This window comes from Scyliorhinus canicula, chromosome 21, assembly GCF_902713615.1.
Source record: "Scyliorhinus canicula chromosome 21, sScyCan1.1, whole genome shotgun sequence".
In the NCBI taxonomy this organism is placed as follows: Eukaryota; Metazoa; Chordata; class Chondrichthyes; order Carcharhiniformes; family Scyliorhinidae; genus Scyliorhinus; species Scyliorhinus canicula.
In genome coordinates, this window is record NC_052166.1 from 22,900,804 (window position 1) to 23,044,982 (window position 144,179).

A 144,179-nucleotide genomic window follows, 5' to 3' on the forward strand; every position below is an offset into this window, starting at 1 on the left:
TCGTCCTGGTTTTGTCTGCGGCCTTCAGCAAGCGTTCTGGTACTTGGGAGTCTAGTGGGCTTGGATCGCGTAGCGAGCGTTGAACTTACGGTTTCGGCGGCTGGTGCTCAACGGCTGGAGTCAGGATGCGAGATGTCAGTCAGAGCCGGAGCACGGGTTTAACAGACCGGACAACACGAGGTCCCTATCTTTTATAGGGGTTCCATTGTCCTTCCCTCTTCTCGGGCGGGCTCTACCTATTGGATCAATTTCTTATCGATACTGGATTAATTCCCCAATGCGAGGGGGTCTCCGTGATGGAGGGGGCGTTTCTTATGTCCTTTTGTTTGGAGGTTTCTGGTGCCTCGATGTCTGGGTCTTGATTAGAATGTGTCCATTCAGAACCAAATGTATCTATTGTGTGGGTGTTCAAGTCTGATGGCCTCATTAGCATGCAAAGCGTTTTGCCATTTGCACCTAGCTAAGGTCTTTTCACCTGAGCCCAAACTGGTTTCTGCTGCTGCAGAATGCAAACTGCTCTTTGCAGACTGCTGTTCTGGCTAAACTGTCTGTTTCCCAGCAGTCTTCCATTTTAGTTTGGCTCAGTGTCCATTTTGCGTGGCCAGCATGGCTACATTCCCTCCTTGTGATCCTCACAATCATACTATTGTGAAGGATCACCTATGTACTTTGCCTCCTTGTGTTCTGACCTCTTGCCAGTTCCTGTTCTACTCTGTTCTAAACTATGGGAAGAAGAGAAAATTTTTTTTAACTAACATCTCTACTTGGCCCTATGTCAAAAGGGACATGCATTACTACAATTGGGAACCTCTACCTATCACTATTAACCTTAACCTTAACTTAAACATTTAATCACTCTAAAATCTTAACCATTCACACCACAACATCACACTTCCCAACTCGGCAGTCGAGTATGGAACAATATAATACATGGCTGAATTTTATTTACAGAGTGTTGTAATCAGTGAGGGGTTGAGGGGTTTGGTGGAATCCGAAGATGGGGGATTGCACTCTATAGATGGGTGAGGTGCTGGAACGAGAGGCTCTCCTCTTCCATTTCCTCAACCTGAGGGTCTGCACTAGGATGATGAGGATCGCGATCACCAACAGTGATTCGATTATGTAGGACATGGAGTACCACGTCATGAATTTAGTACACCAGGTCTGAACCTCGCTGATTAGAGCTGAGCACTGGGGGTTTGCTGTAATTGAAACATTTACGGTGGGGGTTGTGGGGGAAACGTGTCTTGTTTCCACACATATACATATGACATTAAACAGTAATAAGTGGGCTTCCATCATCTTTTGTTGTTCTTCTTCTTTCTCTTCCTTCTTCCTCCGGTATTGACAATCCTGGCTTCGACCTCTGTCTCGTCCTTTGAAACCTTTGGGATCAAGCACAGTATCTGTCAATACACAGTTTAAGACCTTTACTTGTTAGTGCATCTGTCTTTCAAAACCCAATTGACCCTTTAAAATGACTGGCTAAGTCACACCCTGTGACTCCCCTCATTTTTTTTTTCAAAAAGCGAATTTAAAGACCAGCATACACCTAACAATCCTTCCTTCTGCGAGCCGTCTCGCAGGCTTTGCTGATTTACCATCCGAATGTTCCCGGATGTAAATAGCATGTGGGATGGTGGCCGAAGGGCTACCTAACGTAAAATGAAAACAAACTTTGAAATAAACATCCGAATGAGTTGCGTATGGGCCGCGACGGGTACGAGTTGGATGGGATCCCCGGGTAGGGCGTGCTGTGCCATACCCGAGCTTGGCTGACCAAGGGTTGGTTCTCAGACAGGGCGGGTCCTCAGTGCCGTTTGTCCACTGCCTGAGTAACCTGGAAAGAAACGGGTACGAATGTGTTGACCATGACTTGCAGCCTCTATTTCGCCGAATAGAGGGGCACCTAAAAAACCAAGGGAGCCAAGATGCTCCAACTGAGGACATCACTGAAGTTCTCAGAGATATCTGCAGATAAACTATTTGGCGTGTGGCCTTACAACTTTGGAAAAGATCTCCAATCAAACCGAAGTTCTCAAAGGTATCTGCGGACAAGCTAACGTGTATGTGAGGTGGTCACAATCTTTTCAGCTGAAAAGAAGATGTCCATCCTCCAGCTGAAACATTTACATTCCTGAAAACAAACAAACATAAAACGAAGACAAACATACGTGCAGGTTCCATCAGAAAGGACATCGTTTCCCTCAAACGATTCCTATCTTACATCATCTGGACACCTCACTTTGATTCTGCCTCTGTGAACAGGGTCACAAAGGGGTTGCCGTGTCGGGAGTCAGACACCGTGTCGTCCTGCTCTCCCGGATCCCACACCCTTGTGTGGATCAGGCATGCTATTTTGGAGTTGTGTGACCGGGGGTCACTCTCATCATTGCGGACAAGTCTGTAGGAATTGTCCCTGTGCCATTGTGTGGCGTCGAGTGTGTTGTCGGGGTAGTCGGGGTCGGGTGGTGGTTCTGGATATTTGAGGTAGGTGACTTCCATGGGGTCACTGGAGTCGGGGTCGTAGTTGGTGCAGTGTGGGCTGTATGGCTGTGTGGTGTCGCTGTCTTCAGAGTCAGTGTCAGTCCTGCTGTCTCTGCTGTGGCAGCTTGTGGGCGTGTCGGGGCGTGGTCTGTAGTGGTCTGTGGGCGGAGTCGTGGGCGAGTCCGTTGATGAACTGGTCTGTGAGGGGATGGTGGAAAGGTGTCTCTGGTGGGCGGGGTGGAGTGTTCTGCTGCATCCAGCAGGACATGGTGAGCATGGTTGGCCTGTGTTCCATATGCCTTTAACTGGTTTATATGGAACCACGCGGTCTTCCCATTAGGATACTTTATCCTGTAAACGGAGGGGCTAATTTTGTCCGAAATTGAGTAGGGACCGGAATATTTTGGAGCCAAAAAACTGCTGGGGTTATAAACAGATAACAGTACCTGTTGCCCAACCTGGAATTCTGTGGTGTGTACGGTCTTATTGAAACAGGCAGTCCGTTGCTGTCGGCGTTTCCCTAGCTGGACTGCGGCTGCGAGCTGTGCAGACCTCACAGTCTCAACTAGATCTTTAACTGCCTTTTCATGTGTGAGGGCCGTCACTTCGGGGCTTGTCATGTCCAGTCCTAAAAGGAATTCTGTACCTTTCATAGGGCGTCCGGTCATGAGTGTATGTGGTGTGTATCCTGTCGATGTGGAGACAGTGTTCCTTATGAACATAAGTGCAAATGGGAGCACTGAATCCCATGTGGAATTGTTCTGTTGAACCATTTTCCTAAGGGTAGTTTTTAGGGTCCGATTCATGCGCTCCACAATCCCGCTGGACTGTGGATGATACGCAATATGGAAGTTCTGTTTGATTCCGAATATTGTCAGGACGTTCCTCATGACCCGTCCTGTAAAGTGAGATCCCTGGTCCGAATCGATACTTCGGGGTAAACCCCATCTCGTGAAGATGTGGTGGGTCAGGATCTTTGCAGCTGTCTTAGCTGTGTTTGTTCGTGAGGGAAATGCCTCTACCCATTTGGTAAAGGTATCTATCACCACCAGAACGTATTTATAGCCATTCCGACAAGGGGGCAATGGACCTATAAAGTCGATCTGGAGGTTTGTCCAAGGGCCGTTAACTGGGCGAGTATGCCGAAGTTGTGCCTTCTTAGAATACCTCTCCGGGTTATTCTGAGCACAAATCAGGCAATTCTCTATGTAGTGCGTTACATCATTCCTGAGATTAGGCCACCAACAGAGTTGCCTGAGGTGCCTCGTTGTTGCATCAATTCCCTGATGCCCGTGTCCGTCATGGAACAAGGCAATCAACTGATTCCTGTCCTGCTGTGGGACCACATAAAGTTGGTCCTTAATGATCACACCCTCATGTGTGGTCAGTGTGTGTTTAAAGTGCTCGTAAGCAGGCACAAAGTTTCCCTTGAAAACCTCCCTGAGGTCTCCGTCCTGTTTCTGTGCTGCCACGAGGTCTTTAATATCAGTCTGTGAGACTTGTACTGCGCTCACAGGGGCGCTAGCTGGTGCGCTAGCTGGGGGGGTCCATAAGTGTCCTCTCCTGGAACCTGCCTTAGCCAATGCGTCGGCTTTTACATTCCCAGGGGGTGATGACCTATGGTGGCTTCGAACTTTTATAATGCCGAAGGTCCTGTCCTTCGCTTTCTCTAGGATATGCTGGAGTAAGGGGGCTGATGGAAGGGGTTTTCCGTCTGCGGAGACAAAACCTCGTGTCCTCCACAGGGGCAGAAAATCTGTTAGGCTATTGCAGACATATAAGCTGTCTGAATATATGTCTGCTGGGCTGGGGAAAGAATCGGGGTGGTCCACTATATACGCTATGGCTGCTAGCTCTGCTGCCTGCGCGCCTAAGTGACCTGGTAACTTAAGAGCTATCTCTTCGAGAGCGCGCCCCTGCGCGTCCTCTACATAGATGCCGCATCCTGTGATACGCTCACCATTTAAAACTGTGGAGGAACCGTCTACATAAATCCTCAAGGGTCCACACGTGTCTGTGGGCTGGGGGCTTTGTTTCGGGTTCCCTATCTTCCTGGGGGGTGTTTTTGCTAAAAAGGGTCCTGTGTTATGCAGGGGAGCTACAATTTCACAGTCATGGGGCTGTCCGGGGTATTGGAGGTTGTCTGCTAAATATGTGTGTGTGCGGGTCCGTTTTACTGTAATGTCCCGTCCTTGTAAAAGTAGGGTCCACCTAGCTGCCCTAATCTGGCTAACTGAACCGTCCTTCAGTCGACCGTCTAGTAGTAGCTGTGTGGGTGTATGTTCGGTTAGAATGGTGATGGGGTTGAGTCCGGTGATGTATGAGAAATACTGCACTGCCCAGAAGACAGCAAGGAGGTGCCTCTCACAGGCTGAAAATCCTTGTTCTACCGGGTCTAACAGTCGGGAGGCATAAGCCACTGGTCTTAGCTGCTCGTGCCGTTCCTGAAGCAACACGGCCGAGAGGGTCAGATCGGTGCTCGCTACCTCGATTGCGTACGGGGAAAGTTGGTCGGGGACTAGCAGCGCGGGTGCTGCACTAAGGGCTCGTTTCAACTCTTCCACAGCGCCTGTATGCTGCGGAAGCCATTCCCAGGGGGCTCCTTTCTTAAGGAGGTCTGAAAGTGGGGCGGCTTTTGTCGCGAATCCGTCGATGTGGTTCCGACAATAGCCAACCAGTCCTAAAAACGACCGGAGGGCTGAAACATTCTGGGGAAGGGGCAATTTGACGATCGAATCAATTCTTTTGAATTCGATCTCGCGTTTGCCGTGCGTGATGACTGATCCCAAATACATCACTTTACTTTCCAATATTTGGGCCTTTTTCGGGTTAACTTTACAGCCAATTTCAGTTAAGAGTTCCAGGAGTTCGGCCAGAAGCGAAATGTGCTCTGCCTTTGTGTCTGTCTGCAGTAGTAGGTCGTCTACATACTGTACCAGACATTCGGGTCGGGAAAATTTTTCTAATCCACTTGCCAGCTGTCGGTGGAAAATGGAGGGGGAATTGTGGAATCCTTGTGGGAGGCATGTCCACGTGTACTGCTGAGTTTTAAAAGTGAATGCGAATTTGTATTGGCACGCTTTTGCCAATGGTATTGACCAGAATCCATTACTGATGTCCAATACCGTGAAGTACTTGGCGTTGAGACCCTGCTTGAGCATGGTCTCGGGACTAGTAGCTACCGTTGGGGCTACTGCGGGGGTTACTTTGTTGAGTTCCCGATAATCGATGGTCAGGCGCCATGATCCATCGGGCTTCCTCACTGGCCAAATAGGGGCATTGTTGGTGGAGGCTACCGTTCTCAGTACACCTTGGTCCAACAAGCTACCTATAACCTTTTCTATTTCCACCTCTGCCTCGAGGGGAAATCTATATTGCTTTTGCGGTCGGGGGTCCTGTCCGGTAACATGAACTTGTCCAGTCATTCTGCCACAGTCATGACGGTGACTTGCAAATGCTGTCCTGTGTTTGTTTAGTAGGGCCTTAATTTGTCGGTCGGTGTGGAGTGTAGTCAGGTCGAATGAGTACTCTCCCACTGCGCTAATCCGATTAGCGTAGTCTCCTACTGTGAGGGTGGCTGGGGCTCTGTCTGATCTAGCCATTCGCCAGACACAGTGGTTCACTGGGTCGAACGACAAGCTATGAGCGTTCATAAAATCTATCCCCAGGATGTGCTCTGCTGTCCGGGGAAGATTTACTAAAACTACGGGGTGTCTTGTGCTAATGTTCCCTAGCTGGATCGCTACGGGTGCTGTGATATGTCCCTGCTGCGAGTGTCCGGTGAACCCGCTAAGTGTGATGGTGGAGGTGGTCGGCCACGTGTCTGAGTGTGCCGTGGTTGTGGAGTTAATGGTGGTGCGGGATCCTCCTGTGTCCCACAGTAACTCTATGGGCTTCCCTTTGACTTTCGCCGTGACTACGGGCCTCCCTGATGAGTCCCATAGTGTGTCACAGACCCAAGTGGGGGAGCCCGAACACCGTCAGTTCGTCTCGTCCACATTGGTGGGTCCTGACTGTACTGCTACATTATGGATGGGTTTAGCCTTACTGCGGTTCAGAGTGCCTGTCTGCTGGCCTCTCTGAGATCGCTGGGGTGCTTGGCATTCTTTTGCCCAATGCCCTAACTGTCCACAGTTATAGCATTCCTGTCCTTTCTGTTGTGGGCTGCTCTTGCCTTCATTTACCCATGCGGGCTTCTGGTGCTCTCTGACTGCTTGGATATCTGCAGCAGCCTGAGCCTCTTCTGGGGATCTAACTTTGCCTTTTCCCTGAAGCGATTGCTCCCAAGCGCGGGACAATCTTTTCAGGACCCATTTTTCGTTATGGGCCTCTTCTGAGGGGTCATAACTATTGCAAGCGCTCTGTCCTGCTTCTGTTGCGTGTGAGATAATTGTGCGCGTCCACTTAACCATGTTTTCACGGGTTAAATGCGCTCTATCTAGCTGTCCGAAAACTGCGCTGAAATGAATCCACAGCCTTCCTGCGAATGCTGTGGGGTGTTCGGATCTCTTCTGCCTGCACTTATTCAATCCTTCTACGGGGTCACCTCTATTGTACCCGATGGCATCTAAAATGGCAGTGTGCATCTCCTCTAGGCTGCCTCCTGCCACGTTCTGTGGGTCGGGGAGGGCTGCCACTACACTCTGGTCTAAGCTCAGCACGGTGAGCTTAACCTGCTCTCTCTCATCCAGGCCGTACATGGTAGCCTGCTGTTTTACTTTAGCGAAAAACTGGTGGGGGTCTGCGGTGGGGAGGAACGGAGTGATCTTTTCACAAGCGTCCCTTAGCTGGGTTACTGTTAAAGGGGTGGTGTAAGTTATGTCTGGGGCGCCTTCTGATTCGGCTTTCCTCTGTGTGGTTACGGGATTCATGGGTGCGGTTATGATCTGAGCTGTGGGGGGTTGGGGTGCCTGTCGTTTCTGCTGAGCTGCTGGCGCACATGTTCCCTGAACATAACGCTGCGCTGTCTCGCTTAATTCCTGCCAATCTGGGGCGTTTTCTCCATCTAACTGTGCTCCAAAGGTGCTTTGGAAGCCATTCTGCACCGAAAGCAGAGATTGCAGTTCCGCAATCTGTTTCCTGCATTTCGCGTGGTCAACTGTGCTTTGTCTTTGTTCGGTCGTTGCAGCATGGAGTGCTCTCAAAGCTGCTTTGAGATCGGAACATTGCCTCTGCAATGCCTCCACCTGCTTTTCCGATTCCTGTCTTATCAGAACGGCACGTTGCACGTCCTGATAGGCTTTCTCATACTGGGTCTGGGAACTGTTCAGATGAGCTAGACAAGACTGGTGAGCCCTCTTGGCATCATCCACCTCTCTACCCTTCTCTGCCAACTTCCCTTTAAGATCCAGGTTTTCTTTCTCGATGTCCCTGACATCGACCTTACTCATTCGGTTCCTTTCCTCTAAATCTGCCCGGAGCGTCCTGATGACCTCCTCTGCGCCTCGCAACTGTGCCAAACAGGACACAATCGCCATCGGCTTGCGTGCTTTACCTAAACTCTTTTTGTGTATTTGAGAGAGGTTCTCCCACCAAGTATGACCTATACTTCCGGGACCTGTCTCCTCATTTGCACAAAACTCTTTCCAAAGGGGCCATCCCTTTCCCTGCAGATATTTGCGGAGTTCCAGCTCCCACGTGGGACACTGGCCTACTCTGCTACTGCTGCTGGTCGCTGCGACCACAAACTTTGCTGGATCCATCAGACGTTCCATTGCCTGCATGGCCATTTCCTCTGACTCTCTTTTTATAATTTGGAACAGGGGGTTGCTGGGGTGGTGTTTCGAAAAACGGGTACGGCTTACGCTATGTTCCGATCACAAAACTACCGAAAGTTTGTCGCAACAAAAAGCTTTCAGTTTTACCTTACAGCCCTGTTAGTACGCATGCACTAAACACACTTCCGAATTACGCTTATTATTTTGAACACCTTGAATACTTGTGATCTCTTTCTTTCTCTGCAATTTGGAGTTCTAATTCAAATTTCAGGGTCCTGGACACTGTGGTGTTTCCACTTACAACAGGGTCCCGGCGGATGTCGCCACTAAATGTTGCACGTTTTACTATGGGCGTAAAACGCGTTTATTGGAGTGTATTAACACGCCTCCGAGTTCGACGTGTGCTTAACACTGCTAGGCTCTGTTCTATGTAATTATTTAGCTCTGGAGTTGCCAGTTGCCGTATAGGCAACGTCACAAGTATTCCAAGGTCAAGTTCAAAGTAATAAAGACGATACACCGATTAGTAAAGTTCAAACGATCAATATTTATTATACAGTTATAATAAATACTTATGCACACACTAAGAGACTAAGCTATAACTAAACTTAAGCAAACAGAATACTTATCTAACAGGAACAGGCAAGGTCAGAGAACGAGGCCTTCGTCCTGGTTTTGTCTGCGGCCTTCAGCAAGCGTTCTGGTACTTGGGAGTCTAGTGGGCTTGGATCGCGTAGCGAGCGTTGAACTTACGGTTTCGGCGGCTGGTGCTCAACGGCTGGAGTCAGGATGCGAGATGTCAGTCAGAGCCGGAGCACGGGTTTAACAGACCGGACAACACGAGGTCCCTATCTTTTATAGGGGTTCCATTGTCCTTCCCTCTTCTCGGGCGGGCTCTACCTATTGGATCAATTTCTTATCGATACTGGATTAATTCCCCAATGCGAGGGGGTCTCCGTGATGGAGGGGGCGTTTCTTATGTCCTTTTGTTTGGAGGTTTCTGGTGCCTCGATGTCTGGGTCTTGATTAGAATGTGTCCATTCAGAACCAAATGTATCTATTGTGTGGGTGTTCAAGTCTGATGGCCTCATTAGCATGCAAAGCGTTTTGCCATTTGCACCTAGCTAAGGTCTTTTCACCTGAGCCCAAACTGGTTTCTGCTGCTGCAGAATGCAAACTGCTCTTTGCAGACTGCTGTTCTGGCTAAACTGTCTGTTTCCCAGCAGTCTTCCATTTTAGTTTGGCTCAGTGTCCATTTTGCGTGGCCAGCATGGCTACACAGGGAATTGCATCAAGAAAGTGGCTTCTTTGCCACCGCTATAGGCTGCTTCCACCAGTGACGGGACTGAGGCGTCGGGGTGGGTTAAGGGAGTGAGGGCGGGAGGATGCTGGGAGTCCCGAGGATGTCAGTGATGGGTGTGAGCCAGAGGAATGGGGGTGTCGAATAGGAGAAGGACTTGGGGGTGGCATTGGTGGGTGGAGGCTCCAGAGGAGAAAATGCATTGTGGGAGGAAATCATGAAAAACATTTTTATTCACAATTAGCAATGTAATAATTACCATCTGTTTACATTGTGGATAGGGTTATGAGCATTTAAATGGCTGATTCCTGAAGTGTGTCTGTAATGCCTGGTCCTTAGGGAAGGAATTCTGCCGCCCCTACCTGGTCTGACCTACATGTGACTCCAGAAACACATCAAAGTTCTTGACTCTTAACTGCCCTTTGAAGTGGCCGAGCCAAGCCATTCAATTGCATCAAACCACTACAAAGCAAACACAAAGGAATGACACCGGACGGACCACCGGACATCGACCCAAGCACCGGACATGACAATGGCAAACCCAGCACTGCCGACCCTTCCCAACATCTGGGGGACAGCGTCAAAATTGGGAGAGCTGTCTCACAGGCTCGTCAAGTAACAGCCTGGCACAGTCATAGTCACGGAGCTGTACCTGAATGTCCTACACACCACTATCACCATTCCTGGGTATGCCCTGTCTCACAGGCAGGACAGACCCAACAGACGTGGCAACACAGTGGTATACAGTTGGGAGGGAGTTGCCCTGGGAGCCCTCAACATCGACTCTGGACCCCATGATGTCTCATTGCGTCAGGTCGAATCTGGGCAAGGAAACTTCCTGCTTATTACCACGTACCGTGCACCATCAGCTGATGAATCAGTACTCCTCCATGTTGAACACTACTTGGAGGAAGCACTGAGGGTGGCAAGGGTGCAGAATGTACTCTGGGTGGGAGACTTCAATGTTCATCACCAAGCATGGCTCAGTGGTACCACCACAGACAGAGTGGGCTGGGTCCTAAAGGACATAGCTGCTAGGCTGGGTCTGCGGCAGGTGGTGAGAGAACCAACGAGAAAAAAAACATAAATGCTTCACAGCTCCAGCGTCCCAGGTTCGATTCCCGGCTGGGTCACTGTCTGTGCGGAGTCTGCACGTCCTCCCCGTGTGTGCGTGGGTTTCCTCCGGGTGCTCCGGTTTCCTCCCACAGTCTAAAGATGTGCGGGTTAGGTGGATTGGCCATGCTAAATTGCCCGTAGTGTCCTAAAAAGTAAGGTTAAGGGGGGGGTTGTTGGGTTACGGGTATAGGGTGGATACGTGGGTTTGAGTAGGGTGATCATTGCTCGGCACAACATCGAGGGCCGAAGGGCCTGTCCTGTTCTGTACTTTTCTATGTAACTCTATGTGACCTCATCCACACAAACCTACCTGCCGCAGGTGCATCTGTCCATGACAGTATCGGTAGAAGTGACCACTGCACAGTTCTTGTGGACAGAAAGTTCCGTCTTCACATTGAGGATACCCTCCATCACGTGTGGCACCACCACTGTGCTGAATGGGATAGATTTCGACTAGATCTAGCAACTCAAGACTGGGCATCCGTGAGACGCTGTGGACCATCAGCAGCAACAGAATTGTACTCGACCACATCTGTACCCTCAAAGCCTGGCATATCCTCCACTCGACGATTACTGCCAAACCAGGGGATCAACCCTGGTTCAATGAAGAGAGCAGGAGGGCATGCTAAAGCAACACCAAGCCAACCAAAAAAATGAAGTGTCAACAAGGTGAAGTAACAGCACAGGATAACTTGCCAAACAGCATAAACAGCAAATGGTAAACAGAACTAAGCAACCCCACAACCGACAGATCAGATCTCAGCTCTGCTGTCCTGCCACAACCAGCTGTGAAGGGTGGTGGACATTTAAACAACTCATGGAGGAGGAGGCTTCACAAATGTCCCCATCCTCAAAGATGGACAAGCCGAGCGCACGGGGCACAAGTCAAGGCTGAAGCATTTGCAATAATCTTCAGCCAGGAGTGCCGAGTGGATGATCCATCTCGGTCTCCTCCGGAGGTCCCCAGCATCACAGATGTCAATCTTCAGCCAATTCAATTCACTCCACGTGATAGCAAGAAACGGCTGAAGGTACTGGATACTGCAAAGGCCCCTGACAGTATTTGCACTAGTACGGAAGACTTGTGCTCAGGAGGTTGCTGCGCCCATGGTTAAGCTTTATCAGTACTGAGAGGGGGACAGCGAGTGAGGTGGTGAGGATTTGAGAGTGGGGCAATGATCGCTAGGCATCCAAGGCACTGTTCTTTGATGCAGGCAGCTTCCGGCCAGTAGCTGGCAGTGATGTCACGGCGAGCGCAGGTACGATGAGTGCGGCCCCTTCGGTTATGTTGGAAACAAGTGAAACCTTTCACCTGGTACCTCTCACATCACAAGTGATCCAGAGTAGATGATGGAGACAGGGACAGCAGTAAAAACTCCTTGTCAGGAGGCAGTCAGCACTCCGATCAGCTGGACGCAGATGCTTTTACGCTGGAGGTTTTTGTCATGCAGGGTATTTCTGGAGCAGTCATGAGGAATGTGCAAAGCAAAGGCAGACATTTGAGCTGTACTGACCGAGAAACCACAGGAGACTGTCTAAAGCAGTTGTGGCATGGTCTTTGTGAGGATATCTTGGTCCATGGATAGAGTGGCCAACTGTGTCATGATATGCAGACACACACATAATGATATACAGACAAGCAGCTAATGGACACAGAGAACAGGACGTGACCAATAAGCAGGCAGGACACTCAAGGGTGGGATCTGACTATAAAAGGCACGAGGCACTCACACTCCGCCTCTTTCCACTGATGAACATCTAGAGAGTCGGTCAAGGGTGTTGTTACAATCTCACACCTCCACCATGTGGCTAAGAGCTAGTCTGCTTCAGTCAGACAGAGTAACCACACTTCAGTTAGCAGAGAGTCAAACTCACAGAGAACTGTGCTAACTGTGCTATTAATTCAATAAACCTGATTGAACTAACTTCAATGTGTGGAGTATCTTTCTGATCTAAGCTGCAGCCAGCGTTAGACCAGTGTACCTAACACGCCAACCCGCAGAGAGCATCAAATGCAGCAATCAAGGGCAAGGTCTTCAGCAATGGCTTCACGGTATGGGGGGAACTTAATGCCTCCCCTGAGATTGGGGGGCCTATAGATTTGGTGGGAGCCCGCTGCTTTGCCAACAACTACGCCCCCACCCACCCCAAACCACGTCAGGGCAGGGTAGGTCAAGGTCAGCCCAGTCAAGGTACAGTTAAGGCCCTCATTCCACCACTGCTGGTATTCAGCGAGAAATGGGAGGTGCGATGTCACCTAGGCAGGTTGCCAGGTATAGCCTGCTGGTAGAAGGCACCCTTCCCTCCACATTGTCCTCACCCCTCCCCCAATCCCCACTCCCTGGGCCTACATGGTTTGTCTGCCAGTAAGCCTGCCCACTGAGTTGTGTGCTTGGAGCTCCATCGATGGCTGCCGCTTTGGGATTCCTGCAGTCCCAGCCATGGACACGTCTCCTGGTTACGCTGCTGGGACTTATTTGCTGCCGGCTCTCTGATTGACCAGCAGCTCTTGGAGGCAGGAGCTTCACCTTTAAAACATGGGAAGCTCACTGCCTGGTCAGGATTATATCCCCTCAATGCTCCCTGAAATTGCCATGCTGTGGTTGCCACAGTTTTCAGGCCAGTGGTCAGGGTCACCATTACAGCTATTACTTCAGCCCTGTCATTCCTGCCTTAAATAGGCTGGTACCTGGGCAGATACTTGTCATCGCCCCATTGCTCTGTAACACTGTGTTCCCCAGTTCACTGCCAAACAGGGAAGTGCAGCTGGCCCATGACAGGGGTGAAAGAGGACATAGAAATGGCAACTTGACTCAAAAAAGGTGTTGTCCCTTCTCCATTGTTACCACGCCTGCGTCAGTCAGTAATGCACTGCCCTCATGCCCCGAAGGCTGAGTCTGCCCCCTTTGCAGGAGCAGATGGAGAGGTTTTGAGCGGGTCCCCCACAGATTCAGAAGCCCAGAGGATGTCGGCCAAGAACATTTGAACAATCAGAACAGGGATCTGGGCAGCCGCTGTCTCTCCCTCTGCCGAAACCACAGGGATTGCACCAAGTACTCGGGCTAGACAACAGGAAAGGAAAGCTTTGCCATTACACACACCCACCACACACACACACCCACACTCACACACACCCCACACACACACCCACACTCGCACACACACACCCACACACACACACACACCCACACACACACCCACACTCGCACACACCCCACACACACACACACACGCGCATGCTTGTGTTCATGCATTGGGCTTGAACTTCCGCAGAATGGTGGTCAGGGCCCGATTGCCAATCCGCTCCGACTTCCCTATCTTTTCAATCCTGTCTCTGCTGACATTCCGACTCAGGCCAGGTGAGAACTATGCAGGGCAGCAGGCTCCAGGGGCCTTCAGCCCAGTGCTGCTGAATCGGAGACGAGGAGGCCACGCCCACTCTTTACAGCACCGACTGGCTATAACTCAAGTGAGTTTAAAATCGAGACACTCTCAAGCGTTGGAGAAGGTAAGTTTGTCAGATAGGTTGGCACGGAGGGATTGCCAGCCAGTCGGTGGGGGGGAGGAGCGTTTGCACAGTCGGCAGGGCGTCGGTCAGTCGATGGGGTGGGGTGGGGTGTGGGGGTGTGCTCAATCTGCAGTGTTGTTGGGCAGTTGGTGGGTGGGGTGGGGTGCACAGTCGGCAGGGGTGTCAGGCAGTGGTGGGTGGGGGTGCAGAGTCGGGTGGTCGGTGTGTGTGGGTGTATGCAGTTGGCAGGGTGTCAGGCAGTGGTGGGTGGGGGTGCACAGTCGGGCATTCGGTAGGTGGAGGTGTGTACAGTTGGCAGGGTGTCAGGCAGTGGTGGGTGGGGTGCAGAGTCGGGTGGTCGGTGTGTGTGGGTGTGTGCAGTTGGCAGGGTGTCAGGCAGTGGTGGGTGGGGGTGCAGAGTCGGGTGGTCGGTATGTGTGGGTGTATGCAGTTGGCAGGGTGTCAGGCAGTGGTGGGTGGGGGTGCAGAGTCGGGTGGTCGGTGTGTGTGGGTGTATGCAGTTGGCAGGGTGTCAGGCAGTGGTGGGTGGGGGTGCACAGTCGGGTGGTTGGTGGGTGGGGGTGTGTGCAGTTGGCAGAGTGTCAGGCAGTGGTGGGTGGGGTGCACAGTCGGGTGGTTGGTGGGTGGGGGTGTGTGCAGTTGGCAGGGTGTCAGGCAGTGGTGGGTGGGGGTGCACAGTCGGGCGGTTGGTGGGTGGGGGTGTGTACAGTTGGCAGGGTGTCAGGCAGTGGTGGGTGGGGGTGCACAGTCTGGTGGTCGGTGTGTGTGGGTGTATGCAGTTGGCAGAGTGTCAGGCAGTGGTGGGTGGGGTGCACAGTCGGGTGGTTGGTGGGTGGGGGTGTGTGCAGTTGGCAGGGTGTCAGGCAGTGGTGGGTGGGGGTGCACAGTCGGGCAGTTGGTGGGTGGGGGTGTGTACAGTTGGCAGGGTGTCAGGCAGTGGTGGGTGGGGGTGCAGAGTCGGGTGGTTGGTGGGTGGGGGTGTGTGCAGTTGGCAGGGTGTCAGGCAGTCGGGGTGGAGGGGGGGGAGGTTTCAGGCAGTCAGGAGGCAGGGTGAGCATGTTGTCCAGTTGGGGGCTGGCCTGGCCAGTCAGAGGGGGCCGGGTTAGAATGGGCGTATGAAGGAATATAGTTAGGGGGTGGGGGTGGAGCAAGGACAGGGTTAGGTTAAGTCCAGAGTTGGAGGAGGGTGGTGAGAGAAGAGGGGTTATCCCATGGTGGGGTAGTAATTGGTGGGTGTGGAGGTGGGGAGGGGCTCTGGCGGGTTGAGACCCTTCAGAGTTGGTGGGGGGGAGGGGGGTGTGGTGGGGTAGTCCCATTGGGTGGCCAGTGTGAGTCTGTACAATAGTTATCCAGAAACTAGAAGTGGTTTCAATTCTGTAACATTTTCTGGGTAACTACTAATGTAAAGTCGGAACCATCTGTACTTTGAGATTTCAGGTGGTTCGAAGCACAGGACAATTCCTCAGGAGATGATTACTTCCCTCAGGAAATTGCTGTGTGAACCTGACCTGGAAACCACTGGGGGGTGATTGGGAGTGTGGTGGGTGTGGGGGATGGGTGCTTGGGCGATGCAGGGGGACAGGGCACCTATGCCACCACCTGACATGACATCCTGAACCTTCTGAGATGCTGGTGTTGAGACAAGTCAAGGAAGCTTACCCTCTACCTTTAGACCTTGCTAGGTAAGGCCTACTGTGAGCTGCACCTCTCTGCTGATGATCTTCTCGCTGCTGTGGAGTTGCAGGTCTGTGGGCAGAGGGTTTCATACTGGAGCAGGTTCCGCTGCTACCGCTGCTGTTGCCGGTATTATTGTTTCTCCTACATCTGGTCACCGTGATCCTCATTAGAGTTTCAGAGTAACACAGCATAAGCAGCAACCAGGCTGGTTTGATAGTACAGAGTTCCTGAGTGCAGATCAGATCCAAATCTTCAAATGTAGATAATAGTAATAATCTTTATTAGTGTCACAAGTAGGCTTACATTAACACTGCAATGAAGTTACTGTGAAAAGCCCCTAGTCGCCACATTCTGGCGCCTGTTCGGGTACACAGTGGGAGAATTCAGAATGTCCAATTCAGCGAAAAGCACGTCTTTCGGGACTTGTGGGAGTAAACCGGAGCACCCGGAGGAAACCCACACAGACACACGGAGAACATGCAGACAGTGAACCAAGCTGGGAATCGCACCCAGGTCCATGGCGCTGTGAAGCAACATTGCTAACCACTGTGCCACTGTGCCGCTCACATGTAGATGACCTGTCCAAAGTGTGTAAGTACCGACCAGCAAGACCTCCCAGAACAAGTACTGTCAAGAAACACTTTTGCACAAGCAAGTAAGAAACAGGTAGGAGTATTTATTGTCGTCTTTTCTGTCATGGATTCAGCCACCTCAATTGCTGCGATCTTCTCACCTTACCCTCACCTGCCAAGTTCAAACTCACAAAGCCAATGTCAAACTACAAAACCCTCTTTGGTATCACTCTCACTCACCTGTAAAATTATTGGAATTAACAACCCGCCCCTCCCAAGGCGATTGGGCAATCTCAGCCAAATACGCTGTACTTCAATGAGGAAGGCAACTGATTGGAGATGGGTTCCTGATGTGCCTGCATTTCCCCCAAAATGTCCCCCCCCCCCCCCCCCACCCCCCAACCCACCCCCACCTGTAACAAGCTCGCTCGTGTTAAAATTGCCCCTCGACTCATGCAGCATTGCCCAGGAGATTAACCTTTAATTCCCCGAGACCTTCAGGGCTATCGTAGTGCTGGTTTCGTGACTCCAACGGGCGATGGGCGGGTGTTTTGCACCAGGTTCTCAGCTCCAAACTGCAAGAAACCACGAAGACAAACATTTTGAGTTGTCAGTCTCCTCCGCTCACTGGCTCTGGGTCACTGTCCGTGTTTGCACGCTTGCACGTTCTCCCCGTGTCTGCGTGGGCCTCACCCCCACAACCCAAAAAGATGTGCAGGGTAGGTCAATTGGCCACGCTAAATTGCCCCTTAATTGGAAAAAGGAAAGAATTGGGGTGCTCTCAAGTTATAAAAAGAATAAAGTGTTCTCCAACCACAAACAGAGCCAGTCATACCAAGACAGAAGCACGGCACTAGGCAAACAACCTCAATTGCAAAACAGTGATTCAGAAAAACACAGCATAAATGAATCAACCGTTTGGCAAATCTGAGTTTCGTATGCACTTGTCAAAATACACAATTCAACCGGTCCATTGAAAATGATATCTGCAGATGCATTGAAAGAATGGGTGTGCTTCGTAAAACAGTTTGATATTGTGAATGAAACTTTTCTCTGCGTATTTTGTGCAACAGAATCAGGGGGACCAAGGGATTGATTAAGAAGGGGAAAATGCAATATGAAAGTAAGCTAGTGGGGAACATAAAAACTGACTGTAAAAGTTTCTTTAGGTATGTAAAGAGAAAAAGATTGATAAAAGCAAATGTAGTCAGCATGGATTTATGAAAGGGAAATCATGCTTGACAAATCTGCTGGAAGATGGAACTAGTAGAGTTGACCAGGGAGACCCGGTCGATGTGGTTTCTTTAAACTGTTAGAAGGCTTTCGACGGGTCTCTCATAACAGATTACTATGTAAAGTTAAAGCGCATGGGTTTACGGATAGTGTCTTGAGATGGATACAAAATACTAGTTAGCAGACAGGAAGCAAAAGTTGGAATAAATCCGTCTTTTTCCGATTGGCAGGCAGTAGCAAGTGGGGCACCACAGGAATCCCAATTGTTCACGTTATATATGAATGATTTGGATGACAGAATTAAATGTAGTATTTTCAAATTTGCAGATGATACAAAGTTGGGTGGGAGGGTGAGCTGTGAGGAGGTTGCAGAGATGCTTCAGTGGGATTTGGACAGGCTGAGTGAGTGGGCATATGGATGGCAGATGAGTTATAATGTGGATAAATGTGAGGCTATCCACTTTGGTAGCAAAAATACGAAGGCAGATAATTATCTGAATGAGTGTAAATTGCGAGAGGTGGATAGTCAACTGGACCTTGGTGAACCCGTGCACCAGTCGCTGAAAGTAATGCGCACAGGTATAGCAGGCAGTAAAGAAGGCAAATGGTATGTCAGCCTGCATATTGAGAGGATTTGAGTATAGGAATAGGGATGTTTTACTACAATGGGCGACACGCTAGCACAGTGGTTAGCACTGTTGCTTCGCAGCTTCAGGGACCCGGTTCCGATTCCCGGCTTGGGTCACTGTCTGCGCGGTGTCTGCATATCCTCCGAGGGTTTCCTCCGGATGCTCCGGTTTCCTCCCACAAGCTGGAAGATAGAATCCGGCCGCCATCGAGCAGCACACCTCAGAGAAACACGTGACTGCGGGACCTGAGAATCTCGGCCTGTCTCACACAATAGACGGCTGAGCAAAATTCTAGCCCATGGAATAAAAGGGGAAGTACGCACTTGGATAAGAAATTGACCGAGTGACAGGAAACAGTAGTGATAAATGGTTGTTTTTCAGGTTGGAGGAAGGTTTGTATTGGTGTTCGCCAGGGGTCAGTGCTCGTACCTTTTCTATTCTTGATGTATATTAATGACTTTGACTGTGGTGTTCAGGGCATGATTTCAAAATTTGCTGATGATATGAAGATTGGAAACATCCTCAACTGAAATGACATGGTCTTGAATTTCAGAAGGACACAGACAAGATAAGCGCCTTGAGAAAACAGTATTGCAGCAAGTGAAGCGATTTCTCGGAATCAAGCTCCTTACCCCAACGGCTATTTCTTCTCCTTTATGTAAGTGAGATTTTCAAAACAGTGTGGCTTCACACCCAATGAGGTACTTGTTAAAAATGTCAGCTTAAAATTACCTTTCTTTCCCCCATTTGGGCCTCACCCCAAGCAATTGGTAACTGCAATATATTCTGTCATTTTTTTTCAGAAGGGTCGTGTGTAAAGGTCACACAATGTCGCCCAGATGGTGATGCTGATGGCAGGGTCCCTGATCATTTATTTGCAGTGGCATTTTTCTTTCCATTATTTTAGCAAAGATGTTGAGGTAGCTCTTGTCTGCCTGTTTTGCATTTCTCTCAGAATCACAGAATCTAAGAAATTGGCCGAGTGACAGGAAACAGTCGTGATAAATGGTTGTTTTTCAGTTTGGAGGAAGGTTTGTATTGGAGTTCCCCAGGGGTCTGTGCCTTGCTCTTCCCCATGTGTATTAATAATTTAGACTGCGGTCTTCAGGGCAAAATTTCATAATTTGCACATGAAAGGATGGGTGGTTTTTGAAAAGAGAAAATATATTTTATGAAGGCATTTAAATAACGGGTGGGTGTTTGGGCAGACAAGTGGCTGATGAAGGTCAATGCAGGGAAGCGTGAGGTCATTTTGGCAGGGAGAACGTGGCGAGGCAGCGGGCATGATTCTCCGCGTGGCTACGACGGAAGCGCGAATCGCAATCGGGCGGAGAATCGCGCAAAAACTGAAAAGTTGACGTTTGCGCTCACCGCTGGTTCTGATCCCATCTCCAATCCCTCGCTGGGGGCAATATCGAAGTTAGAATTCCGTGTCGGTGGGGCCCGTGCAAAACGGCTGTTTGCATGGATTTTGATATCATTAGCGGCTTGGACACAGTATGCTCCACCCTTCCGTGATGCTCCAACTCTCTTAGGCAGAAACCTGTAATGACCTGAACCGACTGACTATATCAACATGTAATAACCCATCCGCACGTAGACTAACAATATTAACCTGTAATAAACGGCACACAATGACTTCATTAATCTGTAATGGGGGCTGTAATAACCTAGACGGGCGCAGATTAGTGGAAGTATTTCCGAGCAGGGCCTGGGCTACATCGCTGCGGATGGGGAACTGGAGGTTAACAAAACACTGAAAAACCCTCGAAAATTGTTTGGCTTGCGGGGAGGGTACCTGGGGTGGAGACAGTAGTGGGGACCATCTTGGTGCCAGGCCCATGGCCTCGGCGTATCTCCCTCGGGATCGGCGTGGCCTGGCTCAGAATGACATTGCTGCACTCTGTCGTTTCAACACACCCCTTCAGTGCAACTTACAGGTTCCTGGCTGCTCACACTGCTGAGTGCTGCCTGTGTTCTTTAAATGCTCAGAGGGCCTCTGGTCATCTGGGAGCCCAACCAGGCCATCCCTCAGGACACCCTCATACCCCAGCTGTATCATCAATGGGATGGGCGTGGCCAAGTTCAATCAGTGGCCCACCAGGTCCTTAGATGTGCTGCCCCATTGCAGAAGCAGGGGATCAGCAGAGCTCACACCAACCAGAGGACACCTGCACCGAGGCCTTTGGACCCTCCCTGATTCTCTGCCCCTCGAAGGGAGAATATGGCAGCGCTGACTGCCACTACCTCCCAGGGGCGTGCAGTAGGGCAGGCTTGAGTCTGCAGCCCACCCTGGGGAAGAGGGAGCCCCTCCGCTCCTCACTGACATGAAGCTGTGGGTCCACCTCAGACTCCCAAACCCGAGGGGCAGGTCTTCTGTGAGTCAGCTTCCTTGATTGTGTGGTAAGTGGAGCGTTTAAAATATCTCCGCCATCAGGCTCTTTAGCGCTAACCTCAGCCACGTGGCTAGAACACCCGCTGGGCCGGGAATTGCTTTTAATTAGCGCTGGCAGAGTGCTGGCCCATTTGCATGTCCTGACTCACTTACTGAATAGCGCCCCCAATGGGAACGCAAACCAAATGTAATTCAGCCCCAGCGTTAACACGTCGGGCTGGATTTTTCGGCTGCGCCCGCTACAAGATTGTCACAGACGAGATGAGGCCCATGTAAAAGTCCGTTGACCCGGGAGGGAATTTCCGATTCCTGGGCTGGCGGGGCCGAAAAATCCCACCCCTAGTCTCCCACATGGAGAATCCTGCCCAGTATAAAATAAAGGGGGAAACTCTAAAGGAGGTGCAGGAACAAGGGGGCCTTGTTATATATGTACAGACTGTCATAATATCCAGTCATGCATATCATGAGATGCAGACATAGAACATAGAACAGTACAGCACAGAACAGGCCCTTCGGCCCTCGATGTTGTGCCGAGTCTTGTCCGAAACCAAGATCAAGCTATCGCACTCCCTGTCATTCTCGTGTTCTCCATGTACCTATCCAATAACTGCCGAAGGCAATAATTGACACACAGGATAATCAATGAACACACACGACACAGAACAACCAATCACCAGACAGGACACCACCACTATAAAGGCCACAGGGCATTAATGTTCTCCCTCTCTCACAGGACACGGCCAGTGAGATAGTCACAGCACAGAAGCCAATGAACATGATCACCATGTGATAGAGAGCTAGTCTGGTCAAGCCAGTAGGAGGTTATCAGTTAGGTTAATAGAGTGTCAACCCACAGCAGATTATTACAGCAATCAACAGGTTCAAAAAAACAGTGTTGGACCATCTCCTGTGTTGGAAGCCTGTTTCTCGTTTTACTGCATCCAGTTGCAGTTGATGTTAGACCAGCACAGATAACACATCACAGACATCATTTAAGGTGGTAGGGCATGTTGAGAGAGCAGTGACATAGGAACATAAGAACAGGAGTAGGCCATTCAGCCCCTCAAACTTGCTCCGCCATTCAATGAGATCATGGCTGAACTGCGTCTAACTCCATATGCCTGCCTTTGGCCGAGATCCCTTTAAAATCAACAACTGATCTCGCATCAATTCCATTTGTGGGAAAGAGTTCCAAACCTCTACCACCCTTTGAGTGAAGACGCGCTTCCCAATATCTCTCCTCAATGGTCTGGCCCTAATTTGTGGACCATGCTCCCGAGTTCTAGAATCTGCAACCAGTGGAAACAGTTTATCTTTATCTACCCTGCCATTTCCTGTTAATATCTTGAAGACTTCGAACAGATCACCCCTTAACCTTCTAAAATCTAGAGGCAACAGGCCTAATTTGTATGATTGCTCCTCATAAATTAACCCCTGAAGTCCCTGAAGTTAATATGGTATTCCAGGTTTTATGAACAGGGGCATTGAGTACAAGAGTAAGGAGATCATGTTGAACTTGTATAAGACACTAGTTTGGTCTCATCCAGAGACTGCGTCCAGTTCTGGGGGGGGGGGGGGGGGGGGGGCATTCTTGAGGAAGGATGTGAAGACATTGGAGAGAGGACTGAAGAGATTCGCAAGAATGATTCCAGGGACAAAGAACTGTAGCCATGACGAGAGTTTGGACTGTTTTCCTTGGGGACAAGGAGTCTGAGAGGAGACGTGATAATGGTATTCAAGATCCTGAGGGGGGTGGACAAGGTAAATAGCGGAAAAGTCTTCCCATTCAAGATTACACCAAGAATCGGGGATGCAGATTCAAATGAAGGGGAAAAGGGAGTAGATGTGATCAGAAGGACAATGTTTTCACCCAGAGGGTGGTTGATGTCTGACACGAACTTCCTGAGGGGGTAGTGGAGGTAGGTTCGAGCGAGTTATTCGAAAGGAAATTGGACTGTTATCCGAAAAGAAAAAAATGTGCAAGGTCACGGGGATAAGGCAGAGGTGTGGGACTAGGTAGAATGCTGTTCCGGGAGAGCCAGTGCAGTCTCAATGGGCTGAATGGCCTCCTTCTGCTATGCAAAGATTCTGAGATGCTGAGAGAAATGTGAAATAGGCAGACAAGATCTACCTCAACATCAGTGCTAAAATAATGAACAGAAGAATACAAGTAAATATAACAGAGGACTCTACCATCAGCATCATCAGCTAGGCTGCATTTTCTTATGTGACCTTAACACACAACCCTTCTGAAGAGAAATGACAGAATATATTTTGGTTACCAATTGCTTGGGATTGGGCCCTAATGGTAGAAAGAAAGGCAATTTGGAGCTGATATTTGTTGCAAGTACCTTGTGGGGTGTGAAGCCACATTGTTTTGAAAATCTCACTTACAAAGGAGAAGCAACAACCATTTGCGTAAGGAACTTCATTGCGAGAAGTTATTTTGCTTGTAATTCTCAGGATGCTTATATTTCAAAACCACAAACAAAAAATGCTATTATCTCGACCGATGTTTATTGCCCTTCACATCGTGTTACCATCTCCGTGGAGACCTGAAATGGTTTAAAGAGAAATTCAAACTTCCACTTATTGGTTGTAATATCAAAATGTCACCTTTTACTGGAACAACGACTAAAGACAAAACATTGTTAACTAAGCACTGTTTTCTTTGTCGTAGGCAGCTTATGCATTAAACTACCGAACGTTTACTTTACCAACAAATAGAAACTTCAGTTTTGCTACATTGCTCTCACTCTTAAACAGTTATTGGCCTGAATTTCACACCTACGTGAAGTACATAGACATACATAGAATTTACAGTGCAGAAGGAGGCCATTCGGCCCATCGAGTCTGCACCGGCTCTTGGAAAGAGCACCCTACCCAAGATCAACACCCTATCCCCATACTGAGTAACACCACCCAACACTAAGGGCAATTTTGGACACTAAGGGCAATTTGGCATGGCCAATCCACCTAACCCGCACATCTTTGGACTGTGGGAGGAAACCAGAGCACCTGGAGGAAACCCACGTACACACGGGGAGGATGTGCAGACTCCGCACAGACAGTGACCCAAGCCGGAATCGAACCTGGGACCCTGGAGCTGTGAAGCGATTGTGCTATCCACAATGCTACCGTGCTGCCCAGTGGAAGTGGATGTGGAATCTGCGCATGGGCGACATTGTGCTAACGACATGCTTCTTTCACGGCGGTCTGACCAATTAGGGTCCACCCAGCATAAAATGCGCTCCTGAAAGGTTGGGATGTCTGGGGGGATGTCCGGGGGGGGGGGGGGGGGGGGGTGTAGGGCACCGGGTCCAATGGTGACCTGGCAAAGGCTTTAAAAAGTTCTCACCTCCCTAAAGGATGGTTGGCGTTAGGGAGGAGCCTCAGGGCGCTGTCAAGGAAGGGAATTTCTATTTTTTTTATTTATTTAAGAAAAAATTTAGAGTACCCAATTCATTTTTTCCAATTAAGAAACTATTTAGTCTGGCCAATCCACCGATCCTGCACATATTTTGGGTTGTGGGGGGTGAAACCCAAGCAAACACGGGGAGAATGTGCAAACCCCACACAGAAAATGACCCAGAGTCGGGATCGAACCTGGGACCTCAGCGTCATGAGGCAGCAGTGCTAACCACTGCGCCACAGTGCTGCCCATAGGAAGGGAATTTCTGAACTTACCCTTCACGGTAGTCATGGCCTCAGCACACAGTGGGCATGGAAGACGTAAGTCAGGTTCGGTGGGCAATCTGCCCCCCTGCTTTTCAGACGAATGCCTCGGAGTGCTGTTGAGGTGCAAGCAGTGACTTGGCAGCCCAGTAGAAGGTGCGTTGAATCAAGGCTACCCTGGTGACCCTACCTCCCTGAAGGTTCCAGAAGTCTGCTTCCGCATCCTCACCGTGTTCTTCCCTGGGCTCCTCTTGTAATCACCACTGGAGTCATCATTTATAGAATTTGCAGTGCAGAAGGAGGCCATTCGGCCCATCGAGTCTGCACCGGCTCTTGGAAAGAGCACCCTGCTCAAGGTCAACACCTTCACTCTATCCCCATAACCCTGTAACCCCACCCAACACTAAGGGCAATTTTGGACACTTAAGGGCAATTTATCATGGCCAATCCACCTAACCTGCACATCTTTGGACTGTGGGAGGAAACCAGAGCACCTCCGGAGGAAACCCACGCACACATGGGGAGGATGTGCAGACGCCACACAGACAGTGACCCAAGCTGGAATCGAACCTGGGACCCTGGAGCTGTGAAGCAGTTATGCTATCCACAAGGCTACCGTGCTGCCCCATCTGTGGCCTCTGGAGCTGCCTCGATATCTACATCCTGTTGTGGGTCCTCTCTTGTCAGAGCTAGATTGTGGAGAGCACAGTATGCAGTGACTCAAAGAGACACACACTGTGGAGAATATTGCAGTGCTCCCTCTGAATGATCCAGGCATAGAACATAGAACGTACAGTGCAGAAGGAGGCCATTCGGCCCATCGAGTCTGCACCGACCCACTTAAGTCCTCACTCCCCCCCCTATCCCCGTAACCCAATAACCCCTCCGAACCTTTTTGCTCACTAAGGGCAATATATCATGGCCAATCCACCTAACGTGCACGTCTTTGGACTGTGAGAGGAAACCGGAGCACCCGGAGCAAACCCACGCAGACATGGGAAGAACAAACAGACTCCGCACAGGCAGTGACCCAGCGGGGAATCGAACCTGGGAATCGCATCTGAACCTCATCTTCAGCACAACAATTGTTCTCTTTATTACCGCCCTTGTGTAGGTGTAAATCCTTATCTCCTCTGCTTCTGACCTTGGGTGCTGGAGCAGCGTCATACGCCACCTTTTCAATGTCACCCAATAACTATTCATCCAGTCAAGCTGGGCGACAAACAGCCTTGGCACCTGTGAGTGTCGGAGAATCCACGCGGCATGGGAGCTGCCAGGGTACCTTGCACATGGAGTGGAAGCTCTTCCTACTCACACTTGCACCCGTGTGATGGCCACATGGACCTGGATGCGGGAACCGTGCTCGAAAGCAAGGTCTCTGGCTCACTCGGCCAGGATGGCCTTGTTGGTCCAGCAATGAATAAATGCCATGACAGGTCATCAGGGGAGCAGCTTGACACAACTGTGGGCAACAGAGTAGGACACTCCACATGAATCCCCCTCTTGCTCCTGGAAAGAGCCGGAGGCATTGATGTTGCGGGTTATTCTGAGCGTTAGAGCCATTAGCATGGGGTGGCCACACCGGTAGTTGGCACAGTGGGCTAAACAGCTGGCTTGCAATGCAGAACAAGCCAGCTGTTCAGCCCACTGTGCCAATTATGGGTAGATGTTCCTAAGAAAGATTGCACTAGATTGGTTCTTAACTGATGGGCATCGCTGGCTGGGCTGGCATTTATTGCTCATTTATCGCTCACCCCTAGTTAGAGCCAACCACATTGCTGTGAATCTGGAGCCATGTACATCCCCAGTGAACTCGTTGGTTCACTGCGCAGGCGTCGCAACACTCAACATTTACAAGTTAAATGGCCCCCCCCCCCCCCCCCCCCCCCCCCCCCCGGGTTGTGTGTGCTATTGCCCTGATGTTGAGATGAAGTATACTTGGTGCCTCAGGGTATAGGCCACATGGTCACTGCTGAATCATGCCACAGAAATGATGTTCTAAGTACGAGCAGGGGCAGTATCGCAAGATATCAGCTGCAGGAAAAAAGGTCACTCACATGGCAGATTATAGTTTATAGTCATATTTTAAAGGGTGGCACAGTGACCAGGGACCCGGGTTCGATTCCGGTGTTGGACGACCGTGTGGAGATTGCACATTCTTTCGTGTCTGCGTGGGTTTCCTCTCAGAGCTCCGGTTTTGTCCAAAAATTGCGTGGGTTGGGTGGATTGGCCTTGCTAACTTGCCTCTTAGTGCACATTAAGTTATGGGGATGGGGTGGCTGGGGGAGCTGACCTGGGTGGAATGCTCTTTCTGAGGGTCGGTGTACACTTGATCTGCACTGTAGAGATTCTAGTCCACGGATGACTGCCTGATAATTCATTCCCACAAAAGGTACTAATTGAGTCAGTAATATTGGTAAGAAGTCTTACAACACCAGGTTAAAGTCCAACAGGTTTGTTTCAAACACGAGCTTTCGGAGCACGGCTCCTTCTTCAGGTGAAATCATCAGTAATATTGGTGCCATTTGAGTTCAGAAATGTCAGTGTGAACATCAGTGGCAAGAAAAATGAGGCAGGAGGTAAAACAGCTGCTTATTCCCGGCTGCTTAATTTACACTAGGGCTTCGGACATTGTTCAATTCTCAGAATGCTTCACAATTCACCATTCAGCCCGAGTTACCCATCATTGGATCAGATTCTGCAGATTAACGATGCTATAACTGTGCTACTTGTCTTACAGCATTGAAGAGCCACAACTAAATGACCTTCACACCCCGCATCACATTTCGGAAAGACGTGAAGGCATTCGAGAGAGTGTAAAAAAAAAAAATGTTTTTAAATTAATTTAGGAGATGTGGGCATCGCTGGTTAGGCCAGCATTTATTGCCCATCCCTAGTTCCCCTTCAGAAGGTGGTGATGAGTTGTCTTCTTGAACCACTGCAGTCCTTCAGGCGTAGGCCAACCGGATAACAGGAAAGAAACAATCTCTAAAATGTTGCTCTAACCTCCACAGGTGATTAAAACCAGTTCAGGAGGTCACATTGACCATACAAATGTTAACTGTTAATCCACTTACCCCTAAATGATGCAACTTCGTTCTCAGTCAAGAGCCAGTCCATTCTCCTCTTGAAGATACTCAGAGTCAACACACTCTGCACAAGCCCGAGAACTATTCCAGAGGCTCACTAATCTCTGGGAACAGAAGAATGGTCTAAGGTCCAGTCTATTCCTATCCATGCACCATTTGAATGCATGTTCCCATGGACATCCCTAATCTGTCACATTTGATTAATCCATCATGTCAGGAAAAATAGTGATGACGTGAAAATATTAGGGAAATTCAATAATTTGAAATATTTTTTGATAGTTATATCATTTTTTAAAACTGTTGGATGATAGAAGCTGCTTAAAGGCAGGGACAGTTTGGTTGGGTTAATGGAACTAGTGCTTCTGATGTGCTGATTAACCTAACAACATTGCAAACAGTTGTTTACCTAAGGCACGCAAATAACAATGTGGAATGCAGTGTGAAGCGTTTGAATAAGATTCACCTGAGGAAGGAGCTGTGCTCCGAAAGCTAGTGATTTGAAACAAACCTGTTGGACTTCAACCCGGTGTTGTAAGACCTCTTACTGTGCCCACCCCAGTCCAACGCCGGCATCTCCACATTTTGAATAAGATGTTAGAGGTTCAAAGGAGGAGATCAGAGGTGAACTTTGCATTTACATTGTACATTAAAAGGTAGACTCACAAAGTGGTACATAGAGCCCACTTAACGAGAAACCGTATGAGTAGGTTCTTCCCGGAGGTGGAGGACAGATGTGAGCGGTGCCAAAGAGGCCCGGCCAACCACGCCCACATGTTCTGGTCTTGCCCCAGACTTGTGGAGTACTGGACAGCCTTCTTCGAGGCTATGTCCAAAGTGGTGGGGGTGAGGGTGGAGCCATGCCTGATAGTGGCGGTCTTCGGGGTTCCAGACCAGCCAGATCTATTCCTGGGGAGGAGGGCGGACGCCCTTGCCTTTGCCTCCCTGATCACCCGCCGTAGAATCCTGTTTGGCTGGCGGTCAGCAGCACCGCCCAGAGCTGCAGACTGGCTGTCCGACCTCTCGGAATCTCTCCAAATGGAGAAAATCAAATTCGCCATCCGAGGGTCGGACGACGGCTTCCACAGAACGTGGGAGCCATTCATGCAATTGTTCCGGGACCTGTTTGTGGCCAACGTACAAGAGGAAGAATAGTCGGGTGGCCAAGAATCAGGGGAAAATGGACGGGAATCGGGGGAAGGTAGCCGGGGGGAGGGGGGGGGGGGGGTTACGGGCTCGTTATGGGGGTTTGATGGCAAGCCAAGGCCCAAAACCAAACTATAAATAAATGCCTATAAACATGTGCCTCGGCCATATTGGGGAATGTAAAATATGTATGCTGGCTAAAGGGGGCGGCCACAATTGTTGTTATGAAGATGCTTACCTGTAAATATTCTTGTTAAATTTTTGTGTTTTCTTTTTTTCTCTCTAATAATTTGTAATTTGTCATATATAAAATATGAAAACTCAATAAAAAACATTTATAAAAAAAAAGGTAGACTCACAAAATAAAGTTTGACTTCTGACGAGGTTAATTCAGATAAGGGAAGATCAAAAGGGAATAACCGTACATCAGAAACATTCAACCGATGCAAGGATAGCTGTTTGAGACCCGAGCCGACAGCAGGAATAGCTGCCTTAACTCCCAGTAATCCATATCTGTGAAGAAAACCTACCTTGGAAAACCAGTTGCTTGTTCTACTCAGAAGCAACCCCACAGAAATATAACTGCCCAGTGTGGTAACTGTTACTTGACTATTTTATAGTTTAAAAAAAAACCTCTAAGATGTTGTAGACTATTCGGGAGAATTAGCTCTGAAGATAGTGAAATAAAGTTGTTTGTTAGTGGTACTGTGTATAGCCATTGTTTTAGTGAAGTGCACTTCAAGTTGACTGTATTGATGTTTATTTTATTGCATAATAAACATTTATTTAGTTTAAAATCATCACTAAATGTCTGCAATATCTCTGGGTTTCAAGTCTTTCCTCACATTATAACAAATTGCAAAATATATCTGGGGGCTGTTGTTTCAAGTTTCCCTCCTGGGATTTGGAATAGCTCAGCATTTATGATCAGCCGTGCTCTTAACAGTCAGAGGTTTCTCATTTTTTCTGTCTTCATCCAGGTCTTCTCTGTGTCAGCTTCTGTAAAGTAAATGGACCCAGTTCTTTGAGCCTATCTAGTACTGGTGATGTCACTGGACTAGTAATCCAGATCCGTGGGTGATTGTTCTGAGGGTCACGGGTTACAATCCCACCGCAGCAGCTGGTGGAATTTAAATTCAGTTAGCAAATCTGGAATTGGGTCAAGTTTCAATAATGATTTCAGAGACTCATCTTCCATTGTTACCTGTTTTTAAAAATTCCTTTGCGGGGTGTGTGCATCATTGGTGAGGCCAGCATTTATTGTCCAAGCCTAATTGCCCTTGAGGAGGTGGTGGTGAGCTGCCTTCTTGGACTGCTGCAGTCTCTGAGGTGTAGGTGCATTGTTCGAGAGGGAGTTCCAGGGTTTATGACCCAGCGACAGTGAAGGAGCAGCCATTTAGTCCAAAGCCAGGATGGTACGTGGCTTGGAGGGGAACATCCAGGAGATGGTGTTTCCAGGTATCTGCTGTCCTTGTTTTTCTAGATGGTAATGGTCGTGGGTTTGGAAGGCACTGCCTAATGAACTTTGACAAAGAGTCATCGGACTCGAAACATGAGCTCTTTTCTCTCCTTACAGATGCTGCCAGACCTGCTGAGAGATTTTCCAGCATTTTCTCTTTCGCCTAAGGAACATGGTGAGTTGCTGCAGTGCATCTTGCAGCTGGTACACACGTCTGCTAATGTGTGCGTTGGTGGTGGTGGACGGGGTGAATGTTTGTGGATAGGGTGCCAATCAAATGGCTTGCCCTGTTCCTGGATGCTGTCGAGCGTTTTGGGTTCTGACCTACATGTGACTCCAGACCCATAGTAATGTCCGGTTGACTCGTAACTGAAATGGCCGAGCCAAGCCACTCAATTCAAGAGCAATTAGGGACGGATGAAAAATTTTCACCTTGCAAGTGACACCCATGAGCCGTGAAAGAATAAATTGAAAATAAAATGCGAATAAGTAAGACTATTTAAGCGCGGAATAATTATTGTAGTTCCCTTCTAAACCTTACACAGTGCACTTTATCATGTGAGGGGATCAAATGGAGTACAATACTATAGATATGTAAGGACTGAATATCTTTAGACTTGTATGTGGTAGCTCTATTAATAAAACCCAATATCCTGTTTGCTTCACAAAGCATCCTGCTGTTAAATACAGGTCCCATGTGGTCCAAATTCTTAGGTTTATCAACAGAAGTGAAACACTCAAGAAATTATCACTCCCCTCCACTACCACACAGACTACTTCTCTTATATACCTTTTCTTAATGCACTCTTGTCAATTGACTCCTTAAACATTCTTGGATTGACATCCCTTGTAAGGGATAGAGCCTTTGGAATTAGGAACTAGGAAGGCTGGACGATGGGCCCTCGACTGAGGTGTCTCTGAAGTGCCTGGTGACATGGAGGTAATATCTTGGAAAGAGAGGTGACCACTAAGCAGGGTAACAAAATAACTATGTATCGAGAATGATAATGATGCTGCCCGTGTCTTTGACTCCAGTTTCTAAACTGCCTGGGAGAGCCTGCGTTTAACCTCAGGATTCACACTCTTTGGCCTGATTGGCCGAACGGGAGTGGGGGTGGGGGGTGGGGGGTTTGTCATAATATACACCAGTATATCATGGTGCAGACACAAACTGATGGACAAACACAGGGACCAATCAACATGTACAAACACCGCAGCCAATCACCAGTTAGAATACACACACTATAAAGGCAGAGGGCACCACTGTTCCCGCTCATTCTGGGTGCTGCCTCTGAGTGTAACAAGAACTCATCTAGCCCAGCACAGACTTACAACACGTGCTGAGAGAATCAACTGGTTCGGACAAGGCTTAGTTCTCTAGTTTAAGTTAGCATCATTTAGACCCACAGTCATCGTGTGTTAGTTAGTTAGAAGTAGTTAATAAAATTGAGTTAAACCTTCATCAGTGTTGGAAGTGTCTGTTCATCTCTCAAGCCTACACAGGCTAACACTTCAAGGGTGTCACATGACTCTCTGAAAGCCCTGCCCCTTAAAAGGGGCTCACTACTATGTGGCACAGTCTTCATGTGGAGTTTCCAGGACCAAGATTGACAATGGTAAAGGTTTTCTGCATATGTCTAGTCAGCATTGAAGGGATAAGAGAATTGGGTGGGAAAGAATAAACAGAAGCTGACCTTGAATGCGTTATCTATTGCTTGAATGAAATCGATGTGCTCCCATTCACAGGTGTTTTCAGTGCCAGACATTCCCTCTTTATGTCAATGAGAATGACCTTGAGCAAAGGTGAACACACTGGGGCTCGAATGGGGGCTCTTCCTGCTTTAGCTGACCTCTGATTGAGCGAGTGCCGATGGAAGATTTAGGCTTGTGTCCTCTGTGACTGTCATGAACTCACTCTTCTCTGACTGAAATTGAGTGCATACTTAAAACGGCTAAATGTACAGGACTGGTGGAACAAGCAGGGGAGGAGGGACCAATTGGGGAGCTCTTTCAAAGATCAGGCAGGGTGAGCCAAAAGACCACCTCTGTGGTGTCTGAGTCTATGAACTTAATGTATCATACGAACATACGAATTAGGGGCAGCAAGAGGTCATTTGGCCCTCGGGCCTGCTCCGCCATTGGATGAGGCCATGGTTGACCTGACATGGCCTTAATGCCTCTATCCCACCTCACACTGATAGCCTTTAACTCCCTTGTTAGTCAGGAATTTATCCGTCTCTGCTTTAAAATATTCAGTGACCTTGCCTCCACCGTGCTCTGGGGAAGAGAGTTCAATATGGCCCGGAGGGAATGAAGTTCTCTATTTCTCGGTATTAAACGGGACACCCCCTATTTTTTAAACTGTGCCCCCCTTAGTTCTAGTCTCTCCCACGAGGGGAAACTTCCTTTCGGTATCCAGCCGGTCACGGCCCTCCCCGGGAATCTTATGCTCCAATAAGATTCAATAAGAATCTTATGCTTCAGTAAGATCTCCTTTCATTTCTCTAAATGACAATTGATACAGGCCCAACCTGTCCAACATTTCCTGCTCAAATAATGCCCACACACACCCACCTTCTCTGAACTGTTTCAAATACAATTATGTCCTTTCTTAAGTAAGGTGTACGGTGGTCTCACCAACGCCCTGCGCACCTGTGGTACACCATCTCTACTTTTATATTCTATTCCCCTTGCAATAAATAACAACATTCCATTTGCATCCCAGTCCCTTTCTGTACCTGCATACTATTTTTTTTGTTTCATGTACAGGTCACCCAGACTCCTGTGTCAGGGCGTTTTGCAAATCTCTCCTTTTCAATCATATCCTGCTCTTCTATCCTTCCTGCCGAAGTGGACAAGTTCACATTTTCACACATTGTACTCCATCTGCCAAATGTTTGCCCGTCCCATTAACCCATGTCCCTTTGCAGGCTCCTTACGTCTTCTTCACAACTTACTTTCCTACCTTAGTTTGAATCGTCAGCAAATGTAACATCGCATCGGGGCCGGGATTCTCCGGCCGTTGAGATTCACTGTTCTCGTCGGCAACGCACCTCTGCCCACGGGTTTACTGGCACCGTGGGGTGGCTTCAATGGGAAATCCCATTGACGAGCTGCGGGAGTTGGAATGCCGCCACCAGCGAATGGCACGCTGCTAAGGGGGACGCGAGACTCCCGCCACACATTCCAGTATCACATGCTGAGAGAAAAAGGGGAGGATGGTGGAAGCACTGCTGGTAAACCCCAAAGCAGTGGGATAGCTACAGGTAGCAGCGATTAGCATAAAAGATTCCTGAACCCCACCGTCGCCTGATTGGATCCTCTACCTGGCCAGCGGAATGGAAGTAGCTGCCTAGTGACAGGAAGCTGTGTTCTGGATACTGGGAGTCAGTGCGGAGACAATCAGAGAGAGGGCACAGATGTTAGCACAGATCAGAGTTCGAACAAAAGTATTTTCAAAAACTTACCCTGGCCTCTTCCGGCCAGTGAGCCTGTCTGCACAGTGATTCAGCTGCAGTGTGGGCCAAGGTGTAATCAGACCGTAACTTTTGAATGCCGCTCCATCTGCTTTTAGTGGGACTCCCGACTCCTAACCCTAACTTGTCGACCTCAGCGTGGTAGGTCCACTCAGCCTAGCTTTGACTCCTGCCACACTCTGTTCTGAGTGGGAGAGCCAGGTAAAAATTCCGTGCTAGCTACTGCACAAGTTAAGATTGATTTATGCTGAATGACCATAGTGAAGGTCCGGTTCGGGTGACCAGTTTGGGAAGTGTTTTATTTGGGAGACGGTTTTGTTGTGGTGGACAGAATGCTGTGGAAGCAATGGCTGGCGAGAGAGGAGATGTTATGATCGGGGTGGCGCGGTGGCACAGTGGTTAGCACTGCTGCCTCACAGCGCCGGGTTCCAGGTTCAATTCCAGCCTTGGGTGACTGTGTGGAGTCTGCACTTTCTCCCTGTGTCTGCGTGGGTTTCCTCTGGGTGCTCCAGTTTCCTCCCACAGTCAAAATATGTGCGTGTTAGGTGGATTGGCCACGATAAAATTGCCCCTTAGTGTCCAGGAATGTGCAGGTTAGATTATGGGGTCACAGGGATACGGAGGAATGGACATGGGTAGAGTGTTCTCTCGAAGTGCAGATTCGATGGGTCGAATGGCCTCCTTCTGCACTTTTGGGGTTCTATGATTCAATGCTCCAGCAGTCACAGAGCAAAACGCATTTCAAGAAATCCATGTATGAAAATCGTGAAGTGCTTCTGAGGTTTCCTAAAAATCACTCCTTGCAAACGGCAAGGCTGCAATCAAAACGCAACTTCTGAAACTACTGCCTAACACAAATGTGTTCTACTTATTAGTGGCAGAAGTGGCTCCTCAGCTGCTTTGTGTCAATGGGCTGGTTTAGCTCACTCAGCTAAGTCGCTGGTCTTTAAAGCAGACCAAGCAGGCCAGCAGCACGGTTCGATTCCCGTACCAGCCTCCCCGGACAGGCGCCGGAATGTGGCGACTAGGGGCTTTTCACAGTAACTTCATTGAAGCCTACTCGTGACAATAAGCGAATTTCATTTTTCATTTTTCATGTTTTAGTTACACTTCAAGCAGCAATTGTTCATTTTTTGCAAATAAGTTATGTTTTGTGAATTTTGTGGTTTTTAAGGCGTGGGAGGGACTGCATGTGGTGAATGTGATTCACACCGGATTATAATCTGTATATACATGTGTCTATAGTGTAAGTGCAGTTGCACTACCTGTCCTCCAGGGGGAGTAGTTCTGGGAATGCTCGAGTTGTACGGGGCTTCTCCCTTGGCTCTGCCCAGGACTCCTCCCCGGAAGCTGCTGTATAAAGATCAGCGCCACATGGTCAGCCGGCCAGTTCACCGAAAGTTCAATGGCTAATAGGCTGGCTCTGTTGTGAGTATATTAAAACCGCTATTCTAATCCTACAAGCACGTGTCCGTAGAATTGTTGGTTTCAACACTGCATCAATTTCTAATTCAGGCACCCCAGTCTCAGCCGTCCCAGGGATTAGCAGTTGGGCTTCCTCCACTCTGACCCAATATTGTGCCTCCGAGGAAGTCATGACACTCTGGACCAGGACAACAGGGGGCTCAACTCGAATACCCAACTTTCATGGTGTACATTGACATATGAAGAATGATCTGTTGTGTGGGAGGCATGTCGGGTGTCCAGTGCCCATTTCACAATGAGTGCTGGGCAGTGAGGGAGAGAGAGTATTAATCACAATGAAGGGGCGAGATCATTTTCTGACTCCACTTGAATGTGCACGGTTGAGTTAACACCCATATCAAACACTATCAGTAAAAACGCTTCCAAGCATACGATTTGTATATTTATTTATTTGCATAGTATTTTTTTTGTTCAGTACAACTTTCATTCTAAACAAGATACTGTGCATTTAGCACTGAGTGAAACAATTGCACCACAAACATAGACAAAACCATTCCGATTGTGTCAGTGAGGGATCTCACCCATGTTCAAAACAAAATGGTGGGCACATAACCACTGATCCTCCGACATGCGCATGTAATTCGGCAGATTTGTCATAATTGACGCAAATGTAGAAACGTTAGCAGTCTCTGAAAAATGATGAGGATTAGCATTGGATTGTGTGTTTAGCTCCCCCAGATTTCCTGATGGAAAAGGTTGATGGGCCCTGGGTGTGGAACCCTGGGTGTGGGACCCTGGGTGTGGGACCCTGGGTACTGGACCCTGGGTGTGGGACCATGGGTGCGGGACCCTGGGTGTGGGACCCTGGGTACTGGACCCTGGGTGCCGGACCCTGGGTGTGGAACCCTGGGTGTGGGACCCTGGGTGTGGAACCCTGGGTGTGGAACCCTGGGTGTGGGACCCTGGGTGTGGGACACTGGGTACTGGACCATGGTTGCCGGACCCTGGGTGCTGGACCATGGGTGCTGGACAATGGGTGCTGGGCCCTGGGTGCGGGACCCTGGGTGCGGGACCCTGGGTGCTGGACCCTGGGTGCTGGGCCCTGGGTGTGGGACCCTGGGTGCTGGACCCTGGGTGCTGGACCCTGGGTGCGAGACCCTGGGTGTGGGACTATGGGTGCTGGACCCTGGGTGCTGGACCCTGGGTGCTGGACCCTGGGTGCCGGACCCTGGGTGCCGGACCCTGGGTGCTGGACCCTGGGTGCTGGACTCTGGGTGCTGGAACCTGGGTGCTGGACACTGGGTGTGGGACCATGGGTGCTGGACCCTGGGTGCTGGACCCTGGGTGCTGGACCCTGCGTGCTGGACCATGGGTGCTGGACCATGGGTGCTAAGCCAGGGTTGCAGGGATAGATGCTGGGCCATGGCTAGAGTGCTCTCTTGAAGGATCAGTGATGAGCATTGGGTGCTGGGGAGGCTGGTGGGACATGAGTGCTGAACGATGAACGCTGAGTGTCAGTCGGTACCCTGACCAAATGGGCATTCTACATAAATGATACTGGAGTTAATTAAAAGTGTTAATTTTTGTGGAAAAGTTGCAGAGTATTGTTCTGATTATATAAGATTAAGCTGTAATCCAATTGAGGTGTTGAAGGTGATTAAATGATTTGATAGAGTCAGTGGAGAGAGAAGCTATTTCCTCTGGTCAGGGAGTCAAAAAGATTTTTTTATTGTTCATTTACGCTTAGCTAGGCCAGCATTTATTGCCCATCCCTAGTTGCCCTTTAGAAGGTTAGGCGAGCTGCCTTCTTGAAGAGCTGCAGTCCCTGAGGTGTAGGTACACCCACAGTGCTGTTAGGGAGGGAATTCCAGGATTTTGACCCAGCGACAGTGAAGGTGATATATTTCCATGTCAGGGTGGTGAGTGACTTGGAGGGGAACCTCCAGGTGGGTATGATTCCCCGGTGTCTGCTGCTCTTGTCCCTCTTGTTGGTTGTGGTCATAGGTTTGGAAGGTGCTGTCATAGAATTCATAGAATTTGAAAATGAAAAAATGAAAATCACTTATTGTCACGAGTAGGCTTCAATGAAGTTACTGTGAAAAGCCCCTAGTCGCCACATTCCGGCACCTGTTCGGGGAGGTTGTTACGGGAATCGAACCGTGCTGCTGGCCTGCCTTGGTCTGCTTTAAATTGGCAAAGCCAATGATTTAGCCCAGTGTGCTAAACAGCCCAGAATTTACAGTGCAGAAGGAGGCCATTCAGCCCATCGAGTCTGCACTGGCTCTTGGAAAGAGCGTCCTACCCAAGGTCAACACTTCCACCCTATCCCCATAACCCAGTAACCCCACCCAACACTAAGGGCTTTTTTTGGACACTAAGGGCAATTTATCATGGCCAATCCACCTAACCTGCACATCTTTGGACTGTGGGAGGAAACCGGAGCACCTGGGGGAAACCCACGCACACACAGGAAGGATGTGCAGACTCCGCACAGACAGTGACCCAAGTCGGAATTGAACCTGGGACGCTGGAGCTGTGAAGTGATTGTGCTATCCACAATGCTACCGTGCTGCCCTCTGTCGAAGGAACCTTGGTGAGTTCCTGAAGTGCATCTTCTAGATGGTACACACGGATGCCACTGTTTGTCGGTGGTGGAGGGATTGAATGTTTGTGGAAGGGGGAGCAATCAAGCGGGCTGCTTTGTCCTGGATGGTGTTGAGCTTCTTGAGTGTTGTTGGAGCTGCACTCACCCAGGCAAGTGAAGAGTATTCCATTACACTCCTGACTTGTGCCTTGTAGATGGTGGAGAGTCAGGAGGTGAGTTACATGCCGGAAGATTCCTAACCTTTGGCCTGCTCTGGTAGCCACAGTATTTATATGGTACCAAAAAGAAAATGCTGGAAAATCTCAGCAGGTCTGGCAGCATCTGCAGGGAGTTGCTTTTATCCAGTATTTATATGGTAGATCATACAGTGATTAATTCCAGAAGAAACTATGGGCACGATTCTCCGAGCCCCGCGCCGGGCCGGAGAATCGGAGCAACTGCGCCACGCGCCCTGACGCCGGCGCGTGATTCTCCGAGGTATGGAGAATCGGCGCCATTTGTGCCGATGCCTTTGGCGTGGCGCCAGCCGTGGGCCACTGCAATCGGCGAGGCCGCCGATTCTCCAGCCCGGATGGGCTGAGCGGCCGCTCCGACACGACGGAGTCCCGCCGGCGCCATTCACCCCTGGTCGATGCTGGCGGGAACTCTGCGGGAACACTCTGGGGATGACCTAAGGTGGGGGGGGAGGGGAGCTCCTTCACCGGGGGGGGGCTCCGAAGGAGTCTGGCCCGCGATCGGGGCCAACGATCAGCGAGCCGGCCTCTCCCTCCCCCGGGCCTACATTAAGCCCCGGACGGCCCCTGAACACCGACCCCATGTTGGGTCGGGGCCGGCTCGCGTAAGAAGTTCCCCGCGCGTGCGCAGGATGGCGTGGCTCAACTGCGCATGCGCTGGATTGAGCTGGCCCAGCTGTGCATGCGTGGGTAATGGGTGCCGCGTACGGAGCGACGTGAGGCACTCCAGCCCTGTGCTGGCCCCCTGTGGGGGCCAGAATAGAACGTGCCCAGGCCCTTTTCGCGCTGTTGTGAAACGCGATGGCGTTCATGACGGCGCGAACACGGCCGCCATGTCGGAGAATCGCCCCCACTCCCTTTACACAAAGCTTAGTGGAAATGTGGGAAGCTCTACCTTAAAAGCTATTGAGCAGGGAGTCAATCCCAAATAGCAAAGCTGAGATTGATAATCTTTTGTTAAACAAGGATATTAAGAGTTATGGAAAGGTAGAGAACATAGAACATAGAACAGTACAGCACAGAACAGGCCCTTCGGCCCTCGATGTTGTGCCGAGGAATGATCACCCTACTCAAACCCACGTATCCACCCTATACCCGTAACCCAACAACCCCACCCCCCTTAACCTTACTTTTAGGACACTACGGGCAATTTAGCATGGCCAGTCTACCTAACCTGCACATCTTTGGACTGTGGGAGGAAACCGGAGCACCCGGAGGAAACCCACGCACACACGGGGAGGACGTGCAGACTCCGCACAGACAGTGACCCAGCCGGGAACCGAACCTGGGACCCTGGAGCTGTGAAGCATTTATGCTAACCACCATGCTACCGTGCTGCCATTGGGTTAAGTTACAGATCACGGCCTACTGCTGTTCCTATTGGCCAAAGCAGTTTGGGGTTAGTGGTGTGGGAACATTTATGCCACACATCCTCTGCGAAGAACACGGATCACCAGGAACATTGGGAAATATGGAGCAGTTGACCCTCATATATCTTGTACTTTTGAATTTATTTGTAACAGTGACTAGTTTGTGTTCATTAGATTAGCGGGGAATGCCAACAGAGAAATGGACCATTTTCCCATTTTGATTAGTGTCAAGAGTTCCGAGATCAGATATATCAGCAGCTCGATGCGGGGCAAAGCCTCCCCGACTGTCCCTCAATCATAGGCCTTGATTCCAAGTGTCAGGAAAGTATTAACTCCATCCAGTCGCATCCATTCCCCCCATTCTTGTCATCTTGTCTCTTGAGACTATGCGACAGGACAGGCATTGAACTTGTGGACATTCACGCCAACAGACCCCAGGGTAGATAGATAAAGAAGATAAGTGGATAAACCAGAGGGGATTTGGGAGGTAACCTTTTCACCCAGAGGGTGGTGGGAATCTGGAACTCACTGCCTGAAAGGGGGTTAGAGATGGGAACCCTTACAACATTTAAGAAGCATTTAGGTGGACACTTAATAACATAGCATACAAGGCTACAGGCCAAGTGCTGAAAAATGGGATTAGAGTTGAGAGGTCCTTGATGGTCAGTCAGGACATGATGGGCTGAACGGCCTCTTTCTGTGCTGAAAAACTCTATGACGCTATCTCCCAATGCGGACTTTTACACAGGTGGTCCCAATAGGATTTCCCGTGTAAAGGCCAGTGTGCCCCATGCACTCTTCACCCGTTAATGGACAGTGAGTGCCTGGGGTCGTGGTTGCGTATTCTTGCAGTGTAAGGCTCTGCTGAGAGCACTGTTTTGTAAACCCCACCCTCCATGAAGCCCAGGCCAAAGAGGTCACTGATGCTGCCATCTTGGTTTCATTTTGGGCTGGCACGACAACACAGTGGTTAGCACTGCTGCCTCACGCCAGGTACCCAGGTTCAATTCCGGCCTTGGCTGACTGTCTGTCTGGAGTTTGCACCTTCTCCCGAGGGTTTCTTCCAGGTGCTCCGGTTTCCTCCCACAGTCCAAAGCTGTGCGGGTTAGGTGAATTGGCTGTGCTAAATTGCCCCTTACTTCCAGGGGTGTGCAGGTTAGGTTATGGGTTTATGGGGATAGGGTGAGGTGGACCAGGAGAGCCTAAATGTGTAGGTCGCTCATTCGAAGGGTCAGTGTGGACTTATAGATTAGAACATAGAACAGTACAGCACAGAACAGGCCCCTCCCCCCCCTCCCTTACTTTTTAGGACACTATGGGCAATTTAGCATGGCCAATCCACCTAACCCGCACAGCTTTGGACTGTGGGAGGAAACCGGAGCACCCGGAGGAAACCCACGCACACACGGGGAGGACGTGCAGACTCCGCACAGACAGTGACCCAGCCGGGAATTGAACCTGGGACCCTGGAGCTGTGAAGCATTTATGCTAACCACCATGCTACCGTGCTGCCCCTAACTTGATGGGAGGAATGGCCTCTTTCTGCACGGTAAGGATTCTATAATCTCAAAGCCAAATGAGAGAGCTAAGAGGGAGGGTTTCTTTGAACATTCCTTCAAAACATCTTCGCTCAGATACAAAAATCTAACAAGTACCCAAAGTAAAAGTTCATACATTTTCACCTTGAACCTCAAAATAAAAAGTTGCATAAAGTACTTCAAATATAGTTTCAAGTCTAAAAGGTAACTCTGTCTCTATGCCCAGAGTAATTCACATGGTCAGTTCTGTATAACATGATACACACACACACATATATATATATATTAATTTAAGCATGTTATTGCCAAAATTGGTTTAGCACATCCAACATTAGAATTTGTTACAATTTTTCAGTTACATGAAATAAAGTGAAATTTTAAACATTATAAATGTTGATTATATGGGCATCTGCTTATGCTTTGACATTATGGTGATTTGACATTTTAAGACCATAATGCATTAAGGCAGAGGAAGTGTTATCTTGCACCCCTTCTTGTTCTAAAGCAGGATTTCAAACTCCCCTCCCACGCCCCCTTCCCCGAGATAGAGCCACCCATGGCCCTCACCCCCTTCCCCACAATGTTTCCCCCCAATGGCTTCCGTCAGCCGCGGGGTGCTGATTCATACTGAGGGTCTGGCTGCATGGTGGGTTGTTAACATCCGGCAGGTTCACACATTCATCCAGCCCGAAGTTTCATTGTGAGTCTAGTCAGGTTACTTAACCTTTCTTGTGGTAAGCTGGGAGATTGTGTGTAATATGATCGCTCAGCCTCATCCAGATCAATGCCCACCCACAAGCACTTTTCAGGAAAAAAATACCTGGCCGATTTATTATAGATAAAAACATTTATGTGCGCGCGTGCTCTAGCTGGCATCTAATTTGCATCGGTTTCTGATGAAGGGAAACATTTTCACTGGAACGATCTTCACCTTCACCGAAGCACTGCACAAATTCCAGCTGCTTTATCTGCCAAGCATTGGGTTATCATTAGATTCATTTGACTCATTTCGACTGGCCTGGCTCTTTGAGAGAGTTCATAAATCCCACCTGCTCTGTTCCCCTTTCAATGGAAGTTTCCTCTTTGGAAAGTTACTATTAAACCTGCTCCTGTCAGGCAGTGCATTCCAGACCGTTAACAAACCCATTGCATTAAAAAAAAAAACTTCCTCCTCGTCTCCATCAGTCAATTTTCTTAAATTTGCATCCTTTTTAACTGACCCTCCTGCTGAATGAAACTGTTCCTCCCGATCCCCTCTTATCAAAGCCACGCATCATTTTGAGCATGACTGTTAAAATCCCATGAACCTTTTCTGCCCTGAGAACAATCCCCAAATTCTCCGCTCACTCAAATTCCTCAGCCCTGCTACCCTTCCAGTAAATCATCTTCGGGGAGGGGAACAATCTTGAGAGATTCCTGCTTAATCACTAGGAGGCACTGAGCTGAAATGTCAAAATGGTGACATTTCGGGGCAGCAACGGTTATTTTGCTTCGTGCAAATACACAGGGCCGGATTCTCCGTCGGCGGGATCCTCGGCTTCGGCGGCAGCGCACTCACGCCCGCGGATTTCCTGACTGCGTGGGGGTGCCCACAATGGGAAACCCCCATCGGCCGGCTGGCGGGACGGAGAATCCGCCTGCAGGCGGGGGCGCAGTGGGACGGAGAATCCGCCTGCTGGCGGGGGTGCAGTGGGACAGAGAATCCGCCTGCAGGCGGGGGCGCAGCGGGACGGAGAATCCGCCTGCTGGCGGGGGGACGGAGAATCCGCCTGCTGGCGGGGGGGACGGAGAATCCGCCTGCTGGCGGGGGGACGGAGAATCCGCCTGCTGGCGGGGGGACGGAGAATCCGCCTGCTGGCGGGGGGACGGAGAATCCGCCTGCTGGCGGGGGGACGGAGAATCCGCCTGCTGGCGGGGGGGACGGAGAATCCGCCTGTTGGCGGGGGGGACGGAGAATCCGCCTGCTGGCGGGGGTGCAGTGGGACGGAGAATCCGCCTGCTGGCGGGGGGACGGAGAATCCGCCTGCTGGCGGGGGCGCAGCGGGACGGAGAATCCGCCTGCTGGTGGGGGCGCAGCGGGACGGAGAATCCGCCTGCTGGCGGGGGCGCAGCGGGACGGAGAATCCGCCTGCTGGCGGGGGGACGGAGAATCCGCCTGCTGGCGGGGGCGCAGCGGGACGGAGAATCCGCCTGCTGGCGGGGGCGCAGTGGGACGGAGAATCCGCCTGCTGGCGGGGGCGCAGTGGGACGGAGAATCCGCCTGCTGGCGGGGGCGCAGCGGGACGGAGAATCCGCCTGCTGGCGGGGGGGACGGAGAATCCGCCTGCTGGCGGGGGGACGGAGAATCCGCCTGCTGGCGGGGGGACGGAGAATCCGCCTGCTGGCGGGGGCGCAGCGGGACGGAGAATCCGCCTGCTGGCGGGGGCGCAGCGGGACGGAGAATCCGCCTGCTGGCGGGGGGTACGGAGAATCCGCCTGCAGGCGGGGGTGCAGCGGGACGGAGAATCCGCCTGCTGGCGGGGGGGACGGAGAATCCGCCTGCTGGCGGGGGTGCAGCGGGACGGAGAATCCGCCTGCTGGCGGGGGCGCAGCGGGACGGAGAATCCGCCTGCTGGCGGGGGTGCAGAGGGACGGAGAATCCGCCTGCTGGCGGGGGCGCAGCGGGACGGAGAATCCGCCTGCTGGCGGGGGCGCAGCGGGACGGAGAATCCGCCTGCTGGCGGGGGGGACGGAGAATCCGCCTGCTGGCGGGACGGAGAATCCGCTTGCTGGCGGGGGCGCAGCGGGATGGAGAATCCGCCTGCTGGCGGGGGTGCAGTGGGACAGAGAATCCGCCTGCTGGTGGGACGGAGAATCCGCCTGCAGGCGGGGGTGCAGCGGGACGGAGAATCCGCCTGCTGGCGGGGGCGCAGCGGGACGGAGAATCCGCCTGCTGGCGGGGGGGACGGAGAATCCGCCTGCAGGCGGGGGTGCAGTGGGACGGAGAATCCGCCTGCAGGCGGGGGCGCAGCGGGACGGAGAATCCGCCTGCTGGCGGGGGTGCAGCGGGACGGAGAATCCGCCTGCTGGCGGGGGGCGCAGCGGGACGGAGAATCCGCCTGCAGGCGGGGGCGCAGCGGGACGGAGAATCCGCCTGCTGGCGGGGGGGACGGAGAATCCGCCTGCTGGCGGGACGGAGAATCCGCTTGCTGGCGGGGGTGCAGTGGGACAGAGAATCCGCCTGCTGGCGGGACGGAGAATCCGCCTGCAGGCGGGGGTGCAGCGGGACGGAGAATCCGCCTGCTGGCGGGGGCGCAGCGGGACGGAGAATCCGCCTGCTGGCGGGGGGGACGGAGAATCCGCCTGCAGGCGGGGGTGCAGTGGGACGGAGAATCCGCCTGCAGGCGGGGGGGCAGCGGGACGGAGAATCCACCTGCAGGCGGGGGGGACGGAGAATCCGCCTGCAGGCGGGGGTGCAGTGGGACGGAGAATCCGCCTGCTGGCGGGGGTGCAGCGGGACGGAGAATCCGCCTGCTGGTGGGGGTGCAGCGGGACGGAGAATCCGCCTGCTGGCGGGGGGGACGGAGAATCCGCCTGCAGGCGGGGGTGCAGCGGGACGGAGAATCCGCCTGCTGGCGGGGGCGCGCTGCGCCAGAGAACGGGTGCAGCAGGACGGAGAATCACGCCCCCTATATATAAATCGACTGATTTAAAAATATAACGTGTTATTCAAATGAGGTAGGTTAAAAACAAATCTTTACTGATGAAACCAATCATGTAAGTTATGATATATTTTCGACTGAGGAAGGATAGGAAATTTTGTGCAAATGTTACACAACCTCTCTGTCCAGTTTGTGGACATCTTGACCACGTGCGTTCTCCTCCAGTTGAAATACTGCTCGTATCGAGTGCTGTTCTTCCATAGGCCCATCAGGAAAGTGGTCAGTTCCCCTGCTGAGGCAAAGTCATCCACGTGAATGAAGGAATCCGCTGGGATGAACTCTTCGTAGTTGGCCCGCGGAGGCCCCAGCACCACCGGAACAGACCCTGCCATGAACGCATTCCTCCAAATCTTCTCTGTGATGTAGTCTTTGTGTATGGAGTTTTCAAAAGCCAGGTAAAAAGCGTAGCGGGAGATGGTTGGCAGTAGCATTTCACTGGGCAGGAACTTTCCAGCTGCTCTTCCATACAGATCTATTGTCATATGCTTGGACAGGTTGGCATGCAGCTTTGCCCTCAGGCTCGTTTTGCGGTAATTGCTAACAACCCACGTCGACAGACCGGATTTCTTCGAGATGGAGAAATTAGGTGGTCGGTCGCTCGGCATGAGTGTCCCATAAGGGAGGAAGATGTCAGAGTCTGCCTTGTAAGTCATAGTCCAATTGAAGCAGCCATTCAACTGATGAATCCTTTTTGTGTTAGTCGGAGACTCCAGAGATACCCAGAGCCACTTCTGGTTGGGAGGCCTTGTCTGCTGTGGCAGGTTGGAGGTTTTGATCTGAAGCTCCCTATGGTGGAACACTACGACGTCTGCACGATCGTACCTGGACCTGTTGCTGGTGAGGATGCAGTTGTCAATTGCGTATAACTCCAGGCAAACATCTTCTCTTGGAGCGAAGTCTGGATGAAATGGCCAGTGCCAAACCAACACAACAAGGGGCTCCTGCACCTTTGCGGAGTTTCTCGCTGGCCAGAACTCTAGGCTGATATAACAGTTCGTCACAAGCTGCATGAAATATCCAGTTACTAATAACAATGCCAGGATTCTGCCGGTTTTGAACGTTGCTCCCAAGTATACATGCAGGGGTGCCATGTGTTGCTCTTGCCAGCGATTGGAAAGAAACTGCAGCCTAAAGCCTGTAGCAATCTTCTTCGTACAGACATCTGCTGCATGTGAACGACTTGTGAGCTGCCTCTGTAGGAACACATCACAGAGATAGTGGTTAATTTGTTGTGCCACCCACAGCCCTTTGAAGGTGCCAGTTTCTCAACGCTCTGTAAAGGAAGTGCCTATATTTTACACAGTTCAGTCAGGGTTCAGACTGACGTGAAGGTCAATCAATCACTTTACGCATAAAAACATGTTTAGTTTTGCTCGCCTGTTTAACGTTGCACCCGTCACCAGGTCAACCAGGAATATGTTTGAAAGTTCGGGGTAAGAAACAATTGGACCATGAAAAGAAAAGTGTCTAGTTTCTCAATCAATTGAGAATGGATGTTGAAGGGCTGCACGGTGGGTGCAGTGGTTAGCACTGCTGCCCCACGGCACTGAGGACCCGGGTTCGATCCCGGCCCCGGGTCACTCTTCTTGTGGAGTTTGTACATTCTCCCCATGTCTGCGTGGGTCTCACCCCCACAACCCAAAAGATGTGCAGGCTAGGTGGATTGGCCATGCTAAATTGCCCCTTAATTGGAAAAATTAATTGGGAACTCTAAATTTATTTTCAAAAAAGCCAGTATGGATATTGAAAGTTGCACTGAAATATAGAGGACGGATAACAGTTCAGATTCTCTCACTGCCTGTCCAATTAGTTTCCTCTTCCAACCCACACCCGTAGCTAAATGAGTTACGCGATTCTTTTGACATAATTTTGACAGGGAGTCACCCAGACTCCAAACGTTAGCTTCCTTCTCTCTCCACAGATGGTGTCAGACCTGCTGAGATTGTCCAGCATTTCCTGTTTTTGTTTGTGAGTGGGATGCATGGCAATCCTCATATCGAAGCTGATGCTTGTGAGCTCGATATTCCATCACAGGGGCATCACAGCTGAGTTCATCGTGCCCTCGTGCGGAGACCTGATATGAGCAAAAACACTGGATGGTGGGGGTGGGGGGGGGTCTGAGCGGAATCTGTGGTTCGTTTTATTTTTCCTTTCCCACACCTGTCCCCTGTGCACTTCCTCAATAACCCGGGCTGCTGAACTGCGCTGAATGCAGCTGGCTGGCTGCAGGCTGAATGTGGACTGCGCCTGTCAGTGACTGAGCCTTTGGTGCAGCATCCAACTGGCTCAAACTAGCTCAAGATTCCAATCGGTGGTGGTGCTCACGTTTTCAACCTTTATTTTTAAAAACATTCTTACCCTCGATTATGTCGCCTTTCTCAGACTGCTCTCATTGGGTAAGTTCTCACTCCGTGGGGCTGAAATTGGTCTCCAGGCTAATGGAGAAGCAGGCTGTTAATTCACTATCGTGATTACCCTCATGGTACCCACGGGGATACCCCAATTGATCTCCCCATGGGACTTGTGGAATACGAGCTTCCCCTGCTAGTGGGCGGAGGCCCATCAGCCGCGGCTCATAGAAATCGCTCCATAAAAGCCGGCCCGGACTGAGACCGACGTGGTCGGTAGTCCCGATTGTGACCTTGGAACTGAATGCTGCGTTGCGGCCTTTACCTTTATTGCCAAATCAAACTTCTTTTGGATTCACTCTCTCGGGCCGCCTGAGCTTTTATAAGTACAAACATGCGTGACTCGGCAGATTGCAATACTGGCTGAGAGAAAGTTCACCCCTACCATATAGTTGAGTGGCCATTCCCTCCTCGAGATCCAGGCCGTATTTCAGTAAGGTAGCGCGGCACGGTGGCGCAGTGGGTTAGCCCTGCTGCCTCACGGCGCCGAGGTCTCAGGTTCGATCCCGGCTCTGGGTCACTCTCCGTGTGGAGTTTGCACATTCTCCCCGTGTTTGCGTGGGTTTCGCGGCCACAACCCAAAGATGGGCAGGTTGTTTCCACTGGCGGGTGACAGCAGAACTAGGGGGACATAGCCTCAAAATAAGGGGAAGTAGATTTAGGACTGAGTTTAGGAGGAACTTCTTCACCCAAAGGGTTGTGAATCTATGGAATTCCTTGCCCAGTGAAGCAGTTGAGGCTCCTACATTACATGTTTTTAAGGTAAAGATAGATAGTTTTTTGAAGAATAAAGGGATTAAGGGTTATGGTGTTCGGGCCGGAAAGTGGAGCTGAGTCCACAAAAGATCAGCCATGATCTAATTGAATGGCGGAGCAGGCTCGAGGGGCCAGATGGCCTACTCCTGCTCCTAGTTCTTATGTTCTTATGTTCTTATGTGCAGGCTAGGTGGATTGGCCATGCTAAATTGACCCTTAATTGGAAAAAATGAATTGGGTACTCTAAATTTTAAATATATATATTTTCAGTAATATGTGCAAGAAATCCTGACTGGCAATCTTCTTTCACAGAATCACAGAATTGTGACGGTTCAGAAGGAGGCCATTTGGCCCATTGTGTCTGCACTAGCTCCCCAAACGAGCACCATGACTTCTTGTCATTTCCCTCCCCGTACCCCTGCACACTGTTTCTATTGAATTAATCGGCTAATGCCCTCCTGAATGCCTCGATTGGACTTGCCTCCGTCACACTTCCAGACTCGAACCACCCGTTGCGCGCAACAAATTTAACTGGAACTGCAGTTTATCTTGTTCTTCTGGACAATCCTGCTCTCTGTGCCAGCTGCAGCTGTAGTAAGAGCAGAGCTGCCTCTGGCTCAGACCGCTGAGGGTTTAAGCACCACCGCAGTTACTTGAGAACATAATCCAGGCTGGTGTTCCAGTGTAGCGCTGAGGGAATGCTGCACTGTTGGAGGTGTGTCTTTCAGGTGAGATGTTACACGGAGGCACTTTCTGCTCTCTCAGCTGGACGTAGACAATTCCATGTGGATTCTTTTGCAGAATAGCAGTGTGATTCTCCCTGGGCTTTGGTCAATATATTTTAAAAAAATTTAATGTACCCAATTCTTTTTCATAGATTTCATAGAATTTACAGTGCAGAAGGAGGCCATTCGGCCCATCGAGTCTGCACCGGCTCCTGGAAAGAGCACCCTACCCAAGGTTAACACCTCCACCCTATCCCCATAACACCACCCAACACTAAGGGCAATTTTGGACACTAAGGGCAATTTATCATGTCCAATCCACCTAACCTGCACATCTTTGGACTGTGGGAGGAAACCGGAGCACCCGGCGGAAACGCACGCACACACGGGGAGAATGTGCAGACTCCGCACAGACAGTGACCCAAGCCGGAATCGAACCTGGGACCCTGGAGCTGTGAAGCGATTGTGCTATCCACAATGCTACCGTACTGCCCAATCTGTCCAATTAAGAACCAATTTAGCATGGCCAATCCACCTACCCTGCACAATTATTTGGGTTATGGGGGTGAGACCACACAGAGAGAATGTGGGGAGAATGTGCAAACTCCACACGAACAGTGACCCGCGTCCAGGATTGAACCCGCGTCCTCAGCGCCATGAGGCAGCAGTGCTAACCACTGCGCCACCGTGCCGCCCCTGGCTTTGGCCATTATTTAAGTAAAACAGATTACCTGGTTATTATCACGTTGCTGATTGTGGGAGGTTGATGTGAACAAACAATCCCCTACAATACAACAGTGACCACAGCACAAAAGGTACTTAATTGGCTGTAAAGTGCTTTGGGATGTCTTGAGGTCATGAAGGGTGCGATATAAATGCAAATTCTTGTTTTTTCTCAGCATTTAACAGCGGCACAGCATCACAGTAACCCTCGTTGTAAGCTTAAAGTATTAAGCAAAAGTATTTAACGGTGAACAAGTGATATTTTGAAACATTTATGGGTTAACAAACAAACAAAGTTAAATTTAACATTGAGATAATATGTTGCGATAACTTTTATACTTCTACAGACACATCACCTTTCTTTCTTGTAATTTTGACTGATTTGTGAGGTTAACTATTCTACCTTGGCTGGAATTTTCCAGCTACGCCTGCTGTGGGTTGTCCGGTGAGCTATTGGCCGTCGATGGGATCTTCCACTTCTGCCAAAGTCTCTGATGATTTGCATAGAATAGAATTTACAGTGCCGAAGGAGGCCATTTGGCCCATCGAGTCTGCACTGGCCCTTGGAAAGAGCACCCTACTTAAGCCCACACCGCCACCCTATCCCCATAACCCAGTAACCCCACCCAACCTTTTTTTGTGGACACTAAGAGCAATTTAGCATGGACAATTCACCTAACTTACACATCTTTCGGAACTTGTGGGAGGAAACCGGAGCACCCGGAGGAAACCCACGCAGATACGGGGAAAACGTGCAGACAGACAGTGATGCAAGCCGGGAATTGAACCTGGGACCCTGGAGCTGTGAAGCAACAGTGCTAACCACTGTGCTACCGTGCATGTCTCGCTGGCCCCGCCGACGGGGAACCCGCTGCACAGGATGAAGGGGGGGAGGGGTTTGAGTTCAACCTCGGAGGGAACGGTCTGGTCAGCGGGATGGGCTGGAAAATTCCGGCCGTTGTGTTTCCTGTGAAAATTCTTTTTTTTTTAAAATTTAGATTAGCCAATTATTTTTTCCAATTAAGGGGCAATTTAGCGTAGCCAATCCACCTACTCTGCACATTTTTGGGTTGTGGGGGCGAAACCCACGCAGACACGGGGAGAAAGCGCAAACTCCACACGGACAGTGACCCAGAGCCGGGATCGAACCTGGGACCTCAGCGCCGTGAGGCGGTTGTGCTAACCACTAGGCCACCGTGCTGCCCTCCTGTGAAAATTCTGATCAGTTGGCCTCTGCGATCGTCTGTCCCACATGTCCCCTCTCCCGGCTTGTATTGTGACCGCGTTTCAAGGGGCCATTTCTGGTCCTCAATACTGGACAAAACAAAACATTTTTGGCACTTTGATCTGGGGACAGAGTCTGGACTGGGCTGTTGATTAGAAACTGCCTCATTGTGAGACCTGCGACAAAGGAAGAGTAGACACTCCAAAGAGTCATGAAATGAAAAAAATTGCGTACATCTTATCTCCCTTGCCTGTGCGCCTCAGGACAATGCTAAGAGTGATATTTACTGATAACTTGTTAACTACTGAACTGCACTAAATATGACTGTGACAGCACCTAGTGCCCAGCAACATTGCTTTTCTTGTCTCTCAGCCCTCGATCCTAGCCTCCCACTCTGCCCCCTCTTTACCTCACTTTGTACAGCAAAGAAGCAGTCCAGGTCAGTTGGTCGACGCAAGGGGCTGAATGGCCACATCCTGTTCCTATGGTCCTGTTATTTTTGTACAATGCAAAGGGATATCAGGGCTGAGTCCCACCCTCTCTCTTTGGAGCGACTGTTCGCCTCACTCTGCTCCAGCGACCTTGCATATTTGGAAATCATGGTTCATTGGGCATGAACTGAAGATCTATCACTCTGTCGCTGCTTGTCACTTCATTGGTGCTGTCCAGATCCACTGAAGGAGATTTGCGTCGATGATTTAACAGATCACGACATTTCGGTTTCAAACAGGAAGATTGGATGGGGTAGTACACAGAGGAAGGAAATTGGTTGTCTTCCTTAGCCTCTCCTGTGGGTGTTGAAAAGCACTCACTTGCTTATTCTTTTAATAAAATTTCTTTAAGGTACGGCTCGGTCGCACAATGGTTAGCACTGTTGCTTCACAACACCAGGGTCCCAGGTTCGATTCCCGGCTTGGGTCACTGTCTGTGGGGAGTCTGCACATCTCCCTGTGTCTGCGTCAGTTTCCTCCGGGTGCTCCGGTTTCCTCCCACAAATCCCGAAAGACGTGCTTGTTAGGTGAATTGGACATTCTGAATTCTCCCTCTGTGCACCTGAACAGGTTCCAGAGTGTGGCGACTAGGGGCTTTCCACAGTAACTTCAGTGCAGTGTTAATGTAAGCCTACTTGTGACACTAACAAAGATTATTAATATTAAGGTGCAATTTAGCATGGCCAATCCACCTACCATGCACAACTCAGAGCCGTGGAGGTGAGATCCACACAGACAGCAGGAGAAAACTTGCTTATTCTAACTGGGTCGATGCCTTTGTTAAAATGGCAGAACTCGTATCTGCGTGGGTCTCACCCCCTATGAAAATGTACCAGGAGACTGGAAGATGTGCAGGGCGGATTGGCCTCGCTAAATTGCCCCTTGATTGGAAAAAAATAATTGGGTACTCTAAAATTTAAATGGCAGGTTGAGAAGCAAGGCACAGCTGAAAATGACCTTTGTGTTCAGTTGCTATTGTCAAGTTCTGGGAGGCACATAGCATTGGGGCAGAAAAGCTGAGCCTGTACACATTGCTTTCAGAAAAATTGAGTTCTTAAGTGGGCATTGATTCCCCAAAGTCTTGCACCTCTGTTGAGCATCGTCAATTGGACCACTGAGCAAAGGATATGGCGCCATTTTCTAAATGCAAATCCAGAGTGTATTTTAGCTACTTTGTGCTACTGATCAACCTAAATTTAATTTAAATAATGTGTTAACACTGGATTTTCTGACACCATTACACAGATGGAACCAATGAAGCCTTCCTTGCAGGCCTTGAAGAGAATTATGTTTCACAGTTGCTTCACAGCTCCAGGGTCCCAGGTTCGATTCCCGGCTTGGGTCACTGTCTGTGCGGAGTCTGCACGTTCTCCCCGTGTGTGCGTGGGTTTCCTCCGGGTGCTCCGGTTTCCTCCCACTGTCCAAAGATGTGCAGGTTAGGTGGATTGGCCATGCTAAATTGCCCTTAGTGTCTAAAAAGGTTAGGTGGGGTTAACGGGTTACGGGGGTAAAGGGGGATAGAGTGGAGGTGTGCGACTTAAGTGGGGTGCTCTTTCCAAGGACCGGCGCAGACTCGATGGGCTGAATGGTCTCCTTCTGCATTTTAAATTCTATGATTCTATGTTTTCATTCTCACTTTCTTCTCTCAGTTACTTTTTTTTCCTCAATGCATCCTTTGGTTTTGTTGAGAAGAATGCTATATTTTTAAAAATAAATTTAGAATACCCAATTATTTTTTCCAATTGAGGGCCAATCCATCTAACCTGCACATCTTTGGGGGGTGAGACCAACTCAAACACGGGGAGAATGTGCAAACTCCACACGGACAGTAACCCGGGGCCGGGATCGAACTCGGGTCCTCAGGGCCGTATGCAGCAGTGCTAACCACTGAGCCACCGTGTCGCCCAGGAATGCTTTTTTTTTACATGTTTTCCCTCAACTCATTATAGATAGTTTGGGATTTGCTTTGACATAGGGCACCTTACAAAGGGACATGATTGTTTTGTGTTTCAGAGCTGAGTAAGTTCAGTGAGGGAGGGGGCATCGGCGCCAACCTCTGCGGAGACAACAAACAAACTGTGAGTCAGGCAGCCAAATTGGACTAGTACCCAATACCAAGAATTGAAGATTTAGATGCCAAATTAGCAGGGGCTTTAAAATACACCAATCTTGATATGAGTCACGCAAACCAACAATTTCGAGTTTGATGACATTTCCCTGGAATTTGTTACCATAAACACCAACAAAGGCGTATACCAGTATACCCAGTTATCCTTCGCTGGCTCAGCTACCTGTGTGAGAACCCAGTGCTCAATGGAAAGTTTACTACAGGACCTACCCAAGATGGTTATCTATCTAGATGATGTACTGATTACAGGAGCGTCTGAAGAGGAACACTTAGCAAACCTCGAAGAAGTCTTAAAGAGATTTAAGAAGGCTGGAGTAAGGCTCTAAAGAGAAAAATGTACATTCTAAGCTCGTGATGTGACATACTTATGATTCAGGGGAGACGCATAAGGCCTGCACCCTATGGAGGAGAAGATCGAAGCGATTAAGGATGCACCGGCCCCCCAAAATACGTCGCAATTACAATCCTTTTTGGCAATGGTGATCTATTATGGTAGATTTATTCCTAATCTTTCCACAATGCTGGCATTGTTACACACACTACCCAAGAAGCACCAGAGGTGGTATTGGAAAGAGCATTAGAAAGAAGGCTTTGAACGGGTTTAACTAGCTTTACAGTCATCCGGTCTCTTGGTCCATTTTGACCCATCGTAAGAGACAATCCTTACCTGCAACGCATTCCCTGATGGATCCGGGACTGCTCTGGCCCATGCGATAGAAGTTGGTACAGAAAAGCCGATCACCTATGCCTCGATGACTTTTACCAGTGTTGAACAAGCTTACTCCCAAATTGACAAGGAGGGTCTAGCCGTAATATTTGGAGTCACAAAGTTCCGCCAATATTCTATGGACAATGTTTCATAGTTGTTACCGATCACAAACCCCTGTTAGGGTTTTTTAGGGAGGATAAGATCATTCTGCCCATAGCTTCAGCTCGGGTCCAACGCTGGGATTTATTGTTTGCAGCCTACGAGTACACATTTCAACATAGGCCTGGTATACCCATTTTGAACGCTGCCTTCCCCTACCTCAGAGTATACTGCTTCCACTAATACCGCAGGAGATATTCCTTGCTTTTCACTTTATTGATACATTGCCAGAGTCAGTGAGGCAGGTCAAGTTTTGGACTCAAAAAATTATCTCGAGTCAAGCACATGGAGCTGGATTCTCCGATTTTGCAGCTTTATCTGGAGGAAGCATCTGGTCTTACGACCAAAACGTTGGCGCCGCTCGTGCACCAATGCTCCACCTGGTGGGGTCTAGCAGCCGCGCCATGTAAAGTGTCCGGTCTTACCTACAGATACGGATGCAGAATGGCCAGATCCGTGGCAATACACCATGGCGTCGGCCGAGTGCGGACATGACCTGCCAGATAGTGCCCCACTGTAACCGCCCTCGCCATCCCCAGACCACCCCCCACCAGTCCCCCCAGCCCCCACTGAAACCCACCCCCCGCCAGCGGAATGGCTCCTCCTCTCCCCCCCCAAGTGAGGTGGTGCTGGACACTGTCCGCAGCCGCCACACCAGGTTCACAAAAGTTGAGAGGACACGGACCCCACGCCGTCGGGAAGTCGGCCCATCAGGGGAGGGCCTTAGGTGACGTCCTGAGGCCGTCCCAATGGGGCGCGGCGTACTCCTCATTTTTGAGGGGGCGGATTATCTGAAAGAAGGCGGCAGCCCCGATTTCGGTGTAAAAACTGATTCTCCGGTCAATCGCCGAACACGATTTCTGGGATGAAGAAGATGCTCGTGCACAGCATGAGCGGCCCAGGTTGGATATCGCCAGAGGGGATCTGGTCAAATAACGTGGCCAGTGTCAAATGTAGCAACGCTCGCTAGCCGCGGCCATCATGCACCTTGGGAGTGGCTAGGATCACCCTGGGTGAGGCTACACATTGACTTTGCGAGCCCTTTGATGGGCTCCATGTTCCTGCTAATCAATGATGCTCACTCCAAGTGGTTGGAGATGCACAAACTGATGTCCACAAGCTCATCAGAAACGATAGACAGACAGTCGCCACCCACGAGTTGCCCAAGGTTCTGGTCTTGGATAATGGGACCGCTTTTACAACTGAAGAATTCCAACGTTTTATGACAACCAACGCCTTTAGCATATATGAACTGCTTCTACCACCCTGCTTCCAATGGACTGACAGAGAGAGACTGTCCAGACATTCAAGGCCGCCATGAAAAAGTAGTCATCAACCCCTTTACAATCTGGCCTGGTTTCTGCTCACCTATCAAACTACACCTCATGTCACCACAGGTGTTACACCCACTTAATTATTAATGAGCAGGTACATTAGAACGTGATTGGATCTCATATTTCCAAATTTGTCGGTGGAGGCTAGACAGAATGAACAGAAAAAGTACCACGACACAAAGAAAACTGATCGAGGCGGATGATTTGGTTTATGTGAAGAATTTTGATGCAGGCCCAAATTGGATCCCTAGAACGGTTGTGGCCCCAAACAGGCCTGGTGTTGTACAAGGTGGATGTTCAAGGGAGAAAGTTAAAAAAAAACACCTGGTTCATTTGAGGAGGAGAAGACCACTCAGAACCAATGGGACAACCCAGCCCAGGCAGACCTGTTGGTGATATGGCCATGAATGAAAGTAATGCCGCAGCAAGCTACCCCTGAGGACGAGCCCAGTAATGTTCCAGGGGGAACCGAGGAAACTAACTGTACGGATGCACCATTGCAAATCGAGAGTCAACCTGTTGAGGTTCAAACCAAAGTTACCTCTACTGCTAAAACACCATTTAGTGAATTGTGTCCCTCTCAAAAGGATCAAGAAGTCACCTGACTGACTTACCTTAGAAGAGACTGTGCTGAGAGACACTTGTGTATTTTTTGTAAATAGTTCCTTTGTTAATTAAAGAATGTTATCAGGAACTTTAAAGGGGGGTGAAATGTGGTGGCATGTCCCTTTAAAGGGAAGTGTTGCTGGAGTATCACGTGACCCGATCGGCTAATGGGGCCGGAGCATGCGAACCCTGGGGCAGTGCACGGGTTTCCCAGTTAGTTTGGAGTCTTGGAACATGGTAGCTTATATCTCACTCTCTGTATAATGCTTCTTACCTTAATAAACCTTCCTTTGTTAATCTACCTGGTGGTTGCCCGTCTGTCAGGATATTGTAGAGTACATATGACGCTGCTACAGAACCGAAGAAAGGTAGAAATGTAATTGTTTATACAGTAGGAGTGGTGGCTGGAGGAGGTGGGGCAGAATGGAAGAACAGGGATAGGTCTGGGCAAAGGAGAGATTGACAGAGGTGTCATGGACATAAGACAAAGTGGACTTAAAGTGACCGGTAGAAGGATTAGAGGTGACATGAGGAAGCTTTTTCACCAGAGGGTGGTGGGCATCTGGAATTGATTGAAGCTGAAACAGTCAACTCATTTAGAAAGGTCCCTGGATCTGGATCTGAACTGTTGTGACCCGCAAGGCTGGATTGTGGGATTTAAATGAGCGGCTATTTTTTTTGTCTCCCTTTTATTGGAGGCTCAGACATGATGGCTGAATGGCCTCTTTCTACACCGTAACATTTATATTGTTCGAAGCTGGAAGCCTAAGCATTTGTTCGCATTCCACCTCCACCTCCTCCATGTAAGGAATGTGAGCCACGCAGCTTGTGCACAATGGAGCATTCGGAATGGGAAATGGTGACACACGATGCCCAAAACAATATTTGCCACCAAACCAGGGGACTTTTAATTTAGGTTTGAATTTAGTGTGTATGTCCCTTTAAAAAAAAAACAACACTTGCTCAAGGGAGCAGAACATGCACCTTTGCTTTGTCCCTTCCTCATTGGGTGACAGGTACAGGTGAGCTGGAGGCCTGAGCTGTCATCGCTCAGACCTTGTTCCATGTCGCTGTCATGGCAGTTTAACTGGAGGGAGGCCTCTAGCCCAAAATAGGACAACACCCTTTTAGTACAACCTCTAAACCAGGACTCCCAAACCATCAGAATCAAAGATGCATGGGTTGAGACCAACTGAGTGACACATGGCCAGTGGGGGGAAATATTGGTATTGACACTGGACTAGTAGCCCAGAGACCCAGTGGACGTTTTCCAGCCAGATTGCGCCAGTGCAAATCCCGCTATGTCAGGAAAATTCCAGGAAAGGTCTGAAACGGGATTTGCGCTGGGCGGCAAACAGTTCACGATGTTCCCGGGCTCTCCCAGTGGAGGTAATCAGGTCCATGCACCTGATTACCATTCATTAAATGGATTTAAATATTCAACATCAGTTTAATGTTGAATCTTCTGGGTATGAATTTTTAAAATACATTTAGAATAACCAATTATTTTTTCCAATTAAGGGGCAATTTAGCGTGGCCAAGCCACCTACCCTGCACATATTTGGGTTGTGGGGGTGAGACGTACGTAGACACTGGGAGAATGTGCAAACTTCACATGGACAGTGATTGAACCTGGGTCCTCGATGCCGTGAGGCAGCAGTGCTAAACACTGCCCTGCCGTGCCGCCCTGTTTTCTGGGTATGTATTTCCAGCCATCGGTGTGATGTGGTGCTGGTGGGAATCACTACTGGTCTCCACAAACGGACACTAGATGTGAAAACCACACCGGGGGGGGGGGGGGGGGGGGGGGGGGGGGGGGGGGGGGCGGGGTGCTTGGCGGCCGTTGTAGCCTCTGGATGGTTGGGGACATGGCAGGACCCTGGCTGTGCCAAGGAGCGGGGTCTGAAGGTAGCAGTGCCAGAGGAGGGTAGGGCCTGAAGGGGAGAACCTATACGGAGACCCCAATGCCTCGATGTCTGAGATCCTTGAAGAGGGGGCTGGTGCTGGCAATCCATGGTGCTGGGTGAGTTCGCAATGTCCGTGGAGGGGTGGGTGATTTAACCTCATTTTGAGATTGAGGCACCCTCTGTAAGTGGCAGGCCGATCTCTGTGGAGTTAGGCTTGCTGGCATGTGCAGGCCCCGCTCCTCACAACGTCAGCGGAAAACATGGTCCCCCTTCAATGGCAAAGTATGGGACGATCTTGTTGGGAAACCTGCCTGAGAAACACACTGGTTTTCTGACTGAACCTGACACTGCTATTTTCTGGGACAATTTCATACCCAGAGTAATGGTCTGGGGACATGAGTTCAAACCCCACCATGGCAACTATTCAATTAATAACTCTGGAAGATAAAGTTAGCCTCAATGATCGTGGCCATGGCAGCTATCACTGATTGTTATAAAAATACAATTTAGGGAAGGAAATATGGCCAATTGGTGACCCCGACACCCACAGCACTGTGGTTGACGCTTAAATGCCCTCTGAAATGACCCAGCAAGCCACTCAGTTTAAGGGCAATTATGGATGGGCAATGCTGGTGATGGGCCCACATGCCATGAATGTATGAAATAAAGTGTGGAATATAAACACTAACATTGACTAGTTGGGACGAATATCATGACTGGAATTTTCCAGTTCATCCCGAGGCAGAAACCAAACTCGGGAAGGAATGGAAAATTTGGGGAGGCAGCCAAAACCCCATTGACTTTCAACTGGCCATATTTCTGTAAATTCTATTTAAGATTGCGAGATTTTGCTGGGTAATGATACCGAGGGACATGGAACAAAGTTGGGTAAATGGGCACAGATTAGCCGTGATCTCCTTGAATGATGGAGCTAGGCTCAATGGGGCTGAATGACCTACCTCTGTTTCTATGGCACTAAAGGGAGCTGTGTCTTCACAGGCTGGTGTTGACAAATTAGAAATTAATTTTTCACCCTGGCCAGTTTCCCCTTTTACAGTGACTCCAGCGATTGAAGGCTGCACCTTTCCCCAGCTCTGCATTCCCCAATTAAACATGCCGCAGATCCATATGGTTTAGGAAGGGGCGAAAAGTCAGTCACGATCGCCACCATGGATCCACGTTTGTGCCATTAGAAGTTTGTGTCAGTGTGACCGAGCCGTGCTCTTAATCATTGATTTGAGTGTTCCTTCAGTTGAAAACAAACAGGAAACCACTATTGTGTGGCCATGTCCTCCTGTGGGCAGACCTGTTTCACAGTTACAACCTGCTTTTCTGCCATCTGCAAATGCTGATATTGTGCCAGTTTGTCCTCAGGTCATTAATAGGAATAGGCCTTTTGGCCCTTCAATTTTATCTGCTACCTCAGCTCCACTTCCCCAGATTCATTGAACGTTTACAGCACAGAAAGAGGCCACTTGGCCCATCGTGTCTGCGCCAGCCTAATCCCACTTTCCAGCATTTGGTCCATAGCTCTGCAGATTACAGCACTTGAGGTGCACACCCAGACACCTTATAAATGAGTTGAGGGGTTCTGCCTCCCCTACCCTTTCAGGCAATCCAGAGCCCCACAGCACTTTGAGTGAAAAATATTTTCCTCATCTCCCCAGTAATCCTTCAACCAATCACTTTCATCTACTCCCCCACCCCCCCAACCCCACCCCCGCCAACCGCCCATTCCCCGGCCACTATTAAAATAAATGGGCCCTTCCCATCCACTCTCTCCAGGCCTCTCACAATTTTGAACATCTCAATCAAATCCCCCGTCAGCCTCCTTTGTTAACAAAGAGAAAAAAAAAGCTCAACCTACCTAATCTTTCTTCATAGCTACAAACCTTCCAGTCCTGCCGATGTCCCCTCTGTACCCTCTCTGGTGCAGAAACTTCATTTCTGTAATGAGGTTTTCTCATGTGGGAAATGATGGAGGGCAACACCAGAAGTGGTGAGATAAGAATGGAACATTATTTTAGGGGCAGCACGGTAGCATTGGGGATAGCACAATTGCTTCACAACTCCAGGGTCCCAGGTTTGATTCCCGGCTTGGGTCACTGTCTGTGCGGAGTCTGCACGTCCTCCCCGTGAGTGCGTGGGTTTCCTCCGGGTGCTCCGGTTTCTTCCCACAGTCCAAAGATGTGCAGGTTAGGTGGATTGGCCATGATAAATTGTCCTTAGTGTCCAAAATTGCCCTTAGTGTTGGGTGGGGTTACTGGGTTATGGGGATAGGGTGGAGGTGTTGACCTTGGGTAGGGTGCTTTTTCCCGGAGCCGGTGCAGACTCGATGGGCCGAATGGCCTCCTTCTGCACTGTAAATTCTATAAGATGACTGGAATTGCACGCAGTACTCAAGTTGTGGCCTAACTATTATTTTCCTATGCAATCAGTTTAGGCCGGATCATATCGAAAAGAGCAATGCTCCCAATGCTGATTGGGGGGGGGGGGGGGGGAATCTGGGGGACAAATTGCACCACCTGTGCTGCCAATATTCTGTGCCTTAATCTTACCTACAAATTGAGGTCACCCTTTGACCCTTTGGAAAATCTACCACATCCAGAGTGTTTCCTTTAACAATGCACTCCGGTATTTTTCAAAGATGCTGGACAAACATAAATTGCTTTTTATAGATTGAGCATTGGCTGCCCTTAATTAAAGAATTTATCGTGTCTCCAGGCCTTTGTACATTTACCCACCGCTGACTGGTCCATAGATACCCGATTGATTCTTCCATCACTTTTGAACTGGGGCGGACGATGAGGACAGGAGGAAACTTTTGTGGCGCTGGGAGGGAGAGGAAGGAGTGAGAGAAGACGGGTGTGAAATAGGACAGACATTGTCGAAGGCCCTGTCAATCGGCGTGGGGAATCTTCAATTGCAGAAACGGGAAGATGTATTGGAAGAACTGGTATGGAAGGTGGCATTATCAAAACTGAAGCAGCAGAGGCACAGAAACTGGGAGAATATAATAGAGTCCTTACAGAAAGGTCATTTGAACCTATTTGTGTCTGAGTAATGGGCTAAAAGCCCAATTTTCCAGGCCCCTCCAGGTCCTGTCAGCTAAGATTCACGGGGACATAGATTGGCGCAAGTATTTTCAAGCATGACCCAGATGCGATGGACCTGGCAGTGGTTCAAGGGGGAAAATATTTAACGTTAGTGCCCCAAAGTCCATCAGATGGACTTCTACCACTACAATGCAATCCTGCACATCCCACCCCCCCACCCCAGCTCCCCATCCAAACCCCCATCAGACCCCCATCAGTGACCCCCATCTTAGAACCCCATATTACAGACCATCTCAAAGATCCCCCATCAGAGACCCTCCCCATATCAGACTCCCCATCAGAGACCACCAGTTCAGAGACCCCCCCACCATATCAGAGATCCCCCATATAAGACCTCCCCATCAGACACCACCATCTCAGAGGCCTCCTATATCAGAGACCTCCCATATCAGAGAACTCCCATGCCAGAGAACTCCCATGCCAGAGGCCTCCCATGTCAGAGAACTCCCATGCCAGAGGCCTCCCATATCAGAGGCCTCCCATATCAGAGACCTCCCATATCAGAAATGTCCCATATCAGAGAATTCCCATATCGGAGACCTCCCATATCCGAGACCTCCACTATCAGAGACCTCCATATCAGAGGCCTCCTATATCAGAGACCTCCCATATCAGAGAACTCCCATGCCAGAGAACTCCCATGCCAGAGGCCTCCCATGTCAGAGAACTCCCATGCCAGAGGCCTCCCATATCAGAGGCCTCCCATATCAGAGACCTCCCATATCAGAAACGTCCCATATCAGAGAATTCCCATATCGGAGACCTCTCATATCCGAGACCTCCACTATCAGAGACCTCCATATCAGAGGCCTCCTATATCAGAGACCTCCCATATCAGAGAACTCCCATGCCAGAGAACTCCCATGCCAGAGGCCTCCCATGTCAGAAGCCTCCCATGTCAGAGACCTCCCATATCAGAGAACTCCCATGCCAGAGAACTCCCATGTCAGAGGCCTCCCATGCCAGAGAACTCCCATGCCAGAGAACTCCCATGTCAGAGACCTCCCATATCAGAGGCCTCCCATATCAAAGACCTCCCATGCCAGAGAACTCCCATGCCAGAGACCTCCCATGCCAGAGAACTCCCATGCCAGAGGCCTCCCATATCAGAGGCCTCCCATATCATAGACCTCCCAATCAGAAATGTCCCATATCAGAGAATTCCCATATCGGAGACCTCCCATATCCGAGACCTCCACTATCAGAGACCTCCATATCAGAGGCCTCCTATATCAGAGACCTCCCATATCAGAGAACTCCCATGCCAGAGAACTCCCATGCCAGAGGCCTCCCATGTCAGAGAACTCCCATGCCAGAGGCCTCCCATATCAGAGGCCTCCCATATCAGAGACCTCCCATATCAGAAACGTCCCATATCAGAGAATTCCCATATCGGAGACCTCTCATATCCGAGACCTCCACTATCAGAGACCTCCATATCAGAGGCCTCCTATATCAGAGACCTCCCATATCAGAGAACTCCCATGCCAGAGAACTCCCATGCCAGAGGCCTCCCATGTCAGAAGCCTCCCATGTCAGAGACCTCCCATATCAGAGAACTCCCATGCCAGAGAACTCCCATGTCAGAGGCCTCCCATGCCAGAGAACTCCCATGCCAGAGAACTCCCATGTCAGAGACCTCCCATATCAGAGGCCTCCCATATCAAAGACCTCCCATGCCAGAGAACTCCCATGCCAGAGACCTCCCATGCCAGAGAACTCCCATGTCAGAGACCGCCCATATCAGAGACCTCCCATGCCAGAGAACTCCCATGCCAGAGAACTCCCATGCCAGAGACCTCCCATGTCAGAGACCTCCCATATCAGAGGCCTCCCATATTAGAGACCTCCCATGCCAGAGAACTCCCATGTCAGAGGCCTCCCTTATCAGAGAACTCCCATATCAGAGATCGCCAGATCAGAATTCCTGACTTGTAGCTTGTATACTGGGGAGTCAGGAGGTGAGTTACTCCCCTCAGAACCCCCAGCCTCTGGCTTGCTCTTGTAGTCACAGTATTTATTTGTCTAATCCTGACAGTTTCTGATCAATGGTAACCCCCAGGATGTTGATAGTGGGAGATTCTATGATGGTCATGCCATTAAATGTGAACGGATGATGGTTAGGTTCTCTCTTGTTGCAGATGGTCATTGCCTTGCACTTGTCTGACACTAATGTTGTTTGACACATATCAGCCCAAACCTGAACGGTGTTCGGGTCTTGCTGCATTTGGATATGAACTGCTTCAGTATCTGAAGAGTTGTGAATGGTGCTGAATATTCTGCAATCATCAGCAAACATCCCCTCTTCTGACCTTATATTAGAAGGAAGGTTATTGATGAGGCAGCTGAAGATGGTTGGGTCTGAGAATCTATCCTGAAGAACTCCTGCAGTGATGTACCAGGACCGAGATGACTGATTTCCAACCACCACAACCATCTTTGTTTGTGGTAGGTATGAATCCAACCAGGGGAGAGTCTGTTCCCCCCAAACCGCGCCCCCCTTCCAGTTCCCATTGTCTCCAATTTTGTTCGGCTCTTTGATGCCGTTCTTGGTCAAATGCTGCCTTGATGTCAAGGGCAGTCACTCTTACCCCACCTCTGAAGTTCAGCTCTTTGTATAGGTTTGAACCAAGGCGGTAATGAGGCCAGGAGCTGAGTGACCCTGGCGGAACCCAAACTGATCATTGGGGAGCAGGTTATTGCTGAGTAAGTGCTGTCGATAATCCCAGATCATCCACTCGGAAGTCTGGCCGAAAACTGTTGCAAATGTTTCACCTTACCGTTGACACTGATGTGCTGGGCTCCTCCATCTGGGCTCCTCCATCATTGAGGTTGGGGGTATTTGTGGAGCCTCCTCCTCCAGTGAGTTGTTTAGTTGCTCACCACCATGGATGAGGTAGGATTGCAGAGCTTAGATCTGATAGTTGTGGAATTACTTAGCTCTGTCTATTATTTGCTGCTTATGCTGCTCAACACACAAGTAGTCCTGTGTTGTAGCTTCACCAGGTTGACTCCTCATTTTTCACTGTGCCTGGTGTTGCTCCTGGCGTTCCTCCTGCACTCTCCATTATACCAGGGTTGATCCCCTGGCTTGGTGGTAATGGTAGAGTGGGGGAAGAGCTGGGCCATGAGGTTGCAGATTGTGATTGCTGCTACTGGTGGCCCCCGGCACCTCATGGATGCCCAGTTTTAAGTTTCTAGATCCGCTCGGATGATTTGACAATGCACCCTCTAAGGGTCTCAGCTCCACCTCAGAAGTGGGTAACTCGGTCACGACAACATCTGTTCTTGTTGGTGACATACATCAAAGAGAAGGTCCATTCAAGGATTCAGCACTTCCGCCACATGCGCATCCTCACAATTGCAGCTAATGTGAAGGTCACATGTGTCCAACGGAGAATACTGTATCTCCATGGCTTATGGTAGCCAAAGACTACCTTGTTCCCACTATTTGGCTACTCACTGTCTTGTGAATGTACTCTGGCCTTGCCATCTGCTACGGAGCAGCTGGCATGCTGCCTTGGCAATTCTAATGCTCCCTCCTCCATTTGTGCCTAGGTAGCCAGACAGAGAATGTCACTCCTGGTTCTGCCCCTTTCCTTGGCATTCTGAACCTTCTTCACCGGCAGCCACAAATAGGAACAATGTTAGTCACCCAGCAAAGACTGGAACAAGACCTAAGCTGCTGGCAGCCCAGCTGACCATGATGCCTGCTGCATGGGGGCACTCTGGAGTCAGCTTACCACAGTCAGCACTAACAGACCGTTGCTCGGGTGCAGTCAGGCCTCTGTTAGGATAGGCTAGCCCCATTGCCACCAAATGGATGGGCACTGCCCCTCCACCAACTTCATCCTTAGCCCCAAAAAGAATTGAGGCGGGCGGGCAGGGGGGGTTGGTTACTCACCTTGGCTAAACAAATAAGGTCATTCACCCTCTTGTAGTAATGCAGGGCTGCTGCCCACCCGTGTGACCTCCAGCCAGGCTTGCTTGATCAGGCAGGTCAGTTTTCCCCTCCTGTCCCCAGGGAAGAAGTCCTCCCATTTTCCCCAAGTAGCTGAGCGGATAGTCAGCGGGGGGGGGGGGGGGGGGGGGGGGGGGGGGTGTCCCTGAGCCATGGGGCCATCCAAGATCTTCCATCTGCCCTGCCTCCACCCTCCTTCATCCCCAGGCCCTCGGCGGGGCCGCTTTCAGTGGGAATTCGGCCCCTCAAAGACCGCGGGCCCACTGGTGGACTGGCAGGGTCCTTCCAGGCACCAAACACCACGGGAGAAACAGCGGCATTCAAAAAGCGCTCTGAAGGGGAGTCATGCGCCCTCGAGGCATTAACCCTCTTTCTCTCTCCCCAGATACTGATAGACCTGCTGGGTTTATCCAGCGCTTCCTGCTCTGATATCAGACATCCAGCATCGGCAGCATTTTCCTCTGACCGAAAGACTGCTTCTTTCCGCTCACTCACTGAGCAAGTGGCAGCATCGCCCGCTTCTGTTCCTGGCGACGGGGCACCAGGCCTGCCCACAAAACCCAGCCCAAGGGGTCATCACTGCACAGAGGGAGGCCCATTCGGCCCGTCGAGTCCCGTGCTATCTGCCCCCCTTCCCTCTGTAGTCCTGCAAGTCAGATTCACCGACTTGAAGCATCCACTCTGCTCCTCTGGTCACTGCCACCACCAGACCTGCCGTGTGTTTCCAGCATTTTTACACTTATATCATTAAAACCTTGCCCCCCGGCCTTGGTGGGTTCTGCCTGATTCCACGTTTATCCTACGCCCTGCCCCTTTAGATTTGAAACGATGAGCTCAAATGCAATTCAGCAAATATTCAGCACCTTCATTGGCACGAGGAAGAAAAGCGATACAATGGAGAAAAAAACCAAAGCTACAGAAGCAGAAGCCTGCAGAGGTTGTTACCGTGCAGAGAATATTCGGGGTGCTCAGAAATATCCTGCAGCTCTGAAGTGCAGATCAGAACCTGAGGATGTTGTTTTCCTGTTTTGTCTCAAAATACCATGGTGGTGTCTGATACGATCTGTGACCGGTCTCCTTTGTGGGCACAGGTAGGCCTTAACACCCCACCCATTAATAAACAGATCATCTCCGACGGTGCTGATGCCAGGTAAGTGTTATCTTTCTTCAAAGGGTGGGGTTGCTGGTCTTCAGAAGGACTAGCATGTGGAGGAGGGGCCCCTTTGCATATTAGACTCAAGTAAACAATTCAAATGTATAAATCTCCTTTCATACCAAAAGTGCAAATATAATATAATAATCTTGATTGTCACAAGTAGGGTTACATTAACACTGCAATGAAGTTACCGTGAAAAGCCCCTAGTCGCCACATTCCGGTGCCTGTTCAGGTACACAGAGGGAGAATTCAGAATGTCCAAATTACCTAACAGCACGTCTTTCGGGACTTGTGGGAAGAAACCGGAGCACCCGGAGGAAACATACGCAGACACGGGAAGAATGTGCAGACACAGGGAGAACGTGCAGACTCCCCACAGACAGTGACCCAAGCTGGGAATCGAACCTGGGACCCTGGCGCTCTGAAGCAACAGCGCTAACCATTGTGCCACCGTGTCGCCCCACAAATAATGTATGTGGAATATCCCACACGGGACCTACGGGGTGGGAATGCTTGTCTTCCCCGTGCAACATGCGGAGTGCGAGCTTTCCCACTACGGGTGGGGTTTCACAATTACCCAGTGCATAAAAGGTCGGCCAGTAAGGCACTGACCAGAGTAGGGGTCCACCGGGAAGTGTATATATATATTGTTTGTTAATAAAACTTTGTTCCAATTGTTTTACTCGCTGTGGACTCCCCCTTTCCTTAGTAAAGTAAGAACAGAAAAGATTAAACTAACGTGTACCTCTTTCCCCTTTTTTCTGCAACCATGCTTTTATTATTGAAACTAACTTTTTAATTCAGAGTTTTTATTCAGAACCTTCCTCCAGGAGGGATAAATATTGGCCAGGACACTGGATGTAGCTCTCCTGTTCTTCTTTGTAACAGTGCTGTGCGATCTTTTACATACACCTGGGAGAACAACGGAGCCTCAGTTAAAGCACCTGACTGGGCTCCCGCAGCCTTGCACTGGAATGTCAGCATAGAGTTTTTGGGAGCTTGGACCAGCAACTTTCTTACCCATTGGTGAGGCCGGGTGCTCCAATGAACCATGGCCACCTGCTGACATATGTCAGCCATTACACTGCCGTTCACCAAAGTCAAATTCTTCGGGCGGGATTCTCTGTAGCCCGACACCGAAATCGTGATCAGCGATTGGGCGGAGACTGGATTCCGACTTCGAAATCGGGGCCGGCGCTGGTTTGACACCGGTCCGCTGTGCTCTGCCCCTCCAAAATGGCGTCATTGTAACGGGTGGCGCATGCCGCGTCATCGACCGGCCCACCCGTGATTCGCCACCCCCAATGGGCCGTGTTCCCGACGGCACGGGACACGTGTGGTCCCGGCCGTGAACCCGGCGTGTCGGCTGCGGACAGTATCCCGTGCCGCCTCACTTGTCCAGGATCCGTGCCGCAGGCCGGGGTGGGGCTTCTGCTAGGGCTGGGTGGACTGGTGGGCGGGTGGGGTGACCAGAGGGTGGGCTGTGGGGTCGCGGTTGGTGGGTTGGGTCGCGCACGGTTGGCGCCATGTTGGTCGGCGCGACCAGTGGAGATCGTCAGCTATGTGCATGCGCAGCCCTGGACCCGGCTACTCTGCGGCCATTTTCGGCGCGATCCGCGGGACTTTCACTCAGCGCCAGTGCTAGCCCTCACCGGTACCGGAATCAGCGAGTGATCGGCGCCGAATCTCCACACACACTACACTGGCATCAGCACTTAGCCTCCAGAAAGGGGAATCCAGCCCTTCAACTCTCTTTATCCTATTTTTCCCTGAAATCTCTTACGACTCCCAGCCTCTCAACCTTCACCACCCTCCTGCCCTTCCCATGGCCAACGCACCACCTTAAACTCTCCAAAGCCCAATCGTCTCCTCCTCTTTGCTTCCTGAAGTTTCATACTTCCCCAAACGACACCCTCTGCATCTAACATCCCACCCACATGGCGAGGGCCAAGGTGACGGAGGTGTTCAAAGGCGTTCAACCGTTCCCGCTTGGGGGAAGGATCGAGAAACAGAGGGCTCTAATTTAAGGTGAGTGGTGAAGGACGACACGAGGAAAGACCATTTTATGGGGTTTGCGGTTCGGGACTGGAGGGCACTGCCTGAGACTGAGGAGGGGTGCGGCAGATTCTGACGCGGTTTTCAAAAGGGAAATGATTAATTATCCGAAGAGAAAAGAAATTATATGTTTATGGGGGAAAAGACAGGGAAGTGGGACTCGCTCAGCCACACTTGTAGAGAGCTGGCACCGATAGGAGAGGCTGGATGGTCGCCTGCTGTGCTGTAACGATTCTATGAACTTAGCCACTTTGAAAATAACAAGTCTTCCACTTAGGCCCCAACTTCCTACGTCGTGACACACCCAGTTTGATATACCAACCAACACAAACTTCACAGACAGCCAACGCCTCCTCCTCACACACCCAAAGGTGGGAAGATAACCTAATTTTATTAGATAAAATCTTATTTTTCATTTACAAAATATTTGTTTCTGTGCAATTCCCCCTGAACATTCGACCTACTTTACTTTCAATCTTTTGGATTCTAGCAATATTTTGCTCCAAATCATACTTTGTGTTAACTGCGGGTTGCCAATTTACACCCTTGTCTCTAAGTCAGAAGGATGTGGGTTCAAGTGCGATTCCAGAGGCTTCAGCAGAAATAATGATTTAAAAAAAAGAAGTTTTCTACAAATGAAATGAAATGAAAATGAAGATGGCTTATTGTCACGAGTAGGCTTCAATGAAGTTACTGTGAAAAGCCCCTAGTCGCCACATTCCAGCGCCTGTCCGGGGAGGCTGGTACGGGAATCGGGACCGTGCTGCTGGCCTGCTTGGTCTGCTTTAAAAGCCAGCGATTTAGCTGAGTGAGCTAAACCAGCCCCTAATCTCACCACTGTCCACCAATGTAGCTGTTAAATGGTTCTGTATGGTTTTCTTTCCGAAATAATTTTCAGTTATTTACGATTGGATAACTGACAGGTGAAGGACAAGACACTCTTGTTAAAAATGCTTCTCTTTTTTTTTTTAAATTTAGATTACCCAATTATTTTTTCCAATGAAGGGGCAATTTAGCGTGGCCAATCCACCTACTCTGCACATTTTTGGGTTGTGGGGGCGAAACCCACGCAGACACGGGGAGAATGTGCAAACTCCACACGGACAGTGACCCAGAGCCGGGATCAAACCTGGGACCTCAGCGCCGTGAGGCGGTTGTGCTAACCACTAGGCCACCGTGCTGCCCATGCTTCTCTTTTCTGGTTTTATTAGGAAAGGTACAGAGGGTTACCATTCTTAAATAGATCAAGGAATATACTTAGACTTAGAAGCCTTCTCACACGAAAGCTTCCCACAAGATTTAAGTAGGGTGCTTTCTAAAGGTCGGTGCAGACTCAATTGGCCGAATCCCATCGATTCTATGATTCTATGAAGCAGACAAAGGAAACACATACATCTGTTTCCATGGCTTGCATTTCCACAAACAGGCCCTTGATCTAAAAGCCAGAGGCTATAGTTTGAGGTGGATGCCACACCACATCAAGCACAGGTGACTGGGAGACCCTCCTGCTCTTACCAGTCAACCTATTGGAGAAAGTTTGCAGTTGCAACTCAACCAGTTTGGCCATAGTATGAACACAACCCGGGTTCGATTCCGGCCTTGGGTGACTGTCCGTGTGGAATTTGCATCTCTGCCCGTGTCTGCGTGGGTTTCCTTCGGGTGCTCCAGTTTCCTCCCACAGTCCAAAGGTGCCCAGTTTAGGTTGGGTTACTGGGATAGGCCGGGGGGGGGGGAATGTACCCAGGTAAGGTGCTCTTTCAGAGGGTCGGTGCAGACTTGATGGGCTGAATGGCCTCCTTCTGCACTCTACAAATTCTATGGGTCTAAGACCGACACGCTTAATTACAATTTAAATAAAAAGTATGGCCGCGATTTTCTGGCCTCGTTACACTTGCGCTCAAGCGAAACAAGGCCGGTGAATAGCGAGAGAGACCAAAACGAGATCCGCACCAGGCAGCAAACAGTTCGCGATGCGACCGGTCCACTCCCGTAGGCGAACTGGGATCACGCCGTAGCATGGCGAGAAACCAATTGTCACCACTTAAGCCCCATTTCCGCTTAAACCCCTTATCCAACGGCCTCCCGCCATTCAGCGGCCTCCCAGCAAGTGGTCACTCTGCCACCAATTAGGACTCCTTTTGAAAAATCTGGGGCTGTTGAGGGGAGGCCGCTGCGGCCGGTAGTACATGGGCAGGGCATGCTGGGTAGGGGGGGTCAGTAGGGGATGGAGGGTCCAGAGGAGTGGGGGTGGGGGGTGATATTTTTCAGTCTAACACCCTCTCCCAATGCCTTACAGATATTGAACAACTATGGCAGGGATTTTGGACGCAACCCTAATGGTGCTGGTGCTACGCGATGCAGCCAGTCCCGCAGAAGGACTGTAGATGCTTGAGGCAGCGGACCATGTGCCACCCCACACCCTGAGGACCCGGTCGCCCATCTGGCCAGGGAGGGACCCAAAGCGGGAGTCCCAGGGTGTACAGACGTTGCTGGTCGTTTGAACAAACACGTTTGACAGCACGTGCCGCAGGAGGCTCCGCCTCAACAAGGAGATGGTGCGGCATCTGTGTCATGCCCTTGCAGACTTGGCACCGCATGGAGGAGGAGGAGGACACCCGCTCCCGGTTTCCGTCAAGGTCACTACAGTCCTGAACCTTTACACCACGGGATCATGACAGGGCTCCAGTGGGGACCTGTGTGGTATCTCACAGGCCAAGGCCACAGGGGCATCCCGGCAAGTCACGAATGCCCTGTATACATCATATTTGACATGGACCAAGCCAGCAAGATGCCCAGGCAGCAGGATTCTCTGCCATTGTCGGGATGCCTCCCGTTCCAGGGGATCATAGGTGCCAAGCATGTCGCCCTGCGCTCACCCGGCCATCTGGGGGTGCCCTATAATGACAGAAAGGGGTTCCACTTCCTGAACATACAGTTTGTGTGCAACCATTGCATGAAGATAATGCACGCGTATGCCCGCTTCCTGGGGAGTGTGCACGGCAGCTCCATCCTGGGGCAGTCGGTCATCCCTGTCTCTTTCAGGAGCACCCTAGGATGGGCAACTGGCTCTTGGGGGGTAAGGGGTATCCCCTGAGGACCTGGCTAATGTCACCAATATAGAGGCCGGAGACCCGGTACAACGAGCCCCATGTGGCCACCCGGGCTGTCATTGAGCGGCGCATCAGGCTCCTCAAGATGCGGTTCCGATGCCTCGACCGCTCCGGTAATGCCGTGCAGTACACCCCCCGGACGGTCACTCACTTTGTTGTGGTCTGCTGTGTCTTCCACAATCTGGCACAGCAGTGGGGCGGTGAGCTGGAGGTTAGTGACGAGGAACATGTGGCCGCTTCCAAGGAGGAGGAGGAGGAGGATGAGGGGACGAGGATGATGAGGCAGCAGACCAGCAGGGGCTGGAGGATGAGACCAGGTGGAACCTGAGGCCCAGCCGGAGGCTGCAGGACAGGCGGCAGCAGTGAGGGTCCGGCAAGCCCGGAGGGTCAAGGAGGCCCTCATACCCATCCGCTTTGCCTAGGATGTGGCCTGGTCTATCGTCCCAACCGTACCCACCCAAACCCCATTTCCCAGCCTCCCAGGTTATGTGCCACATCACCCCAGGGTGCTGGGACTGTGTCGGTCCCGTCACAGGTCACTGTCGAGGGCAGCGGGGTGATCATAACCTGCAGTGAGCTGGGCGTAGGTGCTCCTCAATCTATGCCATAGTCTGACCTCTGCCTGTGCTCTGAGTGCTCGCTCACATCCTCACATCCATCGCCAGCACGCGGTGATGCATTGTGGGAAAAAGTAACAGAGGTTTCCTACTGGTTGTGCACAAGGGTGTTATTGTTCAATACAGGTCTCCACTCCCAATGGTGTCACCTCCAACCCCCACCCTTCACAACCACTTCACCCCCTACCTACCCCATTTCCCCTCCCCCGGTGCCCTCAGGGATCCGCGATGTGGTTTTGCCCTTCTAGCTCTACCGCTACATCTAGGTGTCTCCCCTGGAGGCAGCCAGATGGCTTACCTCGTCCCGTGGCATTCGATGCCCCTGGCGGGAGTCCTCTGTGGCACTGGGACCAGAGGGCCCTGGCTCACCTGTCGACGGCACATGCACAGGACTTGCCGTCCTGTGCTGGGTGCTAAGCCCATAACGCGGCCTCATCAGAGGGGTGGAACCTGGGAGGGCAGGTGGCCACCATCGCCGCCTCATGGGATGGGTCTTGGTTGGCACAGCGCCCCCTCCTCCTGGTTGGTGCCCATAGGGCACTGGGATCTGCCTTGGGACGGAGGGTAGCTGATTTGTACCCCGGCTGCCCCTGCATGATCTGGCTCTACCAGCCCTGGCGGCTCCCCATGGTCCGCACTAAGGTGTCAACACCCTCGGCGATGCCCGTTAGTGATTGAGACAAGCTCTGCATCGCCTCGGCAATGCACACCTGAGAGCGGGACATGTCCCGCGGAACCTCATCAATGTCGGCCTGGTAACGGGTGACATCCCCAGTGTGGGAGACATTCTGTCGAGACCCTCAGCCATGGCCCTCACCAACTGAGCGAAGCCTTGGACACCTTCACTCATGGTGCCAACGTCGTGCACTAGGTTCTCCATCTCGGTCGCCACTCTTGCCGGCGCCATCTCCTGCGCATGTAGCCTCTGGGGCTCCTCCAAGCTGCTATGGGTTTGATGGAGTGACGCTGACATCTCCCTCTGAATGCCCCGGCTGCTCCCTACCATCTCCATCAGCTCCGCGTAACCCACTCCCAGAGGCTCAGCATCAGGCTGGCAAGCAGCTGGGTCCTGGGACCCAGCAGCCCTCTGACTGCCATTTCGTCTGGGTCTTCCAGCCTTCACCAGATGTGCATCATCAGCGGTGCGGCGCCCGCCAGATTGTGCCCCAGAAACCTGTCCACTAATATCTCCCACCGAGGTGCGTGTATCTGCGCTGGTGGAGGCTGGGGAGGACAGCTGTGCTGCGACTATAACAGTTGCATCCTCAGAGATCGCCTCCGACGTGGTCTCGTTGGAGGCAGGAGAGGGTGCCGCCCGGGATGGGCCGGCTCCGTTGGTTGGAGAAGCTGCTGGAAAATGTGTTCACTGGGAGGGATGGGTCAGTCAGTAAGGCGATTAGAACTCATGTTTGACAGGTCCCCAGGGGGGAGCCGGGTGGTTCCTCTGCAGTCTCGGCCAGCTTCCGCATGACTGACTGCCCTGTCCTCGGGCACACCAGTCACCTCCAGGGCCTGCTCCTCGAAGGAGGTGAGGATTCTCAAGTCCGGCACCCCACCGCCAGTCTGGGCCCTCACCTGCCAATTATGGGAGAGCTTTTCCTGAGGAGACACAGAGAGGGCATCGTTACCCACACACGTGGTTCACAGTTGATGGGGCGGGGTGTGAAAGGAGGGTTGGGCTGGAGGGGGTTGAAGGGGGGAGGGGCTTGGAGGAAGGGTTCGGGGGTCGCCTGAGGGGTTGGGGTGGATGCCCCCTCGGGGGGGGGGGGGGACATTGGTGCCTACTGACTCCTGCTGCCCGGTGTATGTCGTTCTGCCGACACTGGAGGCCAGTCCTCCTGGTCACACTCCCTGAGCTGACTGCTGCTGTCCTCAACCCAGGCAGCACCGGCAACCTTGTGGCTCACCCTCCAGGACCCTCAGGGGAACCATGACATCCCTCCTGGCCTCCACCACATCCAGGAGCCTCCCAGGTCAGAATCTTGGGGCTGGTCTCCTCGGCGCCAGTTTTGTAAGCTGGCTGGCGTTGGCCTAGCAACCCCCAACTTAAGTGCAGCTTAAGTGCTGCTCGACCTTGTTAGCGGTGGGCTGACGAGCACGATCCGGCATTTGGGGCAAGAAGCCCGTGAGGTCTCGTTCAGTGGACCAATTAAGGGGTGGCACGTGGCGGAGAGGTTAGCACTGGGACTGCGGTGCTGAGGACCCGGGTTCGAATCCTGGCCTTGATCACTGTCCGTGTGGAGTTTGCGCATTCTCCCCATGTCTGCGTGGGTTTCACCCCCACAACCCAAAGATGTGCAGGTCAGGTGGATTGGCCATGCAATTTAGCCCCATAACGGAAAAAAAAATTGGGTACTCTAAATTTAAAAAAAAGTGGACCAGTTAACATTGCTGGCCTCGCTGGACTGAGAGCCGGGTAGAAACCCACTCCAATTCCCACGCGCTACCACACTTAGAAATGTTTACAGAGAATTGTGCTCAATCTCCTAAAATGTTGACTGATTCCATTCAGCAACATGCAAATGAGATTGAGAGGATTAAAAAAAATCACCATGTCAATTTTGACCAAACTTTGCACTCAAATTGAAACCTTTTTGCCACATTGCTTCCTCGTTGAAGGAATGATTCATATTGCTCATCTATAACTGACAGCTACACTCTGTTCTGTTACTAATGCAGTTATACCTCCCATTCATTGCTACATTCGCCTTTGACCGAATTAAAGCAGCGCCTCATTGTGGTTATGAAGGCCGTGCTCACTGACTGGTGGTTCTTTATCTCTCAGTGAGGGAAGTGTGAATGAGCTACTCGCGTGGCTGTGAATATGGGCCTGCCTGCTTCCACTTCCTGCAGCTGATAATGAGACCCCGTGGTGTCCCCATCTCGGTCTCCCCTCCCCTCTTTGCTGCTATCAAGCTGAACGCCTTCCTACATTGTAAAGTTACACGACAGGCAACGATGATGCATGTTACCAGGCAGGAGGGGGTTTCTGGATGGTCTGTGCTCAATCCACGCCCCCCCCCCCCCTTTACTGTCAGCCAGGCCGCCCCCCATCGCCATCCCACGTGCCCCGCCCCAATTTATCCAGGCACCTGTCTTCAGCTCAACGTTGTATTTCTTGTTTTATTCTTGTTGTATCTCTCTCCATTTCGCAATGGCACCACACGAGCGATGGAACAATTGGATTGCCCATCTCTCCGCAACAATCCTGCGACTTCACCACTATTCTGAAAGACAGCAGCAATGTTGGACTGCCTGAGTATAAATGCAGCATGGCAGTCGGTAACAAGAAATGGAGCAAATCCCTTTCCCGTTCATGATGAGAACCGTCGCTGTGTAAAAGGGAAGTGGGACTTGCATTTATATAGCCCCTTTTACAGCTTCATGCTGGCCCCAAAACACTTTACAACCAATTGAGTAACTTTGGCGTGCAGCACTCGAGGAAACTCAGCAGAACACATAGTGCATAGCGAGATCCCACAAACAGCCATGTGCTAAATGACCATGCATTTTGGTTTCAGCGAGTTTGGCTGAGGGAATACTGTTTGATTCTAGTTCCCACACTGATGTGATTGGCCCTAACTGACCTTTGATAACGCCCAGCAAGCAGCCCAATTGCATCTAATTGCTTCCAGAAGAAAGTTGCCACCCGCATTCTTGAGGCAATGAGGGATCATAAGATTATTGGAGCAGGAGTCGGCCGTTTGGCCCCCCTCCCCGAAACTGTTCCGCCATTCACTAAGATCATGGCTGACCCGATTGTGATCTTGACTCCACTGTCCTGTGTGCTCTGTCCCTGTCGATCGAAAATCTGTCAAACTCACTCCTGAATATACTCAATGGTGCAGCCTCCACTGCCCTCTGGGGCAGCAACTTCTAAAGTCCAACAACCCACTCCATCGTCAATGGGAGACGGAACTGTGCCCCACAAGACTCCCCCACAGGATAAAGCATCCTCTTTAAAATTCATTCATGAAATGTACCCTCAGCCCTCCCAACAGAGGTTCCTTTAGAGGTTCCTCGAGGCGGACGAGCCCCTTGATCTTGAGATGCGGGATGCTGACTCAACGGACCCCCAAATCAGACATGGACACCTCGCCGATGGAGATCGCAACAGATCCAATGGGGGCCGCTGACCCCCTCATAATGGATCCACCCAGGCGCTTAACCTGGAAATGTCGCTCTCTGGTTCGTTTCACCCCACCAGATCCAGAACAGTGGGCATCTGGGAAACATCAGAGTCCCAGTGGCTTCACCTGAATATGATCTCCCAAGATGAGGGGGTGGAGCGAAACCCTTAAGTAAGGGTTCCCTGGGACATAAATATCCCAGCCCAAGTGTGGACTGGGTACAGGAGACCGTTCTGGGAGTAGGAGTTGCATTATAGTAAATAAATATTGAGTTTCTAACATATGTTAAAACATATATATAGAAAATAGGAGCAGGAGGAGGCCTTTCTGCCCTTCTAGCCTGCTCCGCCATTCATTATGATCATGGCTGATCATCGATTTCAATACCCTGATCCTGCCTTCCATTCATAGCCCTTGATCCCTTTAGCCCCAAGAGCTATATCTAATTCCTCCTTGAAATTACGCAATGTTTTTGCCTCAACTTCTTTCTGTGGTGGTGAATTCCACAGATTCAACACTCTGGGTGAAGAAATTTCTCCTCACCTCAGTCCTAAAGCTTGACCCCTTATCCTCAATCTATGACCCCTAGTTCTGGACTGCCCCACCATCGGGAACATTTTTTCTGAATCTACCATGTCTAATCCTGTTACAATTTTATGCGTTTCTATGAGATCCCCCCTCACTCTTCTAAAGTTCAACGAATATAATCCTAAATGACTTAGTGTCTCCTCATATGACAGTCCCGCCATCCCAGGAATCGGCCTGATAAACCTTCGCTGTCCTCCCTCCATAGCAAGAACATCCTTCCTCAGATAAGGACACCTCAACTGCACACAATACTCCAGGTGTGGCCTCACCAATGCTCTGTACAATTGTAGGAAAACATCTCTCTTCCTAAACTCAAATCCACTCGCTGTGAAGGCCAACATACCATTTGCCTTCTTTACTGCCTGCTGTACCTGCACGCTTACTTTCAGCGACTGATGTCCAAGGACACCAAGGTCTCGCTGAGTATCCACCTCCCTCAATTTACACCCATTCAAATAATAATCTGCCTTCCTATTTTTGTTACCGAAGTGGATAACCTCACGTTTCTCCACATTATACTGCATCTGCCATGTATGTGCCCACTCACTCAGCCTGTCCAAATCCCGCTGAAGCATCTCTTCATCTTCCTCACAGCTCATCCTCCCACCCAACTTTGTATCAACTGCAAATTTGGAAATACTGCATTTAGTTCTCTCATCCAAATCATGAATATGCAATATGTGAACAGTTGGGGTCCTAGCGTAGATCCCTGTGGCACCCCACTAGTCACTGACTGCCAACTTTTTGCCTCCTGTCTGCTAACCAGCTTTCTAGCCACCTCAAGACACTATCCACAATCCCATGCGCTTTAACTTTACATAGTAATCTGCTATGAGAGACCTTGTCGAAAGCCTTCTGACAGTTGAAATAAACCACATCCATCGGGACTCCCTGGTCAACTCTACTAGGACATCTTCAAAGAATTCCAATAGATTTGTCAACCGTGATTTCCCTTTCACGAAGATCAAGCAGGTTTTGTAACGGGCAGGCAGCTCTCTAGTAACATTAGGAGGCTATTAAATGCGGTTATGACTCTGTCAGTGGGGTGGGTGCCAGAGGTTCTTAGAATCATAGAATCAACAGTGCAGAAGGAGGCCATTCGGCCCATCGAGTCTGCACCGGCTCTTGGAAAGAGCACCCAATCCAAGACCACAACTCCACCCTTTCCCCGTAACCAGCAACTCCATCTAACCTGAGGGCAATTAGCATGGCCAATCCACCTAACCTGCACATCTTTGGACTGTGGGAGGAAACCGGAGCACCCGGAGGAAACCCACGCAGACATGGGGAGAACGTACAGACGCCACACAGACAGTGACCCAAGCCAGGAATCAAACCTAGGACCCTGGAGCTGTGAAACAACTGTGCTGACACTGTGCTACCTTGCCGCCCGTTCTTGTCTCTATGGCTGCAGAGAAGGCTTTTGATCAGGTGGAGTGGAGGTATTTATTTGAGATCTTGGGTAGGCTTGGGTTTGGCCCGAGGTTTGTGGCGTGGTGAGTCTGTTGTATGTAGCCCTGGTGGCAAGTGCACATACAAATGAGATGAGTTCATGGAGTTTTGGACTGCACAGGGGAACGAGACAGGGGTGTCCGCTGTTGCCGTTGTTGTTCACGTTGGTGATTGAGGCTTTGGCGATGGCCCTTAGGGGGTCAGTGGAGAGGCAGGGGATTGAGAGAGGGCACAGGCAGTTGTTTGTGTCAGACCCAACCCACTGGAGAGTATGGATTGGATCATGGGAATATTGGAGAGGTTTGGAGCCTTCTCGGGGTAGTATTTAAATGTTGGGAAGAGTGAGGTGTTTCTGGTGAATGCAGCAGGGCCTGGGCCAATTTGAGGGTGTTGCCATTCAAGGAAAAGATTCGGATAGTTGTGGATTCAGGTGACGAGGGAATGGGCTACAATGCACAGGTGGAATTTGACAACATTGGTGGAGGTGATATGGGGGGATTTTAATTGGTGGAGGTGAAATGGAGGGATTTTAATTGGTGGAGGTGATATGGGGGGATTTTAATTGGTGGAGGTGATATGGGGGGATTTTAATTGGTGGAGGTGAAATGGAGGGATTTTAATTGGTGGAGGTGATATGGGGGGATTTTAATTGGTGGAGGTGATATGGGGGGATTTTAATTGGTGGAGGTGATATGGGGGGATTTTAATTGTTGGAGGTGAAATGGAGGGATTTTAATTGGTGGAGGTGATATGGGGGGATTTTAATTGGTGGAGGTGAAATGGAGGGATTTTAATTGGTGGAGGTGATATGGGGGGATTTTAATTGGTGGAGGTGAAATGGGGGGGATTTTAATTGGTGGAAGTGATATGGGGGGATTTTAATTGGTGGAGGTGATATGGGGGGATTTGAATTGGTGGAGGGGATATGGGGGGATTTTAATTGGTGGAGGTGAATGGAGGGATTTTAATTGGTGGAGGTGATATGGGGGATTTTAATTGGTGGAGGTGAAATGGGGGGGATTTTAATTGGTGGAGGTGATATGGGGGGATTTTAATTGGTGGAGGTGATATGGAGGGATTTTAATTGGTGGAGGTGATGTGGGGGGATTTTAATTGGTGGAGGTGATATGGAGGGATTTTAATTGGTGGAGGTGATATGGGGGGATTTTAATTGGTGGAGGTGATATGGGGGGATTTTAATTGGTGGAGGTGACATGGGGGGATTTTAATTGGTTGAGGTGATATGGGGGGATTTTAATTGGTGGAGGTGATATGGAGGGATTTTAAGAGACTAGATACATTACACCTGACACTGGCAGGGAAGGTACAGGTGGTAAAGATGAATGTGCTGCTAAGGTTCCTGTTTGTTCTCCAGACCCTCCTGATCTTTCTCCCTGAGGTCTTCTCCAGCAAATTGGACACAGTGATTTCCAAGGTTATATGGGCAGGGAAGGTGCCTAAGGTAAAGAAGGCCCTGCTGCAGAGGCAGAGACAGAAAGTGGGGTTGGCGTTCCCGAACCTGCTGCACTATTATTAGTCGTCAAATGTAGAGATGTTGAGGAGATGGTTGCAGTGGAGGGGGGGGGGGGGGGGGGGTGGGGGGTGGGGGGGGTGTTTGGGGTGGTGGTGGTGGAATACACGGGGAGCTCGGTGATACAGTCGAAGGTCAGGGTGTGGAATCAGCTGCGGAGACACTTTAAGTTGGCGGGGGTTGTTAAGTGTTGACAGCACTGTGCGGGAATCACAGGTTTAAGCCGGCGGAGATGGATGGAATGTATGGGAAGTGGAGGGAGGCGGGGCTGGTGAGGGCGAGGGATTGTATTTGGAAGGGAAGTTTGCAGGTCTGGATGAACTGCGGGAAAGTTTTGAGTTCGCGAGGGAGAGTGAATTTAGATATGTGCAGTGAGGGATTTTGCGCGAAAGGAGTGGTGAATGTTTCCCAAGTTGTCGAAGTACACCTTATTGGAGCAACTGCTGCTCCCGGATGTGTTGGGAGAGAGTAGGATTGGGGATATATAGGGGTGGGAGCCAGGACGGTGGGTGCAGGTGGTGAGGATCAAGAACAATTTGGAGGAGGAGTTGGGGGCGGGAATAGACTGGGACTGTGGTACGAGGCGATGCGTAGGGTGAATTCAACCTCCTCCTGCATGAAGATGAGCTTGATTCAGTTCAAGGTGATACACAGGGTATTTATGACCTGGGCGAGGATGAGTGGGTTCTTCCAAGGGGTTGCTGATGAATGCGATAAGTGTAGGCGAGGGCTGGCAAATCATGCGCACATGTTCTGGGGTTGCGAGAAGCTGGAGGGTTACTGGAAAGTGGTGTTTGGGAAATTGTCTAAAATTGTGGGGGTGGAGGTCAGGCCGGACCCATTGATGGTGGACTTTGGGGTATCAGAATTGCTGGAGGGGCAGGGGGCCGGTGTTGTGGCCTTCGCCTCGCTAATTGCCCGGCGAAGGATCTTGTTAAATTGGAGGCCGGATTCGCCGCCGGGGTTGGCGGCCTGGCTGGGGGACTGGAAAAGATAGAGACGGTCAGTGGAGGGTATTGAGACATGGTAGGAGTTGTTCCTGCCATTGTTTGAGGAACTGTTCATCGCGGGGTGGGGGAGGGGGGGGGGGGGGTGTGTGTGTAGACCTCAGGACAAGCGTCGGATTGAACCTCAGTCTGACTGTGCATGCTGCAATTGTCTCAGAGATTTGAGGTCCAAGTGAGCTCTGATGGAAATCATGCAGATGAGATCATTGAATGAGGATGTCATTGGGTTGGGATGAGACTGCAACCTTAAATGTCCGCTCCTTCCATCATTAGCGCACCCTGGCTGCAGGGTCTATTATCTACAGGACGCAGCGCAGAAACCCCCGCCTAGGTGCCTGCAGCAAAAATTCAAACACTCCCAACCTCGACCTTCCTGGATGGACAAGGGCAGCAGGTCCACAATCACCTTTCAGATTCTCCTCCACGTCACATACCGGGCAGGATTCTCCGTCCCCCTTGCACCCGTTTTCTGGTGCGGCGCCCCCTCCCACCGGCAGCAGGATCCTCCAATCCGGCAGCTGGCCAATGGGATTTTCCATTGTGGGCACCCCTACGCCATCGGAAAACCTGCAGGAATGGGTGCGCTGCCGGTGAAATAGAGGATTCCGATCCTGACCTGGAAATGAATGCTATTCCTTCATCGTGATTGAGTCAAGGACCTGGAACTGATTCCTTTACAGCACTGCAAATGTACTTACACCACATGGAGTGCCACTGTTCCAGGTGGTGGCCCACAACCACCTTCCCAAGCACAGCACGAGGAGGGCAACAAAGGCCAAGGTTTCCAGCAATGCCCATTGCCAAAAATACACTCTTTGACACAAGGAGACCTGCGCGGTTGGATCGGCCAGCCAGCCCCCACTGGCCAAGGTGACAGGTGAAGAATGGGTATGTTGAATTACAGAGGGAGAGAGAGAGACCTGTGCCCATTATGGGGGTCAGTACATTCAGGAGAGGTGTGATAAGAGACGGAGCTGAGACTCAGCAACAAATTTGTCCTCACGTAATTCTGAAACATGTGATGTAGAAGCGGTGGAATTAAAAATGATACCAAGCCGAACAACAACAGAAAGAGGATGTGTCACAATTGTGGTTTCACATAATGTAAGAATGAATCTTAAATTTGGCTTAATAGGCATGCGGCAAATAGAAAACTAAGAAACAAAACCAGAAAAAGCATATTCATGCAATGTGACGATAACGGCAGAATTCTATTCATGGCGAAGAAGATTTCCTTCACTTATCAGTTCTCAATGACATCGTGAACATTGATCTGGGGCAGCACGGCAGTGATGTGTTGGGTATGCTGGGTCTGCGAGGACTGCGTTTACCATAGCAGTGAGAGAGACAGGCTTCCAACACTTGAATAAATGCAACTCTATTTTATTCAACTCTTAACTATCATACATACTTTAACTGTGGGTTGACACTATGCCGAGTTGACTGGAGACCTGAGGCTAACCTGACCAGACTATCTGACTACCACATGGTGTATGTTCTAGTTGTTGCTCATGGGCTCTGACTGTCTCAGAGGCTGCATCCCCAGAGAGCGGGAAAACTAGTGCCCGCTGGTTTTATAGTGGTCGTGTCCTGTCTGGTGATTGGCTGCTGTGTTCTGTGTGTTCATTGGTCATCCTAAATTGCCCCTTAATTGGAAAAAATTAAAGAAATAAACAAATGGCCGGAATTCTCCGGCCGCTGGGTTTCTCTGTTGCCGTCGGCAACGATCCCCCGCCTGCGGGTTTCCCAGCAGCATGGGGTGACTTCAATGGGAAATCCCGTTGACAAGCGTCAGGAGTATAAAATCCTGCTGCCAGCGAATGTCACGCCGCACTGATGTCCACGCCTCGGGGAGTGGAGAATGCGGCCCGTTGCGCAAATGTTTCCTGCAATTGGAAGTGTTCATTTAGAATATGTTGATGAATTTGGCCAGAGAAGTCAGCAGAAGGTCTGGTTATGTTTGCGATGTTGCTGGCACATGACAGCCTTGTGAATCTTTCGTCCAGAGATGATGGTACCACGCAATCGATATGACACACAGGATAGCTCTCCAAGTATTTTCCAAATGCATTTCTCGTAGGGACAGCATTTCCCCAATAGCCCCTTCCTCCCCCCTCAGATCAAATTGCATGGGCCAGACTGATATTTCAGCCCTAAAGTGAGGATTTGAAACATCAGGAGGCCAACAAGGAAGCAAGAGTGGTACAGTCTGGGCCGAAACAGCGTTTGTAGCTGCTTCATTTAATAAGTGAAGTTCACTTATTAACTTCGCTTAATAAGTGAAGAGAAGTTCATTTGTGTACAGACAATGCACTGCAGCCAGATGTTGCAACTTGTGACACTATGGCGAAACTGTTGGTCAATGCTGATCTCGCCAGCTAACTTTCAAGAGGAAGGCCAGAGGTCCAACAGCCTCTGCTTTGTTGAGTGGAAATAAATTCTGGGGTAGCTGGAGGGTTAAAATTCCTGAAATGAGCAACATTATTGGAGGTCAAATGAACCAGGTAGAATGGCGGTAAAAACAAAGGGGGCACAACGCTCTGCCAATCTTAGCGATGCGGAGCAGGAGGTATTGCTGCAGGAGGATAGAGAGCCGGTTTGGAGGAAGAGGGAAAAAGGCTACTCAAGGTGTGCTGGCAGCATGGTGCAAGGTGTTGGCCCTGGCTGTTGATGCCACATCTGTCGTCCTCCAAACTTATACAATGGTTCAACAACCTGAAGAGGATGTCAAGATGGAATTGAACACCTCCTCTGCCTCAAGATATATTGGGCCCATTTGCATTGAATTCTTACAACCTGTCCTCCGTGATCTACACACCCCTTAGTGCCTCTTCAGTGCCTCCCCAGGAGCTTTGGCATCTTCGAACACAACTCATACCGTTACCTCACTCCCCTTCCAACCTGCTTTCAGCTCAAAGTACTGAATTCACTGTCAAAGTGCAGTCAATATGCTTTGCTTCATTTACCGATGAACTCGGACATCAGCTGTCTCTTAACGTCGCATGTGTTTCACACACCATACCTTCCCAGATTAAGGCGGCAGACAGTCAGCGGGGCTCAGAGAGAGAGCCTGAGGAAAAACAATGCTCCAGGTCAACAGGTAAAAGCAATTCAGGGTCAGAACCTGGAGTGAGCGTGAGTGTCAGCGATTGAGGTAAACATATTTAAAAGTGATTTCAATACATGGGAAGGGGCTAATTGATGACTAGCTTGTGAATTAAAAACATATCTACATATGTCAGGACTTTGTTTCTCTTAAGTCTTGCTAGTCTAAAAATGGAGGCATTGGAGGACATTTCAGGCCTATGGAGTGCATCCTGTTTCATGTGGGAACTCCACAATGCTTTTATATTTTGGGGATTAATATCGGCAAAACTGGCTGTCAGCTGGAGCAGGCTTGAGCTCTGGGTTTCTCAGATTGAGCAGTAGTTGGTTTTCTGAGGTCCATGTACCAAGGCTGAGAGTTACATGGATAGCATGATTCTGGAGATGGTCGCCCCACAGCTTAAGGATGAGCAGGCAATGAGAGGATAGGTGACTAGCAGAAGATCGAGCAGGGATTTTCAAACCTGTGGGTCGTGGGTGGGTTTCAGGAGGGTCACAGAGCGATCGGTCGCGGCGTTCACGATCGTGGGACGAAGTGCCCAATGGTCGCGAACGGCTTTCAAGAACATAGAACATACAGTGCAGAAGGAGGCCATTTGGCCCATCGAGTCTGCACCGACCCATTAGGCCCTCACTTCCACCCAATCCCCATAACGCAAAACCCCTCCTCACCTTTTTGGACACTAAGGGGAATTTAGCGTGGTCAATCCACCTAACCTACATGTCTTTGGACTGTGGGAGGAAACAGGAGCACCCAGAGGAAACCCACGCAGACACGGGGAGAACGTGCAGACTCCACACAGACAGTGACCCAGCGGGGAATTAAACCTGGGACCCTGGCGCTGTGAAGCCACTTGTGCTGCCGCACAAGTGTCGACCACAGCCGGCTTTTAGGTTGAGATGCTAACCGTGACTGGTCGAAGTACAAATGATGATGCCTTCCCACCAGAAGTGGTGGCAGAGAGAAGGTCATGCGCCCGGCACTGACGTCACGTGCCCTGTACATCTGTGCTTTGGGCACAAAATCATGGAGGAGAGCTTACGTCTTTTGCAGCTGCCGACAAGCAAGCAACAGGACCGTGCGAAAAATTGAAGGCGGGTCATTTTGTAATAAGGAAGAGAGGGCCAGAGACACAAACAGGCCAGGATCTCACAACAGTATCTGCTGGAGAGAGCTTCACAGGAGAGTCCACAGCGGCACAAAGCTGTGCTGGTGTGAGCTGTATGCAGAACTCCAGGGCCACTGGTGAACAACCAACAAATAAAAAACTGAAATCAGGAACAAAGCAGTATAATAATTATTTCTCGATGTGTGGCTTTGTTTATTGTGCCATACATGCACGATGCAAAGCCCACGTGTGTTATATGCAGGGAAGTACTGGTAAATGAAAGATTAAAACCCTCAAAACTTCAAAGGCATTTGAAGTCTAAGCATGGCGAGTTTGAGGACAAAGCTCTTGATTTTTTTTCAAAGGATGCAGCAAGAACTTAAATCATCAGCTGAAGCCCTTCGTAGAAATATATCATTTAATGACAAAGCAAGTGAGATTGTGAGAACCAAGCAGGCTCACCTGCCGTATTAAAGGTGAACAAAAATGGTGGGTCATGAAGGTCGGTCAGCGTGGGTCGCGAAGGTCGGCCAGTTGGTAAAAGTGGGTCGCCGCAAATAAAAGTTTTTAAAAGACTGGTCCAGAGGAGGTGCAAATGCAGAATGATGAACCAAAAAAAGAAAGATCAGCCCAAAATCAATACCTGCAAAGAAAAAGGAAACAAACTGCGGCAGATATCATAGTCTGAATTTCTGAGCTCAACATTGAGTCCAGGCTGCTGAAGATATTCTTAGTCGCATGATAAGGGGCGAAATTCTCCGACCCCCACGACGGGTCGGAGAATAGCGGGAGGGCCTTCCCGACATTTTTCCCGCCCTCCCGCTATTCTCCCCCCCCCCCCCCCCCCCCCCCGCCCAACTCCCGACACGAATCGCTGCCGCCGTTTTTTTACAGCTGGCAGCGATTCACAGCTGTTCGATGGGCCGAAGTCCCAGCCCTTTACGCTGTTTTTACGAACGGCAAACAGACCTGGTCTGGCCGTTCGTAAAAACGGCGGGAACAACTCGCTTTTTATAACCATGGCACCGATTGACACGGCAGTACCACGGCCGTGCCAAGGGTGCCATGGGCCCGCGATCGGTGGGCACCGATCGCGGGCAGCGGGCCCGATGCCCGCACACTATTTGTCCTTCCGCCGCCCCGCAGTATCCATTTGCGGGGCGGCTGAGGGGCATCCCGGCCCGCGCATACGCGGGTTGGAGTCTTCCAATCCGCGCATGCGCGGCTGACATCATATGACGCGTCAGCCGGCGCTAACTCCGGCAAGCGGGCTTAACGAAATTCGTTAAGCCCGTGATGCCGGAGCTTGCGGCGTCGGGCTGCTAGCCCCGACCGGGGACCAGAATCGGTTCCCGGTCGGGAAGGGGCGCGCTGGCGTCAAACCCGCCCGGGTTTGATGCCAGCCTTACGATTTCTCCCGTTTTGGGAGAATCGCGCCCAAGGTGCTGTTCCTTGTTATTAGAACTGGGCAGGAGACCATGGATAGAGAGTGAATACTGTGGTGATATGCATCACTGTAAATACACAAGGGGTTAATGTAAATACACATAGACTAGCTAGGCACTAGAGGGAGCACCAGAGACATGACACACAGACACTCAACCAATAGGCCAGTAAGATAGGACACGACCAATGAGCATTCACGATTCATACAGAGATGACACTGCCAAAGGGGGACATTACACCAACCCATATAAAAGGACACAGCACACATGATCTTCCTCTTTCCAGTGGACATACTCAGTGAGTACACAGGGTTGATTTGAAACACATCACACCCACCACGTGGATTGTAGCAGACTGGTTCGACAGTCTGAGTAGCTACACAGGATTAACAGGAGAGTCGAATCCAAGTAGAAGAATTGTTAACAGTTCAATAAATGTGTTAAAGCTATCTCCAAGTCTGAACATTCCTTTGACAGAGTGCACATCAAGGAAGCAGCTTATGCTACGTCAAGAGCATAACAAAACATGGTACCCAGGAGTGACCTGTAGATAGAGAATTAAAACGAGACGTGAGTGGAAGTTGAGCATTACTCATGGGGTCTGAATGGAGTGCTGTCCAGTGAGCAGCTGTAGAGCACTGAGTGGGGGGGGACTGAGGTCATGGCCCATATCAGTACCAATAACGTAGGGAGAAAAAGAGATGAGAGACTGGATTCTCCGCCTCCCAACGCTGGCAGCTAAGATCACGATCAGGCAGAGAATACCCGGTTATCCAAAAATCTCGATTTGCGCACGGCGCTGATTCTGATGTCATGCTCCGGCTCCCCATTGGCGGCATCAGTGAAGTTCACTTACGCCCCAGCGGGCCCATGCAATACCGTCATTTGCATGGATTTGAATGTCATTTGCAGGTTGGGCACAGTTTGTTCCACCCTCAGCAGGGGTGGGTGTAAGAAACTATTGACACCTTTTTGAAGAACAGGGGGGTTATCCCCAGTGCCCTGGCCAATACTTCTCTCCAAATAAAAGATTATCTGGTTATTATCACATTGCTGGTTATGGAAGATTTCTGTGTGGAAATTGGATGCCAGGTTTCTTACATTACAATGATAACTGTACTTCAAAAGTACTTCATCTGTTGCATTTTTGAGATGTCTGGCTGGTTGTGCAAAGCTCTGCAGAAATACAAGTCTTTATGTCTTTATTTAATCTTTTAGGTTAGGACCTCGAGCAACACTATCTTCTGTAAGGAAGTGGCAAAGCATTTCCCAATTATAGCACTATTCCAATCCCGCACCCACACCACCTCTTCCATCCCCCACCTCCCCTCCACAGCACTTCCTTACCTCTTCCAGAATCCCAGGAGCCTCGGGAAGATATGGAGGAGGGGGAGGAGGCACAGCCCAAAGCCAGTGGATAAGAAACAAGGCCCATGCAGGAAGTGAAGCATTCTTATGCGCTGCTCTCGCACGGCACCTCATTGGGTTCAGATCGATGCATCATGGAAGCAGGCCAGGTAGTGAGTACATCCCTTCAACCAGATGCTTTATCTTTAATTGTTGCTCCACATCATCATTGTCCATTGCTGCCAGATAAGGGGGTGCTCCCAGGGTCAATGCCACCTGGCAGCAGCTCTCCCAGTGATATCCAGGGTGAGAAAAATAGTCGAAAGAGAGAAATACCTCCTCTGTGCCCACTAGAAACGCCAGACAATTTCTTTGCAACTGGTCTTAATCAGAAACTTTGACAACCATCTCTCCTGACGTTTGTTTGCTAACACACAACGTGAGTATTGCTGAAAAAAGAGACACGCCAAAGCTTTTCAACTTGCACTCAACAAATCATACTACATGTTAATAGGTTGCTAATTGGTTGGCAAATGGACTCTGATTAGTAGAGAATGAACCATGGAGAATGAACCATGGAGAATGAACCATGGAGAATGAACCAGGGAACATTTAGCTGTTAAGCTTTCGTTTAAATTCAAACCAGGCAAGTCGACTCTAATTGCCCACGGGGAATGAACGAGGGAATGGCTGTCACCCAATCTTTTGTCAGTTGAAAAAGGTGCAATGCATGAGCATAGTCTTTTCCTCTGAAAAGGACAGGGTCTTGTGTGTGTAAATGTATGGGTTTCTAGCACACCTAACCGAGCCACACTGTGAGCCGAGCCGATAATCTTAAATTAGTTGTTAGCGTAATTCTTAGTCTTAATTTTGTTGAGCAAGTGTTGTCCAATTGCTGAATCACACTTAATGTTGGACATTATCTTCTGGGTTTTGCAAACACGGGCTGGTTGTGTATGCTCAGTACTTTGCCTGTTGCGAACAGCTGAAGGGGTGTGCCGTTTGATTGTATCAAACAGGTGGATTGTATTCTTGTAATCCTGCCATGCTGAGTGCAAGATGAAAAACTTTGACAGCCTGTCTCTTGTTTCAGCAATATCACCTTGCGTGGCTCGGTGTAAGATGGAGGCTGCAGTTAATGCAAAGGAAAAGTGGTAAGGCCAAAAAGACATTCCTCTGCCCTTCTCTCATTTAATATCGCCTCTGACAGAAACTTAACTCTCCTATCCCCTTCCGCGCAACCCCTAGCAGATGCCTGGGTCAATGTGTGCGTGCGGAATGACAGGTGTGAATAACACATCCTTTCATCCATGGCACGGTTCCAATGTAAAAAAAAACATTTTCACTTCTTATTCTCATAATAAATACTTATTCATAGTTACAATGCAACACTGGCAGGTGCTAAAATGCATTGGCAGTACTGGCAGAGAGTTTACGTTCAGCTTTGTGAGTTCAAGCTCATTAAGATGTGTACTGACAAGATACATGACTGGGAGTTAGTGGCACAAGGGAGGAAGAAGTCTAGTCAGACACTGAGTAGCCCTCTGGGACCTTCTCCCAAGAGGCTATTACTGAGCTGAAACCTAGCTAACATTGACAATAGAATAGCGGAGGCCGTCACAGCGAAGGGTAATTTCAGTATCCGCAATCATTTCCTTTCTAATGAGAGTGAACAGGAAGGGAAACTCTTGTCTCATTCCTTCCTCCAACCCACATATCTCTTAGCCCGGGACTATTGAGTGAAACTGACAGCACCGAATGACGATTTCTACCGGAATTGGATCGCTATAACATGGACTGCGAATTGATTTAAAAAAAAATAAAAGAATTTTATTCAAACTTTCACAAAATATCAATAACAAAAGTACTAAGAAAAGAAAGAACAAACCCCCCCAGCCCTCCCCCCCCTCCCCCGTGTATACAAAAAGGAAGAAATAAATTAACGGCCATCATTAGCAAAGACAAATATACATGTCCCTTCAGCCCAAAACAAAGAGACACCCCCCCCCCCCCCCCCAACCGGGTTGCTGCTGCTGCTGGCCTTTTTCTACCGTTCTGCCAGGAAATCTAGGAATGGTTGCCACCTCCTGAAGAACCTCTGCACTGATTTGGACTGGGAATTGATAGCAAACACCTAGCTGGTGGGGCACGGCTGTATTCCGCACCATTGGTTTGTTCAACAAACTGTGCGATCTCTTGAACCTGTGACATTATGAGAAATGTACCGAACTGTAGGGGTTAATGTTGTGTCCGAATCAACCACCAGAGGGAGCGAGATGCAGAACTATATAAAGCATCGATGCTAAGCCGTCTGGGAGACTGTTGAGTTGAAGACTAGAAGAAAGACTGTAGGAAAGCTAGTGTGAGTGAGAACAGATCATAGTTATTGCATTAGTGTAAAGATTAGTGGTGGATGTGTGTAGATTGTGTATTTATTGTCAATTGTTTATTATATAGAAGCATGAGTCAAATTCAATTAAGTAATATCAATAAATCTTTTGCTTTGGTTAATACAAAAGCTAGTTGTGGTCTTTGTGAACACTATGCCAACCATCCTAGGATCTGAAGCACAATAATAATAATCTTTATTATTGTCACAAGTAGGCTTACATTAATACCGCAGTGAAGTTACTGTGAAAAGCCCCTAGTCACCACACTCCGACGCCTGTTCGGTTATAGAGAGGGAGAATTCAGAATGTCCAATTCACCTAACAAGCACGTCTTTCGGGATGTGCGGGAGGAAACCGGAGCACCCGGAGGAAACGCACGCAGACCCGGGGAGAACGTGCAGACTCCGCACAGACAGTGACCCAAACAAGAATCGAACCTGGGACCCTGGCACTCTGAGGCAACAGTGTTAGCCACCGTGGAACCGTGCAACACCACAGAATCCTGCTATTGTACATTTTGATCTTCTGCACTCTCAAGACTCCTTATTGGGCCGGGGAATGTTACAAAATATCGAATAAAGGACAAAGCAACAAAGAGAAAAAAACTGTTGACCTACCACATTGGCTGCTACCCGTACACGGGTGCGGCCAGCCAGTCAGACAATGGCACACTGACCATCACTATTTTCTGTTGCCAACGTGCTGCAGCTTCTGGCCAAATGTGACGCCGATGCTGATCGTGTGCCTCTGGATGGCTGACGAATGGGGTCTTGCAACATTTTTCAATGAGGCAGAAAGAGAAGTGTCGAAATCATGCAGAACTGTGATATATCGAAAGGGGATTTGGGCAACGGCAAAATCTACAGGGAGTGGGGGTGGGGTGCAGCCAGTAGTTGGTGGTTCATTCAGCCTATCGGGCACCTGGATAAAAATGTGTTGTAGCCAAAATGTTTATGGATGCACGGCCTCGTTTTGTAGCTGGAGGTGAGAGTGAGAGGCTGGTGTTCGACATAGGTACAGCGGTGGCTGAAGGAGGCACACACCTGAATTGCAGCGGCCACCAGTTAGACAACATCCTGAGCTCCACTGAAGTCAACCAAACTGAATATTGAGCACATTTCAAAACAGGCAGCCAATGGGATAACACTGGCTTTGCACTACTGCCCAACTCCGGGGTGGATTCTCAATTGCACGACACCGATAGCCGGTTTCCCAATCCGGCGGAGAATGGAGCTTCGGCTGCAAAATAGCATCGTCGCCGGGTGCCAATCCCGTTCCGAGGCTCTGGTTCCCTACCGGCAGTGGCAGCGAGCTACACAAACCCTGCCATCTGGAAAATAGCATCGTCGCCGGGTGCCAATCCCATTCTGAGGCTCTGGTTCCCTACCGGCAGTGGCAGCGAGCTACACAACCCTGCGCATGGCTGGAAAATGGCACTGTCGCCGGGTGCCAATCCCGTTCCGGGCTCTGGTTCCCTACCGGCAGTGGCAGTGAGCTACACACACGACGCTGGCTGGAAAATGGCATTGTCGCCGGGCGCCAATCCCGTACGAGGCTCTGGTTCCCTACCGGCAGTGGCAGCGAGCTACACAAACCCTGCCATCTGGAAAATGGCATCGTCGCCGGGCGCCAATCCCATTCCGATGCTCTGGTTCCCCGGCGGCAGTGGCAGTCGAGCTACACGCACCCTGCCGCCCGGAAAATAGAATTGTCACACGGCGCCAATCCCGTTCCGATGCTCTGGTCCCTCGGCTGGCAGCGAGCTACACACACGGCGCTGGCTGGAAAATGGCATAGTCGCCGGGCGCAAATCCTGTTCCTTGCTCTGGTTCCCTACCGACAGTGGCAGCGAGCTACACGCACTGCGCTGGTGGGAAAATGGCATAGTCATCGACTGGGTCAGGCTATTGTATCAGGCCCCGGAGGCGAGTGTAAGGATGAACAGGACAACATCAGACTACTTTAGACTGCACCGTGGGACAAGACTGGGCTGCCCTTTCTCCCCACTGCTGTTTGCGCTGGCCATAGAGCCGCTGGCAATTGCACAGAGCTTCTTGGGGCTGGTCTGGGGGGGTGGGGGGGGGGGGGGGGGGTGGAACATAGAGTCTCGTTATACGCGGATGATCGGCTGTCATATGTATCGGACCCAATGGTGGGGATGGACGGTATTATGGCAACCCTGAGGGAATTTGGCCGGTTCTCCGGATACAAACTGAACATGGCTGAGAGCGAGCTGTTTGTAATTCAGGCGAGGGGGCAGGAGAGTAGGCTGAAGGGGTTGCCGTTCATGCTAGTGGGGGAGAGTTTTGGGGATTCAGGTGGCACGGGACTGGGGCAGGTTGCATAAGCTCAACCTGTCCCGACTGGTGGAACGGGTGAGGAAGGAGGTCCGGAGGTGGGATGTGCTCCCACTATCATTGGCAAGGAGGGTGCAGACTGTTAAGATGACGATTCTCCCGCGGTTCTTGTTTGTTTTTCAGTGTCTCCCCATCTTATCCCGTGGTCCTTCTTTAAGAGGCTGAATAAAATTATTCTGGGATTTGTATGGGCAGTGAAGTCCCCGCGGGTGAAGAGGATGATGCTTGAAAGGAACAGAGGAGAAGGGGGGCTGGCGTTGCCGAACTTCAGTAACTATTACTGGGCGGCCAACATAGCGATGATAAGGAAATGGATGGTGGGTGCGGGGTCGGTTTGGGAGCGGAAGGAGGCTGCTTCGTGCAGGAACACTAGCTTAGCAGCCCTGGTCACGGCGCCTTGGCGGCATTCGCCGGCAAGGTACTCCCAGCCCGATAGTGGTGGGGGCTCTTCGGATCCGGGGCCAGGCATGTAAGGGAGGTAAGAGCATCGGTGTGGACCCCAATCTGCGGCAACCACCGATTTGCCCTGTGGAACTGTGGAATATCGACTGTGGAGGAGGGCAGAGATTGTGAGGTGGGGGATCTGTTCCTGGAAGGAAGCTTTCCGAGCATGAGGGCGCTGGAGGAGAAGTTTGGGCTGGCGAGAGGTAACGACTTTAGATACTTGCAGGTGAGGGATTTTGTGCGCAGACTGGTGCCGTCCTTCCCACGTCTCCCGCTGAAGGGGAGGCAGGACAGGGTAGTTTCTAGGGGAGAGGTGGGAGAGGGTAGAGTTTCAGACGTCTACAAGGAGCTAATGAGAGCTGAGGATACGCAGACCGAGGACCTGAAGCTTAAGTGGGAGGGGAGCTGGAGGACGGTATTTGGGCAGAAGCCCTGAGCAGAGTAAACACGACCGCAACATGCGCCAGGCTCGGCCTGATCCAGTTTAAGTGTGTGCACCGGGCCCACATGACGGTGGCCCAGATGAGCAGATTCTTCGGGCTGGAGGACAAGTGTGCTAGATGTGCCGGAGGGCCGGCTAACCATGTACACATGTTCTGGTTGTGCCCTAAACTCAGGGGGTATTGGCAGGGATTCGCAAATGTCATGTCCCGGGTGTTGAAAACTGGGGTGGTAATGAGCTCGGAGGTGGCAATCTTTGGGGTTTTGGAGGACCCGGGAGTCCAGGAAGAGAGAGAGGCCGACGTTCTGGCCTTTCCTTCCCTGGTAGCCCAGCGACGAATACTGTTAGCACGGAGGGACTCAAAGCCCCTGAGGGCTGAGGTAAAGCTATCGGACATGGCGAGCTTTCTTGGCCTAGAGAAAGTCAAGTTCACGTTGAGAGGTTTGCTACTGGGGTTCGCCCGAAGGTGGCAGCCATTTATTGACTTCTTCGCAGAGGAGTAAGCGTCAGCAGAGGGGAGGGGAGAGGTGGGGGGGGGGAGTTGGGGGGGGGCAAGGGTAGAGTAGAGTAGAGTAGGGAGATATTGAGGGAGGTCCGTGGTTTGCACTATGTTCATTTTGTAATTTGTGTCTTGATTTCTCTTTTTTTGTACTGTACAATGTCACTTTTTCTATATGCCTAAAATACCTCAATAGAATTGTTTGTTAAAAAAAGAAGCGCAACCCACAGCACAGGAAGCAGATGATTAGCAGAGCTCACCCCAAACAAAGGAAACGTGCACCGTGTCCTCTGCAACTCTCCCTGGTACACTGCCCCTCTCAGAGTAAAAACCTCACCAGTGACACCACTAGCAAGACCACCCCTGAGGATCACAAGCTGTCTCCAAGCACTGCCTGTCCACTGCACCCCTGATCCCATCCATCCCGCCCCTGAATGGAAACCTGACCAACTCCCTGTCACCAATTGTGTACAAAACTGCAGGTAAGGTCCCAGCAAATGCACAGATCCCTTGTTCACCCCCACCTGTAGGACCTGCCCGCACACCAGGCTCTTAACAGGGAGTCAAGTGGCTGCACAGTATGAATGTCTCCACCACACAACTAGTTGCCATCCTCCTGGCAGGATAGTACAAGGCCCGCCCAGCGAAGAGACCTACAGTAGACCTCACTGGGAGAAACAGGACAGGCGCCAAACGCTAACACTGGTTGCGACAGCCACCGTTACCCCTGTTAGCAGAGACAGGTGGTGAGGCTCCTCACATCATAGGCCGGGATTTGATGGGGATAGGGATGCAGTGTGGACTACGTCATCTCAAAGGGGCTGGTTGGGGGGGGGGAACATGTTGAGGGTGGTGCAGCAGTACAACTCAGGGTGGTCATGTAACCTGGTGAATTGGATGGTCAAGAGAATCCTCATCTTTCTAACGCTCTCTGTCTCTCTCTTCCCTCCCCCCTCTGTGGGTCATACCAGCATCACCACAGTGTGTCGGCGTTGGGCAGGCAGTATGGGCGGGTCCTGTCCATGGGACGGAGGATGATGATGACTCGCTGTGAGATGAGCTATGGCTGCTCCTCATTGCCTGACAAAGTCTGACCTCCTGTCTTTAGGATAACATACCACTGTCCCCCCGGATGATCCCTGATTGGTGCTGGCCCTTCCTTCTGACAGGCCCAAATATTTTGGGGTTGGGGGAAGTGGGGGTTGCAGGAGATGGTGAACGGTTAGGGCTCACTCACTGGGGATGGTGTCACACAAGGTGGGCTCACACTGCGGACTGCTGGTCCCGTGTCCTGCTACTTCTAGCTGAGGGTGTAACCATGTGGGACGTTAATATGCCCCTCCCCCTCCCGACCCACAAGGCTGCCATGTAACATCCAGCCCCATCTCATCCTTCACACCCTTGAGCCAGAGGTTAGAGGCAGGTTGGACTGCTGGTGAAAAAGTGTTCAATTGTGACTATTTACAATATGAGTGCTCTTCACCCTTACTATCAACTCCATACTGCCAACTTGAATTGTCATTTATCTTCCTAGTTTTCCGTGGCCGACCGCTTCTTTTAGGTGTCACCCCAGACAGCACATCAGAAGTGGAGTCAGCCTGCTGTCTGTCTTGCCCCCTTTCCTGTGATGCCTTCGGCAAGTGTCCGCTGGGGGGCCTGAACCTGGATGGGCCCAGTCAACTTAAAGATGTCACAGGTGGCAACATGTCCCCCTGTGCTGCCTGCTGCCCATGAGACGTGCCAGTGTCAGATGGGGGGATTCGGAAGTGCTGAGATATTCCCGCACCTCCACTGTGGGAGGCACTGGCATGGGATCCACCTCCTCTTCCGCCGAGGTGCTCGCCGGGCCCTGGGATAGTGTGGAGATGTGGGCTTAGGTAGGGTGCTCTTTAAGGGGCCAGTGTAGATTCGATGTGCCAAATGGCTTCCTTCTGCACTGTAAATTCAATGATAACTATGATCTATGACAACCCTCCCTCAGGGTCGAGGGTGACTTGCTTCTGTTCTGCTTTGATGGGTTCAGGGATGGCTGATAAGTCCAATGACTGACTCTGTCACATGTAGGGCAGGTAGCGATTGAAGGGTTGGGTCTTTTAACTCGGCACTTTGTTCTCGTGCCCACTTCTCCGTTCTCGGTCTGCTGCAATGTTCCAGTGAAGCCGGGCGCAAGGCTGGTGGAGCACCATCTCATCTTCCGGTTGGGCAGGTTGCAGCCCTCCGTTCTCAACGTTGAGTTTGGCAGCTTTAGATTGCGAACTATCTCCTCCACCTTCAACCACTTTTTGAAAATGTCCCACACAAGGCAGCACGGTAGCATGGTGGTTAGCATAAATGCTTCACAGCTCCAGGGTCCCAGGTTCAGTTCCCGGCTGGGTCACTGTCTGTGCGGAGTCTGCACGTCCTCCCCGTGTGTGCGTGGGTTTCCTCCGGGTGCTCCGGTTTCCTCCCACAGTCCAAAGATGTGCGGGTTAGGTGGATTGGCCATGCTAAATTGCCCGTAGTGTCCTAAAAGTAAGGTTAAGGGGCGGGGGATTGTTGGGTTACGGGTATAGGGTGGATAAGTGGGTTTGAGTAGGGTGATCATTGCTCGGCACAACATCGAGGGCCGAAGGGCCTGTTCTATGCTGTACTGTTCTATGTTCTATGTATTGTTTCAATGCAAACCTACCCACCCCCCCCCCCCCTCTGCCACCGCCACGCCCAACCAGGCCATCTGTATTTTGTTCTAAAAGTTGCTACTTTTTGTTGCAATTTCTAATGGCTCTCACACCTTCTCCCTCTCTCCAGTTCAGACGAAGAGCCAAAAGAATCTGCTTTCTCTCCTTACAGATGCTGCCAGACCTGCTGGGTTTTCCCAGCATCCTCTGTTCTTGTTTCGGATTCCAGCATCCGCAGTGTTTTGGGTTGTTTGACCTCTTCATTTCCGGTGTCCTCCTGCGAGTCTCCTCCCGTGACTGAGTCGTGAGGAGTGCGATTGCTCCAGACATGTGAACGACCACGTCCCGGCCACGCAGAGCTGGGGTTTGGGATATGGGTGCCTCAACGCTGGGCACGTTGTCTGTGGGAGAGGGCACTGTAGTCTAATTTCTCCGCCAGCAGGAACACATCACAGAGAGAAAGCAAAGAGTGGATCGCCACCCAGGTTTCTGTGAACGGGTGTTTTTTTTGCAATGCAGCCATTGGAAAGTGCGCATGAAATGACTCATCATCCACTTACCCTGACACTTAGCCAAACAAAATAGGAACAGCAATAGGCCATTGAGCTCCTTGAACAAGTTCCACAATTCAATGAGATCACGGCTCATCAGAAATCCCCCACTGTTCAATGTACTAACATGCTGATACCACGGGGCAGTGTTCTACTGTTGCCAACACTAAAATGTAAGCATTTGTGGATAAATTAAACAATTTGAGCCTTGATGGGGAGGTAAATGCAGTAACTATGCAAACTGGTGGAATCATAGGATATTGCAGCAGAGAAAGAGGTCACTCGGCCCATTATTAATATGCTAGCTCTTTCCAAAAGCAATCTAATTAGTGCCACTCCCCTACTTCTTCCCCAGCAGGCTGAATTTTCTATTTCTTTTTGAGCGTATCTCAAATTTCCTTTTGAAAGTTCTGATTGAATCCATTACCTTTCCGACGCTGCATCCCAGGTCATTGCAACCTGAGAATCAAAACATTTCTCTTCTGCTCACTCCTATTCAAACTCAATTTGCTTCCCGCACCTAGCGCTTTCCATAGCTAACAATCCGCGGAACAGGTCTGTCGCCAGGGAGGCTTATAGCTTGAGGAGGAGCCACGCCACGTCAAACATGGTTGACAAGGAGTCTCTCCTGCCCTTACCACCAGCCATCAGCTGTGTGATGATCGGAATACCTTGCCCCTTTAAGAGGCTTGGAACCCTGGGGGACTCCGCCTCTGGCTACGCCCCCTGGGAAACAGTACTTAAGATGAGACTCCATTTTGCGAGCACACTTCTCATGGAGGCTGCCATTGTCCACTGCTTATTAAAGCCTTTGATTACTGACCTAACTTTCGTGTCGTAATTGAGAGTGCCTCAAGCTGGTTTGGAAGGGTTTGCAAGTTGACATACTCAACCTGTTTGGCCACGGTATGGACTCGCTTTCATTGACTATCAAATCCTGGGGTGGGACTCGAACCCGGAGCTTCTGGATGAGATGGAAGGGATGCAACCCAATATTTAAATCTGTTATCGACCCTCCTGCAAATGGAAACCATTTCTCTCCTTATTTACATTACATTGCCTCTTCTCAATATACCTCTCAGCATGCGGCACTGCACACAGCTCTCTATTAAAATTAAACTGCCATGGACTTCCGGTTGCGGCTATGCGGAGCTAAACCGCACGTTCGGCAGCTCCTGCCAGGAACGGACTTTTGGGCTCTTTTAAGGGCCCCCAGCGGTACTTGCTCGACGGTTCCTGACATGGGAAGGTGTCTGCAGCGGATCCCCAGTAGTCTATGGTCTTGACCAGGAGCGGGGCCAGCATAATAGCGGTGGCAGCGCCTAAGAAAAAGCAGGGGAAGAGAATCAAGATGGCGGCCGGCGGAGGCCTCGAGGAATGGAGGCAGTGGGCGCAGGTGCAGCAGGAGACTCTCCAGCGCTGTTTTCAGGAGCTCAAAGTGGAGCTGCTGGACTCGCTGAAGGTGAATACGGACAAGCTGCTGGCGATGCAGACAGCCCAGGGGGTGGAGATCCGGGAGCTCCGACAACAAGCCACCGAAAGAGAGGATGAGGCCGCGGCCCTCACGGTAAAGGTTGAGATGCACAAGAAGTGGCAGGAGCGGTTCGAGGAGATGGAGAACCGGTCGAGGCGGAAATATTTGCGGATCCTGGGCCAAACGGAGGGGCTGGAAGGGTCAGACCTGGGGCCTATGTGGTCGTTTTGTTGAACTCGCTGATGGGAGCTGGGTCCTTCCAGGGGCCCCTGGAGTTGGAGGGGGCCCACAGAATACTGGCCAGGAGGCCCAAACCGAATGAGCCGCCACGGGCGGTGCTGGTGCGGTTCCACCGGTTCGCTGACTGGGAGTGCGTGCTTAGGTGGGCCAAGAAGGAGCGGAGCAGCAAGTGGGAGAACACTGTAGTGCGGATCTACCAGGACTGGAGTGCGGAGGTGACCAAGCGGAGGGCCGGTTACAACCGGACGAAGACAGTGCTCCACAGAAAGGGTGTGAAGTTTGGCATGTTACAGCCGGCACGTCTGTGGGTCACATTCAAGGACCGGCACTTTTATTTTGAGTCCCCGGAGGAGACGTGGGCCTTTGTGCGGGCCGAGAAGTTGGACTCTGACTGAGGGTCGGGGGTTTGTAAAGAACTGTGTTAACGTTTGGTGGGAAGGGTCTCTGTTTTATGCTGTTTCATGCTGTTTTAAGCTGGTTGTGTGTTGTTTCTAGGGTGGGTGGGGTGCTGTCTTTTTTTCCGGGGGCGAGGTCGGGCAGAGGGAAAGCGCGGGCTTTTCTTCTGCTTCCCGCGCTGAGGGTGGATGGGGGCGGGGTCGGAGCTGAGAAGCGCGGGCTTTTTTCCCGCGCAAGAGCGGGAGGGGGAGCAGGAGGGTCTGCTGATGGGTCTGGGGGAGGAGGAGTAGCCCCACGTTGGGAGGGGCCGGAGGTGTGGCAGGAGCTGCCGGGGTCAGCAGAAGTTAGCTGGCTCACGGGAGTGCTATGGCGGGTGTAACGCGGCTGGGAGGGGTCCTAGCCTGGGGGGGGAGGGTACCGGGTTGCTGCTGAAATGGGCAGGAAGGAGCTGGAGTCTGCAGGGGGGGCCGGGGTGGGGGTTTGCCGCTGTGGGGAACGGGTTGAGCGAGGGGCGCTGGCCTGGGGCGGGCAGGGGACGGGTTATGGCTAGTCGGCAGGGGAGGGGGGCAGGGAGCCATCTGATCCGGCTGATAACTTGGAATGTGAGGGGGCTGAATGGGCCGGTCAAACGGACCCTGGTGTTTACGGACCTGAAGGGGCTGAAGGTGGACGTGGCTATGCACCAGGAGACGCACCTGAAGATGGCGGACCAGGTTAGACTGAGGAAGTGCTGGGTAGGCCAGGTGTTTCATTTGGGGCTGGTTGCAAAAAATCGGGGGGGTGGCGATTCTGGTGGGAAAAAGGGAGTCGTTTGAGGCGTCAAAGGTGGTGGCTGACAGTGGAGGGAGGTATGTGATGGTGAGCGGCAAGTTGAAAGGGGAGCGGGTGGTGCTGGTGAAAGTCTATGCCCCAAACTGGGACGATGCGGGTTTTATGCGGCGCATGTTGGGCCGCATTCGGGATCTAGTGACGGGGGGCTTGATATTGGGGGGGGACTTTAACACAGTGCTGGATCCCCCATTGGATCGATCCATGTCCAGGACGGGCAGGAAGTCTGCCGCGGCTAAGGTGTTGAGGGAGTTTATGGACCAGATGAGAGGGGTGGATCCATGGAGGTTCGCGAGGCTGAGGGCCAGAGTGTATTCATTTTTTCCCCACGTGCATAAAGCCTACTCCCGGATCAATTTTTTTGTCCTGAGCAGGGGGCTGATTTCGAGGGTGGAGGATGCCGAGTATTCGGCCATAGTCATTTCAGACCACGCCTCGCACTGGGTAGACCTTGGGCTGGGGGAGGAGAGGGACCAGCGCCCGCTCTGGCGCCTGGAGGTGGGACTGCTGGCGGATGAGAAGGTGGGCGGGCGGGTTCGGGGGTGTATCAAGAGGTACTTAGAGGCCAATGATAATGGGGAGGTCCGGGTGGGGACGGTTTGGGAGGCATTGAAGGCGGTGGTTAGAGGGGAGTTGATTTCCATCCGAGCCCTTAGGGAGAGGGGAGAGCAAAGAGAGAGGGAGAGGTTGGTGGGGGAGGTGGTGAGGGTGGACAGGAGATACGCGGAGGCTCCGGAGGAGGGACTGTTGAGGGAGCGACGTAACCTTCAGGCCAGGTTCGACTTGCTGACCACCGGAAAGGCGGAAGCTCAGTGGAGGAAGGCACAGGGAGCGGTGTACGAATATGGGGAGAAGGCGAGTAGGATGCTGGTGCATCAGCTCCGTAAGCGAGACGCGGCTCGGGAGATTGGTGGAGTGACGGATAGGGGAGGCAATGTGGTGCGAAGGGGGGTAGACATTAATGGGGTCTTCAGGGACTTTTATGGGGAATTGTACCGGTCCGAGCCCCAGGTGGAGGCGCGGGGGAATGGGGCGCTTTTTGGACAGGCTGAGATTTCCGAAGGTGGAGGAGGGACAGGTGGAGGGGGGGGGGGGGGGGGGGGGGAGGCGCCGATTGAGCTGGAGGAGCTGATCAAAGGGATAGGTAGCATGCAGTCGGGGAAGGCACCGGGGCTGGATGGGTTTCCGGTCGAATTTTACAAAATGTATGCAGATGTGCTGGGCCCCCTGTTGGTTAGGACCTTTAACGAGGCAAGGGAGGGGGGGCTTTGCCCCGACTATGTCACGAGCGCTGATTTCCTTGATCCTTAAACGGGGCAAGGACCCCCTGCAGTGTGGATCATATAGGCTGATCTCGTTGTTAAATGTGGATGCCAAGCTGTTGGCGAAGATCTTGGCCACAATGGTAGAGGACTGTGTGCCGGGGGTCATTCATGAGGACCAGACGGAGTTTGTGAAGGGAAGGCAGCTGAACACCAATATACCTAGGCTTCTGAATGATATAATGATGCCGGCGGTAGAAGGGGAGGCGGAGATAGTGGTGGCATTAGACGCGGAGAAGGCCCTGTCCCCCTTGCTATTTGCGTTGGCAGTTGAGCCCCTGGCCATGGCGTTGAGGGAGTCAAGGAATTGGAGGGGTCTGGTGCAGGGTGGGGAGGAGCACCGAGTGTCATTATACGCAGATGACTTGATGCTGTATGTGGCGGACCCAGCGGGGGGAATGCCCGAATGATGACGATTCTTAGGGAATTTGGGGGATTTTCTGGGTACAAGCCCAACCTGGGTAAGAGTGAGCTGTTCGTCGTTCGCCGGGGGATCAAGAGGAGGGGATTGGTAGGCTCCGACTGAAAAGGGCGGGGAGGAGCTTTCGGTACCTAGGAGTCCAGGTGGCTGGGAGCAGGGGGGGCCCTGCACAAGCTCAACCTCACAAGGTTGGTGGAGCAAATGGTGGAGGAGTTTAAAAGATGGGACATGTTGCCGCTGTTGCTGGCGGGCAGGGTCCAGTCCGTCAAGATGACGGTGCTCCCGAGGTTTTTGTTCCTGTTCCAGTGCCTCCCCATCCTTATCCCGAAGGCCTTTTTTAGGAGGGTCAATAGGAGTATTACGGGATTTGTATGGGCGCATGGGACTCCGAGGGTGAGAAGGGTGTTTTTGGAGCGGGGCAGGGATAGGGGGGGGGGGGGGCTGGCGTTGCCCAACCTCTGTAGGTACTATTGGGCTGCCAACGCAGCGATGGTGCGTAAGTGCGTAATGGACGGGGCAAGGGCAGCATGGAAGAGGATCGAGATGGCGTCCTGCATGGACACGAGCCTGGAGGCGCTGGTAACGGCGTCGTTGATGCTCCCTCCAACGAGGTATACGACGAGCCCAGTGGTGGCGGCTACCCTCAAAATTTGGGGGCAATGGAGACGGCATAGGGGGGAGGTGGGGGGCTCGATGGAGTCCCCGATACGGGGGAACCACCGGTTTGTTCCAGGGAGCATCGATGGTGGGTTTCTTGGCTGGCATAGGGTAGGTATTAGGAGGTTGAGGAACCGGTTTGTGGATGGGAGATTTGCGAGTTTGGGGGAGTTAGAGGGGAAGTTTGGGCTCCCCCGGGGAACATGTTTAGGGACATGCAGGTTAAGGCGTTTGCCAGGTGGCAGGTAGAGGGGTTCCCTCTGCTGCCCCTACGTGGGGTACGGGACAGGGTGCTCTCGGGGGTGTGGGTTGGAGGGGGGGAGGATTTCGGACGTGTACCACGTCATGCTGGAGGTGGATGAGGCTTCGGTGGGGGAGCTGAAGGGTAAATGGGAAGAAGAGCTGGGTGAGGAGATTGAGGAGGGGACGTGGGCGGATGCCCTGGAGAGAGTGAATTCCTCCTCTTCCTGTGCGAGGCTTAGCCTCATACAGTTCAAGGTGCTGCACAGGGCCCACATGACCGGGACGAGGATGAGTAGTTTTTTCGGGGGTGAAGACAGGTGTGCTAGGTGCTCGGGGAGCCCAGCGAACCATGACATATATTCTGGGCATGCCCAGCTCTGGGGGAATTTTGGAAGGGGGTAGCAAGGACGGTGTCGAGGGTGGTAGGATCCAGGGTCAAACCAGGTTGGGGACTCGCAATTTGTGGGGTTGCAGTGGAGCCGGGAGTGCAGGGGGCGAAAGAGGCCGGTGTTCTGGCCTTTGCGTCCCTAGTAGCCCGTCGGAGGATTCTTCTTCAGTGGAAGGATGCGAGGCCCCCAAGCGTGGAGGCCTGGATCAACGATATGGCGGGGTTCATCAAATTGGAGAGGGTGAAATTTGCCCTGAGGGGATCAGTACAGGGGTTCTTTAGGCGGTGGCAGCCTTTCCTGGACTTCCTGGCGGAACGGTAGGAAAATAGGCCGGCAGCAGCAGCAACCCGGGGGGGGGGGAGGGGGGGAGAGGAAGGGGGGGGAGTTTGTTGCGGGGGAAGGGAGAAATGTGTATATGTGTTTATTGAATATGCCGGGTGCTTATCTATTTCTTATTTTTGTAGTTACTGGGGGGGGGGGGGGGGAGGGGGGGGGGTTGGATTTGGGGGTTATTGTGTTATTTCTTTTTGTTGTTGTTAATACGGTTTTATTTTATGTTTTTGATATGTTTTTGAAAAAAAATTAAACTGCCATACATCAGCCCATTTCACCATTCCTGACTACATCCTGGAATATCACCCTCACCGCTTAATATATTTCCAGGTTTTCTGTCATCGAATCATAAAGGTTACAGTTTATGGTACAGAAGGAGGCCATTCGGCCCATCGATTCTGTCAGCTTGCTGGAGATCAATCTGGTCAGTCCCAATCCTCTCCCCATAGCCCCTGCCAATTGATTTCTCTCGAGTACCTAATCAATTTATTTTTGGAATAATTCACCATCTCTTCCACCATACTTGGAGTCAGGGAGCCCCAGGTTATAACCAATCACTGCCTAGAAAGGTCTTCCCCACATCTCCCTTGCATCTCTTGCTCTAAACCTGAAATCTGAGCCCCCTATATTCCTTACGTCAACTAATGTAAAAAGGCCTGTGTTACAGTTATATAGAGCACAGAAGTGATGGTGCCAGCTTTGAACCTTGAAACAAAGTACTGTACACAGCCCTGTCTGCATCAATGGGGATGAGGTGGAGATGGTTAACAGCTTCAAATTCCTCAGGGTACACATCACCACAAATCTGTCCTGGTCTATCGACGTTGATGCTACCACCAAGAAAGCACAACAGTGCCTATACTTCCTCAGGAAACAAAGGAAATTCAGCATGTCCACATTGACTCTGACCAACTTTTACAGATGCACTATAGAGAGCATCCTATCGGGCTGCATCACAGCCTGGTATGGCAACTGCTTGGCCCAAGACTGCAAAAAACTTCAGAGAGTCGTAAACACCGCCCAGTCCATCACATGAACCTGCCTCCCATCCATTGACTCTATCTACATCTCCCGCTCCTGGGGAAAGCGGGCAGCACAATAAAAGACCCCTCCCACCTGGCTTGCTCACTCTTCCAACTTCTTCCATCGGCAGGCGATACAAAAGTCTACAACACACACGAAAGGATTCAAAACCAGCTTCTTCTCCACTGTTACCAGACTCCTAAATGACCCTCTTATGGACTGGTCTGATTAATATTACATTCCTCTATGCTTCACCCGATGCCGGTGTCTATGTACCTTGTGTTGCCCTATTATGTATATTCTTTTTATTTTATTTTCTTCCCATGTACTAAATGATCTGTTTGAGCTGCTTGCAGAAAAATACTTTTCACTGTCCCTCGGTACACGTGACAATAAACAAATCCAAATCCAAATCCAGAGAACCCACCAATGCCTATTATCATCCAATCCGCCGGAAACAGCTATTTATTATGGGTAGAATTTTTCATTTCCCGGGTTGGGTGCGCACCTGACCCGGAATTCTGTTAAATAGCGTGTGGTGATGTCAGGCGCGCATCCTGGCAACATCGTGCACCTGCGTTTTATTAGCTAGGTGGGCACAGGCACAGATTGGGCACGTGCCCGGGGATAATTAGACGGGTGATTAAGGGGGTTAAAACCGCAATTGCCCATAATTTAACACTGCCAGTGTGATATTAAGCTTGTCACACAGACAACATGGGCGGGCGACCAAAGTGGAATTGATCTTTTTTATTTTAAGAGCAGGGTAAAAGGGCCCCTGCTAACGACAATGGTTGAGGAGTTAGGCATTTGTGGGGTTGGGGTTTGGTGGTGTTCTGTAGTATGTTTTGTGTGTCGGCTTCATTAGAGTGTCGAGCTCTCAACAAAGTTTCTGTTGGCTGATATCTGGGGTTTGGGTCTCTCTGTGACTCTTTGAGCCCGGGTAAGCCCTATTAGCTGAGCAGGTGATGGGATATGTGTACTCTGCAGAGAGCACCTCGCAGGAGAGGGAACGAAGATTCATCCATAGAACAGAATCCCTTCAGTGCAGAAGGAGGCAATTCAGTCCATCAGGTCTGCACTGACCCTCCGAAAGAGCGCATCGCCCAAACCCACAGCGCATTGATCATGGCCAATCCACCTAACCGGCACATCTGGGAGGAAACCGGAGCACCCGGAGGAAACCCACGCAGTCACGGGGAGAATGCGCAAACGCCTCAAAGACAGTCACCCAAGGTCAGAATCGAACCTGGGTCTCTGGCACTCAGTGCTAACCACTGTGCCACCTTGCTGCCCACAGGCGGCAAGGTGCTCGCAGGCCTTTCCCTCGGGCAGAAGTCTATGCACAGGATGGTCAGGGCCATCAGGCAGGGCAAGAAGACTACCCCTAGAGAAGATGCCCCTATCTAGCTGCCAGGGTGTATAGGCAACGGTCCAAATACCTTGTCATGACTGAGGTCCAGGGCTGTAGGAGGATCTGGCTATGAAGGGAAGGAGTCACGAGAATTTGCCAGATGACAGGACTTGAAATAGCCTCCAATTGCGTGGGGTGGGGCACCCAATGCACGTGGCTCTTAAAGTCACAGTGGCACTGAACCTTTATGCCTCCGGATCATTTCAGGGCTCTGTGGGCGATCCCTGTGGAATATCACAGTCAGCTGCACACAGCTGGTAACGGACACATGGTTCAGATGTATGAGCAGATTCACCCACTTCCGGACAGACCTGGTCAGCAAAGCTAATTGGGCGAGAGGTTTCACAGCCATTGCTGGCTTTCCCTGCATACAGGGAGCAATCGATTATACCCACAAGACCATCAAGGCACTAGCTGGCCAGCCAGGAATCTTTGTGAACACAAAGGGCTTGCACTCGATGAACGTGCAGATTGCGTGTGACCACAGGACCCAGATCCTACCGATGTGCACTAGGTACCCGGGCAGCTCCCAGGCTTCTGCGTCACCCGTAGGTCTCCAGTCTCATTGCTGCTCCAGGCTGTCCAGATAGGTGGTCGATTGGCAACAAAGGTTGTCCACTGAAAAGATGGCTGATGATACCTTTCAGGCACCCAAGGCCTAACGCAGAGGAGAGATACAACCATTGCCGTATTTCCAGGAGGGGCGTGGTAGAAAGGACAATCGGCCTTCTGAAGATAAGGTTCAGGTGCCTCGACCGATCCGGGGTGCTCTGCAGTGCCCGCTCGAGAGAGTGTTGCCCATTGTGGCACTCTGCTGCACTCTTCACAATCTCGCTCTCTTAGCCCATCCCTCCTCGCTGTCACCAGGGCCGGCCCAAGGTACCGGCAACTCGGGCAGTCGCCCGGGGCGCCATGTGCTAGGGGGCGCCAGAGACTCGGGTCCCGCGCATGCGCAGTTGGGCCGGTGCCAACCAGCGCATGCGCGGTGGCTGCCCTCCCCCAGGGCGGCCCCTCCGTCCCCCCCCCTCTTTCCGCCACCCCCCCTCCGTCCGCCACCCCCCCTCCGTCCTCTGTCCCCCCTCCGTCCGCCCCCCCCTCGCCCCTCGGCCCCGCCCCCCCTCGGCCCCGGCCCCGCCCCTGCCCCCCCTCGCCCCCGCCCCCCCTCGGCCCCCCCCTCGGCCCCGCCCCCGCCCCCCCCCCCCTCGCCCCCCCCCCCAAGGGCGCCGAAGTTCAGCTTGCCCGGGGCGCCAGCAACCCTAGGGCCGGCGTTGGCTGTCACTGCCTCATTCTGGGCTCGGAGGCAGTCACCTGGGAAACGGAGAACTTGCTGGCTGTCCAAGCTCTCCTTCCATCTGGTGTGACCTCCTGCTGTTGCCGTAGTTCTCATGGGTATTCTTCTGCAGCCTGTGGAGGCCGCGTTTGAAGTTCATGGTGGGCCGCCATCGGAGAGGGTACCCACCCCGTGCCTGTTGCCGCCGAACCCAATTCGGCTGCAATCCATGCTTGCTTCCCCTTAAGTGGGAGCCAGCGTAATATCGCATTTTCAAATTAGGTGTGGGCGTCAACGGGACTTGCAGCCGCTTCCACATCCGCCCGCCGAGCGTGCCCGCCAAGGGCGAAATTCGACCATGCTGATCATTGTTCTCTATCCTTACTTCTTTTCGTGCAAGGTGACACTGACCATCCTAGTCCATGAGCCTCAATTTTGTTAACCAACCTTTTTGGTAATACTTTGTCAAGTCCTTCCTTAAAATCCATACCGACAATATCCATTGCTTTTCCTTCCATCAACCTCCTCTGTTATTTCATCAAAAATTCCAAATTAGTCAGTCAAATCCATGCTGGCTCTTCATAATTGAACATCTCTAAATGCCTGTTGATTTTTCCCCCCCCAGTCATTGTTTCTGAGGTCTTACCCATCACTGAGGTTACGCTGATATGTCTGCAGTTACCTGGAATGTCCTTACACTCATTGGATGTTAGTCATCCAAACCAGGTGAATTGTTCACTCTCAACATTGCCTGCCTTTCCTGTACATCCGGCATTTCAATTTTCATCCCATCAATTCCCTCAATCACCCCAAGTTCAACTGAAATGTTGACAGCATCCTCTTCCTTAATAAACAACAATACAAAGTACTCATCAAGTACACTTCTATCTTTGTCCTTCACCTCTAAGCATAGAGCTGCAGTGATATGCATAAGCAAATGAATATGTAAATATGTTTAGCCTCCGACCACTAGGTGTCAGGCAAGTAGCAGCAGGTGACACTGTAACGTGGGGGAGTCTGAAGGAGAATTTGCTGTGGCTAGTTGTGTTTGTGTTAGTTCCAGTTTGTTAGCATTCGTTTCCAACTCATAGATTGTTACACAATAATAAATTTGACTAGTCTTGAATTAGGGGCAGAAACCTCCAACCCCCCCCCCCCCCCCCGGGCCGGAGAATCGGCGAGGGGCGGTGTGAATCCCGCCCCTGCCGGCTGCCGAATTCTCCGGCGCCGGTTTTCAAGCGGGGGCGGGGATAACCCCACGCCAGTCGGGGACCATTGGTAACGGCCCCTCCCCCGGCAATTCTCCAGGCTCCGATCGGCCGAGCGGCCGCCCGTTTTAGGCCAGTCCCACCGTAGTGAAATGGACATGGTCCATCCAGGCGGGACCTGGCTTGGAGGACGGCTTGCGGAGTCCTCGGGAGGGCGTGGGGGGATCGGGCCTCGGGGGGGCCCCCATGGTGGCCTGGCCCGTGATCGGGGCCCACCGATCTGCGGGCGGGCCTGTGCCGAGGGGCCACTCTTTCCCTCCGTGCCAGCCTCTGTAGGGCTCCACCATGGCCGGCGTAGAGAAAAACCCCCCTGCGCATGCGCAGGAAACACGGCAGCGGTTCTGCACATGCGGCAACTCACGCCGGCCCACGGCGGCCCTTCGGCGCCAGTTGGCATGGCGCCGGCGCCGGCCTAGCCCCCGGAATTGCGGAGGATTCCGCAACTTCTGGGCGGCCCGACGCCAGAGTGGTTCGCACCGTTCTTGGTGCCGGTGTCAGGCCGTCCCGCCAATTGCGGGAGAATTCCGGCCAAGGTGTTCTTTCGTACACCGACTTAGTATTCGTCTCTGTACAAGAACATAACAACAGCAATCTACTTTTCAGTAAGAAGCTCCACATCTTGGCCGGGATTCTCCGACCCTGCCCCGGTGGGGGAGGCGCGAATCCCGTCCTGCTGCCACCCGACATCCCCGACGCCGGCTTCCCTATTCTCTGTTTTGTTATGCTTTTGACGGAGTATAAACTGCTTCCTTGATGTGCATTCTGGCAAAGGAAGGTTCAGACTTGGAGATAGCTTTAACACATTTATTAAACCATTAACAATTCTCCTACTTGGATTCGACTCTCCTGTTAATCCTGCGATAGCTACTCAGACTGACGAACCAGTCTGCTACAATCCAGGTGGTGGGTGTGATGTGTTTCAAATCAACCCTGTGTACTCACTGAGAGTCTCCACTGGAAAGAGGAAGATCATGTGTGCTGTGTCCTTTTATATGGGTTGGTGGTAATGCCCTCCTGTGGTAGTGTCACCTCTGTGTGTATCTTAACTGCCCATTGGTCGTGTCCTATCTTACTGACCTATTGGTTGAATGTCTGTGTGTCATGTCTCTGGTGCTCCCTCTAGTGCCCATCTAGTCTACGTGTATTTAACCCCTTGTGTATTTACAGTGATGCATATCACCACATTCTCCAGCGCCATTTTTGGGGGCTGGCAGGATTCCCACCACACCGGTCGGTGGCCGTTGACAGCAGCCCCCCAGGCAATTCTCCGGGCCCCGATGGGCTGTGTGGCCGACAAGTTTTGCCCAGTCCCGCCGGTGTGATTTACTCATCTCAGCGCGCGTGCGGAAATACACCGGCCATTCTACGCATGCGTGGAAATATGGCAGCTGCTCCGCGCATGCGCTGACTTGCGCCAGCCCTTCGGCGCCGGCAAAATGGGTGGCAACCACTCCGGCATCAATCTCGCCCCCTAGAAAGATGTAAATTCCTCACTTTTGGGGGCCATTGACGCCAGAGTGGTTGGCGCCGGTTTTCACGCTGGTGTGGTGACATAGCTCCATTATTGGGTAATCCGCCCCTTCTCTTACCAACTCTTTACTATCTGTACGCAGGTAGAAGATTTTTGGATTCTTATTTATGTTAATTGACATTCTGTGTTCATACTCCCTCTTTGACAGTCTTCCTTTCCTCATCCCTTCCCCTTTCAATTTATTATATTTGGCCTGACTCTCGCTTGAAGAATCCACCTGACACCTGACAAGAATTGACCTGACTAGGGCGGTGAGGTGGCACAGTGGTTAGCACTGCTGCCTCACAGCACCAGGGACTGGGGAACAATTCTGGCCTTGGTGACGACCTGTGTGGAGTTTTCTCATTCTCCCTGTGTCCCCCGTGTGCTCCTGTTTCCTCCCACAGTCCAAAGAAGTACACATTAGGTAGATTGGTCATGCCAAATTGGCCTTTAGTGTCCAAAGATGCGCAGGCTGGATGGGGTTATGGGGAATAGGGCGGGGCGTGGGCTTCCGTAGGATGCGCTTTCGGTGCAGACTCGATGGGCCGAATGGCCTCCTACTGCAATGTAGCAATTCTGTATTTCGACATATTCTCAATTTTCCTCATCACCCAATGGGCTCTGGCTTTCTTTCTCCCTGTCTTTCCCCTTTGTTAGACTATACCTAGCCTTTACCTGAAACATCTCCTCCTTAAAGATCATCCATTGTTCTGTTACAGATTTTCCTTTCAGTCTTTGGCTTCATTTAACCCTGACTCGATCCCCCCTCACTCCACTGAGTTTTGCTCTTTTCCAATTATACTTTTGTATCCTCGCTGCTCCAATCCGCTGGGCTTCAAATCAGCTCACCAACCCATGGTAGGCATTTTGTCAAACACCTCTGAGTGTCTTTGTATAAGATATCAGCCACATCACCCATGTCAGCCCTCTCCATTATTTATTCAACAGCAACACCAAGCCGGGTTCACAGAGCACCCATAACACGGCTAATCTAAGTCTAATCTGAGACATTTCAGGTATCGGAACAGGGGATCGAAACACCGGTTAAAGGAGGCAGGCTTTCAAAAGTACCTTAAAGGAACAGAGAAAAGTGGAGAGGTGGGAAGGTTCAGGGATAGAGGGAATTCCAGACTTTAGGGCTTAAGAGCCGAAGGTACAATTGTCAGAGGCGGAGTCTTGAAAATCAGGGATGCAGAAAAGACCAGAATTGAAGGAGTTCAAATATCTCAAAGGATAGTCGCGCTGGAGGAGATTACTGACACAGATCGAGGTGAAGCGACAGAGGGGTTTAAAATCAAAGACGAGAATTAAAAAGTTGAGTCGTTGCCAGACCAGGAGAGCAGTGTACGGTCTGCCTCCACAAACAAGGCCCATTGATGTGTGCAAGGGCTATAGGGAAAAGGCAGGGAATGACACTTGTTGGACAGCTCGTAGAGACACGATGGGCTAAATGGCCTCCTTCAACACCACAACAATTCTGTGATGATCCTGCAATTAGTTCTTGGCCAATATTTATCCTTTAACCACCAGCTGAATTCAGTTTGTTAACATTATTGCTTTCCTGTGTTGAAACTGGTTTATCCATTGCAGCTGTGATTACACCTCAAAACCACTTCACCAGCTGTTAAACATATCGGGAAGTCTTGTGGTTATGAAAGATGCTATATGTGGTGATATGCATCACTGTAAATACACAAGGGGTTAATGTAAATACACATAGACTAGATGGACACTAGAGGGAGCAGCAGAGACATGACACACAGACAGTCAACCAATAGGTCAGTGCGATAGGACACGACCAATGGGCATTCACGACACACACAGAGGTGACACAACCACAGGAGGGCATTACACCAACCCATATAAAAGGACACAGCACACACGATCTTCCTCTTTCCAGTGGAGACTCTCAGTGAGTACACAGGGTTGATTTGAAACACATCACACCCACCACCTGGATTGTAGCAGACTGGTTCGTCAGTCTGAGTAGCTATCGCAGGATTAACAGGAGAGTCGAATCCAAGTAGGAGAATTGTTAATGGTTTAATAAATGTGTTAAAGCTATCTCCAAGTCTGAACCTTCCTTTGTCAGAGTGCACATCAAGGAAGCAGCTTATGCCGCGTCAAGAGCAGAACAAAACACTATATAAACATAGGTTCTTGGTTTTACAGTTGTTGCAATTTCCTTTTTTAAAATTTCATGTTGTCATTAAAGTACGGTACATATAATTTCGTCATCATTTTCAAGATCCGGAAAATAAATTTATGTGCAATAAAGACAAGAATGACCTCAAGCTTCCGATTCCAAATGACACAACTTACTGTGGCTCCCAACTTGGTATTATCTGGAAACCTCAATATTCAGATCTCTATTCCTTCAGCCCAAGTCAATGGAGATAGGGGGCTGGACCCCGTAATCGCATTCGACGAACGGCCGGTGAATCCTAGTTTCCGACCAAATTGGAAGTGGCGCCGATTTCACGATGCTGCACCCCCTCCAAAGGACATTGCCTGAGGCCTGTCTCTCCGATGCTCCACCACCGCCCGGCTGACTTCCCGATGGCGTGGGTCTCTCACTGTCTCATCCATTGGGAACTCAGAGTGGCGGCTGCGGACTCAGTCCAGTGCCGCCACAGTCGGGGGAGGGATGATCCGCGGGCAGGGGGGGGGGGTCATTTTTGGGGGCTGGGGGCACTGGGGTGGTCCGTGGTGCGCGAGCCGGCCAAAGGGGGGGGGTACTATTTTGCGGGCCAGGTCCGCCGGCTGCAGGCCATCGCCGTGCGCATGTGCGGCCACAGACCCGCCAATTCTCCGGCGCGTATCGGCAGCTGGAGCCGAATGCTCTATGCTGTCGTCCTGCTAGCCCCCAGCAAAACTGGGAATCGGTGGCCGTTTTGTGCCAGTTAATGCCACCGTTCCCACGCTGGCATGGGGACATAGACCCAGAATCGGAGAATCCAGCCCAGGGGGGTCTTGTGGATCAATGGGTACGGTGTCCCCGCCTCCGAGACAGAAGCTCTGGGTTCAAGTCCTACTCCAAGGGCGGAATTCTCCAGCCCTTCCTGCCGGTGGCATCTTCCAGGTCTCCCAAAGCAGCCCCCCCCCCCCCCCCCCCCCCCCCATCTGCTGGTCCCTGACGACAGCACTGGCGAGGAATCTAAATCGGCATTGACTTCAGCGGGGCCGGAAAATCCGGCTGGTGGTCGATGGCAAGCTACCTCTGCCGTGGGAAAGACCGCCACCTGGGTGGGGGGTGCTGGAGAATTCAGGGGGCGGGGCTGGAGGATCCAGGGGCGGGGCTGGAGAATTCCACCCCAGGGCTTGTTGGCCATTCATGGCGCAGTTGAAACCGGTTAATAATCAGTTTGCTAATCCTTCTCACAAAACAAACAAAGTATATTGAGTGAAAAGCTGAGTTCCCCATGCAGCTGCCTGATTAACACCACCTGTCACATTCTCCCAGGCTACACTTCCTTTATTACTCCTCTCTGGGCAGGATTCTCCCGCCTCCCAGCTGCGTGTTTCTCAATGGCAGGAGATGGCGCCGCTGTCAGTGGGAAGTCCCATTGAAGACACCCCATGCCCGCGGGCAGGGGGTGCACTGCCAGTCTGACCAGAGAATCCTGCCGTCAGCGAACGGTCGGAAAGTTCCGGCCTCTGTTGTCTACATCCCAGCCAATTAACAACACATTCTAAGAAGTTACTTCCAATTCTGTGCCATGTGCTAAAATGGACAGAGGCCAGCTTTTTAGGCCCGATAAATTCGGACACCGAAACTTAAGAGCTGGACATTTTAAATCAAACCACAGCCAGTTCCAGAAATAGCGTGATGGGACTTGGGGGGGATTTTATGATTGGCCAAGTTAAAGTACACTGAACTGAGACGAGCTGGCAGGACATGTCTGGACCTGCCCTGTCAGTCACCCATCAGGAGATTATTGGTTCTATTCATATGGATCAACTGTTTTGGGTTAGACCATAAAACCATAAGGCATAGCAGCAGAATTAAACCATAGCCCATCGAGACTGCTCCACCATTCAATCATGGCTGATGTATTCTCATCCCCATTCCCCTGCCTTCTAGATGAAGCTAGACAGTCTGGCACCCAATTTTCCCGCCGTTACCTTATATGGTACAAGGTTACGTGCAAACAATGTACCTTGAGATGGGCCCCTGTGTGCAGCTTCCTGGTGTCCTGCCGAGTGGCCAACAATACCTCCATTGGGTTTGACCCCTGCCTCGTGACCTCACTGGCTGGGGACAAGAGAACTTTCTGGAATGACATGGAGAGGGCATGAGTATTGATTCCCAGGACCTTCCCTATTGAAGACTCCACGCAGAAGTAACAGAAAAGATTCAACGACAGATCAGAGACGGAGAAAGCAGTGTGCGAGACCCACCTTAGTGAACAAAAAGCCTGAGGAAGCGAGTCCATCGTCTCAGGTAGCAATAAGAGTCTTGGGACTGTTATTTAATTTTATCTTTTAAAATAAGTTTAGAGTACCCCAATTACTTTTTTCCAATTAAGGGGCAATTTAGCGTGGCCAACCCACCTACCCTGCACATCTTTGGGGTTGTGGAGGTGGGACAGCACGGTAGCACAATGGTTGCTTCACAGCTCCAGGGTCCCAGGTTCGATTCCCGGCTTGGGTCACTGTCTGTGCGGAGTCTGCACGTTCTCCCCGTGTCTGTGTGTGATTCCTACGGGTGCTCTATTTTCCTCCCACGGTCCAAAGAACTGCAGGTTAGGTGGAATAGCCATGCTAAATTACCCATAGTGTCTAAGGGTTACTGGGTAACGGGGATAGGGTGGAGGTGTGGGCTTAAGTAGGGTGCTCTTTCCAAGGGCCAGTGCAGACTCGATGGGCCGAATGGCCTCCTTCTGCATTATAAACTCTGTGATTCTATGACCCACGCAGACAGGGGGAAATGTGCAAACTCCACGCGGATAGTGACCCGGGGCCGGGATCGAACCCGGGTCCTCAGCACCGTGAGACAGCAGTGCTAACCACTGCGCCACTGTGCCGCCCGTCTTGGGACTGTTATTGGTGGAATAACTTAAGGGTAACTATTTTACTGTTTATTAAATAAATTTGGTTGAATCATGCACTTGCATTAGTCCTTTGTTCATCTCGCAAACACGGGTAAAACATTTGAGTAATAAACTAGTTGAAGTGTCTGAGGTTTTACAGACCACAGTGCTAATAATCCTTTGCTAATAATCTCTTGTGCAGCAGGTTTTCAAAGACTTGCTGAGAGCCATTTTAAACAAGGTCAATTAAGACTCCCCTGCCGTAAATACACCTCTGCTGCGCTGTTCTCTGTCATGTCCCTTAACACTTTATTAAAAGGTAAAGAGAGACTCACTTGTCTATCGCACTTTTACAAACTGAGGTTTCCTCGAAGTGCTTTGGATCCCATGACGCCGGGAAACACAGGATTTGCTCAAAGCAAGTTCCCACAAACAGCAACGAGAGAATGATCACATAATTTGTTTCAATGGTGATTCTTGAGGGATAAATTCGAACTAGGATACTCGGACTCCCCTGCTCTTGTTTGAAGTAATACCATGGGATCTTCAACATCCACCTGACAGGACACATGGAGCCTCGTGTTAACATTATATCTCAATGACGGAACCTCCGACAGTGCAGCACTCCAAACTTGGTCCCCTGGAGCCGGACGACGAAGCCACAAGCTTCTGATTTGGATGCTGCATTGCTCACACCAGGCCACAGCTGCCACCTATGAAACCAGTGAAGGGAGTGAAGCAAGTTAGCGCATTCTTTCGCAACAGACTTACTTCTTAGGGCGTGTTCAGTGGTTATCAGGATGATCAAGTTGAATGTTCATCAACGAAGCGATCAGAAGCTGGTCACGTACCGATGCACCGCACCCAGAGAGTAATCCTGCTTGAAAATAAAAGCAGCAGAAGTAAAGCCTTCAATGGGTCTTCACCGTCAGGCTGGAAAAAAACTCCTGAGAAAATGTCTCGGCTCATTTATCCGTCAGACAGATTGCAGCACTCAAAGCATTGAGTTGATTTCAAAGTGAAGCCAGATCCTCAGTTGATCTGATACATGGATTTTAAGTGACTACCTTTTCCAATATAAATTGGCGGGTGGGGTGAGGCTGGTGGATTTCAGAGTTTCACCGGGGAAGAGTTTCTCCTGCTATTGCCGGAGGAAATGCTTCACTTCAAACTCCTTGAGCCTGTCAAGTACAGACTGTGGAACTGCAGCATGTGATATAAACTCCCAGTGACTGGCTCCACACACCCAGCCTGCCTCATCCTTAGCCCCTGATCGGCTGAGCAACGAGTGTGCATGCAGATTCTCAGATCAGCAAGCCAAGCTGGGTGGAGGGACTCCCCAGGGCCGTTTTATAAGACTTCACGACTTGCCGGGCCAAGTAGCATCCATTTCCCGTCCAGCCTGTTACTGCAAAACAGATGGCTTTTAGAAGGGCTTCATTGTTTGGAAATGCTTCAGTTGGCAGAATGGTAAAACAAGACTTCTTTGATAAAGTGTCTTCCATAATCTGATGTCATCACAAAGTACAGCCAAGAAAGTAGAGCTGAGGTGTAGTCACTGTTGTAATGCTGGGAGACATGGCCGTCGGATTATGCTCAGCAATATCTCTCCCAAGCAGATGTGAAGTAAATGATCAGGCCAATTTTTTTCTGGTGTTGTTTGAGGGCGATGTTGCCTTTCAGCAGGAGACCAGGGTGAACACACTTAGCTAGCTGTCGTGTGAACGGCAGCACAAAATCTTTGATGCACACTTGAGAGGGACCCCCCCCCCCCCCAACTCACAGCCCCCCCCCCCCCCCCCCCCCCCCCCCCCTCCCCCCACTCCCCCCCAAAATGGCTTTGGTCATCCCAAAATTTAGTTAAAGGAAATTCTGCTCATCCAGTGCTGGTGGCCTGACGAGCAACGTGACTGTTTGGAGGCAGTGTAGGTACCCAGAGGGGTAGTAGACAGGCAGAGCTGGGGTGTGACAATGTACATGTGGAAACTCTCATTTCAGATAGTATCACCAAGAAGACGGATGTAGATGAGAAATAGGAAGAGGTCACAGGTCGATTCCGTTTTTAAAAAAGTGTTTTTATTGGTTTTCACATTTTTATGTCACACGTTCCCATTCGTACTTCTATGTTTACAGGTTTCATCACCGTGTATGTTGAGTCAATTGATTTTTAAAAATAAATTTAGAGTACCCAATTAATTTTTTCCAATTAAGGGGCAATTTAGCGTGGCCAATCCACCTACCCTGCACATCTTTGGGTTGTGAGGACGAAACCCACGCAAACAGGGGAAGAATGTGCAAACTCCACACGGACAGTGACCCAGAGCCGGGATCGAACCTGGGACCTCGGCGCCGTGAGGCAGCAGTGCCAACCACTGCGCCACCGTGCTGGTCTGTTGAGCCACTTGTTGATCACTGTTGAGCCAAAGAGAAATTAATATTTACAAGTGTGTAATAGGCCAACACGAAAACGAGAAGGAACACAAAACAGAAAGAAGAAAGAATAACAAAACAGCACATCGTCAAACAAGGAGCATTCTAAATGTTTGCATGTACCCCCCCCCCCCCCCCCCCCCTCACCCCACTCTGTGGTTGTGAACCCTAATTGGCCATTATGCTCTTCGTTGAGCTCCCAATGTTGGCCACTGGGTGTATTGCCCAGTGTGCTGATGTTGTCCCTGTTATTCCCTCTTTCCTCCGGCTTGTCCTCTGTGGTTATGCGGCCCGTGTACCCGTGCTCTTTTATAATGGTTTTTTGCCCCTCCTTCCTTCCACTTCGCTCCCTTTCCCTCCTCCACCTCACCCCTCTCCCTTTCCTTTACATTTTGTGGCTCCCTTCTTCCCCCTGCTCTATTGGTTGCTGACTACGAACAGGTCTTGAAACAAGTTGATGAACGGCTTCCAAGTCCTGTGGAAGCACTCACATGATCCATGGATGGCGAATTTTATCTCCATTTAGAGGATATCTCACAGGTCGTGGTGATGCTGCCGATCACCAGCCAAGCTGGATTCTCTGGCAGGCAATCAAGGAGACAAAGGCTAGGGGGTCAGCACCCCTCCCCATAACATGTTCTAGCTGATCTGAAAACCCGAAGACCATCGCCTTTGTGCCTGGCTCAATCCTCACCCCTACAACCTTGGACATTGCCTCAACGAAGGTTGGCCTGAATCCGACAAGGCATCCCCTCAACATGTGGGTGTGGTTGGCTGGGCCTCCCTGACACCGTTCACATTTGTCCTCCATCTACGGGACGAACCTGTTCATTTGGGCTATTGTTTGGTGCGCTCTGTGTACCACCTTTAGCTGCGTTAGGCTCAGTCCCACGCATGTGGAGGTGGCGTTTGCCCTGTTTAGTGCTTCGATCCAGAGTCCCCACCTCTACTTCTACGCCTAGTTCTTCCTCCCATTTTTCTCTTTTCTCGTCCAGGGGGGAGCGTACCTCCTCCAACAGCTGTCAATACAGGCTTCCACTCTTTTGTTATCCTTTCAGAGTGTGTTTGCTTACACTACTGAACATAACATGTGTTACTCAATCCAGTTCCTGATGATCTGTATCTTGATGAAAAAGATTCAAAGTCGTCCAGAAGTAATGAAAGGTTTATTGAGTAACTAAAGTAATAATTGCATGCGTTCTTTACTTTAAGATTAATACTAGTAGAAAGGTTACAAGATTAAATACAGTATCTATGTTTGACTACACTAATCTCTCTGAGCTAAGTCTATGTGCTTCTGCTCTCGTCACAGTCCAAGCAAAAGAAGAGAGGAACAGCCTGCGTCTGGCGTTTATACACATTAATGCGGCCCTCTAGGGATCTGATTACACATTAACCCCTTATGCACATGCAGATACAAAGTTAACTCCATCCCCCTTTTTTTTGTGTTACATATTTTCTGTATCATAAAGAAAATTGAACAGAGTTGATGCAGTGTGCAAATGCATTACATAAAATCAATGAGTTAATCAGTCCAATGGCCACAAGTTCAAACAATTGGGTTGCATCTTCTTCTAGTCGATCGCCTGAGTGGATATGGAGTCACTGAAGTTTTAATGTCCGTCTGTTCACCGATGGATGGTTTTAAGCATTGTCGAGGGAGTGAATCGTATCAATTCAACGTTGGAAAGATAGGTTTCGGAGGTTGCCGATTGTGTCTGAACAGCACACCCTCATCAGACTTTACACTATATGAGCGTGGTGCTGCTTGTCGTCTTACTGTTGGAGTGTTCGTTGTCTGACCTGGACTTTTTTCTGTGCTTGTAGTATTGAATCTGTGTGTCATCTGCCTTGAAAACTGGTTTGCTTGTTTGTTTTGGAGTGAATATGAATTTGTGTGATTCGTTGTCATGCCATGTTATGTTTCTACTCTTGCCATTGTTTTGGACTGTGCTGTTACATTGTCCTTCATGTGCAGAGTTGTACCATGTTGTACAGCCCGTTGTTGCATTGTTGTTGGTTTTGTTGTTTCTGTCGTCTTTGTTGTTTTCATTGTTTTCGTTGTTGTTGGATTTGTTGTCATCCGTGTTGTTGTTTTTGTTGTTGCTGTTGTTGTTTCTGAAATGAAATGAAATAAAACTGCTTATTGTCACGAGTAGGCTTCAATGAAGTTACTGTGAAAAATCCCTAGTCACCACATTCTGGCGCCTGTTCGGGGAGGCTGGTACGGGAATTCAACCGTGCTGCTGGCCTGCCTTGGCATGCTTTAAAAGCCAGCGATTTAGCCCAGTGTGCTAAACCAGCCCCTGTTTTTGTTTCTGTTTCTGTTGTTGTTCTTGTTTTTGTTGTGCTTCTTGTTGTTGTTTTTGTTGGCTTCATGTAGTTTTTGTTGTTCTAGTTGTGCTCAATGACTGTTCCTTGTGGATAATTTGATTAATTCTCAAAGTTGTTGGTGTCAGTGCCCTTTGTGGTATCTGATGTTTCGTTGAGCTTTTCAACTTGAGTTATGTGAGAATGATCTGATGTTGCTTTGATCTTGGTGACGTCAGTCATTTCTGGTTGATTCGATTCCTCTTTGCTTCCTTGATGCTCCTCTTCTGGAGTAATTTCTGGTTGATCTGCTTCATCTGTGATCTCTTGGTGCTCTTCTGGAGTCAAAATCTTCAAGATTTAATTTTCTTTTGGGTAGTTTAGAGTAAGTGAGGTTTTAATTGACGTGGTCTCACTGGATTCATAAGTAGTTTTACTTTGATTATTGAGTGCTTCTGTACAGACAAGCTGAGGTTTGCCAGTCTCGCTGTGATCTTGCACATCTTGTATATTGATTGTGATCACATTGTCACTATTCTCACATACAGTGGGTATTCACTGTCTTCTTGTTGTTTATTGAATGAGCTGGGTAGACTTTCATGGTCTGCTTCCAGTTGCTCAAATGAGATAGATAGACTTGCATAGTGTTCTTCATGCATGGTTGTCATTCTGGAGTCTCTAATTGTTTCCATTCTGGAGTCTGTCAACAAGCTCTCAGTGGAGGCTTGCATCAACCTCTGTGTGGAGTCTTTCATCGCTCTCTCTGTGGAGTCATGCAGTGTTCTCTCGGTGGAGACGATCAGTGCTCTCTCAACGGAGTCGGTCAGTACTCTCGGTGGGGCGTTGTTTTCTTCTTGGCTATTTGACAGGTTGCTGTCATCCAATGTATCAACGATCTGCCATTGCATCATGGTATTGGATTCATCTACCATGAGTAGAGTCGTGTTGAGCTTTTCAACTGTGTTGTTGATTCTATGATGATCATATCCAAATAACTCAGCCATTTGGCTGAGTAGTATTCTTCAATAAACAAATCATCTTCTTTGGTTTCGGATTTGTTATTGTGCTCGTCACTTTGAGTTAGCAAATCATGTTCTTTAGTTGTGGATCTGTTAATTTGCTCTTCACATTGTAGCCATCTAAGATGGCCACCTGAAAAGGACCATGGGAATTATGACCGACCCAGAACTCAGACAAAGATACAACCTATGTGTATCTAAAACACAAGGCAGCACGGTGGCCTAGTGGTTAGCACAACCGCCTCACGGCGCTGAGGTCCCAGGTTCGATCCCGGCTCTGGGTCACTGTCCGTGTGGAGTTTGCACACTCTCCCCGTGTCTGCATGGGTTTCGCCCCCACAACCCAAAAATGTGCAGAGTAGGTGGATTGGCCACGCTAAATTGCCCCTTAATTGGAAAAAATAATTGGGTTATCTAAATTTATTTTTAAAAAATGTGTATCTAAAACACAGGTAACCAGACCTGACCGAAACCCATGCTCTTTTACATTTTAATGGCCCATTTTCCCAGGATAATAGAACTCCAATCAAGCAACCGGTACAGCCACAGACTGAGCGGCGCCACTCCCTTGCTCAGAAAGCACAACTGCCAAAGTCAATGACCGCTAAGGACCCGCCCAGCTATCAAGGCACCCGCCCCTTTATTGGCCGAAATTGAAGCGAGTGATCAGAGCCCTGTCGAACTATTGGGTCCCAGGTTAAGGACCGCCCCAAAGAGTGCGAAATCCCAGGGGGATATAAGAGAGCACAGCCATGTGTTCTGTCTCTTTTGGATCCGGCCTGTGCCAACCCAATTGCAGCAGGAACAGCCAGCTAAGTTCAAGACCAACGATCGCTACCTGACGGATGAGGCCAGCAGAAACAGAGTTGCTTTCTTCGAACCAGCCAAGTGAAATCCAGATAAAGGCCTTATCCATTTGCACAGTGCCGGTCGCCCTGAAGTTAAGTATAGGTTATTGTAGCTGATAGGTGTAGTTTAACACGTCGTAGATATTGGGTTTGCATGTTGAGGTAACTTGTGTATGTAAATAAATCATATTTTGAACTAACTAACTGGTTGTGTGGTCATTTGATCGATATAAGGAAAAGGCTTGTGGTTCACCGAGATAAATAAATAGAGCAACAACATTGGATGCTGCAAACTGCTTGTTCCAGGGTGCTGCGGAAGTTATTTTCAACTGTTGGTTGAAGTTCAGGCAATATTGTGTCTTTTGAGGTTAAATTTTTGGGTTTTGTACCTCTAAGAGTCTTATTTGTCATTTTCCGGCATTTCCACTTTAAGTGGTCGTGGTCTGAGTATTCTGGTGTCATGACGCTCGTAACGTCATGTGTATTAATCGATAGCGCATGCGCAAATTGATCATAGGGCGTTGTGCGCTTTTTCTTCAACTGCGCATGCGCAGCTTGCGCATGTGTAGTTTGATCTTCGAACTGTGCGATCTTTTTCCAACTGCGCATGCGCAGATCGCTCTTCGAACGATGTGCGATCTTTTTCCAATCGATCATTGGACGTTGTGCACTTTTTCTTCAACTGCGCATGACGTCAGAATATTCAGACCACGCGCACTTAAAGGGGAAATGCCCGAAAATCATAAATAAGACTGTGATTCACCCAATGCATCTTTTCTCAACTGCGCATGCACGGCTTCGGTTTCCTGCACATGCGCAGAACGGAATTTTACTGGTTTGCGTCTTTTCCGGATGTGTGCATGTGCGCACTGCCCCCGGTCATTATGAATGCCGTTTAAAATGTGCTGCAGCTCCATTTTAACTGCCTCAGCCACATGGAGTATTTTTTTCCCGATTTTTCTATGTCAAGGCTCAAGGTAATGATTTTGCTTTTGTTCATGAGCAAGGCATTTTTGTGTAGCGATTTCTAATGTTACATCCTTTTCTTGTAAAAGAGCTTCCCTTGAACTTTCATATGCTGGTCCATAAATTAATTTGTTTATTCCCAGTGAGTCACTTAAAGCAGCATAATTGCAGGTGTTACTGTAATCTTCAAATTTGTCGAGTATGACTTTTAATTTGGTGTTGTCTTCACCTTCCCCATAATTGAAGGAGTTATAGATCTCTCTGGCATGATGTCCTGCTATTGCTAGTAGCAGGGCTATTTTTTTGTCTTCAGAGGCCGTGTTAAAATCATTAGCTACCATATATATTTGGAGCATTTGTTTAAAAGTTTTCCAGTTATCACGTAAGTTACTGGTTGTTTTCAGCTGCCGTGGAGGTTGAACATGTTCTATCGAATCGGTCAGTCGTCGAGGATCCATATGCTGCGAGGCCTTCCACAGTTGGTACTTTTGTTTCTGTGTTTTGTCTAACCTAATCTAGCTAGTATTGTTCGTTTAAAGCCAACTATCCTGGTACCATCTGTTGTTATCCTTTCAGAATGTGTTTGCTTGCACTACTGAACATAACATGCGTTACTCAATCCAGTTGCTGATGAGGTTTTCTGTGTCTTGATGAAAAAGACTCTAAGTTGTCCAGATGTATTGAAAGGTTTATTGAGTAACTAAATTAACAATTGTGTGTGTTCTTTACTTTAAGATTAATACTAGTAGAAAGGTTAAAAGATGTTTGACTGCACTAATCACTCTGAGCTAAGTCCATGTGCCCCTGCTCTCGTCACAGTCCAAGCAAAAAAAGAGAGAGGAACAGCCTGCGCCTGGCTTTTATACCCGTTAGTGCTGCCCTCTAGTGATCTTCTGATTACACATTAGCCCCTTATGTACATGTACATACAAAGAACTCTACACCCACATTTCCCAGATCGCCCGTGTCCAACAGTTCCTCAACTAGCGAGTGTTTTGGCATCCCGGGGTACATCGATCTGTCTGTATCTTATTTTGTTCCCTTTGGGTAGTTGAAATCTCTCCATGAGTTCCTCCAGAGTCGCTAGTCTGTCGTCTGTGTACGTGTCCCCAACTGTCAGTGTTCCCTCGTCCGGGCTCCATCTTTTTAAAGTGGCGTCCATTGTTGCTGGTGTGAATCTATGGTTGTTACAGGTGGGGGCCATGGTGGATATTTCGGCCAGGCCAAAATGCTGCCACATTTGATACCACATTCGGACCGTGGCCACTACCACTGAGCTTCTTGAATGTTTGGTTGGAGGGGATGGGTCTCCTGTCATAACTAGGACTCGGAAGGACGTCTTTATGCACCCCCACACACACACACAAACACCATGATTAGTTTATCCACCGTGTTAAAGAAGGCTTCGGGTATGTAGATCAGGAGGGATCTGATCACGAATAGATATCTGGACAGTATGTTCATTTTGATCGTCTGCAGCCTTCCTGCCAGGGAGAGTGGGAATGCACCCAAGCTCTGTAGGGGCAGCACGGTATCACAAGTGGCTAGCACTGTGGCTTCACAGCGCCAGAGTCCCAGGTTCAATTTCCTGCTGGGCCACTGTCTGTGCGGAGTCTGCACGTTCTCCCCGTGTCTGCGTGGGTTTCTTCCGGGTGCTCCGGTTTCCTCCCACAGACCCAAGACGTGCAGGTCAGGTGTATTGGCCATGATAAATTGCCCTTAGTAGCCAAAAAAGGTTAGATGGGGTTATTGGGTTACGGGGATAGGGTTGGTGCAGACTCGATGGGCCGAATGCCCCCCTTCTGCACTGTATGTTCTATGTTCCTTTTTTACTTCCTGCACCAGACTCATCAGATTCCATTTGTGGACCTGTGTCCAGTCATGGGCAATTTGGATCCCCAGGTAGCAGAATTTGTATTGGGCTTTCTTGAACAGTAATCCCTCCAGCTCTGCCCCTCCCCCTTGCGGGTTCACCGGTAAGACTTCGCTTTCACTCAAGTTGAGTTTGTAGCCCGGGAAGGCTCAAAACTCATTTAGCAGCTCCATGAGCCGTTCCATACTGGCTTGGGGGTCCGATATGTAGAGGAGCAGGTCATCTGCATAGAGTGAGACTCTGTGCTCTCTGGCTGGGTACCTTTCCAGCCTTTCGCTGCTCTGTGGGCGATCGGCAGTGGCTCCATTGCCAGGGCGAACAGCAGCGGGGACAGCGGGCATTCCTGCTTCTTGCCCCTATGCAACTGGAAGTATTTAGAGCTGGTGGCGTTGGTCCATACGCTCGACATAGGAGCGCTTTACAGTAGATTCACTCAGGTGGTGAAACCTGATCCAATCCCAAACTGTTCTAGTACCTCAATGAGGTAATTCCACTCGACTCTGTCGAAGGCCTTTTCTGTGTCCAGGGAGATGATCACTTCTGGCGTTCCCTCCCCGGATGGGGTCATTATCACATTCAGCAGGCGCCTGATGTTTGATGTTAGCTGTCTGCCATTGATAAAGCCTGTCTGGTCCTCCGCGACCATCTCCGGCATGCAGCTCTGCAACCGCCTAGCTAGGGCTTTTGCCAGGATTTAGGCACCTACATTGCACAGTGAGATGTACCGGTAGGACCCGCATTCAGTGGGGTCTTTGGCTTTTTTGGGTACCAGCGATATTAAGGCTTGCGTCAGTGTTGGTGGCAGGGAACCCCTTGCCAGCGAGTCTGCAAATATCTCCCGCAAGTACAGGGAAAATGCTGGTGGGAATATGTTGTAGATGTCTACCTGGAATTTATCTAGCCCCGGCGCCTTCCCCGCTGACATGGAGTTGATATTCTCCATGACTTCCCCCAGGATTTCCGCCATGGTCTTCTTTAGAAACTCTGTGTCGTTCGATTTGGGAATGTACATGTTAACAAGGATTACCGGTGCCCCATCCAGGCCACTACTGACCATGGCATACTATCCCCTGGGTCAGTAATTGTCCTGATCACTGTGAACATTGCCTTATTGTTGAGCAGTATGGCTATCCCCTCAGATCTCGTCCCATAACATGAATGGTGCGCCTGTCCCGCGCAGCCCTTCCTCACCCGAAGTCAGTCCCTCTCCCTCAGGTGCGTCTCTTGGAGGAAGACTAGATCGGTTTTTATACTTTTCAAGTTGGCGAAGACTCTGGATCTTTTCACTGGGCCATTCAGTCCCTGACGTTCCAGGTGACTATCCTGATGGTGGGGTTTCTGCACCCCTCCATCCCCTCCTGCAGGATCAAACATACCTTGTGGATGCGTCCATGCACTCTGGGGTTTCCCTTTATTAGAGGGCCATCCAAAATGGCCAAGGTCACCGTACTCACCATGAGGGCGGGCTCCTGCACTCCGGAGTTTTCCTTTGTCCAGGGGCCACCCAAGATGGTTGGCAACTATGTGTATGCCATGTGGGTGAGCCCATGCACTCTGGGGTTTCCCTTTGTTTGGGGACCCTTCAAAGTGGCAGACTGCTCCAATGTCCTGGTAAATCCTAATCGAGTGTCGCTCCCAGCTGCAGGAGCTTGCCTGCCTGGCCCTGCTCAGGATTCTTTACCAGTCCTTGTATCAGTGCACCTTTGTGATTATGGCCCTTGGTTGTTCCTCGGCCCTGGACTTTGACCTTGGAGTGACCTGTGGGATCTGTCAATGTCTGGTGGCTTGGGAAAATTGTCTCTCCCCACCAGATTACCCAGCATTTGGGCCATGTATTCCGTGGGGTTCCTGCCCTCAATTCCCACCAGTAGGCCCACTCTGCGTAGATTCTAGCGCTGTGATTGGTTCTCCTGATCCTTGACCTTTCCCACTAGCATCCCTTGTGTCCCCACCAACCTTGCCATCTCGGTTTCTAATGCAGCAACCCGGTCGCCTTGGTCCATCGAGGCCTTCGCCAGCTGTCTTAGGGTTACGTCCTGGGTATTCAGCCGCCCCTCTGCCTTTTCCAGGGCCGACTGCAGGAATGGTCTCCATGATCTCCTGCCAGTTTTGCAGTAGGAAAGTGGAAGGATCCTCACAGAGTTTTATTATCCCAACCGTCACCTCATAACTCCAGCCCTCCTGCCACTTACTCAAAATCCTGCCTTGTCCACAGTCGGTAAAGTCACACATCACAAACTGTGTGAAGTGTTCATGACTCACGTCCCCCCTCCTCCTCCTTGACTCTTTTGCTGCTTTCCCTCCATCAGTTGTCCCCAGAACATCACTCTCGTAGTGTTCCACACATTCCAGTTTTATCATCGCTGTTACAGTGTAAATTTGATAGAGGCGCTCTCCATGCGTGGAATTCTGTCCACTCCTGCAGTTTGTTTGTAAGGAACTCCCTCCATCCATTAAGAGAGTCTCACTCTCTTAAACCTCTGAAAGATTGCCTATTTCAGTCTGTCTCTCCCACACTGCCATTCGTTCCCTCGCCCACACATTTACCATCTGAAGGCCCACACACACCATGTCCTGCTAGACGCAGCAGAACACCACGCCCCGCCCACAAGAGACACATTTCCACCCTCCCCCTCACAGACAGCACCTCATTGAACTCAACCTCGACTCCGCCCACTGACTTCAGACCACGCCCCGAAATGCCCACAAGCTGCCACAGCAGAGACAGCGACTGTGACTTTGACGACAGCCACAGCACGCCTCTCTACTGCCCCGATACCACAGACCCCACACACACCAACTACGACACCGACTACAGTGATTTAGAGATCACTTATATTAAAACACCAGACCCACACCCAGCCCCACCGCCCAACTATGATAACCCCGACAACGTTCACACAAATTTAGACCCCACGATTTGGCACAGGGACAATTCATGGAGACTTGTCCGAAATGACGAAGGTGACCCCCCGGTCACATAATGCAATGATTGCTTGCCTGATCCATACAAGGGTATGGGTTCCGGGAGAAGAGGATGACTCTGAGTCTGACTCCCGACACGGCAACACCTTTTCAACCCTGTTCGCAGAGAATGAAGAGAATTGAGGTGTCCAGATGATGTAAAAAGAGGAACCGCTTGAGAGATAAACGGTGTCCTTTCTGATGGAACCTGCAAGAATGTTTGGTGATGTTTGTTTGTTTGTTAGTGTTTGATTTTGAAGATTGGCCACACGACTATCAGCTGAAAAGCTTGTGACCACCTCACGTGCACGTTAGTTTGTCCGCCGATATCTCTGAGAACTTGACTCTGCTCCAATGTCTGGAGCCCAGCTTAAGGCTTCACTCTTTACCCCACTAGGAGCATCTTGGCTCCCCCTTTTTTAGGTGCACCTCTGTTCTGGGAATAGAAGCTGCAAATCCACGATGACCACATTCATGCTTGTTCGTTCCAGGTCGCTCAGGCAGTGGAGAAACGGCATTGAGGACCCGCCCTGTCTGAGGACCCCCCCTCTCGTCAGCTAAGCTCGGGTACAGCACAGCACGTCCTACCCGGGGATTCCATCCAAATCTTACCCGTCGCGGCCCATACGCAACTCATTCGGATATCTTATTTCTAAAGTTTGGTTTCATTTGTTTTGTTTGAGGTAGCCCTTCAGCTGCCACACCTCATGCTATTTACATCCAGGAACATTGGGATGGTAAATCGCAAAACCTGAGAGATGGCTCGCAGTAGTACAGTTGTTAAGTGTATGTCTGGTCCTAAATTTGCTTTTGAAAAAAAAAATGTGGGGAGTCACAGGGAGTGACTTGGCCATTCATTTAAGGGACAATTGGAATAAGAGGACAGATACACTAGCATTAAAGGAATTAAACGGATCATTGACAGACACTATGCTTGATCCCCTAGCTTCGGACAAGCCAAGGAGATCACTGCAAGAACAAAAGCCAGAAGAGAACAAGAAAGAAGAGAGAAGGAAAACGACCGCCACGACTGTATTTTTCTTCACCACCATTGTATTTTTGCGCACGAACGCGAACCCTTTTCCCCCTATGACCCCGGCCATTAATGTTTCCCAGACACCGACTACTCAAAGCCCAGTAACGAACAACGATGACCCGACCTGGTGCACAAAATTTATGAATTGGTACTCCCTATCATGTGTTGTAGAATCACTTTTGGCAATAGCAATTCTCTGCATCGTAGGACAGACACTTAGGTTAAGGAAATGGAGAAGGAGCGCCTTCTGCTCTTGCGCCTCGACCATATACAGAGTACAATACCCTATTTTCGGTTTCCACCAGTCCCCCCAACCCTTTGACGTGTAATGAATGATTTAATTTTTGAGTTGCTGTTGTAAATAAAGACCTTTTCTGACGTATTGTGATGTTCTGAGCTCGACTGCCGAGCCAGAAATGTAATGTAATGATGATAATGTTTTAAGGATAGGAAGTTAGACTGTTTAAATGTGTAAGGGAGTGTAGTTTACAAAGGATAATTAGAGGTTCCCTAGTAATGCATGTCCTCTTTGACATAGCGCCAACCAGAGACTGTTAGATAAAAATTTTGTGCCATAATTGAGGAAAGTGTAGAGGCCATGGGACTCTCTGAGGTCAGGGAACACAAAGATACCGAACTTGGGTGTTCCTTCATGATTTCCCATGAGGATCACAAGGAGGGAGTGTAGCCACCTGAGGTGACCACTGCCCAACACAAAATGAAAGATTACAAAGAATGCAGGGAAAATGGACATGTTGCACCTAGCTGCTCTAATCTGGCTAACTGAACCGTCCTTCAGTCATCCGTCCAATAGAAGCTGTGTGGGGGTGTGTTCGGTCAGAATGGTGATGGGGTTGAGTCCGGTAATGTAAGAAAAGTATTGTACTGCCCAGAATACAGCGAGTAGGTGCCTTTCGCAGGCTGAAAATCCTTGCTCTACTGGGTCTAACAGTCTGGAGGTATAAGCCACTGTTCGTAGCTGCTCGTGCCGTTCCTGAAGGAGCATGGCCGAGAGGGTCAGATCTGTGCTTGCTACCTTAATTGCATAGAGTGAGAGCGGGTCTGGAACTTGTAGTGCAGGTGCTGCGCTAAGGGCTTTCTTTAAATCTTCCACAGCCTCTGTATGCTGCGGAAGCCATTCCCAAGGGGCTCCTTTCTTAAGGAGGTTTGAAAGTGGGGCTGCCTTGGTCGCAAAACCATTGATATGGTTCCGACAATATCCAACCAGTCCTAAAAATGACTGGAGGGCTGAAACATTTTGGGGAAGGGGCAATTTGACGATTGAGTCAATTCTTTTGAACTCGATCTCGCGTTTGCTGTGCGTGATGATTCTACCCAAATACATCACTTTATTCTCCAATAGTTGGGCCTTTCTGGGGTTTACTTTACATCTGATTGACTGTAAGAGTTGTAGGAGTTCAGACGGAAGTGTGATGTGCTCTGCCTTGGTGTCTGTCTGCAGTAATATGTCGTCCACATACTGTACCAGACATTCGGGTCGGGAAAATTTTGCTAGTCCATTTGACAGCTGTCGGTGGAAAATGGAGGCGGAGTTGTGGAATCCTTGTGGGAGGCATGTCCACGTGTACTGCTGACCTTTAAAAGTGAAGGCAAATTTGTACTGGTACGCCTTTGCCAATGGGATTGACCAAAAACCCAATACTGTGAAATACTTGGAGTGGAGTCCCTGCATGAGCATGGTCTCGGGACTTGTTGCTACCGTGGGGGCTACTGCTGGGGTTACTTTGTTGAGTTCCCGATAATCAATAGTCAGACGCCATGATCTGTCGGGCTTTCTCACTGGCCAAATAGGGGCATTATTAGTCGAGGCTACTGTCCGTAGTACGCCCTGCTCTAATAAGCTCTCTATAACCTTTCCAATTTCTCCCTCTGCTTCTAGGGGAATTCTATACTGTCTTTGTGGTCTCGGGTCAGGTCCTGTAATCTGAACTTGTCCAGTCATTCTGCCGCAGTCGTGCCGGTGACTGGCAAATGCTGTCCTGTGTTTGTTCAAAACTGCCCTAACCTGTTTGTCCGTGCTAAGCGTGGTCAGGTCAAAACAATAGTCTCCTACTGCGCTAATCCTATGTTCATATTCACCTACTGTGAGCGTTGCGGGTGCTCTGTCTGATTTTGCCATTTGCCAGACACATTGATTGACTGGGTCGAACGACAGGCTGTGGGCATTCATAAAATCAATGCCCAGTATGTGTTCTGCTGTGCGGGGCAGATTAACTAAAACAATGGGGTGTCTGGTGGAGATATTCCCTAGCTGAATTGGTACAGGGGCTGTAATGGTTCCTTGCTGCGAGTGTCCTGTAAATCCGCTGAGTGTTATTGTGGCTGTAGTGGGCCATGTGTTTGCCTGTGGTGTAGTGGAGGAATTAATGGTCATGCGGGACCCTCCTGTGTCCCAGAGTAATTCTATGGGCTTTCCCCGAATTTTCGCTGTGACTACCGGTCGTCCGGATTGGTCCCAGAGGGTGTCACAGACCCAAGTGGGGGAGCCCGAACACCTTCAGTCCGTTCCGTCCACATTGGTCTGTCCTGACTGCGTCCCTATACTGTGAATAGGCTTCGCTTTGTTCCTGTTCAGAGTGCCTATCTACTGGCCTCTCTGAGATTTCTGCGGGGCGTTGCATTCCCTAGCAAAATGCCCTAACTGTCCGCAATTAAAACATTCCTGTGACTTCTGTGGGGGGCTGTTCTGTCCCTCATTTACACATGCGGGGTTTTGATGTGTTTTAACTGCTTGGATATCTCGGTTTGTGCCTCCTCGGGCTTCTGAAATGCTGTCTTGTTGTGCACAGATTGCTCCCAAGCGCAGGACAATCTTTTCAATACCCATTTTTCATTATGGGCCTCTTCTGAGGGGTCGTAATTGGGGCAGACATTCTGTCCTGCATCTGTGGCGTGGGAGATGATCGTGCGGGTCCATTTAACCATGTTATCCTGGGTCAAATGTGCGCGGTCTAATTCACCGAAAACTGCAGTGAAGTGAATCCACAGCCTTCCTGCAAATGCTATCTGATCTGTAGGGGGTTGGGGTGCTTTCCTTTTCTGCTGTGCTGCTAGCGCACATGTTCCCTGAACATATCGCTGCGCTGTCTCGCTTAACTCCTGCCAATCTGGTGCATTCTCTTCCTCTAATTGCGTTCCAAAGGTTTCTTGGAAGCCATTCTGCACAGAAAACAGAGATTGCAGCTCCGCAATCTGCGTCCTACATTTTGCATGGTCCACTGTGCTTTGCCTTTGCTCAGTGGTGGCAGCATGGAGTGCCCTTAAAGCTGTCTTTAAGTCGTTACACTGCTTTTTCAGTGTCTCTACCTGTTTCTCTGATTCTTCTCTTATCAAGACTGCACGCTACACATCCTGATAGGCTTTTTCGTATTGTACCTGGGAGCTGCTCAGATGGGCTAGACAAGACTGGTGTGCCCTCTTGGCATCATCCACCTCTCTATCCTTATCTGCCAACCTTTCCCTTAATTCTGAATTCTCTCTCTTGATGTCCCTGACATCCACTTTGCGCATTCTATTCCTCTCCTCTAACTCTACTCGGAGCGTCCTGACGACCTCTTCTGTGCCTCGCAATTGTGCCAAGCAGGACACAATTGCCATCGGCTTACGTGCTTTACTTAAACTTTTCTTATGAATTTCAGACAGGTTCTCCCACCAAGTATGCCCTATACTCCCGGGACCTGTCTCCTCATTCAAACAAAACTCACTCCAAAGGGCCCATCCCTTCCCTTTGAGGTACTTCCTGAGTTCCAGCTCCCAAACGGGACACTGAGCTACTCTGCAGCTGTTGGTCGTTGCGACCACGAACTGCTCTGGGTTCATGAGGCGTTCCATTGCCTGCATGGCCATTTCTTATATCTTATGCTCTTTTTAAATGTGGAACGAGGGATAATAAGGCAGTGCTATAAAATACGGGTACGGCTTTCGCTATTTTCCGAATTATAAACTCCCGACAGTTTGTCGCAACAAAAATCTCTCGGTTTTCCCTTATAACCCTGTTAGTTACGCATGCAAAAACACACTTCCGAGTTATGAGAATTGATTTGAACTACTTGAACACTTGTGGTTTTTCCTTTTCCCAATTGGATTTCAGATTCAAATTTCTGGGTTCTCTCGGTGTGGGGGGGGGGGGGGGGGGGGGGGGAAGCACTTCTAGTCGAGTCCCGTCAGAGTCTGCCACTAAATGTTGCTTGTTCTGGGTGAGTGTGCTTTACACTCAATTTGGCTCTGTTACATTCCTTAGCTCTAGAGTCGCCAGGTATCGTTAAGATACCGCCACAAATTTCAAGTTCAAGTTCAGACCAATAACTCCATACACCAGTTAGTAAGTTCAAACAAGACACGTTTATTATAATAGTTATCTACTAATTATGCATATAAAACTACAAGACTAGGCTAATCCTACCACTAACAGGCCAAATACTTATCTGGAATAAGGGAACTGCCGGATCAGGGAACAATGGCCTCTTGCTTTGTCCTGGATCCGCAGGCTTCCAGTCAGTGTGGACTAAAGGGGTCAGGAGTGTCTACTCTCGGAGCGTGCATTGTATGACACATACTTGATGGCGGCTGCTGACCAGGCCCCTCCTTCTCAAGGTCTTCTGCTGCAACGGTGTTCTGCTGGGAAGGGCTGGCTGGTCAAGGAGAGGCTGGCTAAGAGAGCGAGCTGGAGTCGGGGTCTCTGTCTTATACCTCTCCCAGGGTCTCGCGCCCATCTGGGCGGACCCTCTATACACTCGCAATCGATTGGGTCTCTTCCTTGATTTGAATTTCCCCAATAACGGGCTGTTCTTCGATCACTGGGCTCAGAGTAAGGGGTCACCTATTTTAGACATTTTGGCGCCGAGAAGTCTGGCCTTCTATTCAATGTAGCGATTTGAGTTAACTTGTTTCCATTGTACCTGGGAATCACTGGGTATCGCCTCATTAGTATGCTAACTTGTTTTTTTTCACAGTGCTGTCTGGTTTCTGCAGCAGTCAGAATACACAAGCGTTTCTGCAAGCTGCTTGCTTTTGCAACATGTCCATTTTCCCTGCATTCTTTGTAATCTTCCATTTTGTGTTGGGCAGTGGCCACCCCAGGTGGCTACACCCCTCACTCTTGCCCCTTGACTCAAGCACTGGAATACTGTGACCAGTTTTGGTCCCCTTATCTAAGGAAAGATGTACTGGTATTGGAGGAAGTCCGGAGAAGCTTCACCAGGTTGATCCAGGGTATGGAGGGATTTTCTTCTGAGGAAAAGTTGAGTTAGTTGCAACTGTACTCATTGAAGTTCAGGATAATGATTGGCGACCTTACTGACACATTAGGCCGGAATTCTCCGGCCGTTCACTGGAGGCCGGATTCTCTGATCCCGCAGGCAGGACACCCCTGCGCACGGGTCTCCCGGCACTGTGGGATACCTTCACTGGGAATTCCCAATGACAGCAGAGGGAACAGAGAATCCTGCCATGAAGCGAACAGCACATCGCCTCCCACCGCTGAGGAAGAGGCGGCTGGGAGGCCGGAGCATCCCATCCATAGGATTCTCAGGGGGGCTTGACAGGGTAGATGCTGAGAGGTTGTTTCCTTTTGTGGGACAGTCGAGGACCAGAGTGCGTAATCTCAGAGTAAGGGGTCACCCATTTTAGACAGAGAGGAGGAGGAATTTCTTCTCTCAGAGGGTAGTGAATCTGTGGAATTCTTTACTGCAGAGGGCTGGAGAGGCTGGGTCGTTACGTTATGTGCAAGACAAGTCAGAAGCTCCGGGTTCGAGTCCCACTCCAGGACTTGATGGCTGAGGAAGATGGGTTCATAACACGGTCAAACACGCCAATGGCTGATGGTAAGATCAGGAGAGACTCCTGGTCAGCCATACTGGATTTGGAGTGGCTCCTCCTCAAGCTACTAAAAAAAAGATACAAAACAAAAGTATTTTCAAGGCTGCGATAGGCGGATGCTTAATCAATAAGTGAATCAAGGGCTATGGGGATAAGGCGGGAAAGTGGAGTTGACGATTATCACATCAGATCAGTCATGATCTTGTTGAATGGCAGCGCAGACTCGATGGGCCAAATGGCCTACTTCTGTTTTTATGTCTTATGGTCACACACCCACTGGAGCCTTGTCTTTTCAGTGGCCATTCTTATCCAAGGCCTTGGAGGCATTCTGAGATCTCTTTGCATACATGACTTATTCTCATCTTTACTCCCCTCCTCCCTGGAATAGCACTGACTTTCAGGTGTGGGTTATAGACTTGGAATGTGGAAGAACCGGACCCCAGTCACCACAGACTGTATTTGATCAGCAACACCTCACAGTTATCACGCCTCAGGACCCAGACCAAGAATTTTCTTCAAATGCAGCAAAAATTACAGAGCGACCAGGTTTATTGCAGGTGTGACTGGAAGACCTTGTTAATATTACTGGCAGTGCGCACAGCTTGACACTTCCTGCTTACTTCCAAGTAACGGCAGATAGTCCATCTCCAACACTTACTGGCAAAACTCAAAGTATATCCTTCCTCCCCTGATCAGAAGATTGTAGACTTTAAAAATAACATTCTTTACGGGACGCTGAAGCGTCTTTTGTTTCTCGCTCAGTCCTTACTGTGCAAATTATTGCTTCCTGCAGTCCCTCTGTTTCAGGGAACTTGAGTAACCTTGACTTTCTGAGTGTGAGTGACCTTTGGCTTCCCGATGCATGTTTCCGCTGGAAGAAGTGCTATTGCACCATTCTCACTGAAGCTCTGGTCTCTGGCGCAGTTCCTCTTCCAGAGTCATTTTCTGCTCTTTACTGACAGACAGATAGCATAACTCACAACCAAGGGTGCCTCACGTTAGACGGTGAAGCGTGCTCAATTGAATAACCGTGACTATCTAAGCATTCGGGTATTTTTATACACGTTGTTCCCGGAATATAGATGTCATTGGTAAGGGCAGTGCTTGTTGAAAATATCGTGCTCAGTATTCTTCTTAAACCATTGAAACGCTTTGTGCTAACAGTGCTTTCGCAATGCTTTGAGTTAAGAAATTCCTCGATGCTGATTCGCTGTCACTAAAACAATGGCCAATGAACAATGTGTAGTTCAAAATGGATTGTGACTGAGGGGAACTTGCAGATAATGGCGTCCCCATTGCATTGCTGTAATTGCCATGTGAGTGCTAAACCAGCCCCTCATCGCTTAGTGTCACAAGTAGGCTTCAAATAAAGTTACTGTGAAAAGCTCCTGGTCGCCACATTCCGGCGCCTGTTCCCGTACCAGCCTCCCCGAACAGGTGCCGGAATGTGGCGACTAGGGGCGTTTCACAGTAACTTCATTTGAAGCCTACTTGTGACAATAAGCGATTTTCATTTCAAATTTTCATTTCATTCTTGGTGACAGAGGTCACGTGAGATCGAGGTGCTGTTGAAGTAACCTTGGTGTGTTGCCATTGTTAGGTTATGCTGTTTGATTAACATAAGTTGCCACTGACCATAGACAACGTTGAAAGACACTCCAGTCCTTGAAGTAAGTTGAAAGGATTTATTCAGCAACAGCAACTAGATAAATAAGTTTGACACTCTGCTGATCTAACTCTAGTAACTCAGTGATAATGACTAACTGTACAACTGGGATCTAGGCCACATGTGGTGACCCAGCCTTGGATCTAAACTATTCTGGTGCTAATCCTACAGTCCCTGCCAGGAGGGAGAGGGAGGGTCTAGTGTGTGTCTGGTTTTATAATGAGGTGTGTAGTGCCCTCTAGTGGTTGTGCCACGACCAGGTGTTCTGATTAACCCCTTAGATTCATGTCAGTCTACATATCAATATATCTCCCCTTTATTTTTACATTACAGGTGTGGTACTAGAGAAATTGTGTGACAAAGCTAGATATAATGATATATGTACAATTTTGTTATATACAGAGCAAACAGGGAAGAGAAAATGTTCATAGGTTCAGTCTTTGAGGCTTCCGCCTCGTCCTTGATGACCTCCTGAGAGGTGGTGGTGGAGACGTCAGTGGCTTGATCGTTGTGTTTGTTTCACGACCAGTGGAAATGTCAGTCAGGATGTCTTGAGGGATTGCCTCAACAAACGGCAGTGAAGGAGCGATCAGTGGCGGTCGTATTTTCTGAAGTGCCCTTCGATTTCTGCGGACGACGGTACCATCAGCCGTTTGTATCACATCGGATCTGGGTGCAGCTTTTCGAATAACAACAGCTGGAGCAGACCAGCCACCATCAAATATTCTGATTCTGACGGTGTCTGCTGGAGAGAGCGCGTCCAGATCAGTTGCATGTTTGCCATAGCAATGCTTCTGACCATCACAAAGCCATCGCATCATGTGTATCACCAGTAGGAGATCTGGATTAGGCAGTTGTAGGGCTGGAAGCGTTGATCGCAGGTCCCTGTTCATCAGCAGTTGAGCCGGAGACATTCCGGATGCTAAGGGAGCAGCACGATACGAGAGCAGTGCCAGATGAATGTCGGATGCAGAATCCAAGGCTTTGTTGATGAGCTGTTTGACGATGTGCACCGCCTTTTCCACCTTGCCGTTGGACTGTGGGTAGTGCAGACTAGAGGTGACATGCTTAAAATTGCAAACACGGTCCATTCTCGACTGTGAAAACATGGTCCATTGTCAGTCATGACCATGTTTGGTATGCCATGATGAGAGAAGGTCTCTTTGCACACTTTGATCACGGTTTGTGAGGTGAGGTCAGACAGCTTCAGTATTTCAGGGAAGTTCGAGTAGGAGTCTATGAGTAGTACGTAGTCGCGACCATTGGAGTGGAAGAGGTCAATGCCTAACTTGGACCGCGGAGAAGTGTCCACATTGTATGGTTGCAGAGTCTCCTTACACTGCGCTGGTTGGAACTTCTGGCAAGTCTCACAGCTCGAGACCATGTCCGTGATGTCCTGATTGATGCCCGGCTAGTAGGGGGCTTGGCGAGCCCTTGGTCTGCATTTTTCTATGCCCAGGAGGCCCTCGTGCATCTGACGAAGTACCATGGGCCTGAGACGCAGCAGAATCACTATTCGGTCCATTCTTAGCAGTATACCGTTGATCACTGCCAGGTCGTCTTTGATGTTGTAGAATGGCGGGCATTGTCCTTTTGGCCACCCATGGTTTAGGTTGTGAATTACTCGTTGCAGCAAGGGATCTGGGCCCGTCTCTGCTCTGATGAGAATTATCTTTTTGTCCGTTGCAGGAAGGTTGTCTGCGTACATTTGTACCTGGGCTTCAATTTGTCGGATCATCACTAGTGGTTCACTTGGTGAAGTGACTGAGCAAGACAATGCGTCGGCAATGACGAGATCCTTACCAGGCGTGTATATAAGATTGAAGTCATACCTTCTAGGTTTAAGTAGAATTCTCTGTAGCCGAGGAGTCACGTCATTGAAGTTCTTCTGTATGATGTGTACCAGAGGTCTGTGGTCTGTTCCAACGGTGAATGTTGGAATGTAATCATGAAATTTCATAATGCCTATGAGAAGGCCCAGGCACTCCTTTTCAATTTGGGCATACTGAGTCTCTGTTGGTGTCATTGCACGTGATGCATATGCTATTGGGACCCATGACGAGGTGTCACCTTTCTGCAGCAACACTGCTCCAATACCATCCTAACTGGTGTCAGTCAAAATCTTGGTTTCACGATCAGGGTTATAGAACGCTAAAACTGGTGCAGTGGTGAGCTTTGCCTTCAACTCCAACCACTCTTTCTGATGTTCTGTCTTCCATTCGAAAAAGGTGTACTTCTTAATCAGTTGTCGTAGAGACGTGGTGCGTGTGGCTAAGTTTGGGCTAAATTTGCCTAAAAAATTCACCATTCCAAGGAAGCGAAGTACCGCTTTCTTGTCCTCGAGGATCTTCTTCGCTTCAATAGCCTTTATCTTGTCCATATAGGGGCGTACGCGTGTTCCGATATCTGGTCGCCCAGGAACTTGAGCATGGAGATTCCAAAGCTGCATTTGGATCTGTTCAACGTGAAGCCATGCTCATGTATGCATCTGAGTACCCTCTTCAGTCGCAACACATGTTCCTCTGGAGTCGAGGACCAGATGATAACATCATCCACGTAGACACGAACTCCGTCTATCCCTTCCATCATCTGTTACATGATAGGGTGGAAAATGTCAGCTGTCGAGATGTTCCCAAATGGCATTCGATTGTAGCACTATCTGTCAAAAGGCATGTTGAAGGTGCAGAGCTTTCTGCTGGATTCTTCTAGTTGGATTTGCCAGAATCCTTGGGATGCATCTAGCTTGGTAAAGAAACGCGCGTGTGCCATTTCGCTTGTGAATTCTTCTCTTTTTGGAATCGGGTATGTTCCCTCATGATGTTTTTGTTAAGATCCTTGGGAGCAATGCAGATTCTTAAGTCCCCCGAGAGCTTTTTCACGCACACCATTGAACTGACCCAGTCAGTTGGTTCAATGACATTGGAGATGATGCCTTTCTTCTGAAGACTTGCAAGTTCTGATTTTAACCGGTTCCTCAGGGGAGTGGGCACTCTCCTGGGTGGGTGAACCACTGGTCTCGCATCAGCACGCAGCAGAATCTGATATTGATATGGAAGTGTGCCCATGCCGCTGAAAACATCTGGGTATTGTTCAAGTATTCCGTCAATACTGGTCTGGAGAGCGTGATGAGATGACGTCATGGTGTGGACTCTTCGAATGAGGTTCAGTTGCTTGCAGGCTTGCGCACCTCACAGCGATGACTTGTCAGGTTGAACAATCTCAAACCTCAGGCTCGCCTCGCTGTCTTTGTTGGATACAGCTAAATGGCATGACCCCAGTGACGAGATTGCGTTGCCATTGTAGTCCCGGAGTTGGCAGGCAGCTGGAAGGATTTTGGGAGCGTTCTTGATCTTCGTACAGTCGAGTTTCGAGATCAGGTTAGCGGAGGCACCTGTGTTCCGTTTGAACTTAATGGGGCAGTTGTTTACAGTTAACATTGTGTTCCATTCAGCTTCAGCGTCAATGGCATGGATTGACTTCACTTTCAAAGTGTTCTGCGCGGAGGTTTCAAACTTGGTGTTGATTCCCCCTTGGAATGGTTTATCCAGGTATTCCTAATCTGGATCCGATGCACTACCTTGATCCGACTCATCCATTTGAAATTGCACACTTCTGATGCGACTCTGCTTTGAGAGCGGTCTTGGATTTCTGAATTGAGGTGCAGGCCTGGACTGGGCAGCATAATGATTAACTATCCCGCAGTTGAGACAATGTTTGCCGGTTGCAGGGCATTTTTTTCTAAAGTGGGCGGTTCCACAATTTGTGCACATCATCGCGTCACCGTCATGACGTTCCGTGCGTCTTCACGTATGCGCGATGCGATTTTCGGCCGTTTTGTACCTTCGCTCGTGGTGCGCCTGCGTGGAGCAGCTCGTGGGCATTTCATACTTTTTCTTGTACTGCGCATGTGCAAGGCCCGAAATTGCGCAGGCAAGATGGCTGCCGTCAGAAACATGGGGGCGCTGCAATCGGGAGCTGGCTTGGACACACTCGACCTCGAGCGAGGTTTTTTTCACCATGTTCAGCGCTCATATACTGTAGGTAGCTATTTTTTGAGTGTTTATGAACCGTGCACGTTTCTATGGCGATCTCTAAAGTCATGTGTTTGAGCTTTAGCAGTTGCTCTCTGAGAGGATCAGAGTGGATCCCAAAAACTATCTGGTCTCTGATCATCGCGTCAGTTATTGCACCAAAGTTTCTAGGTTGGGCGAGCAGTCTGAGGTTAGTGAAAAAACTGTTGAAGGATTCATCTGTTCCTTGAATCCTTTTCTTATAGTGTTGCCATTGTTAGGTTATGCTGTTTGATTAACATAAATTGCCACTGACCATAGACAACGTTGAAAGACACGCCAGTCCTTGAAGTAAGTTGAAAGGGTTTATTCAGGAACAACAACTAGATAACTGACTTCGACACTCTGCTGATCTGACTCTAGTAACTCAGTGATAATGACTAACTATATAACTGGTGGGTCATCACATGTGGTGACCCAGCTTGAGATCTAATCTATTCTGGTACTAATCCTACAGTCCCTGCCAGGAGTGAGAGGGAGGGCCTAGTGTGTGTCTGGTTTTATAATGAGGTGCGTAGTGCCCTCTAGTGGTCGTGCCACAGCCGGGTGTTCTGATTATCCCCTTAGTTTCATGTCAGTCTACATATTATTACAGCCATATTGCAGCACATACTGCAGATCTATGGTAGAGGGAGATGGCATTGTTCAGTGCCAAGGCATCCATTCCAGCCAACTGCTTGGTCCTAGGTGATGCCAAGACTTCTCGAGGGTTGTTGTGGGCGCACCAATCCTGGCAAGCAGTGACTATTCCATCACATGCCTGACTTGAGCCTGGTAAATAGTGAATAGGCTTTGCAGGCTAGTCACTTGTCATAGAGTACCCAGCGGGTACGGTAGCATAGTGGTTAGCATTGTTGCTTCACAGATCCAGGGTCCCAGATTCGATTCCCGGCTTGGGTCACTGTCTGTGAGGAGTCTGCACATTCTGCTCGTGTCTGCGTGGGTTTCCTCCGGGTGCTCCGGTTTCCTCCCACAGTCCAAAGGTGTACAGGTTAGGTGGATTAGCCATGCTAAATAAATAAATAAATTGGCCTTTGTGTCCAAAGAAAGGTTAGGTGGGGATACTAGGTTATGTGGATAGGGTGGGGGTGTGGGCTTAAGTAGGGTGCTCTTTCCAAGGACTGGTGCAGACTCGATGGGCCAAATGGCCTCCTTCTGCACTGTAAATTCTATGATCTGTCCTGTATTTGTAGTTCGGTCTGGTCTAGCCTCCGCTGTAGTATAAGGGTGTTTGGCATAGCCAGGGTTAATGTGGCATTGGACTACTGTACTGCCAACAGTATGATGTAAAGAGTCATGAGACCTGAGAGAGAAAACAAGTTAGCACATGGAACGGACATGATCTAGAGGCTGTTGTAGAAGTAAGCATGAAATTAGCTCATAGTCTGGAATATGCCCTGTACATATATATATAGATAGGTGTTACCAATCAACAATGAGTTAATGTTAAACCTTATAAGCCTATGAACCTCTTCAGGAGACCTACTGAACAAGCCCCTATCTGTGAGATGTTGATGTTATGGGGTGTGGTGGCATTATTGAAGGTTAGGGGTTTGCTGGCTGGACTTTCTCTTGCTTGAGATGGCTGTTATTGGTAAGCTAAGATCTGAGTCTTATCCAGGTGTTGTTGTCAGTTGGCAAAGCTGCTTTGGGGTGCACGGTGGCGCAGTGGTTAGCACTGCTGCCTCACGGTGCCGAGGACCCGGGTTCGATCCCGGCCCGGGTGACTGTCCATGTGGAGTTTTCACATCCTCCCCGTGCCTGTGTGGGTGTCACCCCCACAACCCAAATATGTGCCCGGTAGTTGAATTGGCCAGGCTAAATTGCCCCTTAATTGGAAAAAAACGAGAATTGGGTACTTTAAATTTATTTTTAAAAAGACAAGGGCTGCTTCACTGTCAGAGAAAGCGTGAATGAAGCTGAACGATAGTATCATCAGCGAACTCCTGCTGGAAGGAAGGAAGGTCTTCAATGAAGCAGATACTGAAGTTTATGGGTCTGAAGATATTTCTCCAAGGAATGTCTATAGTGATGCATGGAACTATATTGACTGACCTCCATGGGTCTCCTATTGTGTCTGACCCCAATTCTGTCCTCAACAAAGAACAAAGAACAAAGAACAAAGAAAGGTACAGCACAGGAACAGGCCCTTCGGCCCTCCAAGCCCGTGCTGACCATGCTGTCCGTCTAAACTAAAGTCTTTTGCACTTCCTGGGTCCATATCCCTCTATTCCCATCCTATTCATGTATTTGTCAAGGTGCCCCTTAAACGTCACTATCATCCCTGCTTCCACCACCTCCACCGGCAGCGAGTTCCAGGCACACACTACCTTCTGTGTAAAAAACTTGCCTCGTACATCTCCTCTAAACCTTGCCCCTCGCACCTTAAACCTATGCCCCCTAGTAATTGCCCCCTCTATACCCTGGGAAAAAGCCTCTGACTATCCACTCAGTTATGAGCCCCTCATAATTTTGTAGACCTCTATCAGGTCGCCCCTCAACCTCCATCGTTCCAGTGAGAACAAACCGAGTTTATTCAACCACTCCTCATAACTAATGAAAATCACCCATCGGCATTGCTCAACATACCCGAGGAACAAAGTCAATGGAAATCTTCAAGCAGCTTGCTGCTGAATTATAAAACGTTTTGTCACAAGAACTGGAAAGAACAGTGGCCATTATGCCTTTGAAGATGAAAAGTGATAGATTGTTGAAGCAGAGGGAAACACAGAGCACAGGGGCGAGCACGTGGAAAAGGGCAGGCAAAGAGGGGACGGGTAGAATGGTTTCCTAATATGCTGCAAACATCTGTGGCTCTACACCCAGACTAATATTGTCTTCAGATTAGGGTATTTCAAATTTGCAGGAGACCCAACTCCAGATGCATTGTAAATGAAGGAGATGTGTGGCAGAATATAACCGTACAAGAGAGAGTTTCTCAAATCCACAGCTGGTAGTGAGAACTGATGCAGCCACTAAAAGGGTATGGTAGCTTGTTGGTGATGGCACCACGGTAGTAACTCAATGAATCTGGTCGTTTGTGGGCTGGCACAAGGAGAAATTACCATCTCGCTGTAATTGGTCGTTAAAGTCCTGCAGGGGATGACTCCAGAGCCACAACATGGTGGCATAGTGGTTAGCACTGCTGCTTCACAGCTCCAGGGGCTCAGGTTCAATTCCGGCCTCGGCTGACTGTCTGCATGGAGTTTGCATGCTCTCCCCGTGCCTGCGTGGGTTTCCTCCGGGTGCTCTGGTTTCCTCCCACAGTCTAAAGATGTGCAGGTTAGGTGGGTTGGCCATGCTAAATTGCCCCTTAGTTAGGTTGGGTTACTGGGTTACAGGGACAGGGTGAAAGCCTGGACTTTAGTAGGGTGCTCATTCCAAGGGCCGGTGCAACTCGATGGGCCAAATGGCCTCCTTCTGCACTGTAAATTCTATGATTGTATGATAAATTGCCCCTTAGTGTCCAAAGATGTGTAGGTTAGATGGGGTTATGGGTTGGGGGAGTCGTCCTAGGTAGGTTGCTCTTTTGGAGGGTTGGTGCAGAATCGATGGGCTGAATGGCGTCCTTCTGCACTGTAGAGATGCTGTAAAAATCGATGAAACACTGAACTCTTGCTATCCTCAGGATAAGTAGTGATGGAAAACTAATGCTGCCTTTTTAGTGCAGACCATGTTAAAATAAAATTTTTTGTTCTATCTTTCTCTTTCACTGAGGGAATAACAGCCTGCACCTGCTGGCTGTTTCAATCGAGGATTTGAACACATAATGTAGGCCGACATTCCAATGCAGTACTGAGGGAGTGTTGTAGAGTCAGGGGCATCAGTCTTCAGATGAATCGTTAAGTTGAGGTTATTTCTGCCTTTCCTTTTTATTCATTCATAAGACGTGAGCGTCACTGACAAGGACAATGTTTATTTCCCACCCCTATCTGCTCCTGAGCTGGAAAATGATAATTCATCTGGATGCTGAAGATGCTGGGCCGGATGCAATTTCTCCGCAGTTAAAATGTACAGCGGCTTCAGAATATATCTACGGAACAGAAATCTCAAGGGGGTCACACAAGGATGTTATAAGTCAGTTGAAAGGTAGCTGAAAAATTAAAACATAAACTTTGTTTTAGAGTTCCTGTCTTCAAACCAAACAAACCAAAGAGGCAGAAAGTCCCTGGCTTTGTCCACTTAATATCTCAAGTGGCAACGTGATTTCAGCATTATTAATCATCAAAATACAATAGAACAGCAATTGGTATGTTTTGGACTGTTGTAAGATGTTGTAAGTTCAGTTCAGTTGATCTCACAAAGATGTCCAGAATATTAACTATTGGTATATACATGATTGTATACATATGTACAGGGTGTAGCCCAGACTAACTCCATGCTTACACAGGTCTCTGCATGCTCCTAGACTGACTCTTTACATCACTCTGTGGGCGGCACTTTCGTGCCCAAATTTGGAATAATTCCCCTCTCTCGGAAGCCACCGCTCATCTAAGGCTGACATCGATGAGGAGACACAACATCTACGAGCGGCACCTTCGGATGCCTTAGGGTGAGAGTCTTCGATGACCCCGACATCCATGTCAATACCAAGATCCTCATGTACAAGGCAGTCATCCTTCCAACTCTTCTGTACGACTCAGAAACTTGGACTATGTACAGTCACCACCGCAATACCCTGGAGAGCTGCCAACAATGCTGTCGGAGATGGATTCCCTGCATTAGC

The 144,179-nt window shown here is 50.2% G+C and overlaps 1 protein-coding gene across 4 annotated transcripts; it reads right to left on the bottom strand.

Annotated features, from left to right (window-relative positions):
• Positions 1-44,386: 44,386 nt before the first annotated feature.
• Positions 44,387-115,274, bottom strand: fut7 (fucosyltransferase 7). 4 transcript variants are annotated; one of them, XM_038782529.1, is made up of 2 exons: positions 115,205-115,274; positions 44,387-45,562 (listed from the first exon to the last, which is right to left on the bottom strand). In XM_038782529.1, the coding sequence occupies exon 2, from the start codon at positions 45,458-45,460 to the stop codon at positions 44,405-44,407; it is 1,056 nt and encodes a 351-aa protein (XP_038638457.1). In that variant the 5' UTR covers positions 45,461-45,562; positions 115,205-115,274; the 3' UTR covers positions 44,387-44,404. The 4 variants fall into 4 exon arrangements, with proteins under 4 accessions (XP_038638457.1, XP_038638456.1, XP_038638453.1 ...); XM_038782528.1 differs by lacking the exon at positions 115,205-115,274 and adding an exon at positions 90,277-90,403; XM_038782525.1 differs by lacking the exon at positions 115,205-115,274 and adding an exon at positions 87,270-87,600.
• Positions 115,275-144,179: the final 28,905 nt, after the last annotated feature.

What these genes read in the sequence shown, in the direction of transcription:
- fut7 (XM_038782525.1), bottom strand. Translation starts at nt 87,404, where the DNA reads ATGAGGTGCCGTGCGAGAGCAGCGCATAAGAATGCTTCACTTCCTGCA. An exon ending in CTCCTGGGATTCTGGAAGAG is followed by an intron (nt 45,563 to 87,269) that starts GTAAGGAAGTGC and finishes GTGTTCCTACAG; the next exon opens with AGGCAGCTCACAAGTCGTTC.